Source organism: Bubalus kerabau, chromosome X (assembly GCF_029407905.1).
Source record: "Bubalus kerabau isolate K-KA32 ecotype Philippines breed swamp buffalo chromosome X, PCC_UOA_SB_1v2, whole genome shotgun sequence".
Classification (NCBI taxonomy): Eukaryota; Metazoa; Chordata; class Mammalia; order Artiodactyla; family Bovidae; genus Bubalus; species Bubalus kerabau.
The window spans coordinates 6,487,211-6,631,389 of NC_073647.1; the positions used below are offsets into that span (position 1 = coordinate 6,487,211).

A 144,179-nucleotide genomic window follows, 5' to 3' on the forward strand; every position below is an offset into this window, starting at 1 on the left:
TTATCAAAGACTATACTTTCATCATTTAAATGCTTTTGAACTTAAGACTTGTTTTATGGCCCAGAATATGTTCTGTCTGTCTTGGCACTTGAAAAGAATGTGTGTTTGGGGTTGTTGGGTGAAGTGTGGTATAAATGTCACTTGGGATGTGCTTGTTGACAGTTCAGTTCAGGTCTCCTAGGTCCTTTACTGGTTCTCTGTCTATTTGATCATCAGTTACTGAGACAGGAGTGTTGAGCTATTTCCACGTTGTTGTTGTTGTTTAGTCACTCAGTCGTGTCTGACTATTTTGCGACTCCATGGACTGTAACCTGCCAGGATCCTCTGTCCATGGGATTGCCCAGGCAAAAATACTGGAGTGAGTTGCCATTTCCTTCTCCAGGGGATCTTCCTGACCCAGGGATTGAACCTGCATCTCTTGCATTGGAAAGCATATTCTTTACCACTGATCCACCAGGGAATAATCTATCTATTGTTTTTCTCCTGTCTATAAGTTTCTGCTTCATGTATTTTAAGGCTCTGTTTCTTGTTACTTCATTTCTTTCTCTCTCTCTCTTTTTTTTTTTTTTTTTTTTTTTTTTTTTTGCCTCTCTTTGGGTTACCTGCACATGATTTTAGGATTCCATATTGATTTATTTTTAGGTTCCACCAGGTTTTTGTTTGTTAACCAGGACCCCCAACATATTTTTAGCTGTGAAGCCACAAAAAGAGTAATACTGAGGCCCAGCTTTCCTGTCTCCACTAATTCCCCCTTCACTGTTTCACTTCACTGACTAAACATGCTTAGCTTCTCAGATGGCCCTGTAATCTCCTATTTGTCCACTCTAGCCAGCACTTCAGCATAGATACTTAGTGACAGTTTCTCAGATCTTCTTTCTCTCCAACTCTTTGAAAGTTGTGTAAGGTCCAATATTATTTCATTATACATATAGTGGCCCTGCCACTCCCCTGACTGAATCCTGAGAGAGAATAAGAGGGCATGTGGAGAGAAGGGCCAAGACAGTCCAGCTATTTCAACCTTCAGAGCCAAGGCCCCAGATACACGAGTAGAGCCATCTTAGACCACTGAAACTGGTACTTAAAAATAATGTGCTTTTGCAAAAAAAGAAAAGAAGAAGAAAGGAAAAAGCTAAAACAGGTGTATTAACTTTGGGACTGAGTTGTGGGGAGAGGCTAGAAAAACAGCTAGGAAAATGTTAGTAAAGGTTGGGAAATGGGTGAACAAAGTAGAATCTCTAAGAGTAGTGAGGAAACTGTAATAGAAGGTTAGAAAATGACATCTCGTGTCATATACGTAAAAAACAATTGGCAAAACTGTCATCTGCAGTAAACAGAAGATGGAAAATATGTACCTAATGAACTTGTGTATCTACCTAAGGAGAACGTCCAGTCAAGCAGAATGCTGATAGTGCCATTTAACATTTAGCCGCATGTGATAATGTACACAAAGAGAGAGGTGAGCCGAGCAGCATTTGCAAATGGAATTTTAGAGGAAATATAGAAGAGCCAGGATTCTCTGGGTCAGAAAATAAAACTTTTGCATTTCTAGTTTTCCGAGCCAGCAAAGATTAAGAGTGTAACGTAAGATCCTTTGTGAAGACCCCAGAAAGATATAAGTTGGTGCTTAAGAGACCTTTTCAAATAGGGAAAAAAAGGCATTGTATATAGGCAGAACACTGACATAAATCATACCTGTATGTTTTTTGGATCTGTCTCCTAAGAGAAAAGAAACAAAAGCAAAAATAAACAATTGGGACCTAATTAAACTTAAAAGCTTTATGCAATAAAGGAAACCATCAGCAAAATGGAAAGATAATACACTGAATATGAGAATATGCTTACAAACGATATGACTGTTAAGGGGTTACTATCCAAAATATATAAACAGCTCATACATCAACATCAACATCAAAATCAACATCAAATCAACATAAAAAAAAATCCAATTTAAAAGTGGGCAGAACTGAATAGACTTTTTTCCAAAGAAGACATTCAGATGGCCAACAGGCAAATGAAAAGATGCTCAACACAGCTAATCATCAGAGAAATGCGAGTCAAAAGCACAATGAGATATCACCTCACACCTGTCAGAATAGTTATCATCAAAAAAGACTACAGATGACCAATGTTAACAAGGATGTGGAGAAAAGGGAACCCTAGTACATTGTCGGTAGGAATGTAAATTGGTGTAGTTACTATGGAAAACAGTATGGAGGTTCTTAAAAAGCCTGAATATAGAAATACCATGTGATCCAGCAATTCCACTCATGGCTACATATCCAATGAAGTAAAAAACACTGTTTCAGGGCTTCCCTGGTGGCTCAGTGATAAAGAATCTGATTGCCAATCAGGAGATAAGAGTTCAGTCCCTGATCCAGGAAGATCCCACATGCTGCAGGGCAACTAAGCCCCTGCACCACAGCTATTGAGCCTGTGCTCTAGAGCCGGGGAGCCACAACTACTGAGCCCTCATAACACAACTACTATAGCCCACACACCCTAGAGCCTATGCTCCACAACAAGAAAAGCCACCACAATGAGAAGCCTGCACATCACAACTAGAGAGCAACCCCCACCTCCCCTACAACTAGAGAAAAGCTTGAGTAGCAACCCAGCAGAGCCAAAAATAAAAAAAAAAATGCTAATTCAGTAAGATACATGCACTTCAATGCTCATAGCAGCACTTATATGGAAGCAATCTAAGTGCCCATTCAACAGATGAACAGATAAAGAAGATGCAATGGAATATTAGTCATAAAAATAGAATGAGATTTTTCCATTTGCAACAGCATGGATGGACCCAGAGGGTATTATTCTCACTGAATCTTAAGTCAAATACAGAAAGACAAATACATATGTTATCACTTATACGTGGAATCTAACAAATAAAACAAATTACTAATATTAACAAAACAGAAACAGACTTACAGATATAGATAACAAACTAGTGGTTACCAGTGGGGAGAGGGAAGAGAAGAGGGGCAATACAGAGGTATAAAGTATTATGCATAAAATAATCTACAAGAATATATTGTACAGCACAGGGGATATAGCCAATATTTTATAATAATTTTAAATGGAGTATAATCTGTAAACATATTGAATCACTATGCTGTACACCTGAAACTAATGAAACACTGCAAATCAACTACGCTTCAATTTAAAAAGAAAAAAGGCATTGTCCCCAGCCCTTGACATGCTATCCAAAGTAGAAAGAAGCCCATCTCAAAAAATGTTGTGGGTATAACTTGCATTCTACGGACTCAGATTCATATGAACCCCATACTTTATTCCCTTGAATCTATAAATGTTCTATATGTCCCCTCCCTCTTACTGCGCCCCCAACTGAAGTTGCTATATAACCCAGGGAGCTCAGCCCGGTGCTCTGTGACAACCTACAGGGGTGGGACGGGGGACGGTAAGAGGGAGGGGACATATGTATACTCATGGCTGATTCATGTTGTTGTACGGCAGAAACTAATACAACATTGCAAAGCAATTATCCAATTAAATAAATTTTAAAAGTCACTCTAAGTTCTGTACAAATATACTACAATATAATAATTAAAAAAGTATGTGTGTGCATGTGCTCACATGGTAATGTATATGCTAGGGTTTCCCTGGTAGCTCAGATACCTGGTTTCCCTGGTAATGAATCTGGCTGCAAAGCAGGAGACCTGGGTTCAGTCCCTGAGTTGGGAAGGTCCCCTGGAGAAGGGAACCACTACCCACTCCAGTACTCTGGCCTGGAGAAATCCATGGACAGAGGAGTCTGGCAGGGGTTCCAAAGAGTTGGACCATGGGGTCCATGGGGTCCCAAAGAATCGGACATGACTGAGCAACTTCACTTTCACTTTCAGTTTCAATGTATATGTTTCCATGCTACTGTCTCCATTCATCCCACCCTCTTCTTCCCCTGCTGTGCCCACAAGTCTGTTCTCTATGTCTGCATCTCTATTCCTGCCCTGCAAATAGGTTCATCAGTACCATTTCCCTAGATTCCATACATATGTGTTAATACACAATATTTGTTTTCCCCCTTCTGACGTACTTCACTCTGTATAACAGGCTCTAGGTTCACCACCTCACTAGAAATGACTCAAATGCTGAACCCATATTTTTAAGAGAACTGAACTAGCAAAACCCCTTCAAATAGATCTAAGAAGGCTTGAGATTGCTCCATTTGCAAATTCCAACTGGGCCCCCAACTTTCTGTGCGTAGGGAGGGAGCAGGCTGAGAAAGCCACTAAGCTGCAAACATAGGCCTTTTTTTAAAAATAAAAGTATGACCCATGGGGCCATGTCAAGAGCCCAGAAGATGAAAATAAGAACAATGAATAACAGTAAACTAGGAAGCCACTCCCAGGGAATAGAATGAGGATTGAGTCAAGGATTTCTCTGCTCCAAGGAAAGGGGGACCTGGCAGCACATATCCAGGTGGTTCTATGGTTGCTATGGGTCAATGACTCCTTTGTACCTCTCTTTTCAAGTGGGAGTGTTTACTGTAGTTATCTTGTCCCCATATCACCATTGTGGTTGGAGGGCAGTACTAGATAACTTGTGTGGCAGATTGCATTTTTCCAAATATGGGCACATTAATATATAGATGATCCTATATGCTGTTCTCACAATGTGACATTGACAAGTCTCTTCAAGATGGTGGCATCCATGTTCCTTGCCTTTGAGCTTGGGTGGACTTTTGTAACTGCCTCAGCCAAATAAAATGTGGTGAAAGTGATGCCGTATGACTTCTGAAGCTGGGTCACGAAAGGTAACAGCTTTTGCCTGGCCCCCTCTCTCACATGCTCTTGCTCTTGCTCTCGCTCTCTCTCTCCCCTTGCCCTGGAAATGCAGTGCTGTGTTGTGAGGAAGCCTAGTCAATACGAAGAGATTAGTGTGGCTGTTCTAGCTGACAACCACAGACAGGCTCCTAGCCAACAGCTACAAGCCACACATGTGAGTAAACAGAGCCTTAAGATGACGCTGGCCTTCACTGAAAGGGTCTTCCAACTGAAGCCCCAGACATCATGGAACAGAGACAAACTATACCCTCTGATGCCCTGTCTGAAAGGGAAGCCAAGAAGGTAATAAATTATTTTGCATTGTTTTAAGCCACTAAGTATAGGGGTAAAACACTCTCTTACAACAACACAAGAGAAGACTCTATACATGGACATCACCAGATGGCCAACACGGAAACCAGATTGATTATATTCTTTGTAGCCAAAGATGGAGAAGCTCTATACAGTCAGCAAAAACAAGACCAGGAGCTGACTGTGGCTCAGACCATGAACTCCTTATTGCCAAATTCAGACTTAAATTGAAGAAAGTAGGGAAAACCACTAGACCATTCAGGTATGACCTAAATCAAATCCCTTATGATTATACAGTGGAAGGGAGAAATTGATTTAAGGGCCTAGATCTGATAGATAGAGTGCCTGATGAACTATGGAGTGAGGTTGGTGACATTGTACAGGAGACAGGCATCAAGACCATCCCCATGGAAAAGAAATGCAAAAAAGCAAAATGGCTGTCTGGGGAGGCCTTACAAATACCTGTGAAAAGAAGAGAAGCGAAAAGCAAAGGAGAAAAGGAAAGATATAAACATCTGAATGCAGAGTTCCAAAGAATAGCAAGAAGAGATAAGAAAGCCTTCTTCAGCGATCAATGCAAAGAAATAGAGGAAAACAACAGAATGGGAAAGACTAGGGATCTCTTCAAGAAAATCAGAGATACCAAAGGAACATTTCATGCAAAGATGAGCTCGATAAAGGACAGAAATGGTATGGACCTAACAGAAGCAGAAGATATTAAGAAGAGATGGCAAGAATACACAGAAGAACTGTACAAAAAAGATCTTCATGACCCAGATAATCACGATGGTGTGATCACTGACCTAGAGCCAGACATCCTGGAATGTGAAGTCAAGTGGGCCTTAGAAAGCATCGCTACGAACAAAGCTAGTGGAGGTGATGGAATTCCAGTTGAGCTATTCCAAATCCTGAAAGATGATGCTGTGAAAGTGCTGCACTCAATATGCCAGCAAATTTGGAAAACTCAGCAGTGGCCACAGGACTGGAAAAGGTCAGTTTTCATTCCAATCCCAAAGAAAGGCAATGCCAAAGAATGCTCAAACTACCGCACAATTGCACTCATCTCACACGCTAGTAAAGTAATGCTCAAAATTCTCCAAGCCAGGCTTCAGCAATATGTGAACCGTGAACTTCCTGATGTTCAAGCTGGTTTTAGAAAAGGCAGAGGAACCAGAGATCAAATTGCCAGCATCCGCTGGATCATGGTAAAAGCAAGAGAGTTCCAGAAAAACATCTATTTCTGCTTTATTGACTATGCCAAAGCCTTTGACTGTGTGGATCACAATAAACTGTGGAAAATTCTTCAAGAGATGGGAATACCAGACCACCTGATCTGCCTCTTGAGAAATTTGTATGCAGGTCAGGAAGCAACAGTTAGAACTGGACATGGAACAACAGACTGGTTCCAAATAGGAAAAGGAGTTCGTCAAGGCTGTATATTGTCACCCTGTTTATTTAACTTATATGCAGAGTACATCATGAGAAACGCTGGACTGGATGAATCACAAGCTGGAATCAAGATTGCCGGGAGAGATATCAATAACCTCAGATATGCAGATGACACCACCCTTAGGGCAGAAAGTGAAGAGGAACTCAAAAGCCTCTTGATGAAAGTGAAAGTGGAGAGGGAAAAAGTTGGCTTAAAACTCAACATTCAGAAAACGAAGATCATGACATCCGGTCCCACCACTTCATGGGAAATAGATGGGGAAACAGTGGAAACAGTGTCAGGCTTTATTTTTCTGGGCTCCAAAATCACTACAGATGGTGACTGCAGCCATGAAATTAAAAGACGCTTACTCCTTGGAAGGAAAGTTATGACCAACCTAGATAGCATATTCAAAAGCAGAGACATTACTTTGTCAACAAAGGTTCGTCTAGTCAAGGCTATGGTTTTTCCAGTGGTCATGTATGGATGTGAGAGTTGGACTCTGAAGAAGGCTGAGCACCGAAGAATTGATGCTTTTGAACTGTGGTGTTGGAGAACTGTGGTGTGGAGTCTTGAGAGTCCCTTGGCCTGCGAGGAGATCCAACCAGTCCATCCTAAAGGAGATCAATCCTGGGATTTCTTTGGAAGGACTGATGCTGAGGCTGAAACTCCAGTACTTTGGCCACCTGATGCGAAGAGTTGACTCATTGGAAAAGACTCTGATGCTGGGAGGGATTGGGGGCAGGAGGAGAAGGGGACGACAGAGGATGAGATGGCTGGGTGGCATCACTGACTCGATGGACATGAGTCTCAGTGAACTCTGGGAGTTGGCGATGGAAAGGGAGGCCTGGCGTGCTGCCATTCATGGGGTCGCAAAGAGTCGGACATGACTGAGAGACTCATCTGATCTGATCTAAAGTATAGGGGTAACTTGTTATGTGGCAGTAGATAACAAATGCAAAGTGTTTTATGAGAAGCTACCTCTGGGTGTGACTGTAGATGACAAAATTCTGGACATTGAGCTGAGGCTATAATTGGATGAAATATCTGAGGTCTTAGGAAAGGTAAGTATATTTTGCACGTAGGAGGAACACAAATCACAAGTACCAGAGAGAGGACAGTGCTATACTGTCATATTAATCACCAACAATGGTTAATCCTCTGCTATATTGACCACGGGCTTGACTGTGTGACATGCTTTGGCCGAGATGATGAAAGCAAAATCTTGAAATCTTGAAACTAGTTGTACATTGGGGTTTGCCCTTTCTTACTGCTGGGGAACCTAAGACCACCATGTGAAGCAGCATAGCCTTAGCTCCTAGAGGATTAAAAAACTCGTGGAGTGAGAGCCCAATTATACAGGTCATTCCAGTTGAGGCCCCAGAATTAGACAGGCAAAGACAGGGCATATTCATGCAAGGCAGAGGCACAGAGTCACAAACCGGCTGGTTGTGTGCTGTTCTATATTTCTGTAAGGTCAGGTTTGAGAGGTAGTATTGCAATAGAGTCTTGTAGAGGTAGACAGGGACCGAGGCACAAAAACGTTTTATGCTTTGTTTTCATTCTTTCTTCCTTAGGAGGTAAATACACTAGGGCTTAAGGATGGATTGAATGTCAAGGTCGTGGAGGAAAGGGAGGCATCTAGGAGCATTGTCTGGGGTCTGGCTTCAGTAGAACTGGTACCAGTCGCTGAGGCAGGAACTATAGGAAGAATGATAAGGCCTTTTTTAGTTCTTTTTAGTGAGGGGAGGCTGAGTTGAGTTTTGAGTATGTCAGTTTCAGTTGTTTGTCAGACATCCATATAGACATGTTTGGCTGGCAGTAATGTATATAACCAGGCTAGAGTTTTAAATGCAGGAGTTGTAGTCATATATGTGAAAATAAAACAAGAACACATACAATGTATCGATTAAGAGTATAGCTTTTGGGCTCATTTAACTTGGATTCAAATCTCAGCTCCACCACATATTAACCACAGTCATTGAGAAAAAAATGTCTTCATCTACAGAGACAGAGTAAATATAGACAAGGTTGTTGTGAGGATTAAACGAGGCAAGGTTTAGCAAAGAATCTAAAATTAATGAATTCTCAATAAGTGGCAGATATTGTTACTAAATGATCAAGAAATAACAAAGAGGTAGACCAAAACCATGGAGCCAAGAAGTGGCCGAAAGGCACTTGAAAAGATGCTTAACATCACTAATCATCAGAGAAATGCAAATCAAAAGTACAATAAGATAGCACCCCCACATCCATTAGGAGAGCTAGTATTAGAAGGAAAGAGAGAGAGAAAAGGAGGGAGGGAAGGAGGGAAAAAAGAAGAGAAAAAGGAAGGAAGGAAGGAAATAACAAGTGTTGGCAACAACGTGGAGAAATTGAAACTCTTGTGTACTGTTGGGGGGGGGATGGTAAAATAGAATAACCCCCATGGAAAACAGTAAAGATCCTCAAGAAATTTAAAATACAATCACCATATGATCCAGCAATCCCACTTCTAGGCATATATCCAAAAATTTTTGAAATAGGATCTCAAAGAGACATTTGCACATCCATGTTCATAGGAGTACTATTCACAATAGGTTGTCTGAGGAGGCCTTGCAAATAGCTGAGAAAAGAAGAGAAGCAAAAGGCAAAGCAGAAAAGGAAAGTTATACCCATCTGAAGGCAGAGTTCCAACGAATAGCAAGGAGAGAAAAGAAAGCCTTTCTAGGTGATCAATGCAAAGAAATAGAGGAAAACAATAGACTGGGAAAGACTAGAGATCTCTTCAAGAAAATTAGAGATACCAAGGGAACATTTCATGCAAAGATGGACATAATAAAGGACAGAAACGGTATGGACCTAACAGAAGCAGAAGATATTAAGAAGAGGTGGCAAGAATACACAGAAGAACTGTACAAAAATGATCTTCATGACCCAGATAACCACAATGGTGTGATCACTCACCTAGAGCCAGACATCCTGGAGTCCAAAGTCAAGTGGGCCTTACGAAGCATCACTACAAACAAAGCTAGTGGAGGTGATGGAATTCCAGCTGAGCTATTTCAAGTCCTAAAAGATGATGCTGTGAAAGTGCTGCACCCAATATGCCACCAAATCTGGAAAACTCAGCAGTGGCCACAGGACTGGAAAAGGTCAGTTTTCATTCCAATCCCAAAGAAAGGCAATGCCAAAGAATGTTCAAAGTACCACACAATTGTACTCATCTCACACACTAGTAAAGTAATGCTCAAAATTCTCCAAGCCGGGCTTCAACATTACATGAACCGACGTGTACCCCAATGTTCATCGCAGCTAGGACATGGAAGCAACCTAGATATCCATCAGCAGACGAATAGATAAGAAAGCTGTGGTATATATACACAATGGAATATTACTCAGCTATTAAAAAGAGTGTATTTGAATCAGTTCTAATGAGGTGGATGAAACTGGAGCCTGTTATACAGAGTGAAGTAAGTCAGAAAGAAAAACACCAATATAGTATATTAACGCATGTATATGGAATTTAGAAAGATGGTAACAATGACCCTATGTGTGAGACAGCAAAAGAGACACAGATGTAAAAAACAGACTTTTGCACTTTGTGGGAGAAGGCGGGGGTGGGATGATTTGAGAGAATAACATTGAAATATGTATATTACCATATGTGAAATAGATCGCCAGTCCAGGTTCTATGCATGAGACAGGGTGCTCAGGGCCAGTGTACTGGGATGACCCTGAGGGATGGGATAGAGAGGGAGGTGGGTGGGGGTTCAGAACGAGGAACACGTGTACACCCATGGCTGATTCATGTCAATGTATGGCAAAAACCACTACAATATTGTAAAGTAATTAGCCTCCAATTAAAAAAAATTATTTTTTTAAAAGAAACATTAAAAAGCAAAACAGTATGTGAACTGAGAACTTCCAGATGTTCAAGCTGGATTAGAAAAGGCAGAGGAACCAGAGATCAAATTACCAACATCCAGTGGGTCATAGAAAAAGCAAGAGAGTTCCAGAAAAATATCTACTTCTGCTTTATTGACTATGTCAAAGCCTTTGACTGTGTGGATCACAACAAAGGGTGGAAAATTCTGAAAGAGATGGGAATACCAGACCACCTTACCTGCCTCCTGAGAAATCTGTACGCAGGTCAGGAAGCAACAGTTAGAACTGGACATGGAACAACAGACTGGTTCCAAATCAGGAAAGGAGTACGTCAAGGCTGTATATTGTCACCCTGCTTATTTAACTTATATGCAGAGTACATTATGTGAAATGCCGGGCTGGATGAAACACAAGCTGGAATCAAGATTTCCAGGAGAAATATCAATAACCTCAGATATGCAGATGGCACCACCCTTATGGCAGAAATTGAACAGGAACTGAAGAGCCTCTTGATGAAAGTGAAAAAAGAAAGTGAAAAAGCTGGCTTGAAACACAACATTCAAAAAACTAAGATCATGGCATCTGGTCCCATCACTTCATGGAAAATAGATGGAGAAACAGTGGAAACAGTGTCAGACTTTATTTTCTCGGGCTCCAAAATCACTGCAGATGGTGACTGCAGCCATAAAATTAAAAGACTCTTACTCTTGGAAGAAAAGCTATGACCAACCTAGACAGCATATTAAAAAGAAGAGACAATACTTTGCCAACAAAGGTCCATCTAGTCAAAGCTATGGTTTTTCCAGTAGTCATGTATGGATATGAGAGTTGGACTATAAAGAAAGCTGTGTGCTTGAGAATTGATGCTTCTGAACTTTGGTGTTGGAGAAGACTCTTGAGAGTCCCTTGGACTGCGAGGAGATCAAACCAGTCCATCCAAGATGAGATCAGTCCTGAATATTCATTGGAAAGACTGATGCTGAAGCTGAAACGCCTAATGAGAAGAGCTGACTCATTTGAAAAGACCCCGATGCTGGGAGGGATTGGGGGCAGGAGGAGAAGGGGATGACAGAAGTTGAGATGGTTGGATGTCATCACTGACTCGATGGACATGAGTTTGAGCTCTGGGAGTTGGTGATGGACAGGGAAGCCTGGTGTGCTGCAGTCCATGGGGTCACAAAGAGTCAAACACGACTGAGCGACTGAAATGAACTGAAGAAGTGGAAGCAAGCTAAATGTCCACTAATGGTTGAATGGATAAAGAAAATGTGATAGAGATAGATACATTTAACAGACTATTATTCACCTTTTAAAAGGGAAGAAATCATACCACATGCTTCTACATGTATGAACTTTGAAGTTATTATGCTAAGTGAAATAAGCCAATCACAAAAGACAAATATTCCTTGATTTCACTTATATCACTTATATAAGGTATCTGTAGTAGTCCAATTCCTAGAAACAGAAAGCAAAATGGTAGTTCGCCAGGAACTGGGACAAGGGAAGAAAGGAGAATTGTTTAATGGGTACAGACTCAGTTTTGGAAAATGAAAGAATTCTGGAGATCTGTTACATAACGATTTGAATATATGTAACATTATTGAACTGTACACTTAAAAATGGTTAAGATGGTAAATTTTATGTTATGCATTTTTAGCACAATAAAAAGATTCATGAAAAAACATGGAGACAAAAGTGCAGATTCCCGACAAACCAAGTGCAGTCTCAGCTATTAAGATATTTACTGTCTAGTGAGTTCCTGGACAGCAAGAACTATGCTCTACTCACTGTTGTATCCTCAGCACCCAGCACAGTGTCTGGCAGAGCAGGCACTCAATAAATGTTGGCTAATCTAATGTAAGGTGCCTACGTGCTAAGTCGCTTCAGTCCTGTCTGACTCTTTGCAACCCCATGGACTGTAGCCTGCCAGGCTCCTCTGTCCATGGGATTTTCCAGGCAAGAATACTGGAATGGGTTGCCATTCCCTCCTCCAGGGCATCTTCCCCACCCAGGATCGAACCCACACCTCCTGTCTCCTATATTGGCAGGCGGGTTCTTTACCACTAGCACCACCTGGGGTATGTATCCTGTATTGGCAGGTGGGTTCTATACCACTAGCGCCTCCTGGGGTATGTATCCTGTATTGGCAGGTGGGTTCTTGACCACTAGCGCCACCTGGGAAGTGCTGATAAGGTAGAAACTATAAGATAGAAATAGAAGAATGAGAAAGGAAGGACAAGGAGCATAGAGAGATGAAGAGCCCAAGACAGGAAAGAAAGCATTGAGTCCTGGAAAAACCAGTATGTTCTAAATGAGACTAGGGGAAGGATATGCCTAGTGGACGTGGTCGGTCACGGGATCGATAAAGTGGGCAGATGTATAAAGCCAGTCCTCTGGTCTTAGTGCAAACTATACAATTACTCAGAGGCACATGTGTTGAACAGAATCATAGCTCTTTGGGCGTCGGGAAGAATTAGAAGAATTACAGGCAGCTATCCAGAGACAAGGGCTTTCCTAGTGGCTCAGTGGTAAAGAATCCGCCTGCCAATGCAGGAGATGTGAGTTCGATCCCTGAGTCGGGAAGATCCCCTGGAGAAGGAAGTGGCAACCCACGCCAGTATTCCTGCCTGGGAAATCCGACGGACAGAGGAGCCTGGTGGGCTCAAAAGAGTCGGACACGATTTAAGGAATAAACAAGAACAATACACTGACAAACACTGATACATTTCTGGCTTAATTTAAATTAGGGCTATTGGTTTCAGGTTGAAAGGTAATGTCAACTGTGGTCCTCCTACACCAAGTCTTTTGGACCACTTCCCCATCTCGCTTGGCCCTTGAGGCTTGGGCTCTGCGCATGCGCCGGAGGCCCCGGGTGGCAGCTAGTGAGGTCACAACGCCCCATCCCCTCACTTGAGGGCGACACGCTTTGGGGAGGCGCCCTTTTAGGACGTCAGCGCGGCAGCCTGGAACCCAGCACTGTGAGGGGCGTGGCCTGGAGGAGCCGTTACCCTCGTGACCACTGTCTGGGTTGCCCAGGCTAGCTGCGGGCGTAGAGAGGGAAAGGTGTGCGCGAAGAGAAGAAACCGAGACGGCTTGTGGCACCCCCAGGCCCCGGCCCCCTGGGGGCTGATGGGTGGCCATGGACCGGTACCTCAATAACTGCTACAAGGCTGCTCAGGCCGCTGCCTCTAAGGCGGCCGCCAGAAGCCGAACTGCCAACAGGGAGCAGTGTGGCTCCGTGAGTGGGGGCCAGTCGGTCATCCTCCTCTTTCTGGCTCCAGGGCTGGGTCTTGGGAGGGAAGGAGGGCGGGCAGACGAAAAACTATGGGGGAGGACTCAGCAGAGGCGTGTGGGTCCTTGAAGCTGGGTTTCTGGCTCCCAGACCCTCTGCAGTGACTAGAGCTCCCTCTGGTCGAGATTAGCTTTGAATGGAGCTCAGAGATTGGGTTGGTAACAGGGGTAAACTGGGAGGCCTTCAGGTTATCAACAGGGCGGTTTCTTTCAACCCTGAGTGTGTGTCTTTGGTTTATTTGGAGGTATTAGTTTAAGTAGATTAGTCTAAACTAAAATAATAGTACTAGAAACAAAAATAAGGTTTCTACTTATATCTGACAGGGCTCACAAAAAGACCCCATCCCAGAGATCGGAGCCACTAATCTGTTGGATCTTCCTCTGGGGGTCAAGCTTCCAGTTGTTCCTGGAAGTAATAATGTTTTCTATACTACAAATTTAAGTGAAAAGGTAAACTAACTTTTAATGGTGCTTAAGTGATTTTCTTGACTGTTTTCTGCTTGCTATTAAACTTGAAACACTGCTATTATTTTGCTTTGAGTCAACTTCAGTTTCACACACCAAGTGAAGTTAAAATGAGTTGAAGTATTCCGTGTCTGAACTTAATGATAGAAGGCTTCGTGATAGGCCTCCGCCACCCAATTCAGCCTTATCTCTGACCCAGACCTCAGCTCTGAAAGGTCGGGGTCTTTTCTCCCTGTCCACACATGGTATGATAATTTCTACTTCTGTGCCTTTGTCCATCTGGGTCCTGAAACCTGGCATGCTCTCCTCTCCTTCCTGATCTTCAATTTGAGCCATCTTTCAAGAGCTACTATATGAAGCCAAACCCCAACGGTTTCATCTTTCCTTAGAATTTACATTGCCCTTGATCTGCATTCTCTCACTCAGCACCAAAGTACTGTTTTTCTGGTTCAGAGTGCTGCACACACTGTTTAAGTCCTCTGCCTAACACTCCCCACCCTGTCCTTAGCTTTAGGCCAAGCCTGAAGGAGGTTTGGAACTCTGAGTGTGTGCTTTCATCACATTATTTCTACTTATTTCCTGATTTTACTTATTTCCTTACCATTCTCCTCTCTAGGGTGTCATCAAGGATGCATAGGGGGCTCCCTGGTATTTCTGATACTTGTCAAATATATATGATTTTTTTAAGTTTTATTGCTGGAAAGCAATATAATTTCTCTTTTCAAAACCAATACATTCTACCCCTTCCCACTAATTATCATTCCTAAAACACACTCAAAGCCTATTTGACTAAAAAGTGATAACACTCCTTTTGAGTTTGTAAATGTAGCCCTCTTCATTGGTTTCTTGTTCCACTATCTTCTATTTCCCATATTTACATTGTGTTACTCTTTTATTCACTTGTTAGCTACTTATTTCCTGATTTTTTCCCCCATACTTACACTGATCGCTCTACACTTTATTATATTGATTCCCCCCAAACACATGTATTTAATTATGATCAGGTACTATATTCAACTACCCTAACCACTAACTCAGTGGGATCCTTCTTTATCTTTTAGCAATATCTCCTCAAGGAAGTAACACTATATTTTGCACATTTAGTTGTTTTTTTTTTTTTTTTTTTAAACTCTACCCTTGACCTGGAGAAGGCAATGGCACCCCACTCCAGTACTCTTGCCTGGAAAATCCCATGGACAGAGGAGACTAGAAGGCTGCAGTCCATGCGGTCGCTAAGAGTTGGACACGACTGAGCGACTTCCCTTTCACTTTTCACTTTCATGCACTGGAGAAGGAAATGGCAAGCCACTCCAGTGTTCTTGCCTGGAAAATCCCAGGGACGGGGGAGCCTGGTGGGCTGCCGTCTATGGGGTCGCACAGAATCGGACATGACTGAAGCGACTTAGCAGCAGCAGCAGCACCCTTGACCACCTTGTAAGGTGAAGCTATGGCAGGTAGATGGTAGCAGAGTTTAGACTAGAACCACAGTCTCCCAATTTCTTAGGCCATGCTTCTTCACCTGACCTTGCTGCTTTGTGAACTACAATCACTTTAGCAGAATACCATGGAAACGGAATTTAAAGGTCTTTTATATTGATTTAAATGCAAGTGGAAGGAAACTTACAGTATTCTACTGTCTTCTTTTCAGATCAGCCCATTGTCAGTATTCTCTCACTTCAGATTCTTCTTGCATGTTTTATTTTCAATGAACAGCCTAATCACCTTAACAAATTGAGGTTTAAAAGTGTGATTTCATTCATTTTACATATGTAACACTTTTCAATCTATGTGTTTGCAGCTTTATAAACCTTCTTATGACTTTAACCTGTCTGATCCTTACTGTCGGCTGCTGGAAACTGGCTATAAAAGCCTGCACGATCCACATTTAAAATCATACTATAGGCGAAAAGATATCTTGAGGAGATTAAAGAAAGGCGGCTATATCACCAGCAATAATAAGGTGGGTTGAAGTTTGCTTCCAGTTAACCAGCATAAACCCATGGTCTTGATGTAAGCTTGCTTCTGTACTTCACTGGGAACCTGTGTCAACTTTCAATTGAGCAATAAAGAATACCTGACAGAAAACTCAATGAATTACTCAATATTTGAGTAAAGAGAAATCAGGTGGCTGTTTCTAAATAAAATTGTTCCCACTTGATCATTTTTCTTTGATAAAAGCAAAAGGTAAACGCCAAATGATTTGAATATGTAAAGACATATGCATACACATTTATTTATGCATTGTCTCTCAGCTGTATTATTAGTGCCTTTCCTTTGGCTCTAAAAGTATTAATGGCACTGTATACCCATCAAGGGATACTTCCAATACCCTTTGAGAAGACTAGAGACAAAATGGAAACCTAACAGAATACAGCTTGATAGAATAAATTCTTCTGAAAGTTAAACATCCTTATTATACTGAACTTTAATAACATTTATTTTGTGTGAACCATATTATTGAAATAATATTATTTAGGTAGACATTTCCTGGTGATACAGCCACTGTAGAGAGATATTGCCTTCTAAACTATTGCCAAAATGTGCTATCACTAGCCTTGATCCCAAAATTGTTTCTAAAATGAACGTTCTTATGACTCTTTTCTCTGGAAAGTTTCATGATTGTTACAACTTTCTATTTATATATTTGTTTTTATAGGTTGTATGCACCTTGAAGGAATTGAATAAGTACAGGCAGTATCTCACCAGTTTGAAATTAGACTCTGAAAGAAACTATGTAAGGGAACAAGTAAGTTAAATACTTGAATTTGTTTTATTTGAGGCCTGTAAGAAAGTTTTTATGTAGGTTGTGGAAGAAAGACTTAAATGCAGGTTAATTAACCATTTGTAAACTACAGGACGTTTACCAAGCCCAAAACATGAGAAGTCATATCAAAGGACGAGGTTATTTCTGGCCAATATAAACACTGCAATTCTTTTTTTCCCTCCCAGGAAATGATTGAAAAACAAGTAAATAAATTGTATAAAACCAAGACAGCCTGTGACAGTCATGGCAGTACACAGTTCCAAGGTTGGCTGTTACAAGAAAATAAACAAACAACTCCAGACCAAGAGCTGTTGATAAAGCAAAGGTATGACCAAAGTTAATGCATATTTTTTGTGGACGTATTGTGGACTCCAGAAAACTGTAAAAGTACTAGAAATAATTGAAAGCAGAATTTAAAAAGTATTAGACAATTTAACTTCCTATAGTCTTCAATGTGGACTGAAAAGAAAGGAGATTAAGAGATAGCAGGGATTGGAAACTTTGATACCATAGCTAGGAAAGAGTTTCTTCCTGAGAAAATGGAGTCATGAGGAACCCAAGAGGTAAGACAAACTGATATTTGAAGAACAATTCCGAAGTACAGCTCCCTGAGCTTGGGAAACCCAAGTTCATAGTAGTAGAGGGAAAGGTGTCATTAGCACATTTCAAACTTAAGTTTAAGGAAATTACTGCCGGATAAAGCAGGGAGAGTTGCTATAACTTCATCTGATGTTAATATAAACAGGTGTTACCCCCCAACCAACCGTGTATGTTCATTTAGCTATTACTCACACACATTCAATCTTATGATTCAGCAGCTGAGCCCATGCCCCAGGAGGCAAATGGATGAGTTATAGTTCCTTCTCTTTTTCCTTTATCAGGGGTGAGGGCCAGTTCCCCATCACCTACCTCTTATATTCTATGGATTCATGTCATGATATGCCAGAATATATACTGATTCACCAAAGTGGCAGACTGGCAGTCTTCAGGCCTGTCTACACATGAGAGATTGTTCAAGGACTTGACAATGACAGAGGCCAATAGCCACTTATTTTTTAAGGAAAATTCAAATATACTTGTTTTTTGAAGTCAGTCCTTAAGTTGACTTCAGCCGTCTTTGGAAACTCATGTTACAGAGCTCCTGAATTATGACTAATCTCTGTATAAAATGCTTTAAATCAGTCTGTTCTACATTTTGCCATTGTCCCAACCACAGTAACAGTCTGATGAGTACATCATGGTGAGTTGGTGGATCAGGTTAGCTTAAAGAACTCTACATTCCTGTAGTTTAAGAAATAAAAAGCAACCCAGAAGGTGGTTTGGGAATATCAGAGTAGATAATACCAGCATAAGGGAAACACCCAGTTCATCTTCCCTTAAATTTTCACTTTTACTTAGAAATTTAGATATGACTAGCTTGGAATTAAACAAGCTTGAACACACGGCAGAAAAGCAGAACGTACTCCGGATAAAGGAAGAAGAAAGACGACATCGGGACCACGTTAGAAGAAAACTTAGTCTCTGGAGACAAATTGAAGAAGTGAGAAACACCAAATTATAAATATTGATGGGGAAATTATGTGTGATTATTTTATTCATAAACATTTTTAGCAGTCCCACCATATTACCTGAAGTTATTTCAGGTCTAAGAAATAAACCACTGCTTAAAAAATTCATTATTTTAAAATGATAAACTGCTATTAATCTTGTATCACCATTATAACAGACAAGCTTTTACTTAACGTAGTGAGACTGATACCACAAATTACATACCCATCATAGGATAGACACACTTCATCTGCTCTTAAAGTTTTAGAATTTAACTAGTGAAAAATCAGATCAGATCAGATCAGTCCCTCAGTCGTGTCCGACTCTTTGCGACCCCATGAATCACAGCACGCCAGGCCTCCCTGTCCATCACCAACTCCCGGAGTTAACCCAGACTCACGTCTATCGAGTCAGTGATGCCATCCAGCCATCTCATCCTCTGTCGTCCCCTTCTCCTCCTGCCCCCAATCCCTCCCAGCATCAGAATATTTTCCAATGAGTCAACTCTTCGCATCAGGTGGCCAAAGTACTGGAGTTTCAGCTTTAGCATCATTCCTTCCAAAGAAATCCCAGGGCTGATCTCCTTCAGAATGGACTGCTTGGATCTCCTTGCAGTCCAAGGGACTCTCAAGAGTCTTCTCCAACACCACAGTTCAAAAGAATCAATTCTTGGGCGCTCAGCCTTCTTCACAGTCCAACTCTCACATCCATACATGACCACAGGAGAAACCATAGGCTTGACTAGACGAACCTTTGTTGGCAAAGTAATGTCTCTGCTTTTGAATATGCTATCTAGGTTGGTCATAACTTTCCTTCCAAGGAGTAAGCGTCTTTTAATTTCATGGCTGCAGTCACCATCTGTAGTGATTTTGGAGCCCAGAAAAATAAAGTCTGACACTGTTTCCACTGTTTCCCCATCTATTTCCCATGAAGTGGTGGGACCGGATGCCATGATCTTTGTTTTCTGAATGTTGAGCTTTAAGCCAACTTTTTCCCTCTCCACTTTCACTGTCATCAAGAGGCTTTTTAGTTCCTCTTCACTTTCTGCCCTAAGGGTGGTGTCATCTGCATATCGGAGGTTATTGATATTTCTCCCGGCAATCTTGATTCCAGTTTGTGTTTCTTCCAGTCCAGCGTTTCTCATGATGTACTCTGCATATAAGTTAAATAAACAGGGTGACAATATACAGCCTTGACGAACTCCTTTTCCTATTTGGAACCAGTCTGTTGTTCCATGTCCAGTTCTAACTGTTGCTTCCTGACCTGCATATAGGTTTCTCAAGAGGCAGATCAGGTGGTCTGGTATTCCCATCTCTTGAAGAATTTTCCACAGTTTATTGTGATCCACACAGTCAAAGGCTTTGGCATAGTCAATAAAGCAGAAATAGATGTTTTTCTGGAACTCTCTTGCTTTTTCCATGATCCAGCGGATGCTGGCAATTTGATCTCTGGTTCCTCTGCCTTTTCTAAAACCAGCTTGAACATCAGGAAGTTCACGGTTCACATATTGCTGAAGCCTGGCTTGGAGAATTTTGAGCATTACTTTACTAGCATGTGAGATGAGTGCAATTGTGCGGTAGTTTGAGCATTCTTTGGCATTGCCTTTCTTTGGGATTGGAATGAAAACTGACCTTTTCCAGTCCTGTGGCCACTGCTGAGTTTTCCAAATTTGCTGGCATATTGAGCGCAGCACTTCCACAGCATCATCTTTCAGGATTTGGAATAGCTCAACTGGAATTCCATCACCTCCACTAGCTTTGTTCAAAGTGATGCTCTCTGAGGCCCACCTGACTTCACATTCCAGGATGTCTGGCTCTAGGTCAGTGATCACACCATCGTGATTATCTGGGTCATGAAGATCTTTTTTGTACAGTTCTTCTGTGTATTCTTGCCATCTCTTCTTAATATCTTCTGCTTCTGTTAGGTCCATACCATTTCTGTCCTTTATCGAGCTCATCTTTGCATGAAATGTTCCTTTGGTATCTCTGATTTTCTTGAAGAGATCCCTAGTCTTTCCCATTCTGTTGTTTTCCTCTATTTCTTTGCATTGATCGCTGAAGAAGGCTTTCTTATCTCTTCTTGCTATTCTTTGGAACTCTGCATTCAGATGTTTATATCTTTCCTTTTCTCCTTTGCTTTTCGCTTCTCTTCTTTTCACAGGTATTTGTAAGGCCTCCCCAGACAGCCATTTTGCTTTTTTGCATTTCTTTTCCATGGGGATAGTCTTGATGCCTGTCTCCTGTACAATGTCACCAACCTCACTCCATAGTTCATCAGGCACTCTATCTATCAGATCTAGGCCCTTAAATCTATTTCTCACTTCCACTGTATACTCATAAGGGATTTGATTTAGGTCATACCTGAATGGTCTAGTGGTTTTCCCTACTTTCTTCAATTTAAGTCTGAATTTGGCAACAAGGAGTTCATGGTCTGAGCCACAGTCAGCTCCTGGTCTTGTTTTTGCTGACTGTATAGAGCTTCTCCATCTTTGGCTGCAAAGAATATAATCAATCTGGTTTCGGTGTTGACCATCTGGTGATGTCCATGTGTAGAGTCTTCTCTTGTGTTGTTGGAAGAGGGTGTTTGTTATGACCAGCACATTTTCTTGGCAAAACTCTGTTAGTCTTTGACCTGCTTCATTCCGTATTCCAAGGCCAAATTTGCCTGTTACTCCAGGTTTTTCTTGACTTCCTACTTTTGCATTCCAGTCCCCTATAATGAAAAGGACATCTTTTTTGGGTGTTAGCTCTAAAAGGTCTTGTAGGTCTTCATAGAACCATTCAACTTCAGCTTCTTCAGCGTTACTGGTTGGGGCATAGACTTGGATTACTGTGATACTGAATGGTTTGCCTTGGAAACGAATAGAGATAATTCTGTCGTTTTTGAGATTGCATCCAAGTACTGCATTTCAGACTCTTTTGTTGACCATGATGGCCACTCCATTTCTTCTGAGGGATTCCTGCCCGCAGTAGTAGCTATAATGGTCATCTGAGTTAAATTCACCCATTCCAGTCCATTTCAGTTTGCTGATTCCTAGAATATCGACATTCACTCTTGCCATCTCTTGTTTGACCACTTCCAATTTGCCTTGATTCATGGACCTGACATTCCAGGTTCCTATGCAATATTCCTCATTACAGCATCGGACCTTGCTTCTATCACCAGTCACATCCACAGCTGGGTATTGTTTTTGCTTTTGCTCCATCCCTTCATTCTGTCTGGAGTTATTTCTCCACTGATCTCCAGTAGCATATTGGGCACCTACTGACCTGGGGAGTTTCTCTTTCAGTATCCTATTATTTTGCCTTTTCATACTGTTCATGGGGTTCTCAAGGCAAGAATACTGAAGTGGTTTGCCATTCCCTTCTCCAGTGGACCACATTCTGTCAAATCTCTCCACCATGACCTGCCCGTCTTGGGTTGCCCCACGGGCATGGCTTAGTTTCATTGAGTTAGACAAGGCTGTGGTCCTAGTGTGATTAGATTGACTAGTTTTCTGTGAGTATGGTTTCAGTGTGTTTGTCCTCTGATGCCCTCTTGCAACACCTACCTTCTTACTTGGGTTTCTCTTACCTTGGGCGTGGGGTATCTCTTTACGGCTGCTCCAGCAAAGCATAGCCATTGCTCCTTAACTTGGACGAGGGGTATCTCCTCACCGCCGACCTTCCTGACCTTCAATGTGGGATAGCTCCTCTAGGCCCTCTTGAGCCCGCGCAGCCAAGTCTCCTTGGACGTGGGGTTGGTCCTCCCGGCCACCGCCCCTGGCCTCGGGCTTAGGGGCGTGGGGTGGCTCCTCCCGCCCATCGCCCCTGGCCTCCTCCCGCCCGTCGCCCCTGGCCTTGGGCTTGGGGCATGGGGTATCTCCTCTTGGCTGCCGCCTCTGACCTTGGACGCAGGGTAACTCCTCTCCTCGCCGCCCCTGGCCTCGGGCATGGGGGCGTGGGGTAGCTCCTCCCGCAATGCCCAGACAAGGCTATTTGTTCAGGCTCTCTGTCAGAATACATTTAAGGGCAACATATTACATATAATAATTCCTCAAATCTATAAGAGAAGATCACCTTTCCAGCATCTTTTTAGATCTACCTTTGAAGCATAAGCCCATTCTAAAGCCAATGTAAGATTTTCATTATGGTTGTCCAAGTTCCTATAAGGGCCTTGTGTGTGTGAAGTCGCTCAGTCGTGTCCGACTCTTTGCGACCCCATGGACTGTAGCCCACCAGACTCCTCTGTCCATGGGATTCTCCAGGCAAGAATACTGGAGTGGGTTGCCATTTCCTTCTCCAGGGGATCTTCCCAACCCAGGGATCCAACCTGGGTCTCCTGCATTGCAGTCAGACGCTTTATCCTCTGAGCCCCAATTTGCTCTAATTTGCTTATTGACCAAAAAAAAAAAAAAAAAGAAAAAAAAGATTATAAAAGAGAAGCCCTGCTGACTACTATGACATTGTGCTCTTTAGGAATGGAAAACCAAAGAAATGTTACTGCTGTCAAAGATTGGAGAAGAAGTAAACAGAGAATTGAGATTTGAAGAACAACGTAAAAAAGTCAAAGAAGATGCTCACCGTAAGGTAGAGTGACCTTTGAACAATAACTTGGGCTATTTTGAGGAAAGGGTTTTGCTAATGTTGATATTTTAAAGTGTGGATTTTCAAAAGTGACTTAAATTCACAAGGATAGCTATTGATGGAAAGAGCCAGTCTGGTCTGAACCTGGACTTTAAGGGCTGGTCTAAAATGGGACCAGTCTCCCGAAAGTAGGCAATGAGTTCAGTTGGACCTAGTTATTAAAATACATTCTTCAAGCTGGACAGCAAAAAGAAACTTACCCTTATTACCTTCCTAGCTCTGTACTCTGATTTTAGAAATCTCAAGAAAGAGGGCTTCCTTAAAATGTACCATCATATTTGAAGTATCTGTTATACATTTCCAGTGGCAAGTTGATATTCAATTTTAAACATTGAATATATATTTTTTAATATTTAGAAACAAGCACAACTCGAGAAAAAAATCACTTATTATTTACAAAAAATGCAAAGGAATTACCTTCAGAGAGAAGGATCAGAAGAAAATGTATTTGCAAACAGAAGTCAAGATGAAACAGAAGGTGAGAGAGAAACAATGAAAGACAAAGGTAAGTAGAATATGCATAAATATTTATTATCAGTGGCTTTGTAAAAAAAAAGCCCTCTATGTGCTAATATAGTGAGGTGACAAAGCCCTTGCAAAGAGAAATTCTAGAAGCTCACACTTACAGGCACTTCCCAGTTACAGGTCAAGTTGTAGAGAATGCACAGACACCCCCACACATTCACACAATACTGTTATGTTACAGACATTATAACAAATTACACACTTCTGTAAAGTGGCTCAGCAGACAAGACTGCCTTTACTAGGAGTTTAAAAAGGAGCCAGTAGAGGAGACAGAACAACAACAAAAAGGGAAAGAGACAGTTATATATAGATAGAGAAAATGAGCCAGTAAGACAAAACATTACCTCCAAAACAGACTGAAACAAAGAGGGAGACAATGAATGAAAAATAGAAGGAAAATTTTAACTGAGGTCCACTAAGAAAAGAGTATACAAAACAGTAAGCTAGAAAGAGAAAGAGAAAAAAAATTAAGTAGAAAAAAAGAAGAGACATTTAAAATATCCTAAACAAGAAATAGAAATAGAAAGAACAAAAAGGTTGAAAAGGAGAAAATATGATACAAAAAGAAAGAATGAAATGGAGATATAAAGAGGAGGAAAGTGAATGAATGAAAAAGAAGAATATTAAGCAGAAGAACCTAGTAAGAAAATATACATGCACGTGTGCATGTGTACACACACACACACACACACACACACCATGAGGGAGTGGAAGGAGACAAAGGCAAAGAAACAAGAAAAAAAGACAAGGAGTATGAGGAAGAAAAGCAAACAAAGAAGACAAAGAATGAAAGAAAGGGAGCAAGAAAAAGACATAGAGACAAAAATAGAGAAACAAAGGAGTAGGAGGAAGAGAGAGAATAAAGAAGTTTAAAAAGGATGTGTGAATAGAAAAAAGCAAAAAAAAAAAAAAAAAAGAATGTTAGAGTGAGAATGTGAGAAAAAAAATTTGAAAAGAAGCCAGTAGGAAAATCTAATACAATTTGGGCAGGGAGTAATAGGGGAAAAAATGAGAAGTTAGTAAAAGAAAGAGAGACTTAAAAAGGAGATGCCAATATGAAAAAGCAGTACATTGAAGATAGACTGAATGGAATAAAAGGATCCAGTAGGAGAGGGAGAATAGGAGAAAAGGAAAATATTAATATTAAAAAGGAGGACGTTAAAAAGTCAGTAAAATAAAATAAAACAAAAAATGAAAAGATAAAAAAGGCAAAGTAGGAAATGAAAAGAGGAGAAACAGAGACACAGAGCAAAAGGGAGAGAAAAAGTATAGTACAATAAGGAAAGAGAAGGATTTCAAAAGTTACAGAAGACTAGCATTAAATAAGGGGGGAGGGGAAGGTAGAAGGGAGGGAAGATGGATAGATGGAAGGCAGAAAATATGAACATACTTCAAAAAGGAAGAGCCAGTAGCCAGTAAGAAAAGCAGTACAGGAACATAGAGAGAGAGACCATGGAAGAAAGAGAGAAGGGACAGAGAAAGAGAGAGGAAAGAAATATAGAAAAGAGGTAAATAGGATGAGTTTATAAAATAGGAGCCAGTAAAAAAGGCAGGACAAAAAAAAATAGAAGGAAGGAAGAGAGAAAGGGAGAAGGAAAGCAGACAGTTTGAAAAGAGAAGCCTGTAAAAAGAGAATAAAATAGGAAGAAAGAAAGGGAAGAAGGCAGGCATGCAGGCGGACAAAGAAAAGAGAAAGCAAAAGAAAAGGCATGAAAGGAGCTATTAAAAATGGGAATAAAGGAGAAAAGGAAGGAAGGAAAGAAAAAATTTTTAATGAATAAGTTACAGGAAAAAAAAGAGAATGTGACTGTGTGAGAGAGAGACTTCAAAAGGAGTCAGAGGAATTAAAAAAACCTGTAAAATAAACATGATAGATAATAGATAGGTAGAACCAACTTTTAAAAGAATAATCCAGAGGGCTTTCCTGGTGGTCCAGTGGTTAGGATTCTGTGCTTCAAATACAAGGGGCCCGGTTCAGTCCCTGGTCAGGGAAGTAGATGCACATGCCACAAGTAAGAGTTTGCATAGCACAACTAAAGATCTCACACGCCCAACAAAGACCAGAGACACCACACGCTACAACTAAGACCTGCTACAGCCAAATAAGTGAATACTTTTTAAAAGAGTAACCCAGAAATAAATGAAAGTACAAAACAAGACAGCAGATGAGAAAAAAAAAAAAAAGAAAGAAAGAAACGTTTCAGAAGAGGAGCCCTTAAAAGTGAGTTTAAGTCCCTGCGCAAGCTTGTCCGCTCGCTCCCGCCCTCGGCCCGCGCCCCCGGCTCCTCCCTCCTCCCGACCTTCTCCCCGGCCGGACGCACGGGAGTCAGGCAGAGATGGCAGATGAGATCGCCAAGGCTCAGGTCGCCCGGCCTGGCGGCGACACGATCTTCGGGAAGATCATTCGCAAGGAAATCCCAGCCAAAATCATTTATGAGGATGACCAGTGTCTTGCTTTCCATGACATTTCCCCTCAAGCACCAACACATTTTCTGGTGATACCCAAGAAATATATATCCCAGATTTCTGCAGCAGAAGATGATGATGAAAGTCTTCTTGGGCATTTGATGATTGTTGGCAAGAAATGTGCTGCTGATCTGGGCCTGAAGAAGGGCTATCGAATGGTGGTGAATGAAGGTTCAGATGGGGGCCAGTCTGTCTATCATGTTCATCTCCATGTTCTTGGAGGTCGGCAGATGAACTGGCCTCCTGGTTAAGTGTGCCGTAGGGATAATTTTGCCTTTTCTATGATCAGGTTTGCAAGTTCCAATATGCTAAATAATTTTTTTTTTTGGCCTGTGTATGGAGGTATTGCAAAAATGATTTAAAAAACCCATACGTAATAAAAGACATTGTTGCATGGCCTGAAAAAAAAAAAAAAAGTGAGTTTAAAAGGAGCGAGAGGGATGGGGCAAGTGCCGGGGGAGGGTGAAGGAGGGAGGAGGGAAGACAAAAAATGTAAAGCAAAAGGATGAAAGGCAGCAAGTAAAAGACAAAGAGAATTAAATCAGAAAACAAAGAAAAAGAAGGTAAGTGTTTAAAGGATGGGACAGTAGGAAAAAGTAAAATAAAAAGAGGGAATGTGATTGTATAAGAGGCTTGAAAAGAAAGAGTAAGTAAAAAATCCAAGTACAATTTGGGGAAGAGGGCTGTTTAAAAAGGAGACTTCCGCAAATCTAATACAGTTATGTAAAGTTTAAAAATAAAATAAAAAAAAAAATTAACTTTAAAAAGGAGACTTCCGAGGGGGCTTCCCTGGTGGCTTTAGTTCAGTTCAGTTCAGTCGCTCAGTTGTGTCCAGCTCTTTGTGACCCCATGGACTGCAGCACACCAGGCCTCCCTGTCCATCACCAACTCCTGGAGTCTACTCCAACTCATCTCCATTGAGTCGGTGATACCATCCAACCATCTCATCCTCTGTTGTCCCCTTCTGCTCCTGCCTTCAATCTTTCCCAGCATCAGGGTCTTTTGAAATGAGTCAGCTCTTCTCATCAGGTGGCCAAAGTATAGGAGTTTCAGCTTCAACATCAGTTCCTCCAATGAATACCCAGGACTGATTTCCTTTAGGATGGACAAGTTGGATCTCCTTGCAGTCCAAGGGACTCTCAAGAGTCTTCTCCAACACCACAGTCCAAAAGCATCAACTCTTGGGTTCTCAGCTTTCTTTATAATCCAACTCTCACATCCATACATGACCACTGGAAAAACCATAGCCTTGACTAGATGGACCTTTGTTGGCAAAGTCATGTCTCTGCTTTTTAATACGCTGTCTAGGTTGGTCATAACTTTCCTTCCAAGGAGTAAGAGTCTTTTAATTTCATGGCTGCCATCACCATCTACAGTGATTTTGGAGCCCAGAAAAATAAAGTCTGACAGTTTCCACTGTTTCCCCATCTATTTCCCATGAAGTGATGGGACCAGATGCCATGATCTTAGTTTTCTGAATGTTGAGCTTTAAGCCAACTGTTCACACTCCTCTTTCACTTTCATCAAGAGGCTCTTTAGTTCTTCTTCACTTTCTGCCATAAGGGTTGTGTCATCTGCATCTCTGAGGTTATTGATATTTCTCCTGGAAATCTTGATTCCAGCTTGTGCTTCATCCAGCCCAGCGTTTCTCATGATGTACTCTGCATATAAGTTAAATAAGCAGGGTGACAATATACAGCCTTGACGAACTCCTTTTCCTATTTGGAACCAGTCTGTTGTTCCATGTCCAGTTCTAACTGTTGCTTCCGGACCTGCATACAGATTTCTCAAGATGCAGGTCACGTGGTCTTGTATTCCCATCTCTTTCAGAATTTTCCACAGTTTATTGTGATCCACACAGTCAAAGGCTTTGGCATAGTCAATAAAGCAGAAATAGATATTTTTCTTGAACTCTCTTGCTTTTTTGATGATCCAGCAGATGTTGGCAATTTGATCTCTGGTTCCTCTGCCTTTTCTAAAACCAGCTTGAACATCTGGAAGTTCACGGTTCACGTCCTGTTGAAGCCTGGCTTGGAGAATTTTGAGCATCACTTTGCTAGTGTGTGAGATGAGTGCAATTGTGCAGCAGTTTGGGCATTCTTTGGCATTGCCTTTCTTTGGGATTGGAATGAAAACAGACCTTTTCCAGTCCTGTGGCCACTGCTGAGTTTTCCAAATTTGCTGGCATATTAAGTGCAGCACTTTCACAGCATCATCTTGTAGGATTTGAAATAGCTCAGCTGGAATTCCATCACCTCCACTAGCTTTGTTCGTAGTAATGCATCCTAAGGCCACTTGACTTTGCACTCCAGGATGTCTGGCTCTAGGTGAGCAATCACACTATCATCGTTATCTGGGTCATGAAGATCTTTTTTGTACAGTTCTGTGTCTTGCCACCTCTTCTTAATACCTTCTGCTTCTGTTAGGTCCATACCATTTCTGTCCTTTATTGAGCCCATCTTTGCATGAAATGTTCCCTTGGTATCTCTTATTTTCTTGAAGAGATCTCTAGTCTTCCCCATTCTATTGTTTTCCTCTATTTCTTAGCACTGATCACTAAAGAAGGCTTGCTTATCTCTCCTTGCTATTCTTTGGAACTCTGCATTCAAATGGGTATGTCTTTCCTTTCCTCCTTTTCTTTTGGCTTCTCTTCTTTTCATAGCTATTTGTAAGGCCTCCTCAGACAGCCATTTTGCTTTTTGGCATTCTTTTTCTTGGGGATGGTCTTGATCACTGCCTCCTGTACAATGTCATGAACCTCCGTCTATAGTTCATCAGGCACTCTGTCTATCAGATCTAGTCCCTTAAATCTATTTCTCACTGCCACTGTATAATCGTAAGTGATTTGATTTAGGTTATACCGGAATGGTCTAGTGGTTTTCTCCAGTATCTTCAATTTAAGTCTGAATTTGGCAGTAAGGAGTTCATGATCTGAGCCACAGTGCAAAAAGAATAGAAGGAACGTTTGGGGGGGGAAAGAGAAGAAAGAACGGTTTTGTAAATGAAGCCAGTAAGAAAATCAAATAAAATTCTATGTGGTGTGTTGCTGAGGTACAGCTAAAGTGTAAAAACCAATAAAAAATACAGTAAAATGAAGATAGATGATTTGATACCTAGATAAACACATAGGTATAGGTAGGACTGTAAAAAGAAGCCAATAAAAAAAGACAATACAGAAAAGAAAAGCAAGAAGAAGTAAAGAAGAGTGTTTAAACACTGGAGACACTGAGAGGAGAGGAAGGAAGGGAAGGAGTAGAGAGGCTGCTATGACAGAGGGAACAGGCTGTTAGAGGGAGAAAGATAAGAAGGAGAAAAGTAATGAAGGACAAAGGAAAAGAGGGTGGAGGGAAATTGAGAGGATTATAGGAAGAAAGAGGAGGAGAGAAGCAGTGGGGAAAAGCAAAGAGGAAGGAGAGGGAAGGAGGGGGAACAAGGGCTTGCAGGCAGCAGGCAAAGAAGACAGAAAAGCCAGAGAGAGTGAGAGAAAGCCATCAAGATATATAGAGAAGGGGGAGGGAGGGAATGAAGACAGGAAAAGAGAAGAAAGACACAGTGAAAAAAGGGAGCAATAGATACACAGAAAGGAAAGAAGGAATGGAGGGAGAGAGGAGGAAAGGAAGGAAGGAAAGGGAGGGGGAGGAAAGGATGGAAAAAGGAAGGAAAAGAGGATGAATGAGAGGAAAATAAGAAAAGGACAAGTCATTCAAAAAGGAAAAGGTAAGAGATTAAAGATGAGCATGAAAGTGTTTGAAAAGGAGTAGCCAGTAAGAAAAACAATCAAGTACAATGGTCTGTACAAGTGAAAGAGATTCAAAGATGAGAAGGAATAATTTTTTAAAGACCCTAATATATAGATTAAAAAATAGATGATTTATAGTTTGGTAGCAGGCAGTCAGAGGGACAGAACAGACTATAAATAGGAAGTACCAGTAAAAAAAAAAAAAAAAAGGTATAAAAAAAGCATAAGAAAAATTGAGCAAAAAATGAAACGCAGCAGGCAGGAAGAAAAACAGTAAAAGAAGGTGGGAAGATGGGATGGAGGGAAGGAGAGCAGGCAGGCAACTTGAAATAGAATGAATTGGTAGGAGAAAGAGTTTGAAAGTGAGAGAAGCTTGAAAAGATGGAGTCAGTAAGAAACTCAAGTAGGACTTTGGGGATGGGAGATTTAAAGAGAAGTTGTTGAAGAAGACAGTAAAAGATAGATAAACAGATAGAAAATAGAGTATAATTTTAAAAGAAGCCAAGTAAAAAAAAATAATAGAGAAAGATAGTGTTGAAAAGAGAAAGATGAGAAGAAAACAAAAAAGTGTAAAACCAGGTCCCTGTGAAAATACAGTAAAATTAAGCGAAAAGAAAAGAAAGCATCCATACATGGAGGCAAAGGAAACAAATACAGAGTGGGAAAGAAAGGGAATGAGAAAGAGACACGGGAAATAAAAAAAAAAGAAGAAAGAAAGAAAGGAGGGGACAAAAGAAAATAAAGAAGTTAAGATGCTAGGAGTAAGTTAAAAGAATAAAGGAGACAAAGAGAACAAAAGAATGATTGAAATAGGGAGAGGAGATTGAAAAAGAGGACCCAGTGAGAAACTTAGCACACTAGGTGGGGAAGGGGAATTTAAAAAGAAGTCAGTCACAAAAGAAAATAAAAAAAAATGTATATACAGAGATTATTAATAGACATTCTTAAAATTAAAAAAGCAAGTCAGAAAACTCAACAGGAAAAGCAGAAGGAAGAGAGGGAGGGAGGAAGGCGAGAAGAAGGGGTAAGGGAAGGATGTATGGTCAGGGAGGGAGACAAAGGAAAGGAGGGATGCAGGCAGCCAGCAAAGAACAGAGACACAGTGAAAGGGAGAGCTAGAGAGACACAGCCAGGAATAGTGGAAAGAAAGGAATTAGGAATTAGGAAAGAAGAGGTTTAAAAGGAAGAGACTCAGGTACAGTTGGGAAAGGGGAGAATGACAGATTTTTTAAGTCAATAAAAATACAGTAAAATGAAGATGATTGATAGGTACATAGCAAGGAAGATAAGTGCACAGGTTTAGGTAGGTGGAACTTTAAAAGGACAGTCCAGTAAAGACAGTACAAAGGAAGGAGAGAAGGGGTCGGGCGGGGAGAAAGAGAAGTTTAAAAAGGAGCCAGTAAAAACGTAAGAAGGAAGAAGAGGGACTTTCCTGGTGGTCCAGTGGCTAAGGCTCTGCACTCCTGGGTCTGATCCCTGGTCAAGGAACTAGATCCCACATGCCACAACTAAGATCCAGTGCAGCCAAATAAATAAGTCAAAACATTATTTTAAAAAATGGAAGAAGGGAGAGAGGGAGGGAAGGAAATAAGGAAAGCAGGGAGGGGAAGCAGGGAGGGAGGAAGAAAATCAGTTTAGAGAGGATGTTTCAGAAGACAATTGCATGAATAAGAGGGGAGAATGAGAGAGGAAGATACAGTAAGAAAATTAAGTATAACTGTGCAGGGTGGGAGAGAGTTCTAAAAGGTAGAAGTCAGTACAGAAAGAGTACAATGAACATAGATCATTAATAGCTGGATAGATAGCTAGGTAAGTAGGTATTTATGTATGTATGTAGGTGTATGGATATAAAAAGAGAGAAGAAAGGGGGAGAGGTAGGAATGGAAGGAGGGAGGGGTGAATAAAAGGAAGAAAGGGGCAGGAAAGAAAGTTTATAAGGGAAGAATCTCTGGGAAAAAGGCTAACATAGCGTGATCGTGAGAGGCAGCAAGAGAATGCTGAAAAGGAGAAACTAGTGAGAAAATAAAGTCATGGACAGATCTAAAAATACATTAAAATAGATAGGAAGATTGGATAGCTAGATAAGAAACAGATTTTAAAAATAGAAGCCAATAAGAATGGCAGTATAAAAGAAGTGCAGACGACAGAAGAAAAAATTTTAAGGGGAGTCACTTAAAAAGTATAAGAAATTAAAATAGATAACCAACAAGGACCTACTGTATAGCACAGAGAACTATACTCAATATTTTGTGATAACATATAAGAAAAGAATCTGAAAAGTGTGATTCATAGAAACTGAATCACTTTACTGTACACCTAAAACTAACACAACATTGTTAACATTGTTAACAACTATATGCAATAAAGCATAAATAATTAAAAATTTAAAAGTATAAGTGGGGAGGGAGGGAGAGGAGGGATAAAAGCAAAGGTTTAGAGATGAGACTGCAAGAAAAAGAAAGAAAGAGTGGGCGGGGAGCCCAGGCAAGGCAGGGCACAGGCCTTGTGACTCAGCCTCTCATGGGAGCAGGCCTCCATGGCAGGCCCTTGCCAAGCCCAACTGCCAGCCCAGGGGCCTGAAGTCACCAATCCTGTTTATAGCCTGGGTTCTTGTGGGGTTCCCCATGCAGATTCCAAAGGAATTGGTTATCTGGCTGGTTTCGCCATGGGCTATACAGCAGCAGCTCCAGCCTTTTCCCTCAACATATATCCTGGAGCACATCCTACCTTCCAAACAGTACCCTGCTAACTGCCCACTCCCCAACTCCTGTCACCACCCACCCACCCACCCCACCACTGTGCCAATGTATGCAGCCCCAAGAATGCCTGCCTACAGCTGTGTGCCCCCTCAGTGGTCACCCCACAGACATTTGCAGATGGAGCTGTGTAGTCACATCATGGAGGGTCCACAGCTGGTGCCGCAGGCCTCGTGTCTCCAACCAGGACTTTCTTCTTTATGCGCTAGGATGTATGCTTAGTCACTCAGTCATGTCTGACTCTTTGCAGCCCCATGGACTGTAGCTGACCAGGCTCCTCTGTCCATGGGATTCTCCAAGTAAGAATACTGGAGTGGGTTGCCATTCGCTTTTCCAGGGGTTAATGCTCTATACAATTAGCTAAACACTACTACGGCTGACCCAGCAGGTCCCAGTGCACTCAGTCTCCAGTTGACTCTGTGGGTTGGTCTTAAAGCAAATCCTGTTTGGTGGGCTGTCAGGCAATTTTTTAGCTAACTGTAATTAAGCAAAGGGAGTATTCATCTATTCTGAATCATATCTAGTTGAATGCATGTTAAAAAAAAAACACAAAAACAAAACTCACATAATTTATCCACAGTGACTGATGAAGAATCATCACATGCAAAGCTCAAAAGTATGGAAAAATATTTTACAGCTTGTGTCACTAATGACTGTCATAATATATGCAAAGTCTTAAAAAAGAGACTGTGTGAGTAAGAATATCAAGTACAATTGTGTGTGGTATGGGAGAGATTTTAAAAGTACAAGTCAGTAAAGGACAGTAAACATACATAGATGATTGATAGCCAGATAGACAGCTAGGCATGTAGGTATGTGCAAAGGAAGACAAATATATGATCGAAGAAAGAAAAGACAGAGATAGATTCATCCAAACATGCACACATATAGAAAGGACACTCATAGGCAGAAGCCAATAAAAAAGAAAGAAAAACTTAGAAATGGATGGAAAGAATGATTTAAAAAGAGGACACTAAAAGAGAATAAAAGGAGAATGGAAGGGGAAAAGTTAGAGACAGAGGAGGAAAGGAAAGAAGGAGGAAAGAGGAAAGAAGGAATTAAGAAAGGTAGAGGGTGAAGCACTGAGGGAGAGGATGGGAAAACAACATTATTGAATAAGAAAGAAACGAGAGAAGAAAGGAAATATGAAGGGAGCAAGAGAGTGGGGAGGAAAGAAAGAATCAAAGAAGGGAAGGGGACAGATAAAAAGAAGACTGAGGCAGGAAAGAAACAGAGGTTATGGAGTCCCTAGGAAAAAGAGTAAAATCAAAAGAGAAAAAATGTGAGTGTGAGATGAGAGTGATACATGGGTTCAACCCCTGATCTGGGAGGATCCAACATGCTATGGAGCAACTAAGCCTATTTGCCACAAATACTGAGCCTGTGATCTAGAGCCCATGAGCTGCAGCTGCTGAAGCCCGCGTGCCCAAGAGCTCATGCTCCACAATAAGAGAAGCCACCACAGTGAGAAGCCTGCACACCACAACTAGAGAGTAGCCGTCACCTGCCACAACTAGAGAAAGGCCCACACAGCAGTGAAGACCCAGCACAACCAAAAATAAATACATACTTTTTTTTCGAAGAGAGAGAAGAAAAGAAAGGGGAAGAGAGACAAAGAAGTTGTTTAAAAAAGAAAATAAGAAATATCATTACAAAAAATTTGAGAGAAAAAAAATAAGTTCTAAAAGGAGGAACCAATAAAGAATGCATAGAACAAGAATGACAGAATAAAATATAATGGAAGTAAAGAGAATGGAGGGAAAGAGGGAGAAAAGAAAAGTAAGACTTTTGAAAGGATGAGGGAGCTTCCAGTTCAAGATGGCAGAGTAGAGGACATGCGCTCATCTCCTCCTGCAAGAGCACCAAAATCACAACTCGCTGTTGAACAGACATTGACAGGAGGATGCTGGAACCCATCAAAAAAAGATACCCTACTTCCAAAGACAAGAAGAAACTGCAATGACATGGTAGGAGGGGTGCAATCACGATAAAATCAAATCCCATACCCGACAAGTGGGCAGCCCACAAACTGGAGAACAATAATACCAAAGGAGTTCTCCCACTGTTGTGAAGGTTCTGAGCCCCACATCAGGCTTCCTAGCCTGGGGATCCCACAAAGGGACTGAGACTCCCCAGGGAATCTAACCTTGAAGGCCAGTGGGATTTGATTGCAGTACTTCCACAGGACTGGGGGAAACAGAGACTCCACTCTAGGAGGACATGAACAAAATCTTGCACACGCCAAGACCCAGGAGAAAGGAACAGTGATCCCACAGGAGACTGAACCAGACCTACCTGCTAGTATTGAGAGTCTCCTGTGGAGGCATGGGTCGCAGTGATTCACTGCTGTACTAGCAGCAGCAGTCCTGGAAGGTGCCCCTTGGCGTAAGTCTTCTTGCAAGTGGCCATTAACCCTACCATAGAGCCTGTAGACCCCGGGCCTGGGTCTTGCATGCTAAGTCACTTCAGTCGTGTCCAACTCTTTGAGACCCTATGGATTGTAGCCTACCAGACTCCTCTGTCCATGGGATTCTCTAGGCAAGAATACTGAAGTGGGTTGCCATGCTCTCCTCTAGGGGCTCTTCCTGACCCAGGGACTGAACCTGTATCTCTTATGTCTCCTGCATTGGCAGGCAGGTTCTTTACCACTAGGGCCACCTGGGAACCCCTAGGAAGGGAGGGAGTGCAACTCCATCCATCAGCAGATAATTGGATTAAAACTTTACTGAACATGGCCCTGCCCACCAGAGCAAGACCCAGTTTTCCCCACTGCCAGTCCCTCCCATCAGGAAACTTACACAACTCCCCTAGCCTCATCCACCAGAAGACAGAAGAAGCAAGAAGAGAACAATCCTGCAGCTGCCAGAATGAAAACCACATCACAGAAAGTTAATCAAAATGAAAATGCAGAGAGTTATGTCCCAGATGAAGGGACAAGAGAAAACCTGAAGTGGAGATAGGCAACCTCCCACATAAAGGATTCAGACTAATGATAGCGAAGATGATCCAGGATCTCAGAAAAAGAATGGAGAAGATGCAAGAAATGTTTACCGAAGACATAGAAGAACTAAAGAACATAAAACCAGATGAACAATACACTAGAAGCAATCAGTAACAGAATAATTGAGGCAGAATGGATAAGTAACCTGGAAGACAGAATGGTGGAAATCACTGCTGAAAAACAGAATATAGAAAAAAGAATGAAAAAAACAAACAAGCAAACAAACAAACAAAAAAAAAACGAAGACAGCCTAAGAGACCTCTGGAACAACATTAAACACACCAACATTCACATTATAGGGTTCCCAGAAGAAGACAGACTGAAAGGACCTGAGAAAATATTTGAAGAGATAATAGCTGAAAGCTCCTCAAACGTGAGAAAGGAAATAGTCAACCAAGTCCAGGAAGCACACAGAGTCCCAGGCAGGATAAACCCAAGGAGGAACACACCAGGACATATAATAATGAAACTGACAAAAATTAAAGACAGATAAAATATTAAAAGCAACAAGGGGAAAACGACAAATAACATACAAGGGAGCTCCCATAAAGTTATCAGCTGATTTCTCAACAGAAACTCGACAAGCCAGAAGGAAACAGCATGATATTAAAGTGATGAAACGGAAGAACCTACAACCAAAACTCTACCCAGCAAGACTCTCCTTCAGATTTGATGGAGAAATCATAAGCTATCCAGACAAGCAAAGTTAAGAGAATTCAGCACCACAAAACCAGCTTTACAACAAATGCGAAAGGAACTTCTCTAGGCAGGAAACACACAAGAAGGAAAAGATCTACATGAAATAAACCCCAAACAATTAAGGAAATGGCAATAGTATCATATATACTGATAATTAACTTAAATGTAAATGGATTAAGTACACCAAACAAAAGACATAGACTGGCTGGGTGGATGAGAACACGTGCATATATGCACTTCCACTTACCATATCACTCTACTTAACCCCCCAAATTGTATGTAATTGCTTTATATTGTTAGGATAATCATGTTTCCATTATGGCTTGCAATCGTAATTATCTTTTATTTTTTGTCTGACTATTGATTGTGAAAACTGATGAACATCTTTTACTATTGTGGTTTAGTTCAATTCAGTTCAGTCGCTGAGTCATGTCCAACTCTTTGCAACCCCATGAATCACAGCATGCCAGGCCTAACTGTCCATCACCAACTCCCGGAGTTCAACCAAACTCGTGTGCATCGAATCGGTGATGCCATCCAGCCATCTCATCCTCTGTCGTCCCCTTCTCCTCCTGCCCCCAATCCCTCCCAGAATCAGGGTGTTTTCCAATGAGTCAACTCTTCGCATGAGGTGGCCAAAGGATTGGAGTTTCAGCCTCAGCATCAGTCCTTCCAGTGAACACCCAGGACCGATCTCCTTTAGGATGGACTGGTTGGATCTCCTTGCAGTCCAAGGGACTCTCAAGAGTCTTCTCCAACACCACAATTCAAAAGCATCAATTCTTTGGTGCTCAGCTTTCTTCACAGTCCAACTCTCACATCCATACATGACCACTGGAAAAACCATAGCCTTGACTAGACGGACCTTTGTTGGCAAAGTAATATCTCTGCTTTTGAATATGCTATCTAGGTTGGTCATAACTTTCCTTCCAAGGAGTAAGCATCTTTTAATTTCGTGGCTACAATAACCATCTGCAGTGATTTTGGAGCCCCCCAAAATAAAGTCTGACACTGTTTCCACTGTTTCCCCATCTATTTCCCATGAATTGATGGGACAAGATTCCATGATCTTAGTTTTCTGAATGTTGAGCTTTAAGCCAACTTTTTCACTCTCCTCTTTCACTTTCATCAAGAGGCTTTTGAGTTCCTCTTCACTTTCTGCCATAAGGGTGGTGTCATCTGCATATCAGAAGTTATTGATATTCTCCCAGCAATCTTGATTCCAGCTTGTGCTTCTTGGTTACCTAACTGTTATTCACTTAATACCATTGTATCATGATTGGTCAACAGAAAATAATAAAGTTCTACATCACTAAAACTACTATTTAATAGAAAAACCTGTAATCACTTTTTAAAATCCAGATGCATATCAGAATTAATCTTGGAATTTTTTGAAAAATACAAATGCCCAGGTATTGCTTTTTTTCTCCAGAGCTCCAGATGTGTTTCTAATGAGCAGCTATGTTTAAAAGCAACTGGACTATATGATGATTTTTTACTTTTATCTAATTTGTTTCACTTTTTTAATTTCATGTTTAGTGCTCCCATGTCATTTAGTTTATGTTTTCCAATTTCTCTTTTTTATTTTTGACGTTCTTTCTCAAGCCTTTATCAAGTATAGTAGAAAAGCTTTTGTATACATGTATATATATATATATATAGATAGATAGATAGATAGATAGATAGATAGTATGGATTATATATATATATATATTTTTTAGAAAGCTTATGAATTTTTGCCTAGCTAAAAAATTTATGACATTTATGGCATTCCACTTGTTTGACTCAGTATGAATAGAATGCTAGATTTCTAATTTATACATTCACTCAGAAGTCTGATATAGTTCCATGTATTTTGCGTCTGTTATTCCTGCTAAAAGTCTAGAAAGTTTATAACCTTAGTGACTTTTTAAAAATTTGAATGAGGCTTGAAACTTCTGTTCAATTCTGAGAATATAAAGAAATACTATGTTGTAAAAGAAAAAAACCCCAGAAAATTAACATGTGATACAGTTATTAAATATAGACTTTGTTCAAATTTCACACACAAAAAGAGTGGATATATGTATGTATAACTGATTCACTTTGCTATTCACTTGACACTAACACAACATTGTAAATCAACCCTACTCCAATACATAAAATTTTTTTAAAAGGGATGAGGCTAGGAAAAAATATGAAATAAAAACCAAAATGTGAGTGAGAGATGCTGAGGAGATTAAAAAGAGATGTTGATAAAATTAAGTATAATTGAAGGCATGGAGAGAGAGAGATCTGAAAGAAATCAGTTTAAAATGGTAAAATAATGATACATTGATAGATGACAGGTTGATAATAGATATTCATAAAGGAGAAACCAGTAGTAGTAAGACAGGACAAAGAATACAGAAAATGAGAGAAGAAAAAGGTTTTTTCAAAGAAGACAGTAAAAGAAGAAAGGAAGAATCAAATTCTATAAAGGATGAGTCAAGGAAAAGAATGGCATACAGAAGGAGAAGGAATGTGAGAGTGTGATGGAGGATAAGTAGGAAAACCAAGTACAACTGTGTGATGTGCAAATAGTTAAAAGTAGAAGACAATAAACGTAACATAAAGCTAAATGATTGATACCTATGTGGATAGCCAGCTAGATAGGTAGGAAATTTAGGTAGAAAAAAGTTTTTACAGGAGAAGGCAGTTGTAAGGAGAAGACTGTATAAAGAAAGAGAGAGGGAAGGAAAGAAAAAAGTTTTAGGAGTAGTAATAGAAGAAAGGAGTGGGGAGGAAGGAAAGGAGAAGGAGGGAATACAAATGAAGGAAGACAAGAGGGGAGAAGGGTGGTAGGGTGGATGATGAAAGGAGGTAGGAGGAAGGAATAAGACACGAGGAAAGGGAGGAGGGACAGGAAGGAAAGAGAGAGGAGGGGCTTCCCTAGTGGTCCAGTGGCTAAGACTCTGAGCTCCCAATGCAGGGAGCCTGGGTTCCATCCCTCTAGGTAGGTAGAACTTTAAAAGGACAATCCAGTTAAGACAGTGTAAAGAAAGGAGAGCGGAATGGGGGGCGGGGGGCGGGGAGAAAGAGAAGTTTAAAAAGAAGCCAGTATAAAAGCTTAAGAAGGAAGAAGAGGGATTCCCTGGTGGTCCAATGGCTAAGACTCTGCACTGCCAACGCAGGGGGCCTGGGTTTGATTCCTGGTCAGGGAACTAGATTCCACATACCATAACTAAGACCCAACCAAATACACAAATATTTTAATAATAATAAAATTAATTTCACACTAAAAATAAATAGTGATGAAAAGAAAAATCTTTAAAAATAGGAGACAATGCGAAAAGAATGGAAGAAGAGTGGAAAGAGGGAAGTAGGGAAGGAATGGAAGAAGCAAAGAGGAGAGAAAAGGGATGACAGAAGGGAGAGAGAAAAAGAGAGGAGGAAAGACAAAGAGAAAAGGACAATGAATGACACAGAGCTAGAAGGGACGGAAAGAAGCTTTTAAAGAAGGACAAAAAGAAGAGGCAAGATCGAAAGGAGGAAGTGGGAGGAAAGAGAAGTTTAAAATGATGAGCCTGTAGAAAGTGTAAAATATAAAAGAAATGAAACAGAGTGTGAAGGGCTTGAAAAGGATGCATTAATAAAAAAATTAAGCACAGTTGTGGACAGTGGGGAAAGAAATCTAAAAAGAAGCCAGTTAAAATATTTCAGTGATATAAGATTCATGGATGAATTGACAGGAGAGTAGGTTGATAAGTAGGAAAGTATATAAAATATAAATAGATAGAACCATAGATAGGTGAGTGATAGATGATTGATGGTTGGATGGATGGGTAGGTCTTATTTTTAAAAAGAGAACCAAGTTTCTAAAAGTCAGTAAGAAGTCAGTACATACATATACACAATGGAGTATCACTCAGCCACTAAAAAGAATACATTTGAATCAATTCTAATGAGGTGGATGAAACTGGAGCCTATTATACAGAGTAAAGTAAGCCAGAAAGAAAAACACCAATATAGTATACTCATGCATATATATGGAATTTAGAAAGATGGTAACGATAACCCTGTATGCGAGACAGCAAAAGAGACACAGACGTATAGAACAGTCTTTTGGACTCTGTGGGAGAGGGCGAGGGTGGGATGATTTGGGAGAATGGCATTGAAACATGTATAATATCATATGTGAGATGAATCGCCAGTCCAGGTTTGATGCATGATACAGGATGCTCGGGGCTGGTGCACTGGGATGACCCAGAGGGATGGTACTGGGAGGGAGGTGGGAGGGGGGTTCAGGATGGGGAACACGTGTACACCCGTGGCAGATTCATGTTGATGTATGGCAAAACCAATACAATATTGTTAAGTAATTATCCTCCAATTAAAATAAATAAATTTATATTAAAATAAATAAATAAAAGTCAGTACATAAAAGATAGAAAAAGAGAAAGGGAAAGAAGTTAAAAAATATTTTTCAAAGGGGCCAGTACACAGAGAATAAAAGAAAAAGGGAAGATGGAAAGGACAGGATAGGATAGGGTAAAGTAGGAAAGGGAAACAGGAAGGCAGGGAGGCTAACAGAGAAGAAAGAAATACAGAAAGGGAACAAAAAAATGATGAACAGAAATCGAGTAAGAGAAGGAAAGAACGAAGGAAGAAAGGAAGACATATGAAAGCAAAAAAGAGGAGAGGTTTCAAATGGAATAAAATTATAACAAAATGTAAAATAGAGAAAAATACGAGAATGGGAGACAGAAAGGAAAGAAAAAAGGAGAGTCAGACACAGAAAGAAAGGAAGAATGTCTCACGGGCCAAAAAGTTTTAAAAGTAGGAGCCAATTTAAGAGTGATTGACAGCTGGATATAGAGCCAGCCAGCTAAGTAGGTAGATAGGTAGAAAGAACAGATTTTTAAAGGAGAAAGCAGTAGTAAAGATAATAGCAAAATGTATAAAGAAAGGGAGAAGGAAACAAAGAAAATGTTTTGCAAAAGGAGTAGTATAAACAAAGCAAAAGAAGAATGGAAGGAAGGAGGAAGGGAAGAAAGAAGGAAATGAGAGAGAAAGTGGGGGGGGGAGAGGAAGGAGACAGGAATGGACAGAAGGAGAGAGAAGCAAATGAAAGAGGATGAGAGAGCGAGCGTGGGTGGATGGATGGAGAAAGGAAAGGAGGAGGCAGGGGCAAGGAAGAAAGACATGAGGAAAGGGCGAAGGGGCAGTGGACAGTAAGAGGGGAGGAAGGGATGGCGGAAGGGAGGAAGCGAGGGAGGGGAGGGGGAAGACATGCATGCAGGCGGGGAAAGAAGAGAGACAGAGACCACGGAAGGAATGGAGTGAGGAGAATACAGAGAAAGAGGAGAAAGTGAGAGGAGGCAGGAAGGAGGGAAGAAGAAAGGGAGGCTGTAGGGAGTGAGGAAAGAAAGCTCTAAAAAAGAGGAACTCAGTTAAAAACAAATAAAGATGAATGCAGAACAGCTAGGTAGTTTGGTAGGTTGATGGATAGATGGGTAAGTAGACAGGATTTTTATGTGGAAGATCTAGTTTTTAAAAGTCAATATTAAAAAGATGAAGAGAAACAGGTTTAAAAGAGGAAACCCAAAAAAATGGATATAAGAGGAAGAGAGGGGGAAGGAAGTAAAGGAGAAGGAAGGAAAGGAAGAAGGAGGTCAGGAAGGCAGGAAGTAGGGGAGATAGGGAGGGAAGGAGGAAGGCAAGCAGGCAATAAGTTTACAAAGGGTGGAACTTGCGTGGTGGCTCGGTGGATAAGAATCCACCTGCCAGTACAGGGGACACAGGTTCGATCCCTGGTCCAGGAAGATCCCACATGCCGTGGAGCAACCAAGCTCATGTGCCACAACTACTGAGCCCACACTCTAGAACCTGTGAGCTGCAATTATTGAAGCTCTCACGCCCTAGAGTCTGGCTCTGCAATGAGAAGCCTGCCCACCGCAACTAGAGAGTAGGCCCTGTTTGCTGCAACTAGAGAAAGCCTGCAAGCAGGAACAAAGACCCAGTGCAACCAAAAATACATAAAAATTTAAAAATAAAAGATGAGTCAGTAGGGAAGTAAGCTAAAGAAGGGAAGAGAATGTAAGAGTGAAAATGTAGGAACCATTTTCCTACAAAAAACCTAAAACAGTTGTGTGGTGGGGGACAGATCGTAAAAGTAGGAGTCAGGAAAGCAAAGACAAAAATAAAGACAAAGATAAATGGTTGAGAGCTGAATAGGTAGGTAGGCAGTTATACAGATGATAGGTAAGTAGGTAGGTAGGTATATAATTTTAGAAGTGGAAGCCAGTAAGAAGGAATGCATGAAAAAGAGAATGAGAGAGTTAGAGCAGGAAGGAAAAAATAAAAGGGGAGCCAGCAGAAAGAGAGTAAAAGGAGGATGGGAGGAAGGAAGACAGGAGGGTGGGAAGGGCAAAGATAAAGAAGGAAGGAAGGAAGATAGGAAGAAAGGATGATGGAACAGAAGTAAGAAATAATGAAGAAAGAAAAGAGGTTTCTAAGTGATGAGTCAGTAGGGGAAAGTGAGAAATAGCAGAAAAAGACAATGTGAGAATGAGGGGGAGAACCAATAAAGCCAAGTGCAATTGTGTGTGATGGAGGGAGATGGGTTTAAAAAGTAGAAGTCAGTTTTTTAAAAAAGAATACAATATAGATGGATAGATGGCTAGGTAGGTAGAGGGATAGGTAGGTACTGCAGATAGGTAGATAGATGATAGGTAGAAACATACATACATACATCCCTGCATACACATATACACATAGAACTGATGTGGAAAAGGAGAAACCAGTGAAAAGTCAATACATGAAAGGTAGAGAGTTGGAAAGAGAAGGAATGAAAAACTTTTTAAAAGTGGGTTGCTAAATAGTAAAAAGGAAGAAAAGAGAGGACAGGAGACAAGATGTGTGAGGGGGGACAAAAGAGAAAGAAGGGAAAAGAACCAGATAAAAAGAAGTTTTAAAGGAAAGCAGAAAAGACTTCACTTTTAAAGAAATGAGCAAGAGAATGGGTTCAAGAGAACTTTTAAAAAGGACCAGTCAGTAAACACAATGTGAGAGGGAGGAAGGAACGAAAAGTTTGTGAAGGAAGAGTCAGTAACAAAAGCTCACAGTTCAGTTCAGTGAGATGAGGGTGTAACCTTCTGCCTCTGAGACAGTACATCACTTTAGCAGCCAGCTTTCTCCCTCCATCTTCAACTGTTAACTTCCCCTTCCAGTAGGAGGAAAGTTTCAGGTAGGCATCTTAAACAGTGCCCACCTCAAATGCTTTTTGAAAAAGAAAACATAAAAGAACTTGATGTTCACAGTATTACAGAGGTGACAGGAGAATGAAGATGTCTATTTCACATATGAAATTGACTTATCACTGTAACAAAGACATCATGTTCTATCATGTCAACACCAAGGAATATACATAACTCTAATGAAAACCCAGTTAGCACACATATAGTTTAGAATCCTTTTGTCTATTTCTAAATGATTAGAAACAGGAACGGCAGTCACCTTTTTCACAAATCAGGTGTATATATGTATGGTTGCCTCAGCCAGATTTTTGAGGCACAACCAAGAATTGTCATGGCCATTGTGGGGTCTCCAGCACATGGCCTCCAGGGTCTCTAGCACAGGTATTATGCTGGTCTGCATCCCCACACAAAGAAAAAGCCATGTTCTTCTTGAGCAGGACAGAGGGGTGGAGTTTTTTCCCTTTTGCCAGAAGACAGTTCTGCCCCCCCGCGCAGTAGAGCTTTAACTATACAAGATAATATTATAAAAGTGATTGTCCTGCCTCCCCATCACATCTATCCTAAGGTTTCTTAACCTTGCCACTTGGCATGTTGCACTGGATAATTGCTTATTATGGGAACCATCCCGTGCATTGTAGTATGTGTAGCATCATACGTGGCCCCTATCCACTAGATGCCAGGAGAAATCCCTCTCCCTGATTTGTAACAACCACAAATGTCTCCAGACATGTCCCAATTCCATTGTCCTCTGGGGTACAAATTTGCCTCCCACTGAGACCTACTACGTCCCCTCTCCAGTTTCTCCCCATATACAGATTAGGATATGGTTCTCCCCCTAGTGGGCATAAAAGGATAAATAGAATCTATCTTGAATATCTTTGTCATCACCACTATTAATTTTTTTTTTTTTTATTATTTTAAGCTTCTTATCCAAAGATCAAGAAAATGAGTGTCACTGCCGGTCACCAGAAGTCACACCAAGGACAAAAAAGTAATGGAAATAATTAGAAATACTAAAATAGTCATTTGTGCTTCTTTCCCAAAGGTGTTGTCTGGGGCAAGAGGTGTGACTTATGTTCTTACTCCTCTACGTGTCAGCAGTATGGGCCACTGAGGCACTTATTATAAAAGCACAGTCTCAGGCACTGCCCCAGTACTGAATCAGAACCTGCATTTTCACAAGACCCCAGTGCATGACACGCACATTGACTTTTGGGGAACACTGGCTTCCATAGCCCCATGGAGGCAGAATAAAGTAAGGGTGCTCGGATGACTATTTGTCCTCTGCCTCCTCTGGTCTTCAGAGACATACCCTTATCTCCACTGATATAGTGCTTGGCCTGTCATCATTCACAGTTAAATTGGCCATCACTGCAATGACTCATGGTCTGGTCTCGCTGGGCTTAGTAGAACCCTCTGGATTTCCCACGCCACCTGAGTCCTGACTGCCTGCTCCATAACACTCTGGGAGGAGCCCTCTTACCCCCAGCCCAGTGACTCCCCTTGACGAGCTTCCCAGCTAGACCCTCAGCCCTTCCTGGGCCATGTGTATACCACATGGGAACCAAGAGTGGCTTAAGAAAGCAAAACCTTAAGGGGAAATAGGGAGAGGTTGGTCAAACGGTACACATGTTCAGCTGTAAGATTAATAAGGTCTGAGGATCTGATGTATAACATGGTGACTATCGGTGAAAACACTGTATTGTATAATTGAAATTTGCTAAGAACAACATGATAAATATGTGAGGTGATGGATGTTAATTAACTAAATGGAAGCGGGGAGAAATCCTTTCACAGTATACATATTTATCAAATCACCACAGTGTACACTTTAGCTATCTTACAATTTTATGTGTCTATTATATAAGTCCTAAAGAAAGGCAATGCCAAAGAATGCTCAAACTACCGCACAATTGCACTCATCTCACACGCTAGTAAAGTAATGCTCAAAAGTCTCCAAGCCAGGCTTCAGCAATACGTGAACTGTGAACTTCCAGATGTTCAAGCTGGATTTAGAAAAGGCAGAGGAACCAGAGATCAAATTGCCAACATCCTCTGGATCATCAAAAAAGCAAGAGAGTTCCAGAAAAACATCTATTTCTGCTTTATTGACTATGCCAAAGCCTTTGACTGTGTGGGTCACAATAAACTGTGGAAAATTCTGAAAGAGATGGGAATACCAGACCACCTGACCTGCCTCTTGAGAAACCTATATGCATGTCAGGAAGCAACAGTTAGAACTGGACATGGAACAACAGACTGGTTCCAAATAGCAAAAGGACTACCTCAAGGCTGTATATTGTCACCCTGCTTATTTAACTTATATGCAGAGTACATCATGAGAAATGCTGGGCTGGAAGAAGCACAAACTGGAATCAAGATTGCTGGGAGAAATATCAATAACCTCAGATCTGCAGATGACACCACCCTTATGGCAGAAAGTGAAGAGGAACTCAAAAGCCTCTTGATGAAAGTGAAAGAGGAGAGTGAAAAAGTTGGCTTAAAGTTCAACATTCAGAAAACGAAGATCATGGCATCTGGTCCCATCACTTCATGGGAAATAGATGGGGAAACAGTGTCAGACTTTATTTTGGAGGGCTCCAAAATCACTGCAGATGGTGACTGCAGCCATGAAATTAAAAGACGCTTACTCCTTGGAAGAAAAGTTATGACCAACCTAGATAGCATATTCAAAAGCAGAGCTATTACTTTGCCAACAAAGGTCTGTCTAGTCAAGGCTATGGTTTTTCCAGTGGTCGTGTATAGATGTGAGAGTTGGACTCTGAAGAAAGCTGAGCACCGAAGAATTGATGCTTTTGAACCGTGGTGTTGGAGAAGACTCTTGAGAGTCCCTTGGCCTGCAAGGAGATCCAACCAGTCCATTCTGAAGGAGATCAGCCCTGGGATTTCTTTGGAGGGAATGATGCTGAAGCTGAAACTCCAGTACTTTGGCCACCTCATGCGAAGAGTTGACTCATTGGAAAAGACTCTGATGCTGGGAGGGATTGGGGGCAGGAGGAGAAGGGGACGACAGAGGATGAGATGGCTGGATGGCATCACTGACTCAATGGACATGAGTCTGAGTGAACTCCGGGAGTTGGTGATGGACAGGGAGGCCTGGCGTGCTGCGATTCATGGGGTCGCAAAGAGTCGGACACAACTGAGCAACTGAACTGAACTGAACTGATTATATATAAGTCAGTAAAGCTGAAATGTTTTAAAACTGGAAGAAAAAGAAAGCAAAACCTCGGCGAGAGCCTTGCTCTGCCTGACCACACTGTATTACAAAGTTTGGGGTCCATGACCCCAGTGAGGAGGAAGAGTCAGAGTAGGGGTAGCCAAGGAAATCTCTTTCTAGAGTCTTAAACAGAGAGCTGAGCAATAGTTCTTCTTTTCTCTCTGTTAACCTCAGTTATCTGAAGCACCAAGGCCCAAAGTAAGCAAAATGTGAAGCCCTGTCTGATTTCTTTGGTCTCCAGTCACTCTCACCACCTTCCCATTTTCCCACCATCTCTGAGCTGCTAAAGGAGTGGACATTTTCCCCCTAACTTTCCTAAAGTCATATCCTTTTTCTTCCTGAGCCCAGATAACTCTTTATTTGGTAAGCTAAGGGTATCTCCAGGACACTATGAAGAATTTTCTCAAGCATTCCAGGATGTTTCTACACAAAAAGGAAGATAAAATTTAACGAAATTCTTGAGACAACTGCATGGCTTGCAAGGCATAATGTCTTGGTTGTGTCATCATTTTGGGGGATGACAGATATTGAATATTATTACCTGGGTGTTCATCATGGCATTTGTCCTGTTAAAAATTCTAACCTCTCCTTCCTTCCCTAGCTCCACCCCCAGGCAAGTGAAAGCCTATGAAAGATGAGGGTAGCGATCTTATACTTAGTCAAAAATGAAAAAGTAATATAAAATTTAAAAAATAGCCCTGTTGCATAATGGCTGTTTCTCATTTCTCAAGCCCCAAAAGTGAGTACAACAAAAGGTGGTCTCCAGACCTACATCTAGAAGGCATGATCACTGTAAAAAAAGTGTAAAATATAGAAAAACATAGTATATGTAATGTGAGAACGTAATAAACTTGGGCAAAAGGCATGAACAAACATTTTACTGAAGATACACAGATGGCAAATAAGCACACAAAACACTGCTTAATATCTTTATTCCTTAGGGAAAAAGAAATCAAACCACAATGAGATACCACTACACACCCAGTAGAATGTCTAGTAGAATTGAAGTAACTGACCATACCAAGTATTTGCAAGGACTTGAAGCAACTAGAACTGTCTGACAATGCAGGTGGGAATGTAAAATGGTACAACCACTGTGGAAAAAATTTTGGCAGCTCAAGTTAAACTACATCTGCCATGTGATTCAGTCATTTCACTCCTAGGTAGGTGCCCACAAGATATGAAAATATATGTTCAGATGAAGACTTGTACATCAATGTCCATAGCAGCATTATAGTCAAATTGGAAACAACCTAAATGCCCTTCAGCAGGCAAATGGATAAACTAGTGTATCCATACCATGGGATACTACTCAGAAATAAAAAGGAATAAAGTATTAATATAGGCAACAATATTGATGACCATCAAAATATGCTGAATGAAGGAAGCCAGATCACCACCCTCCCCCAACAAAAAAAGGGTGGTACAACCCCTGTTTGATTCCATTTATAGCAAACTCTAGAGAATGCAAACTAATTTATAGTAAAGCAGATCAGTGATTGCCTGGGAGATAGGAGAGGAGAGAGGGATGAACTATAAGGGGGCACAAGGAAACTTTTGGGGATGATGTAAATGTTTACCTTGATGGTGGTGATGGTTTCAAGGGTTTATATATGTACATATATATATATATATATGCCAAAGCCAAATGGTACATTTTAAATATGTTCAGTTTATTGTACTTCAATTACAGTTCAATCAAATTTAAAAATTAAATGATTTCTCTTTCATTTGCCTATAGGACCATCCCAGCATTTGTATAGTTCTGTAAAGACTCCCGAAAGAAGATCAACCTTGTTGCATTCTCCACATGATGTAAAGAGTAACACAACAGAACAAAAGGTAGAGAGCTGTATGTCTCAGGTGCTTTGTATTGGCCTCTCATTTATCAGGTTAATTTTTCTTTCTAGGGGATATCCCCATTCACTGGGCATGGCACTGATTGGTTAGAAATAATGGAGTTCTACACAGATCTGAACAGTCTTCCTGGTAGAGAAGGTTCTGAGTCAGCTTCATGCTAAATGTACCATGTAGTTGAGCAGAAACTAACAAATATTTGATGATGATGATGATGATGACGCTAGCTAATGTTTATTGGCAACCTGCTGTGGGCCAGGTCCTAGTAGAAAGTAGGGAAAGGTAGAAGGAAGGGGAAAGGGGGGAAGTAGGTGACATAGGCTACAAAGATAGAAAAGACATAACTGCTCTTGGGGATGCACTGTCCAGGGATCAGACACATAAGCAAAAGTCCTTACAGTCAAATGAGAGGAGATTTTTGCTTTGCATAAAATATGAAGCACAGAAAGTGTGGAGAAATAGCCCTGCCTAGAGAAATCGAAAAAAGCTTTATAAAAGGAGGGCTTCATTGAATTGTAGTATTCCCTGGTGGCTCAGAGGGTAAAGCAGACATCTACCTGCAATGCAGGAGACCTGGGTTCAATCCCTGGGTCAGGAAGATCCCCTGGAGAAGGAAATGGCAACCCACTCCAGTACTCTTGCCTGGAAAATCCCATGGACAGAGAAGCCTGGTAGACTACAGTCCATGGGATTGCAAAGAGTCGGACACGACTCAGCGACTTCACTTTCATTGAATTAGGTCTTGAAACATGAGTGGGAAGTTTTCAGATGAGTTAGATGTGAGGATGTAGTGAGGCAGTATTGCAGACAGGCTTACAGTGTTAAGTGAAAGCATGAAAGCTCAAGCCAGCAAAACCAGAGCAGTGGGACAGAAGAGACTGAAATGGTAGGTTGAAGCCAGAACTTTGTATCCCTTGCTGAAGTATGAATTCATTCTCTCAGTAGTAGAAAACCATTGCCGGTTTTTTAGTAGGATGTGAGATACAAATGATTTGGGTTTTAAAAGATACTCTAGTTGCAGTGTGAGATAGCTACATAGAGGAGATTAGAGGCAAGATCGTTTTGAGTCTACTGGGATAGTCCAGATAAAAATGATAAAGGCCTGAACTAAGGCTGTGACAATGAGGGTGAACCAGAGGCCACAGATTTAAGATATTTCAGAGTCAGAGTATGTCAGGATTTGGTGACTCAACAGATGTGTGGACCTAGAGAAAAGGAGATGACAACGATGGTGATGATTTAATTTTTGTGTGCAGGTCTGGTATGCTCTCATAGTGCTGAGGCCTACTTCTATCTCAGAGCTCATTATCCTCCATCATATTTGTCTGTCTTTTCTACTGGGTGATAAACTTCTTGAGGTCAGGAATTATGTATCTTAGTTCCAGGCAGTGTACTCAATAAACATTAGACTGGATTAAACTAGCCTTATCTGAAATAAACAGAACAATTCTATGCTTTCTGGAATGGAGCACTGGATGATTATTATTGGTTATAGGATTATTATACCTATAACCAAAATGTGGAAGACAGACAAGTAGCAAGTTTGAAAAGACAGGAAAAGATAGCGTACCTGGGTACAATATACGCTTCATTTTAAACTAGTTATAAAGTGAGGTACCTGTAAAAGATATCCAGTAAGAGGTTAATAATATGTATTAGCATTGAGACCAGCACGTAGTAGAGAGGTAGAGATGAGGGGAAGGGGGAGATAAGATACTGTATTATTCTGATTGCTTTAGAATCAGCAAAAGTGTCTTTTAGAAGAAGAATTACTAATTAATTTTTTTCTTGAATGTTAAACCATACAGAAAGATAGAGAAACCATTAGGACATCATATCCTTCAAATGATGGAGGTAAGAAAAGGAACAATATTTATAATTGCTCTGATATCTTTTGGTTAAATAATTCATTGTGTCATATAGTCTTCCAAGTTATGCTTTTTTTCTCTGATTATACAATCCATGATTAATTTGATAAAGGAAGACAGAAGAATTATTCATGGTTGTAAATATAAGCATCACATTTTTAAGTGATTGCTGGGAGAATAGGCCTTCTGGAATCGACAAGGTGTGAGGAAGTTAGAGTTTCTGCTGTGACTGCCTCTGTAAGTTCCTGACAATGCGGCCATTAGAGAGTCCCAGTGAAGAGATGTCTCCCCAGGAAGGTCTCTTTTACCATCTTTTCTCCCCAGACATAAAAATCCATCCTGTTTCCCATCTCCCAGGGCTGGACTAGAGATTAGCTAAGTCTCTGTTCGTCTCCATAAAAGATTCCCACGCGTAACCTCCACACTTACCAAGAGCGCTGGGACATCTTCACCTGGGCGGCCCATGAGTACCTCAGATCCAACATGCGCAAAACCATATTCATCCCCAAACCAGCGCTCTGTTCCTCCTAACTTTATTCAGGCACAAAACCTGAGTCATTTTTGACTCTTTGCTATTTGCTCCAGTCCAGTCTGCCTCCTTAAATTCTCTCATAACTCCCTTCCTTTCCATTCATGCTTCCTGTGCCATTAAGCACTGTAATAATTAGTCTCCAATTTCTTTTTCTTGTTGATCTGTCCTACATTTTGCTGTGAATGTAACCTTCCTGAAATACAGGTTTGAACATATAATGCCTCTACCCAAAAGTCCTCTGTGGTTCCCCTTTGCTTACTGAATGAAGTGCAGAACAGTTTGCTCTAGGGCAGGGGAGTGGTGAGAAGTTTAGCTGGCGAAGTAACTTAGAGCCAGGGAGTTCAGGCTTGTCCCTAATGGCAGCAGTGGCCCCTGGAAGCTGGTAAGCAGGGGACTTCACAAAAGGGGATCTTATACTCGGAGATACTGCCTTAATGTCCATAAATACATACATTCTCGATTATGGTAATCTTAGACTTTATGGCAGCCCAGCAAGGAGAACTATATGATTTTTTCATATTTAAAGTTACCTCTTCTTTTCCCTAGAAATTACTACACTTCAGAGTCCAGGTGTTTCTGCGAAAACACCAAGTATCTGTAGATACTGTCTACAGGATACTTCAAAACAACAGGCAAGTAACTTTTCTTTTGTCCCACATACACACAGAAACAATGAAGTATAAAATGAGGATCAAGACTGACATAACACAATTTCATTCATTAAATGACAATTCAGAACAGTCTTATTCCCTGAAATTAGGCATCTTATAGTAAGATTTTATTTAAAAAAATTGAAATGCGAATCCACAGTAATAATCCTGTTACTTCAGACTTCCAATGCTTATGGCTATCTGTTGTGTTAGTGTTGCCATACTCTAAGTGTAGGGAGTATCAATAACAACTAGTAAGCTAACAGAAGAAAAATCTCAGGTGAGCCTGAGATTTTAAATGTGTTAAATAGACCCAAAATTTGAATACTTGTCTCAATTCTTAATAGAAATTACCAGAAACAATGTGAGTGTTCTCACTTAGCTCTTAGGTATGTAGGCTTCTTAAAAGATGAGCTTCAAGTCCATTCACACAGGAAGCAACATACTGGACTTTCGTGAATCATTTCTCTTCTCATGCTGATGGGTTGTACAGAAACAGCCATACAGCCTCACCCTCTCGCCTTTGTGGTCAGTGATCACTCAGTCGATGGTGGGAAATTGACAACAAACATTTAGGGTACAGCCTCTGGTCACAGCATCTGTCATCTCTGTGGGTCACCAATTGGTCATTCACTTTCAGACTCAAACCCACATCCTTGGCTCCATTAGCACTGTATTAAATGACTCACCTGTTCTAAAAAGTTAACACATTTTCCTATATCCTATGTTGAATGCATAATCTGTATTCTCAGTATCTGAAGAAAGAATCTTAACTACCTTAAGACAATATATGAGTTGCACATCAGGAGTTAATAACTTTTTTCACTTGCCTCACTATGCATGTATGCTAAGTCGCTTCAGTCGTGTCCGACTCTATGCGACCCTATGGACAGCAGCCCACCAGGCTCCTCTGTATACAGGATTCTCTAGGCAAGAATACTGGAGTGGGTTGCCATTTCCTTCTCCATGCCTCACTATACAGTCAGAAAAAAAAGTATTTTCTGAGTGTAGTATAGATGGGAAACTTAATACTATCAATACATATGTTATCCAAAAAATAAGCAATAAACAAATTTAGACCATCTGTTTTTTAAGGCTTTAAAATACACTGGACAATATGAGTAAGTCAAATTGTCACAAATACCTAATTCGGTTTGAGAAATAGTACGACCACTTTTATCCAACAAAATCCAATACTATTTTCCAGCTTACTTCACCCATCCCATCAGTGTCATGAAATGTACTTCTGGTGGCTTGTGTTCAGTTCTCAGGCCTAGGAAAAAGCAAAGTCTACTCTGCTGGATTTCTCTTCCTGTATGATTACCTAAGCAGGTGGAGCTCCTGGCCAACTGAGAGAGCCCCATCGCACATATGCAGAAAAACTGCTCTCTGCCTTCCAGCTCCCTCACAGCATTCCCCCTGTGCTTAACTTTCTTTAAAACCCACACATATTGTTTTTAGCTATTCAACTGATTACCTTCCATGCTGGTCAGTGCACTCTTCAGTTAATTAATTTTAGCATACTAGGAACTCTGTAAGCCTTTGAATTATGTAAGAAATGGAAACCAAATAAAACATAAATATTTATGATAAATAGATTTCTAAAATCATTTTATTAAATTTCTGTGAGACATAGGTGATGCTCAAATTCTTTGAAAACTCCTTTAAGGATTTTTTTTGTTTTCATTTTTCTTGTGGCATGTATAGGTGACACGTGCTGATTTGAATGGGGAAAAGGCCAAGAAATCAAGCTTAAACTATGAGCCAGGTAAACATTATCAACAGCTGTTAAGGAAATCATGCAATGCATTAATACATTCAACTAACATTTACTAAGCTTTTGCTACACGCCATGCACTATACTAATTATTGAACAAAGTAGAGAAGCCATGGTTCCTACCCTGGATTTTACAGTGTGGTATAAAACAGTCATGCCAGTAATCACAACATAATATAATAAGTGCAATAAAGGAGGCAAATACAAAGTCCACTGGAAGCATAGGGGAGACAAGGAAGCTTCTACAGAAGATGCCACACGAGCTCAGACATGAAGGACGAGATGTTGATGTATGGCAAAACCAATACAATATTGTAAAGTAATTAGCCTCCAATTAAAATAAATTTATAAGAAAAAAAAAAAGAGAAAGAATTTTCTAAGCAGACTAATGGAAAGAGAACTTCCAGGAGAAAGGAATACATTTACCAAGATATATACATTAGAGCCTAGTGGGTTTGTGGAAATGCAGATTTTTTTTCAGAATTGTTTTAGGTAAAAGTTCAAGTCAGAGAATTACAGAAGATGAAGCTTGACTGGTAGATATCGGTTGATCATTAAGATTCTGGTAAGCTGTGCCAGGAGATCTACCTTTTATCCTATTATCAAAGTACAACTATTGAAGAATATTGACAGGAACCTAATATGGTCAGAATTTGCCTTTTCTACCCACAGAGATAGAAAAGGAACTTCTGGTTACCAAAGGGGAAAGTGGGCTTGGGGGGATGAGTAAATTAGGAGTTTGGGATTAACAGGTACACACTACTATATATGAAGTAGATATACAACAAGGACCTACTGCATAGCATGGGGAACTATATTCAATATCTTGTAATAACCTATAATGGAAAAGAATCTGAAAAGGGATGTGTATGTATATATATATATATATATATATATAATATATAATATATATAGAACTGAATTATTTTGTTGTACACCTGAGACTAACACAACATTGTAAATTAATTATACTTCAAAAAATGACCCAAAAAAGAAAGAAAGAATTTGCCTTTTCTAAAAAAGGAAAGCAGAATTAGAGGTGAGGAGACTTGAGACAATGAGACAATAAAAATAATAGCATATTGAGCACTCACTATGTGCAGGTTCTACGCTAAACCGTATTCTCTCATTTAACCCTCTGAACAACAAAACTGTTTTACCTACCATTTTACACATGAATAAACTAAGTCTCAGAGTTGTAAATTATCATGCCCAAGATTTCACATAACATGTGGCAAAGCCAAGGTTTTAAAAGCCAGGTCTATCTTACTCAACCAATCCTAACCACAATACCACACTGCCCCTTATTACAATTAAGAGGCTATTATAATAGTCAAAGCTAGAAATGAGTCCTGAACAAAGTCAGTGGCAGTAAAGATGAAGAGCTGGGCACAGATTTGACTCAGACTAAGAAAGGCAAATGGATGAGATCTGGCTACTGATTGAATGTGGGAGAAGAATGAATTGAAGACAACGCCCATATTTCTAGTACAGGCAACTTAATGGATTGTGGTGCCATTCAACAGATAGGCAATACAGAAAGACGAACAAGTTTGGAAGACAAATATTTAGTTCAGCTTTGAATATATTGAGTTTGAGGTGCCTGAGGGCATCCAAATGGGACATCTAAGTGGAGCAGTCAAGGAGGCAGTTATAGGTATTGGTCTGGGATGCATGGGAGAAGAAATGAAAGGAACGCCTTATGTCAAAACCTATGGGAAATAATGAAAGCCGTTCCCATAGGTTTGATATACCTGTTCTTTTTAAGGTAGGTTATACTTTCTCCTCTTTATTCCATCTTTGATCTAAGAGTTATCCTTAAGTATGTTTCTTAATTATCAAGAAATTCATATTTTCAGTCACATTTTTAAAGTTAGATTCAGAGAATGTAGCCTGTAAATATTCAACACATTGAAGTTGTTGACATTTTCTTTGTGGCCAAATATGTGATTGATATTTTGAAAGTATTCCATAGATATACAAAAAATATATATTCTCTATTTAAAGGCTGTAAGGCTCTAAATGAATTTTAAATTCTACTTATTGATTATATTATTCAACTGTTATATGTCTTTTCTAATTTTTTGGTCTACTATTTGCTGAATAACAAATCACCCTAAAACCTGGCAGCTTAAAAAAACATTATCTCACAGTTTCTGTGGTTAGGAATACAGAAACAACTTAGCTGGATGGTTCTGATTCAGGGGCTCTCATGAGGTTACAGTCAAGATGTCATCCAGGGCTGCTTCAGTCATCTAAAGTCTTGATTGGGACTGAAGAAGTCACTTCCAAGGTGGCTTACTCACATGGCTGTTGGCGGGAGGTCTCAGTTCCTCACCATGTGGGCATCTGCATACATCTCTGAATATCCTCATGATATGGCATCTGGCTTCTCCCAGAGTGGGTGGTCCAAGAGAGAGGGGCAGAAGCCACACTATATTTTATAGCCTAGTCTCAGCACACTCTCACTTCCACTCATCACTTCCACTCTATTCATTGGAAGCAAGTCTCTAAGTACAAACCGCACTCAAGGGGGAAAAGAATTAGCCTCCACCACTTGGAGAGAGTATTATCAGAGAATTTGTAGACGTATTTTAAAAACACCACAACAGTATTATCTTCACACTTATTTTTTCAGGTATGTGCACTATTAATTCCAGCTCCTTCCTTTCAAAACTGTACACACTCAAACATACACTCACACACAAAGACACTTAAGAAAGTACACAGAATTGAAGTTAACTTTGATGCAGATCATTGGAATTCATTGATTATTCAAAATACATGTTATATTTATTGGGAGAACAATAGCTATTCACCCTGACTATGAACTGACTTTTAATTGGTAACATTACTTTTTATTATTCAAAGTATTCTGTTTGTCTAAGACTGTTTAGTCATGTATATGCATGACTGATGGCCTTCCTCAATGGCTCAGAGGTAAAGAATCAGCCTGCAATGCAGGGGACACAGGTTCAGTCCTTGAATTGGGAAGACCCCCTGGAGAAGGGCATGGCAACCCACTCCAGTATTCTTGCCTGGAGAATCCCATGGACAGAGGAGCCTGGTGGGCTACAGTCCATAGGGTTGCACAGAGTTGGACATGACTGAAGCGACTTAGCACGCACACACGTGCATAACTGACATACACCATCCCAGTATTCCTATGGACATATTCTACATGAAGACTTGCTTTAGTATCATTATCCAGAAATAGTTACTAAAATCCACTTGCGAACTTTGCTAGACGGCATACAAAGCATGTTAGTATTTAAGTGGGAAGAGATTAATGACAGGAAGACTAATGAATGAACATTGAGCCAACAGGTATATTAAAGAATTAATTGAACAAGTAAATGTTCTTGAGTGCTTACTATATGCCAGGCACTGTAAACTAGTACAATACAGCATAGTAAGTCCTATAACAGAGGGATGTATAGGGCGCTTCAGGAGCTTGACAGAGAACGCCTGTCTATCTGGGCAGATATAAAGGAAGGCTCTCTGAAGGAGGTGACACAAGCTGAATGAGTCCTAAAGGATGGAAAGTTTTAAAAAGGGACCTGAGTTACAAGGGAAATAGTGAAGGCAGAGGAACTGTGTGTTGTTCAGTACTTCTGGAGCAGAGAATATATGTAGAATGGTGACCACAGATGAGGCTGATGAGGTAGGCAGTCACCCCAAATCTTAAGGTACTTGATGCCTGTCTGGTAGTCCCTGGAGGATTTAAAAAGAGTGTTGACAGCAGGAAATGAAAGACCTATTAAGGGACTTCCCTGGAGGTCCAGTGGGTAAGACTCCGAGCTCCTAATGCAGGAGGTCCAGGTTCAATCCCTGATCAAGGAAGGAGATCCCACATGCTGTAACATAGTAAAAAAGTAAAAAAAAAAAAAAAAAAAAAAAAACATGTAAAAAAGTCCCATATGCCACAATGAAGATGGAAGATCCTGAGGCTGCAACTAAGACCCAGCACAGCCAAATAAATAAATAAAAGTTTTTTTTTTTTTTTTTTTTTAAAAAGACCTATTCAGTTCAGTTCAGTTCAGTCGCTCAGTCGTGTTCAACTCTTTGCGACCCCATGAATTGCAGCACGCCAGGCCTCCCTGTCCACCACCAACTCCCGGAGTTCACTCAGACTCACGTCCATCGAGTCAGTGATGCCATCCAGCCATCTCATCCTCTGTCGTCCCCTTCTCCTCCTGCCCCCAATCCCTCCCAGCATCAGAGTCTTTTCCAATGAGTCAACTCTTCACATGAGGTGGCCAAAGTACTGGAATTTCAGCTTTAGCATCATTCCTTCCAAAGAAATCCCAGGGCTGATCTCCTTCAGGATGGTCTGGTTGGATCTCCTTGCAGTCCAAGGGACTCTCAAGAGTCTTCTCCAACACCACAGTTCAAAACCATCAATTCTTTGGCACTCAGCTTTCTTCACAGTCCAACTGTCACATCCATACATGACCACTGGAAAAACCACAGCCTTAATTACAATTTTATAAGTAGCCTGTGAAGGATACCAACAAATAGTGATTTTCTTTTTCTCTCTAAAAATTCATCTGCAGCTCCCGGAGTCTCCTTCATTCACGACTCACCCATTAGGTAAGTATCTAAGAAAGCTAATAAAGGAATGTGTTATTTTAAATTAATATTTAAATAATTACACAAGAGTGCTGCTTGAATCCTCTACTCTTGTAGTTTTACTTGTCTGTAGTAAAAGTCTCACCTTTTGCAACCTCTCAGGACTAAGCTAAAATTGTAAAGTAGGCAAAGTTAATCATTCATGCTCTTCCAGTTCCTCTTCTGATCTCACTTTAGTCCTGGGCTCTCCTCATAGGCAATACTTTGACTCCCCTTTCACGTAGCATTACTCCTTCTAGGATCTAGATCTGTTCTTTTCCCCCGTCCCCACTCAAAAATGCATTACTTGTACCATTTGAGGTTATTGGTTTTCAAATGATGATAAATTAGTTTACCGTATAGTATTAATGACGTAATCTGTTACTCCCTAAGGATATTTGCATTTTCATCCAAAGTAAGTCAATCTCTCATGATCTAAAATAAAGGCCAGTGGAGAAGTTTTCTTTTGGCCTGGGGCCTTTCAGCTCTCAAACATTGATGGCCACCCATTCTGCTGATGTCCTGTTCCCCTCAAACTTGAATAATAATTCATGCATATAAAATACCTCCTGATGGAACGTACATACCTATCATCTTTTATAAACCCTCAACAAACCAAATTAGGTTCAGCATAATTTTTATAAATCCCAAACTTTGATGAATTGGTTAGGTAAAGGGAAGTAGTGTATGATGGTAAATGGTGTTGATGTTCAGACCAGGCTTCTTAGAAAAGGATTTTGAGGTAGGAGTAATTGCAGTCAGTTTCATTTACAGAGGGCTCATGGGGTACAAGGATGCTGAAGGAAAGAAACTGACTAGCTCAGTATCAAGGTAGTTTCAAGAAATAAAGGTGAGAGAATGTGTGCATTATAGAGTGTTAATTCCTGCCTGCCTCTTCTTCCTGTCCCCACTATCATCCTAGACTACAGAACTACAGAATCACTTCAGTCTTTTCAACAGCAAATGTTCTGGATAGCCCTTTATTATAAAAATCAGCTAAGATGAAGAGCTATGCACATGACCCAGAGCTGCTATCTCATTCCTCACAAATACACAAGTTAAGACACCTTTATCTGAGCCTAGGACAATTCCAAGCCAGAACACAATGGAGAAGGCAATGGCACCCCACTCCAGTACTCTTGCCTGGCAAATCCCATGGACAGAGGAGCCTGGTAGGCTGCAGTCCATGGGGTCTCGAAGAGTCGGACATGACTGAGCGACTTCACTTTCACTTTTCACTTTCATGCATTGGAGAAGGAAATGGCAACCCACTCCAGTATTCTTGCCTGGAGAATCCCAGGGATGGGGGAGCCTGGTGGGCTGCCGTCTGTGGGGTCGCACAGAGTCGGACACGACTGAGGCAACTTAGCAGCAGCAGCAGCAGGACAATTCCAAGCCAGAACACAAGAAAACACAGCTAGAATACCATCTGGTATGGCTCTGCCCATTGCACCCATGCCACACCTCTTTACCTTACAGGAAAGAACACAGGTTCAAGGCCTCTGGCTTAGTCCTCTTGATCTGTTGCAGCTCCTTGCTCCCTGAGACTCAAGTGTGGGTGCATTATGTCTATTCCATCACATACCTCATCTCTCTTCTCTTCCTCCACCTCCTTAGTTCTCTGTTTTTTCTAATGCTAACATAAAGACATACACAGTAAACTTCAGTTCAGTTCAGTTCAGTCGCTCAGTCGTGTCTGACTCTTTGCGACCCCATGAATTGCAGCACGCCAGGCCTCCCTGTCCACCACCAACTCCCGGAGTCCACCCAACCCATGTCCATCGAGTCGTTGATGCCATCTAACCATCTCAGCCTCTGTCATCCCCTTCTCCTCCTGCCCTCAATCTTTCCCAACATCAGGGGCTTTTCAAATGAGTCAGCTCCTCGCATCAGGTGGCCAAAGTACTGGAGTTTCAGCTTCAACATCAGTCCTTCCAATGAACACCCAGGACTGATCTCCTTTAGGACGGACTGGTTGGATCTCCTTGCAGCCCAAGGGACTCTCAAGAGTCTTCTCCAACGCCACAGTTCAAAAGCATCAATTCTTCGGCACTCAGCTTTCTTTATAGTCCAACTCTCACATCCATACATGACCACTGGAAAAACCATAGCCTTGACTAGACGGGCCTTTTTTGGCAAAGTAATATCTCTGCTTTTGAATATGCTGTCTAGGTTGGTCATTACTTTCCCTCCAAGGAGCAAGTGTCTTTTAATTTCATGGCTGCAGCCACCATCTGCAGTCATTTTGGAGCCCCCAAAAATAAAGTCTGCCATTGTTTCCACTGTTTTCCCCATCTATTTGCCATGAAGTGATGGGACTGGATGCCATGATCTTAGTTTTCTGAATGTTGAGGTTTAACCCAATTTTTTCACTCTCCTCTTTCACTTTCATCAAGAGGCTCTTTAGTTCTTCTTCACTTTCTGCCATAAGGGTGGTGTCGTCTGCATATCTGAGGTTATTGATATTTCTCCCGGCAATCTTGATTCCATCTTGTGCTTCATCCAGCCCAGCATTTTGCATGATGTACTCTGAATATAAGTTAAATAAGCAGGGTGACAATATACAGCCTTGATATATTCCTCTTCCTATTTGGAACCAGTCTGCTGTTCCATGTCCAGGTCTAACTGTTGCTTCCTGACCTGCATACAGGTTTCTCAAGAGGCAGTCAGGTGAGCTTAATAAAATAGAATTAGGAACCAAAAAAATCAGGACAAGAGGATGCCAATGTGATAAGATAGTGATGGGGGGTAAACAGTAGTAATAATTCAACAGATTTGGTGATAGAATGGACCACACGTATGTATGATCAGGAGGTATCAGGCATCATCCCAAGCTAGGGGCCTGAGGTACCAATAGAGGCTCACCAATTACAATTAGATTAAAACTTAGATATTCAGAAGGATTAGGCAGACGGACTAAAATGTAGTCTTGTTACATTAATCTTCAAGGGGTGGTTGGCCAGTTATTTTCTGGACTAAAGTAAGGTTGTATGGCGGAAAAGGTTAGGAACAGAAAGGTTATGTTTATAGTTTTATAACATGGAAAATTAAACTGTGAAAAACTGGGCCTTATGTTTGGGGCTTCTAAACTAAGTGTCATTAATATCACTGCCCTCTTTAAGAAGTAGAGTTGGCAGTACAAACGAACCTAAACCTTTGACACTTTAGTAGTATCAACCTATCAGGGAAAAACACTGAAGACTAGAGAAAAGTAGATGTAATATCATGGCACTCCTAGAATTGTGGTGGAACTTTCCCACATAACAGTGAGTTTATTTGCATGTTTCTGCTCAATTGACTCCAATGAGAAACTGATAATTCGCGGCAAACTGCAGATTTGTATCCAATATTACAACTAGTTGCTAGTGGTCTTATATAAGGTTTTTTAAATCTATATGGTTAGTTTTGTTCTTAGGTCTTTGCTGTTTCCTTTTATCTTAAAGTATGCCTTTGGGACAGAAAGTCTGGAGACAGGTAGAAACATACATAGGACTCCACTTGCTGCCTATGGTATGAGGTTAGGGAGAGCAGGAAAAAAAGAATCTGGGTGCGTTAGATTGCAGAGGATCTACAAAGAGGAAATTGTGCTGGAGATGGCCTGAGAAACTGGGTCTCAGAAAAATTAGTGAAGCCAAAGGATAGGAACTATGTCACTGATGGTGAGCATTCATGTTCTAGGTTCCATATTGCAAAAAGGTATTAATCCTAGGATGGGCTATTGCTGCCTAACCCTAGCTGAGACCTTTTCCTACTAGTGTTAAAGTTGTCATTTCACAGTCTGACTGTATGTCTCAATATTGGATTGTTAGGCCTTGGTAGAAAAAAGTAAATTTGATAACATAAGGGCAGGCCAAGTAAAAATGAAAATAGAGCACCATGTTTCCTTTAAGAGGGTCAAGAGGTTATGGCAAGGGGTCCATGGAGGCAGTAAAATATGAAAGTAAATCAGACTTAGGCTTTGTTTTTTTTTTAACTTTGTGTTATCCTATAATCTACATGATTTTGTTGTTCTCTTGCTACAATTTAATAAAATATAATTTTGGTTCCATGTAGTAGATCAGAATAAATAATCCTGATTAGAGCATAGAAGAGAATATTGTGATACCTAGAAAGGGGCTCCATCTAATTTGGCTTTGCATGTCATCCGAAACCCATTATTTTAATGTCCTTGTCAGTAATCATACATAGATCTTCTACTGCAGGGTGAGGAGAGGAGATTAGGAATTTTGAGGGGGTGAGTAGAAAGTGAATTATCAGAAAGCTCTGATCAAGCAGGTCAAGTGGAAAGAACTAGCCCATCCCTTGTCTTTCCAACCCCATGCTCTTCTCAACTCACTACAGAACAAACATGGCTAAGGTGGGTCAAGAGTGGCAACATCAAGTGTTAGTTTATACAGCACCTATTATTCTACTGTTTATGCCGCAATTATTCTGCGTAATAATTCTTCTGGGTAATAGAGCATGTCCTATGCCCAGGGGCCAATATCTAAATAAGAGGATAAATGGGGAGATTAGATAAAAAAATAAAGCTTATTCTTCTTTGTGAATTGCTGGGGAGAAAACAAAACTCCCAAGCACAAAACAGGTAATCTGATTCAATGATTAGGAATTTGGAGGAAAGTTACATAAATGATTAACCATGAGTAATAAAATCAATCTCTTTTTACTTTTTCAGACAAGACTACCATCCAAATCGCTGTCAAGAGAAAGTATGTATGATGAAATTCACTATAGAGCAATTAAGGATATTTTCTGATATGTTATTAGAGAAAAATCTGTGAATCAGACTACCAGCAAAATCATCTATTGATTTTAGTCCGTTTTCCTCTTTGCCTTTTTCTCTTCCTTGACTTTCACTCTCTGTTAATCTTGAATTTTGCCAAGGTCCGAAATTATTGTTCAAAGAGTTATTGCTATGCGGGGTACAAAGTTACTGTTACCGCCATTTTGCCCCGGGTCCTCAGGAGGGTAGATTGGGGGAGCTTTGGGAGGTTTAATCATCACAAAGAAAACATCCAATACCACACACTCACTCCATAATGGGAAGGCATTACAGGAAATGCCTTTGCAGACCCTTGCAGATCTGGCTGAAGGGCTGAGCACCCTGCCCCTCAGGTAAGTGAACCAAGATGCCTAGATCTATCTTGTAATTCTCCTGGGAGTAAGAAGAATCTTAGGATGGCTACTCCATCAGAAGAAGGGGGTCTCAAGAGAGCTGCAACTTGGACCAGGTGAAGAGCATAAGGTAAGTCTGATAAGCCCCAACTTTGGGGCTAGAAGAAACATGAACTAGAAAGGGGTTCAGGGGAGTAGCACATTCACATACTTTTTCACACGTACGTGAGAGTTTCATAGACCGTCCAACAAACACAAAGGCTGAGACATACTGGCACCAGGAAGATATTTCTTGGTTTACTAGTATAGTGAAAATGAGCTAAAAATCAGATTCTACTTATCACATTTCACTTCATTAAAAACTTGACAAATGTCCCAATTTTATATGTCAAAGTTGGACATGCTTCTCAGCTACCCTAAGAGTAATAATGTAGATCTACTTACTGTACATTATCTCTGGTAACAAGAAAATAATATGTATTGAAATGCTTAGCTCATATGTATTGGAACAGATTTCAATCAATTTAGACCAAGAAGGTGAGTAGCTTATTTATTAATGTTTAAATGTGATTCTTAGAAGTGTCTGATTTAGGTCATGTTTATGTAAAACAAGTGTTTTTCAACCGTATGCTGTCATTTCAAATTATTAATATGTTCTTCAAACTCAGTAGCCATTTTCTGGTCTGCACGGTAGGTGAAAAAAAGTGCTTTACAAGAACTAGATAGTAGTAATGTTTGCATAACACTGTGAATGTGCTTAATGCTGCTCAACTGTACAATTTAAAACGGTCAATTTTATGTTATGTGCATTTTATCACAATAAAACATACATTAAGAGATTTGGGAAGGATTCTAATAACACGACTTTTCCTGGAGGTGTCCTCCAAACCTTCTCTAACTGGTCAGGAGAGAATATGCTACATTCAGCAAGGTGTTAACTTTTCTCTGAATGTTGGCCTAACCTTGAACAATCTGAGGCTAACTTCAGAGATAATTGTGAATTAACAACCACATGATAGGGAATCCGGTGCCCAAATGCCAGGATATCAAACAATGCACAGCTAAAATGCCAGGCATCCAGCCTTTGCTGCCACTGGCTTGTAGCCACAGCGTTGAGAAACAGTTCCTGTGGAAGGTACACATGCTTGGTCTGGCTGTCTTGAGGATAGTAACAACTTTAAAAAGAATGCTATTTTATTATAGGCAAAAGGATTTTTATGACCCCCAAATATATCTGCAATAAGTAAACGTACACAAACAGTTATAGAGTCTGGCAGGTGCACTTGTCATCTGCCCCTGGTCCCCTGTCTAAGCTGTAACAATAAACACAATTAAACATGAGGAAATGGCTGTTCAAGTCCAGGCCCTGGGTTTCTACTTCAGCACTTACTGAAAGAGACCCCAGCTTCCCTCAAGTGCTCCACCTTCTGGCTGTTTGAGCCAAGTTCGGGCTCAGCCTTTTTTCCTTCTGAAATTAATGTATTTGTTTCTTGAGCTGACCTCTGCCTCCCAATCTAAGACAGTTTGCACTGATAATCTTTTATTGGACCTAAGCCTGTTCATTTCCCTTAAATCATCAGTGCTAATTGTTGCCCATTGATTAAACTTAAACAAGTAGCTGTGGTGATTTGCATATGCAAATCAACACAGTCAATTGACCGAGAAAGGCAGCAACAGACCAGCCAGGGAGCCCACAGGCTGACCTCTCCACAGTGAGGCTTTATTTTTCACCCTCATCTCCTAGCTAAACAGATGCCTAAAAGGAGACTCTGTCCACAAAGGCACATACATGTTTGAACTGCAGATTTGTTTCATGAAATAGTTTGTTAGAGGCAATCTGGTTTTTTTAGGTATCGCTTGGATCATAACATAGTCTTACCTCTTGCTAGAGAATTTGTTTTCTATGAGCTTGGCTATCTTTTCTAACCAAGAAGCCATTTACCCTCAGTAATAAACTATTATATAGTTCCAAGGGATTTTTTTGTTTTTTTTTTTTTTCTGCTTTATTTTTCAATGGGTGTACTACTTTATTAACATTTAAATTTCACCAACAGTGAGCTCAAGTATATGCTAGGCATACGTTCAGATTTTTGAAATAAAGATAAAATGGACAGACAGCTTTAAGGGTGCTACACTGCACAATAAATATTCAACAATTAGGCAATCTAGGGGATGATACAAGTATACATTTAGGAGCACAAGTATAGCGTCCAAGAGATTTTGAATCAAAGGAAATCTCATTCAAAAAATAGATCACAGCCATAGAGAATAAACCAACTTGAAATTAATCTGGTGTTCTAAATAGATTTCCTATGTTCTCCTTATACACCATGGCTGGATTCTAACTATGCATTGTTTGATATAAGGAATTAAAAGTTAGTTGCTGTCCCTAAAACGAGTAATTTATCCATGATTTCCCTTCTATCCCCACTCACCTCCCTTCCAGGTAACTTCTGAAGAACTGAACAGTAGAATTCAAAATGTCATGACCTGGGTCGTGGCTGCAGTGACCAGTGTATTATACCCAGCCATCACAAAATATGAAGAAAGATTGCAAAATATTACATGCCCAATGCCTGATAACTCCACCCTCTCTTCTGATAGTGCGAGTTGCTGCAGCTCATGCTGTGAGACATTTCTGTATGAAACAAGTAAGATGGTTCAGGCGGAGCCCTGTACAGAGGCAGCTGACAGGTCAATAGAGCAGCCAGTGGCCCCATCAAAATCATCTCTTGCCCGTAAAGAAAGAACAGATGTAGAAACAACATATCACAGGAAAGAACACTTGGAAGACAAACCTAAAGCCCCCAAACCTGAATATAATGAGATATCTGAATCCGCCAACCTTAAAACCTGTAAATCCGATAGTCACCTTGTTGTACGGATTGAAACAGGCACTAGGAAATGTAAAGATGAAACAGATAGCCTAGAATGCCCACTGTCTTCAGATGAAAAAGCAAAAGCTATCAATGAGATGCAGGAGTTAAATAATGTTTATGTTAACTTTAAACATCATCTAAAAGAGGAAGCTGAGTTGATTTTAAGAAACGTTTTTCAGGAAATGGTGTCTGAACTAACCCAGACCATCCCCACCCTTTCCTCTGTTACGACCGAACCTTTGCCTGCCCAAACTGACACTGACAAAGGAGACTTGCTCTCCAATGTTGATATTTCCTCAGCAGCTGCTGAAATTATGGAAAATGTGCTTGGGAAGTTACAGTCTGCAGTTAAGAAAACATGTACTGAGGAATTTTCACCAGGAAATGTATCAGTTCACTTTAAATCAGATTAAGTCAGTGGAGAACATTTTATTTCTCCAAAAGAAAAAACTTCAGAAGTTTCACTGCCTTATGCTTTGGAGAACATGAATGATGTTGCAGAGGACATGGTTCGTGTGATTTTAGAAAAGCTGACGGTCCTTGCATCTGCTAAGCAAAGTGAATTGGCTCATCTTAAAATCACTACTGACCCAGCTTATCAGCAACACAGAGAAGACCCAACGTATACGTTCCTTCAAAGAGCCAGCAAACGGAAATCCAGTGCTAAGACCGATGCTCCCAGTTTGATTGCAAAGAAGAAATACAAAATTTAGTCTCAACTATTTGTTCCAAGTCCTCTCTGGTTGGTTATATAAAGGAAGCAGTCAGCACTATACTAGGTTATATACAAGTTGGACTTCATAACGAAAGGCTAGTTGCAACTGAAGAAACAGTGATCATCCTACAGCTACTTGATGCTCTCTTGGCTCAGCTGCATCAGAAACCAGTGAAAACAGATGTCCGAAAGAGCAGACACTCCAGAATAAGCAGTCCCTCTGGCACTGAAGAAAGGAACAGACTCACCAGGACTGGAGTAGCTAGTGCTCCTAGGTATGGGAGCCTGTTTCCACCTGTTAATGTTCCTGGTGTGGCCCTTTATTCTGAAGACAAAAATGAAGAAAGAGACAGAATTGTAGAAAATGTATTGATTTCATCTGTCAAAGACGAAAAAGCAAAATTACAAGAACAGGTTCCTGACTACTGGTTAACTGGAGAAAACAATGATTTTAAACGCAGAAGAAATATGAACTTACCTACAAAGCCTGCTTATGGACGCAAAGGAGCATTTCACGATCAGGGATTAAATACTGACTTTCCAGCTTTTAATAAGGACCCTTTAAAGGACAAGCCAAGTTGGAATAAAGACATCTTGCTTTTCAGTCAAGATGAAACATATCAAATACAAAAAGCCTCAGAAGATATATAATTAGGAGTATTTTAGCAAAGATGCTCAAAGATCTATCTTCTGGGCCATCTGATCGCTCAGATTATGAAGATGGTAGAGAGGCTTCACTTCTTACCTCAAGAGAACCACAGGATCCATCACATCAAGAATGGATGGACCAGATGTCCTCTGTGTCAGAAATCCATACGGTATCTCAAGATACTGTAGATGCTATATTAAAAATACTTCACGTAACTTCTTGTCATATTATCGAACATTCTTCATCAGTACATCAAACTCCTCTAGATAATGCTGATGTACCAAACAAAGAGTTATTACAAATATGGTTTGACAGTAAAAGGAAGATGAAAATTTTATCTGCACTTAGCGTGGACCCTACAAAACTTTCCTGGGTAGAATCTGGAACAAGTGGCTCAACATCAGAATCTGTAGATAACCTTAATGATAAAACCATTAGCACAATTTTTAAGAAGTTGAACTCATTTATTTGTCCAAAATTACAAACCTGCTTCAAACCAGAAAGCCATGCTGCCCATTCAAAGCCTGCTCCTGACAAGAAATCTTCATTTCGATCTCACCTTAGTACTTTCACAACTAAAGTGGTAAAAATTGTTTTGGGTGCTATCCAGAAAGAACTACGACACAATAAGAAAAATCTAAATGTTAGGAAGAATAGCCCTCCCAAGAACTTTAGAGATACAGGATTTTTTGCTGACGCCGAAAATGAATTAGACTCTGTTGTCACAAAGCTAAATAATGACATTATGACAAGTTCATTAGCTACTTGCATTTGTGAGGTGTTAAGTGGAAACACAGATAAAAGTAATATTTTACTCCCTTCAGATAAGCTAAGGTCTAAAATCTCACATGGGACTGATGGCATTGATCAACAAAAACTTTTGCCTTCTCATTGCCCTCGCATGCAGAAGGAAGTTCACCAATGTACTAGATTTCAAGTGTTAGGTAGAATTGGAGATGCCTTGTATGGTATGTTATGCAAGCTCACTGGAGACCACCCACATGCTCCCCTATCTGATGAGCAAAATACAGAGGGGATCAATAAGAATTTGAGAACAACCAGTACACTGCAGTCCAGTATTAAGCTCATTTCTCGTACAATTCTAGAAGGTATTGTTTGAAAACTATGTGGTGTTGAGACAGATGGCATTTTCAAAAATTCAGAATTTAAAGCTATCTCAGAGCGTATTGACACTGACAGCCTGTCATTTGCTTTGCTTCTTGAGGAAATGAGCAGATGCTATGACATAATCTCAAGCATAGCATCCAATGTGACCTGGCCAGGTAGCCAAGAGATAACTAACAAGGGGAAAACTACAGGTAGCCAAGAGATAACTAACAAGGGGAAAACTACTGCCCCCAAAATAGGAACCAGAAAAGAAAAGCATCTGAATAAACTGAAAACCTTGGCCTCGGACATCTTTGAAATGGTTTTTGCTAAGTTGGAAGGGTTTGCCAATAGAAATTTGGAAAATCTTGGTGCTATAATCTGTGGATATAAAAAGAACAAGACATACTGTGAAAGTGAAAATACCAACATTTGTGGTAACACACATGAAAAACGATTGCAGTCGACTTTATACAGGCATGCAAAGAAAGTGTCAAGTACTATTTTGAAAGCTCTTCAAACTGAATTAAACATGAACTTGCCAGATTTGGAAACATGTATAAGTAAGCCACTACAAGAGAAACAAATACTTAAGAGTTTAGTCAATTTCATTTTAGATGCAGTGTCTCCAGATATGTTTAACGAACCTGAACCAGAAGAGAGAGGCATTGAAAATTACAGATATAGGCCAATCTATGGAAATTTTCTTCCTGGAGGAGCTGACCCAGATTCATATCTAGAAGATCCTGCAGATACAGAGAAAGAAAGTGCTGTGGAGGAAAGACCAGCAGAAGATGAAACTAAATCCGATTCTCTTAAGCAACAGGAACTAGAAAAAAACACTAAAAACTTTTGAAGTGGAACTCAAAGAGCCAAAAAAGTCCCCAGTTGTGCCCATTGTAAGAAATACTTTGAATGAAATTTTTCACAATGATTTAATTGGTCAGTTAAAGGTGTTTACTCTTCCCCAGTCCCATATATGTGACATTCCTCATGCTGAAGATGAACCATTTGCTCAAACATCTGTTCAGTCCCTGGAGAAAACAGTGGGCCCTTTAGTATCTGAAGCAGATGTAACCATTGTTGCAGATGGTGTCGTTAGAACCATATTTCAAAAACTTTATTCTGCTGCCATGACAGATAGAAATGAAAGTGAAAATAGGTATAATAATACTATCACCTTTCCAGCAGATAATCTCTTTTCCTAAACCTACCCATGGAGGAAAGTCCCCTGTTTATTCTACCATACTGGATAGAAATCCACGCACATTTCAGTCCACTTTCAATATTGGTAAACTGACCAAAATAAATGTAGTTGAAGATATTATACAGTCAATATTAACAAATTTAGAAGCATTTGCTACTTCCACAGTAAAGGCTCTCTTTTGTCCTCACATCATTTTCACAGTTCCTGTGGCTTTACCTTCACAGCAGGATGAGATTGCTTTACAACAACCATGGTTATCCACCAAAGATTCATATTCTGAAGACCAATTTTCTTGTTGCTCAGTGGATCACAGTAAATCCGGAAAGACCGCCTCGATATGTCAACTGAGTGCCTCTAAATTAAATATGTATGCAACAGAAGTGGCTAGACAAATTTTACAAGGAATCAAACATAAATTAGATCAAGACATAAGAAGTCCATTCTTAACTCAGAGTGTTGTGGCCTTTGAAAGTATTCCAAGTCAGGTTGTTAGCACAGTGCTAGATACTGTGTCTACTAAAGGCAAATATGAAAAAAATGTATTTGACAGAGAGACTGATCCAGTTGCACCAGAAGATATTATTGAAAAGCTATTCAATAAAAGTGATTATCGTAAAAGAACTTCAATTTCAAGTACTAGATACCATTGAAGGTATCTTAATTGATATCTGTGAGGAAACAATAGATGAGAATAATCTCCCACTTGCTGTATCCACTCTTAAATGTAATGTAAGTGGGAGACATTTAGAAACAAACTCTGAAAGGGACCCTAGGTATACAAATAAGGCTATTCTTACACTTTTAGTTCCTAAGGAGCGCGTTGCTATGATTTCCAATGATATGGTGGATATTGTTCTTTAAAATCTCACTTCTGCTATCATGGTTCGCATCAGTGCAAATGATTCCATTTCTCCAAGATTGTCTACAGCATTTTCTGATGCATTTTCCAAAGCAGAGCATCAACAATCTCCCATTAAAGACTCAGTGAATGGAAGGGCAGAGCGTCAACAACCTCTTGTTACAGACTAAGTGAATGAAAGGGCAAAGCGTAAGCAACCTCCTGTTATAGATTCAGTGAATGAAAGGAAAAGGGAGAGATTTCCTCTTGCAAGAAAGGTAAGAGATATTCAGCTGAAATCAGCTCTTTCTGATGATAATCAGACAACTGTACTTAAGAAACAAGATGCTAAGAAACCTACTCCTGATCCATGTAAGGAAAATGCTTACTGTTACTTTATTACTAAAACTATTTTGAATAGATTAAAATCTTTTGCCACAGAAAGAATAGATTTGCTACTTATTCTTGATCCTGAGACTAGAGAAAAACCGGATGTTGGCTCAGAATTTACAAATTGGAAACAAAATGACAGTGTGTTTCTTGAATCAAACCAAACGCCATTAGATGTGACTGTCCCGAAAATATCAACAGCTGGAACCATTGTCCATCAAGAAGTCACAAATTACACATTAGCTAATTACAGAGAAAACCATAGACCTGCAATTCATATATCACAAGCTAGTCTTAAGGAATATGCTGACCTCATCGCCAGTACCATTTTGACGCTTATAAAAAATGACAAAGACCTAGAAATCCAAAAGATGTATACATATCAAACAATACTTCATTTCAAGAAAACATCATTGCAAGTGAAACTGTCAACAACATCTTAAAGAGTTTATGTAATAAAGTATCTTTGAAGGCAAGTGGCTTTTACTCAAAGCAGGACCCTGATCTTTTTACCCAACTAGCTGTACAAAATGAAATAGTGCCAGGTCAAAGAAAAATGGAAGACAACACCAAACTGTCTCTCTTTTCAAAATAGTCAGGTGAAAACCAAAAAACACAAGAAGTGGAAAACCAGAGAAGGACATTGGAAGAAATATTTAGAAATGGAGAATCTGGACAGGAAAAAACAAATTCTTTGTTAAGTGTAGTTAAGGAAATTTTAAAGAAGGCATATCAAAGGGTATTGGAAAACACAGAACATTGTTCTCCATTCAATGAACTCCCCCACTTTACATCTGATTCTAAAATTAAAACATCAGCATGAAAAAAAGCCTTACAGTCACATATAAGCAGTGTTGTAAATGACACAGTTGAAAGTGCTTACACAAAACTGTTCTCAGTAATTATGACCTCGTTATATGAAAACAGTGAGACCAGAGGAGAAATGGAAGCCTCTGGCAGTGATGGATTACTGATGAATCCATCATGCTTTAGAGAACTGAAACAAGCAGAAAAAAGCAGTGTTCCCCCTAAACCTGTGATACCACAAGTTTATCCTTACACAGGCATTGGAAGTGTCAGTTCATTGGAAAACACCTTATTGCAATTTTCTCCATTGCGACTGGGTAAACACTTGGTTCAAAAGGTTCTCAAAAAGATCACAGATTTTGCTTTGCTGAATCTAGAAGAGAATTCGTCCCCTAAAGGTCAATCTGATGAAATTCTGAGGCCATGTAATTCTAAAGCTAGCCCCAAGGGCAGCCCTAGGGCAAGTGTTAAGACAAATTTTAAAACAAAATCAAAAGTTAACTCTTTGTCTAAATTTGGAACAAAACCACAGCTCAGACCTAGTGGAGCTAAAGCCCAAAGCAAAACCAAGTTAGGTCCTAGAGAAAAGACCCTAAAAGGTAGCTGGTCCAAGACTTCCATTGGGCTCCCACACCTACTGTCAATAGGGGAGGCCAAAAGTCCCTCACTGAGAGCAAAACTCCCCACTGCAGAGCTAAAAATGTATGCCAGGGATATACTACGTAATATTCTGCAAACAACTGTGAATGAATTTGAAGAGGTGAGGCAAAACAGAGCAGTGGCAAATGTAAACACTTTACTTTCTGATCAAATTGAGAGAGAGCAAGTGGAATAGTGAGTGCAGTTTTGCAAGGACTACATGCTATGAAGAATAATTTGGCCAATCCAATAAAAGGCTCACATTCAGATGATCTCAAACTTCCACGGGGGGTATTTTAGTACAACCTCTGCTGCAAATCCAGAAGCCCATTTCTCCTTGGAGAATGTTTCTTCACAACTAGACAAACTCTTTCCCAAAGAAGATCTTTTTAAACAAATGTTTGACAAATGGCAAACAGAATCAAGCAACATGGATAACGAAAAATATAAGCTACCAATGATAGCCGAGGCTGTTTTGAATGAAATTTCAACAAAAGCAAAAGAATTAAAACTCCATTTCACTTTTAGGTTTGTCACTTCTTGAGCCATGTGAAAGCAGTCACCATCATTTTAAAAGAGCTGCTTCTAGAGTTGAGGATTCTCAAGCACAAATTAATATATTTGGCCAGGAAATCATTAAAAAACTATTTGAAAAATTAGAGTTGTGCTTCTTGACTCAGATGTTCACAACGGATAGTAAAGAAACACTACAAAGCAAGAAAGAAACTGCTGCTAGAAGAAAATGTGGTTCCTCATGAACAATCTTAACGATGTACCAACTTACAACACAAAGTTGAAAGACAAAACACTGGGGATCGCTGGCCACCAAATCACTCAAGAGATCTTGGAAGGGGTTCTGAACACCTTAGAGTCATTTGCAGACCTACAGTTTAAACATGTCTCTACATATGCTTTTTCTGAAATTGTGAGAACACCTATTGAAAACTTTTTTGCTGTGCAACAGAAACCACCAATGAAAACAACATTTCCCAAGTTACAAACACTGACTACGTTTCCTGATGAATCTAAACCAAGTAGTATGATTTCCCAGGAAAAGATAAACAACGCCTTCAACAGCTTTATTTTTTTCCATTCAGAATTGCTTACTTATGCTGTTAATACTGTTACTGACATGCTTAGTATAATTAAGAACAAACTAGACAAAAATGCACAAGGAACCATCTTCAACTAGCATATTTGAAGAAAACATTGTAGCAAGTCAGATCATCAGCACACTGATAAACCAGTGCACTTATTTCTATGAGTTGATGATCAAAAGCCATGCAAAGGAAAATCTGCTCCAAGGAGCTAAAAATGTCTACAGTGTTAATTGCTCCCGATTTACAACTGGACCAGAAATGTCCACTTCAAAGTCAAAGGGAATTAGCTGCTGGGATGATCCTCCACAAGTCTCCAGCTTGTTGTCTTATTCAGAGGAAGATATGAAAATAAAGGACAAGACTTCCTTAGATGTACCTTCATATGTCAGATACTCTACCGGAGATTCAACTAAAACCATAGAGCCAATGGAAGGGCTCGAATCCGAGTTTAAACCATCATCTCCTAGAAGTGAAGCCCAAGCCTTCAGCCATTTTGATCAAGCTGTGAAAGGAGACTACTCTCTCCCAGAAGGCACTGTCTTACAAATTTCATCTCAGAAATCCAGTGACTCTGCACAGGCAGCACTAGAGCACCCCATGTCTTTCAAAGAAGCGGAAGAGGGTGAAAATCAAAGAGTGCTTCACTATGAGCCCCTCAAACCAGTTGTTAACTCAGATTTTGTTTTGCACAAAGGATATTCCTTTAAGGCAGCATTTATCTGAAAATCTGGTTTGCAGTGTTACAGAGGGATCTAGGATTGATAACTCAAATTAACTTAAAAGTTCTGTGGCATCATCAAAAGGCTACAGAAATGGGAAAAGTTATTTGTTTAACTGTAATGGTCTCTTCCTTAATCTGGCTTTAACATTGCAAAATGGAAAGTAACATTTGACTAGGGAGGTGAGGAGAATGAAAATTTACTCTTTGAAGCTTCCTTTGGAAAATATGTTCCAAGGATTAGGGTGTTGGAGGGGTGAGGAGTGAACATTCAAAGTCCTTCACAATTTTGCCATTATTCATCAGTTTTAAAAATCCCGGTCAGCCAACACTTTGTCTTTTCCATGAAAATTTCTTTATTTAGATTGGTGTATTAGTTCCCTAGTAAGAAGTTCAGAAAAACATGTTATCGTGTCTAAATCTGTTAAAAGACTTGCAAAGCAAATGATGAAAACAGTGTACTTAAAGTATGCATTTTGCATTTCTTGATGAGTAAAATGTAAACTTTGAAGCAAAAGGAGGAACCTTAGGGTCTCTTCTTTGAACTGGACTGTTAATCTTGAATGCAAAAAAGAATTATCGAAAAGAGGAAATATTGCTTGTGATTTTCATTTATTTTTTCTTTTAAACATATGACTAATATATAAGTAAAAGGCACTTAAAGATAAGTAATTTTACTAAATTGAAATAGAAACCATGTGAAAGTTGCCTTACTATTCAATACAGTAGAACCACAGCAAAAATGACTGAGTTGATTGTTTTTTAACATTCACTGTCTCTTTAATTCCAGACTTCTAGTAGAAATTCATTTCAGAGCTTAATAAAGCCCGACATCACCAAAGTGGAGCTTTTAAAAGATGTTCAAAGCAAAAAAGATCTTATCATTCGGTTAATCATTCGGTCAATAATTCAAGAAAATTTAGAAAATAAAGAAGAAAGCTTAGATTCTGATGAAGATGAAGTTGTTTTACAAGAGGTTGTAAAAGAAGAAGAAGAATTTCTAGAAAGCCCACTTGAAGATCAAGTAAAAGAAGACATGAAGCTCACTACCAGCACAGTGGCTCACCCTAAGCCACCAGTTAGCAAATGCAGTCTGAAAAAATTTTTGTCAGTAGGAAAATGTCAGCCCAAATCCAGAGTAACTATAATGACTGAAGTGTCACCAGCAAAACAGACGGAATCTGAACAGACACTAATAACTGATTCTAACATTGATGTAACTACCTCAAAATGCTTGACTGTCACAAACTCGCCTTGGGAGAAAAAGACACAACTGAGCGTAAGTGAGAAATGTAACTATCAGTGACCAGGTGTCTCTAGAAAGGGTAGAGAGTTTCACAAACTTAGTCCAAGTAATACACATTGGGTAGGAAGATAAGGGCATCACCTGGATCCCAAGTAGTCTCTCCCAGCTCTGATGATATTTACAACAAAAGGGAAATGATTAACAGATGAAGCCAGGTGCCGGGGTCCACCCTGGTGGGTCCAGGGAATTGGAAGGGGAGATGGCTTCGGTGATCAGGATACAATAGAATTAAAGATATAAAGAGTGGTTAAATAAGGATAGTGAGAAAGAATCAGTGAGAAAATTCAGCGAAGAAAAGAGGCTGAATAAGTTGGTTTACATGGAAAGCTAATAAAATTCCAAGACAAGGAATTTGCGTCACCTACGTAGGCCGCAGGCGTCCTCCCATTCTCCCGAAGGAGAGGAGACACTAAGGCCTCCCTGGTCAGATCTTAGAAGCCCAGGCAAAATTAGTAGGCTTGACGAGCCTCCACGCTACAGATGGGAATTCAGCCAGAAGGTGAGAGAAAGAACGACATGGGGAGACCAAGCTTCGGTGAACAAGGCCCACACTTTATTTTCCAAAGTAGTTTTTATACCTTAAGTTGTGCATAGAGGATAATTGGGGGAAGGGGTAGAGTCATGCAGTAAGCCAGGCTTTCTTCCTGCAAACTTATCATATGCAAAAGTGTAGGTGATGTACATCATCTTCTGGCCAGGAGGCCTGTTAACATTTTAAGATCCTTTCTTCAGAAAACTCATTTTTCTCTAAAGGTGATTATTCTAAAGTCAGGCACCACCCTCCAAAAGCATTAGATAAAGTTGCATTCCTATAGGGCAAAGGTGTGGTGGGCTATAACAAGAAAAGAATTAACTCAAGGGTCCAAGGTTACAAACATTAAAGCTACTACTTACATTCCTATACACCAATTATATTAATCAATACACTCCCAGGGACACAGAAGGTAAGGGATATGGAAACTTAGCAGCAAACATTGGCCCAACAAGTGAAAAACCCTTCACCAATACAATTTCTAATCAATCTTTTAACTGCTCCAAGGAATCTGTATTTAGACAGTTTAGAACATCTCACGCCTCTCACGGTTGGGAGGCTATGGACAATCACACGTGGCCGGAAGAATCTGTTCAGGCAGGCTAGAGGACTTCCAAAGGAGTCTGTAGGTTGAAACATTCTTGTCACGCCCAGGAACTTTATTAGCTGGAGCTGTAAGTTAACTCTTTTTCAGAGAGAGGTGGTGGTGGGGGACAGCCCCCCGTAAAGTCAGAGGTGTAGGTGAGAGCACAAAGCAGTAAAGTAGGCAGACTCTGGTTATGGGGGTAGATGCTCGAGAATTTCCAGGGGGACTCCTGAGGCTCGATCCCGCCTTTGCCTATGCCAAGCCTCCTTCCTCATGACCTTTGCCACGGGCAGAGTTCCTCACGCTGGCTCCCGGCAGCCAGGAGCCTCAACTGAAGAACAACAGATCATGGAAAGAGTCCTAGGCTATTTAGAAGGACAAGAAAAACAGAAAATAGAAACTGGTTAGGAGAAACACAAGCTAATTATTTAAAATGATAGGTTGTGGGGGGGTTTGGTACACTGACCTGTAAATATTCATTGGAAGTTTTGTGTGTACCAACTCCATTCCAGTGGGCAGGACCAGAAGATGGACTTGAAGGGGAGTAAAAACATTCATGCAAATTCAGCCTATCTGGGTTTGAATTCTGGCTTTGTCACTTAGTAGCTATGTGACATTGGGGAAAGTTATTTAACCAACTATCTTCTTAAAAATTACTTATCCAGCTTGCTAGTTGAATATGTTGAATATTCCCCCTGTTAACAGCCCATAAACTCTAGCTCTTATCCCTGGTTCTGTACCCTTCTAGTGGTGATCTGGGCCTCACTGACCTCTTGGGTTAGCCCTACCCCAAAAATCGTACCTTACTCATATGTATGGGGATTACACATGATTTAGAATTTCCTAGTAAAACAATCCCATGGATTATCCATTTGAAGGAAACCTGGGTTCAATCCCTGGGTTGGGAAGATCCTCTGGAGAAGGGAAAGGCTACCCACTCCAGTATTCTGGCCTGGAGAATTCCATCGACTACAGTCTACGGAGTTGCAAAGAGTCATACATGACTGAGCAACTTTCACTTTCACTTCTTTCCAATTAACTCAGAAGCAGCAATGAACCAGAGAAAACAAAACACAGGGATATGACTCTGGCCAGTTCAGGAGCTCATCATCAGGTCAATAGCCTTGCACAAACTCTGTGTATTGGGATCTGTTTATTTACTGGAAAGCCATGTGAAATCTCATGAGCAAACAAAGTGTGCCTGGTCAGAAATGCTGGCTATATAGATAACTAAGGAAATGTTGTGGTATATTTTATTTATTATACACACTCTTTTGTGTCTTACTTGTATTTTTCCAGGAAACAGAAATGAGACCTAGCACCGAACCAACACATGACTTCATCCATAGAATGATGAGTGTATCTTTAAATGATGAAGAAGATCTGGCTTCATTCTCTAGGTACAGTCAAAGTAATACTAGTTGGCTAAGGAAATAGAAATCTGAAATGAAGATTACGTTGATGGGAAGAATGGGCCTCTCAGGTACACCTGTGAGGAAGCCAGTTTAGCCCTTCAATCTCCCCTCACTCCTTCCCCTAACTCCCCTCTGTGTTTACTTCCTGGGCCCTCCCTTCACATCTTTTCTCCTATTCCTATTTATCTGGTCTCTACTTTCTTCTCCTGGGATCTGCTTTCTAGTATAGTGGTCTATAGTATAGTTACTTTGAGTCTTTAATGTGTTAGGTTCTTGAATCTGGGAGACAGGCTCTGAGTCAACAGTCCCCACACTAACGGCTCACCTAAAGGAGTTCCCACTTAGTTCATGTATGTACCTAAATGCTCAGCAGGGTGGCCCTGTCAGAAGAATCCCAAGGACACAGAGGGGCAATGTAAATTAGAGCACTCAGGGAAGAATTCTCAAAGGCATTAGAGTTGGAATTGGGCTTTAAATGATGGATAAGATTTAGATAAGACCATCCGGTCGGAAAAGACTATAAGAGAAAGGCTGGACCATGTGGTATCTATAGGGACAGGGAGGAACAAAGTACACTGAAGTCTTAATAGTTTTTCTAGAATAGCCAAAACATGTCTAAAATTGCCCTTGTGTCCATAAGAATATTCACAAACTGGGAACAGTAGCACTCTGTTTTTGGTTTTTAAAACTTTTTATTTTATATTGGGGTATCACCAATGAACAATGTTGTAAGAGTTTCAGGTAGACAGCAAAGGGATTCAGCCATACATATACATGTATCCATTCTCCCCCAAACTCCCTTCCCATCCAGGCTGCCACATAACATTGGGCAGAGTTCCCTGTGCTATACAGTACTTCCTTGTTGGTTATCCGTTTTAAATACAGCAGTGTGTGCATGTCCATCCCAAACTCCCTAACCACCCCTTCACCCCACCCTCCCCGCTGGTAACCATAAGTTCGGAACAGTAGCACTTTGTATCATGGGAGAAATAGGGCATAAGGAAGAAAATCCACCCTGTCCCAACTATATCCTTTTCCACCTGGCACCATGAAATCAAGGTTTCTTTTTGACCCGATGCCATTTTAGGACATCCACTCCTGGCCCACCACTGGCTTTATCTCCACTCACGCTTGTCTTAACATACATAATTAGTATTGCAGGCAAATCTCAACTATTGGTATCATTGCATAACACAAGTGGGAACATATAAAACCAAAGTCAATGTAGCTGTCATTTTTATTTTGAGAACTCACAGACATTCCACGCCAGGTTTGCATCTATATAAATAAAGACTTGCACAGATGGTTCTTTAACAGTCATTATTATTCATTAATAATTATTCATTCCTTCATATAAAATACAAGGAAAATGAAATGTCTTGTATCTTTTCTTTAGTTTTGATGATGAGAGTTCCACAGATCCAAGTGCCACGGTTACAGAAGGTTGGATTGATTTCTTTTCTTACTTTAAATTAGATTGTATTTAAAAAGAGAGTTTGTTCATCACATTGATGAATACTGAGTTTTCCAGTAGGCTGATCTAAATTGGAAGAATACTGAGTCAGTTAACCAGCTAGTGTGATGAACTAGTTTGCTTTTTCTGAAACACTAGTAAGATTCCATTAATAATTGTGGCGAAAAGTATGTAGTGTGACTATAAGTTTACAGTTACCATGATCCTGTGGGAAATATCCAGGAAATAAAGGTTTATCACATCTATATGTAGACTACAGCCCATGCTACTAGGGTTTAATCATCTCTTTAAGTAGGTATGCTTGCTTTGTATAACTAGGTCAGCCCCAGTAAAATATATTTAAAAGCTTTTAAAGCTAAAAATGAAACCTACGTTTATTTGCTTGCATTAAATCCTGGCTAGGGTGCGCCCCACTTTAATTCTGTCTCTGTTAAAACTGACTCCTTATTTATGAGTTGGGTTTGGTCCTCTATTCTTTTAAAGCTCAAAGGATCAATGTGGCTCTAACAGTGGGACAGCACTGAGGTAGGGGTATCATGTTTATGGTAAAGATGGCCTGAAAACTCCAACTACAGAGCTGGAGTTGGCCTTGGTTGTTTCAAGCCTGCACCCACTCAAGAAGTTACTCAAGAAATATATCCTCTCCATTTGAGAGTGGGAATAACATTTATTAAAAGATGAATCATAGAATGGAGGTAAGTTGCCAGAATCCCATAAATAGGTCATCGTCAGAGGATGATACGTCACTGGCGTGTTTCCTGTATTATGGAATCATAGGCTGTCAGAGCCAGAAAGTAGCTGGTATAACCTTATTTTACAGCTGAAGAGACTGAGGTTCAGGGTAGGGAAGTGACTTGTCCAAGGTCATACTGTCAGTCAGAATATAGATCCCACGTCTCCTAAATCTGAACTCAATGTCATTGTTTTCTTCAACTTCACTGCAGTGAGTCACGCTTAGATATAGGTATCCTGTGGTAATATTTAATATTGCACCTGTCCAGTTCATGCATTCATTCACATTCAACAGAGTCACTGGGCACTTTCTTCGGGCTGGACACTGTTCTAAGTTGTGGAGATAGAGCTGCGAATGAGAGACAAAGTCTTCACCTCCTTCTAATTGGGAAGGGGATATCAACACAATAGGGCTTCCTCTGGGGTGGTGAAGAGTTGGCCAGGACTGAGTGACTGAGTACAGCACATAAACACAATAATTCTAGATAGGAATAAGTACTTCCCATTTCACCCAGGATAAAGGCCGGGGTCTTTACAATGGCTTACAAGGCCACACATGGTCTGGATTCCATTCTCCCCTCCTGGTGACCTGTCTTGACCACCTCTCTTTATGATCCCTCTTAATCCCTCCACTCCCGCCACATGAACATTTATCTTCTTCAGATCTTTGCTGAAATATTATATTCGAAGTCAAAAATTCCCTGAACACTTTTCTTTAAAACTGAAACCCCAATGCCACCCCAGCACTCCCTGCTTTAATTTTATCCCTAGCATTTGTACCATCTGAAAGCTTTTTTTAAAAAATTGTTTATTGACTCTCTCCCTTCCCTAGAATGTTAGTTCCATGAGGGCAGGGATTTTTCTCTGTTCACTGTATCCCCACATGTCTACAAAAGAAGCACAGAGTAGATACTCAGTACGTATTTGTGAAATTCATGAATGAATATGAAAAAAAAAAAAAATAAAGAAGAGCCCAAGTGATATAGAATGACTGGCTAGATTAGTTTGGTCCAAGAAGTCTAGAAACATCAGATCTTAATAATGAGACGGAAGTGACCACAAGAAGATCTGGAAGCAGAGGGTCCCACACACAGAGTTCAGTAAGTGCAACGGACCCTAGATGGGATGAGTTTGGCATGTTAGAGGCATCTTCCCCACAACCTGTGCCCTGAATTTGAGGATCTCACCTCTTTTGGTTTCTTCTGCTTGCCTAGTTTCTGCGATTCTCTGATGAAATTATTGAGGTTATTTTTGTGCTAAAATGTGTATATGTCTCAGAAATAACTATTTTCCAATATTGTGTTTTGATCACAGAAAGTCTTGAATGTCCATGTCTGGAGAATTTGAGCAGTCTTGAGGTAAATATTTTTCACTGGGTCCCCTCATTGTGAGCCAGTGGAACCCTGACAAAAATGAGGGAGTGCCTTAAAGCAAGGGTGTGGCATGCCTTGAGGTTGCCTCAGGAAGCACTCCCAGTTGGGACCAACCTCTGGTTGAAGTTATTGTCCCCGAGTTAAGCGCATAGGGTAAGCCCCTTAGCACCTGAGAACAATGGCACGCAAGGAGTGAGGCCCTGGAACTGGAGGGCCCGGTGGGGGCAGCGAGGGAACAGATGCTTCGAAGAGGAAGGGGCGCTGGCTGAGGGAAGTGAACGCTGGCTCCATCTGCTTTGCAGGGTACCCTTCCTAGGCAGCTTTCCAAAAATCTGGCCCACTCCTTAGTGTGATCCCAAGAAATTCCCTCCACCTAAAGCCCTCTTAGGAAGTCTCTGAGGAGACTGAAACTACAGCTCCTCCTAGATCCTCCTCTCTGTTTTGTATTACTTTTGCTTTACTCTTGGTTCACTTTAACCATCCCCCAGCATGCGTGTACACACTCATAAACACAAACCATCCCCCTTATCCTGCGTTATTTTCTTCACACCACTTAGGTCACCATTTAGTCATTTATTCAACATTTATCAAGTGCCTACTATGTGCCAAGGGCTAGAGATTCAGAAGTAAACAAAGCTGTCAAATATTCCTGCCCTCATCCTCTGGCACAGGATTCACTTGAGTATAAGCTTCATGACAGCAAGGGCTTGTCTTGTCAGAATAACTGCCTTAGCACCATCAGAGTCAAATTTCAACCACGTCAGGAGGGCCTCAACTCCTACCCCCATGAAGCTGATGGACAGCCCTGTGTGGGAATTGTTACACAGAGCAGAGGTTCTCAACCCTGGCTGCAGCCTGGAATCAACTTTAACAACGGACGCCCAGCGTTCCATCCCCAGAGATTCGGATTCAGTTGGTCTGGGTTGCAGCCTGGGCCCTGGGTGATGCTGACGAACAGGCAGTGTTGAGAACCACTGAGTTAGCGGACTTGTGTCTGGCCATTTAGTAGCATCTGCCCCTTCCCCTCCTTCCTTTAGATAGGGAATTCTCAACCTGACTTCATGCTAGAGTCACCTAGGCAACTTAGAAAAGAGAACAATGCTTGCCCCAGCCTCAAGGATTCCTGTTCATTTGGGGCGGGGTCCAAGCATGCCTATTTGTAATATTTCTCCAGATGGTTGTGTTGTGCAGCCAACGTTGAGAACCAGTCCCTTAGATTGTTCTGTCCCAGTTTATCCCTTTATATATCCTATCCTCCATATCTTAATCCATAAACTGCCTCAAATCCAAAATTTCACCATAATACTCTGCTCTCCATACCAATGGTAGGTGTTGGTGTGGAGAGTTCTCTCATCTCTCATGCTTCTCTCATCTTGCCTTCATTGATTTGCCCCATCCTTTTTAACCGCCCTCACCATGGCACACCTAGCCCAGCCACCTCCCCCAGCCTACTGCAGGCCCTTCTGGGACCCTGCTGCTTCTGCATTCCAGGGGGTGAGGAAGGTCCACAGAGCAAAGCCAGCACCTGAGCCACCATCTCCGCCCTGCCCCCTCCAGGCTGCTGCAACCTCACACTACCACTTTCTTGCTCCAGACCTCACAATGGTTAAGAATTATTTCAAAGAAGATTGGGGTAGTAAAATGGACCTCCCCTTGCCTCCTCCTTCCCTTAAGACCTCCACTATCATTAGCTTTGCTCAGAGAAGGATCGAAAATGTTTTATTTGTTCCAAGTTCCCGGAGGGGAAGGGCAGCATGGCTGACATTGTTCTGTGACCTGGGACACGTGAGCCCTTGAAATTATCCGCCAGGGGCAGCCCTTGTCTGAGTCTGGCGCCAATCCTGGGTGTCCTAATTAGCAAGAATTATGAGAAGTCATGCCTAGGAATAACCAAAGTCCCAGAAGATAATTCTTTGAGACTGAGGGGCCCTGAGATTACTATGTATGATGCCACCATGGTTGTGCTCCCTTCAGGGTTTCTAGTGTTCGCTGTCCATCAAAGGGCAGAGGCTTAAGCTAGTATTTCACCTTTGTCTTGGCAGTTTCTCACCCTCTATCAATGCAGAAGTGACCGGACCAGCCAATATTCCTCAAACGATGGCACTTCAGGTACAACAAATTTATCATTTTAGAATGAAGCTCTCAATTATGTCATTTTGAACATAGAGGAGTTTTGATCATTCACCCCCCCTTGCCCATCACATTGAATGGGCCTTGCCTTGCAGCACACCCACCCACCACCAATATGAGGATGAGATAATATGACTTAGTATGTATGTGTGTGTGTGTGTGTGTGTGTGTGTATGTGAGTCGCTCAGTTGTGTCTGACTCTTTGCGACTCCATGGACTGTAGCCCTCCAGGCTCCTTTGTCCATGGGATTCTCCAGGCAAGGATACTGGAGTGGGTGGCCATTTCCTTCTCCCTTAGTATGTATGTAGATTGCAATTTGCAGGTTATTATGCAGTTCTCTGACTTAAACCTGCAGGCAGTTCCTGGTCATGGGAGTAACATTTATTAGGGACCGGCCATGTACCAGGCATTCTGCTAAGTGCTTTTCTCACATCCACCCTGTGAAGCATCATTTCCATTATATCGACAAGGTAACAGTCACTAAAGCTTATCATACCATGCTTCCTTGCAAGTCTTGAAGCTCTCTCTCAGAGAGGAGAAAATGGAGGCAAATGACCTGCCTGAGGTGGCACAGCCAGCAGGTGGCTGAGCCAGGGCTCTAACATCACAGGTCTTGAGGCTCTCTCCCATATTCTTTTTCCTGCCAAACAGGGGTCACATCTCAGAACTAAGCGGTGACCAGGAACTTCCTGCAGAGTTTAGTGATAAGTAGAAAAGATCCCATCTAGGTTTCCAAGTAGCATGTCCAGTCAAAGAGTAAAATCCCATTCTTCTGTGACTTCAGTTTGATGGGGACGCCTCCTCCCAACCCCTACATTCCACACATTAGAGGAGTTCACTGAGAAGCAGTTCAGATAACCTATTTTTGCTCTGATAAGGGCTTTTGGAGGAAGAAATGCAGAAATGGCTCACCCTGTGCTAAGGTGCTCAAAGTAGTAAAGCTCCCCACAGAGGAGAATTTACATTGAATTTGAAATTACAATGATACCTGCTTAGGAAAACCCACCCCAAAAGAGGGGACTTCTGGACCAACACAGGCTCATTACAGCTTATTTTTCACGAATAGGATTTTGGGGGAATCAAAATCAGTTCATGGTACGACGTGTCATTCCCTAGCCCTTGGCATGTGTCATGGCCATAAACACCCAGGTACATTTCTCTCTTGAGAGTGACCAGTACCAACCAAGTGAAGTCCATGGTGCTGCCCACAAAGCAGATCAAAGCAGCAGCAGGGTGTCTTGAAGGAGACCTGGAAATGGTGGCCAGGCATCTACATTTTTAACAAGACCCGCAAATTGCAAAAACAAAGCTTTATTTTTCCCCTCAAGATTTTCAGAATGTGGCCTTGCAGTATATGCTTGAATTCTGTAACTGTCTTTGTCTTACTTTTTCAGAAGAGATCTCTCCATTCAAGCCTTTACCTTTGCCTTTGCAAATTTTGGCTTTTTCCTTATTAATTTCTTGGTTGTTCTTATTTTGTTTGAGCTATCAGCACATTCCAGTACTGCATTATTGATCTGAAGAGCTAAACTATTCCCACCCCCCACTTTATTTGCGGTTAAATTTGCTATCTGCTACCTTAGTTTTAATCATAGATCCTTGAGGTTCCTAAGGTTATATTGCTAATGAGAAAAGCTGAGGATTTGCAAGAGGTCTAGGAGAACCCTGTCTTTTACTAGAAATAAGAAGGTATGTTCTTTACTGCCCTGTGTCTTTTTATGACATCTTGTCACAGTTCATCAGCAACAAAGGTAAATGCTCATTTCTGTCCTTACAGATACAACAGTCATTTTGTTAACATAAACTATTAGACGCTTTAAGAGCCCTTTGCACAAGACAAGTGGTATAGAACAATGAGTCCAAATGGAGACTTTTATTGGCCACACAAGTCCTGTATAGCTCACACAACAAACAGATCACTTGAGGTCAGACAACTGAAAATGTTCCCAGACTGAGAGAAATGCTAGCCTTTTGTAGTGCGCAGCTGCTTTTGCCTGGACATTTTGAAATGGACACCGGTACTGTTGAGAGTTGAAAGTTACCTTCTTGTGTGGAATTAGCTCATCAGGCTACCCATGTGACCTTAGCCAAGGCATCTGACTTCACTGGGTTTCTCCTGCTTTCTTCCCAAGGCTGTCAGAAGGAGCAAAATACTCTTTGTGAAAGCACTTTTAAAAACAAAAGCTATGATATAACTACTTATTTCTGAATCCTAAATGATCACTCCCCGGGGCCTGACAGCAATTGGAAAGCCTGGTAACTGATCACATTTCTCTTTTGGTTGTTCACAGACTTTGAAAAGCCCCATACTTCCTCTAGATGGGTCTGAAATGATGAGGAAGATATCATCAACTTCCTCCCAAGTGTTTTCAAGAATCTAACACCAGTGTTCCGAAACCTTCCTCACCCTCACCCCCTCACCAAAACAGAAACTGAGACTGTAATACCCAATAACAGTAAGCATGTTGACCTTCCTCAAAAAATAAACGGTTGTTAAAGCTGACATTGTGTCCTACACACTGATTCTTATATTGAAAATAAGAGCAAAGAAAGCATAAACAGGCAGTTGGAGAAAAGGAGGGTTTTGATAAATGCTTCTGACAAGCATTTTGGGATGAAAAGAGCAGCTCTGTGTCACATAGAGATCCATCTAGCAGGCAGTGTGGGGTTGAAGCTCTGCTCTTGAGGGCCCTGCAGCCTTGCCGGGAAGATGAGAACTAACTTCAAAGCAAACGTGTGATACCAGTAAAACAACGTGTCATCACATCTTTCAGGCACCCTAGGTGTTCAAAGAAGGGAGTCATCGCTGTGGGCTGGAGTGGTCAGGATACATTTGCTGGAGGAACTGGAATTCAGACAATCCTCAAAGGACCGTTCGGATTAGGGAGGCCTTGACGGCACCGGGAAGGCTATCCCCTCAGGTCACACACCTGCATACACTGCCGCCACGCCTGAACAATTTAGCTCTGGCCCATAGGACATTCTACGATGATGGAAATGGTCTGTATCTGCTCAGTTTGGTACAGGAGGCACCAGCCCCACGTGGCTATTGTCACTAGCGTGACTGAGGAACCCAGTCTTTCCATTTTATTTCAGTTTAAATAGCCACATGTAGCTAGTGGTTGCCTTATCAGACAGCACTAGTCTAATCGGTACAAGGCCTCAGGGACAGCAGCCAATTCCAATTAGGTTGAAGGATTCCCCGAAAGTTCATTTCCAAAGTCTATCCTCAAACAAAGACGTGTAGAGATCTAACTCCTCAGGGGGGCTTTGAAGCCTCCAGGCATCCTCTTGGTCCCTTTAAGAGACATGAACCACCAGTGTGGCCAGAGAGGAGCTCATGGTTTCCAGCCATATTTGTGCCGCTGCACTTGTCGAAACTCAATTGATGGAGAAAGGATAAGCCCCATGGAGAACACCAAAGTCAGGGAATCACAAACAGAAAATTGGAACCTGCATCTGCCAGCTGGCCTCAAGCAGTGCTTGGCTAGAAACGGCTTCCAGGAGACAGCAACACATGAAGATGATCACTCACTAGTCATTCTCATACCCCAGCTTTATCCAGGAATTTAGGTCAGTGGAAGGTCTCAGCCTTATACTAATGCCCAAGGGAACTATTTCTATGAAAGTAAATTTCCTTTATGCTGTACCTATAGTCCAGAAATGTTAAGTGACGTTTAGTAAATAGAATGGCAGGCAGTTCTGCCCAAATATCACATATACCTAAATTGCACTGCCTTCATCTCATTTCTGCCCTTACATACTGAAGTTCATCGCACGCAGCAGCATAAGTTTAAAGTTAGCTTTGAAAGATCTACAATAATGGCAAGCACTGATATTACATAAGCCTTTGTTTTTATTAAAAAGTAATACCAAAAAATAAAACTTTTTTAAAGTAATAGCAATCCAGTTTGGAAATCAAAAGGTATGAAAGCTACAGTGAAAAGTTTCCCTCTCCTCTCCCAGCTGTTGGCCTGGTTCACCTCTCCCAAAGCAATCTCTATTACCAATGGGACCAGTATCCTTCTCAGAGATAGGCTTTGGATAACAAGTGTATTTTCATATGACTTTAGCAAGAAGTCTAATATCCTCCCTCAAAAAAGGCAGAAAACAGAGAGGAAGAGGGAGGTGAGAATGGAAGGAGAGAATGCGTGCACGCTATCTGACGGCTACTATGTCCTAATATCACTGCATTCGTAGTCTCAAAGTCAGTCATTTTTTCAAATGCTCTTTTGTCTAATGAATTAAATGTCAAAAGGTGAGCGCCAGAATGGGAGGAAAGGTGCTTACCATAGCTCTTCCAAGTCTGCTGGCCAAAATACATTAAGAATGTATGAGCTGGTAACTACAGTCCTTAGAGAGAGAACCATTTAAATATTTTTTAAAAACGAAAGCACTAAAAGTAACAATGCCATGAAATAAAATGCAAATTAGAATAACGCAAATGTATCACAATATACCTTTCAGAGAAGAAAACAGGAATAAAATGATAAAAATCCAGGGTTGCCCAGATGTGGGGAATTACATTTCAACTCTACAGTGGTGGCAATCCCACAAATCTGATCTTTCTGAAAAGCAGTCTAACAATAAGATGGGTTATGGTTCCAGCTGTACTTTTGGACCTGGTAACTGCATTTAGGCAAATTTGGTCCAAGGGAATAATATAAAGTGAAAACAAATGTAAAAGACTATATGAAAATGTACATAGCATTACTATTAATTATGAAGACAAATTAAAACAATCCTAGTGGGACACTGGTGTGGTGTATTATCAGGAAAGAATGCTAGTGAAAATATACACACAAAGAAATGCAGATATGAAATAAGTAAAACCAGCACACAGATAAGATGTGAGCACAGAATAAGGCCCTGTTCGGGCCTCCCCACACAGGGGCGCTGGGAGGGGAGGCGTCAGTGCCCCTCCCCTCCCCTCGTGCTGTGGACGTGTTCCAAGGGGCCCAACCGGGCCTGCCAAGCAAGCAGGACATGAACCGGAAGGGCCAGAATGCGGCCACAGACCCAAGGAGACCCCGGGGTTTCCCACAACCACCAGGGAAGGCTAGAGGAAAAAAAAAAGATGTCACACTGATAACAATTACACAGTATACTTTATGATTTGGCAACCATATAATATACTAATAAAAATTCAAGGAACTTAAGAGATCTAAATAATCATGAAGGACTTTTTTTTTTTTTTTTTGGCTGCTGTTAGCTGCTTGCTAACAAATGCCTTTCTCTTGAGGAAACATCATCACAACCATCTCCAACATCAGTTCTTATGCCAATTCTAAACCTAGCCTAAGGTGGATAATACCAAATGCCTCAGTTTCTTATGAGGCGTAGAAAAACAAAGCATTAGTTCAGATTTTTTCGAACAACTTCTGTAAAGATAGTAGGTCATCTTCAGTCAACCCCAAGGTGCTCTTCTAAATTCTAAGCTGACAAAAGGTAACCAAATTTTTGACTGATGTTCATTATAGAAAGTATATTGGCATCAAATATACAATAGCTATATAGCTAGGTGACAAGCATATATTTTAGAGTAACTTGTGTCATATGGTTTTGCCCCTTTTTAGGACCCAGCACATAATTTCAGTATTTTTAATGATTCATCTAGGGACCAATGTGTCTTTGATGACACGCTATTGGTCATACTTAGTTTGCATGCATGCTAAGTTGCTTCATTTGTGTCCAACTCTTTACAACCCAATGGACTGTAGCCTGCTAGGCTCCTCTGTCCATGGAATTCTCTAGGCAAGAATACAGGAGTGGGTTTCCATGCCCTCATCCAGGGCATCTTCCTGATACAGGGATCAAACTTGCACCTCGTACACTGCAGGCGGACTCTGTACCACTGAGCCACCAGGGAAGCCCATACTTAAAGAATAACAAATGCTTATCACAGATATAATTATTATTTCCAACTGGAAAAACTGATCTGTTCTTATCATTCATTTTATGATGGAGTTCCCAGTAACACTTGCAGAAATCACGGGCCACCTATTTAGTAAAGGAAAGATACTAGGTTAAATCCTTTCAGTGCAAATAGTCACACCCAAACATGTCTTCTAAGCTTAACTTTTCAGATGAAAGATATCAGCAAATGTTTGACTATTGTTTGGTCTCAACAGCATAGTGCACAGCACTTTATACTTCACTGGACTACCATTTAGACAATGACCAGGCTACTCCTTTCAAAAAGCTTTAAAACCTGTTTACAGAACATCTGTACTAGATAAGGATCACTTCCAATTTAGGGTTCACTGAGTCCATAAACGGCCAAGATAGATACTTATGAGGTACACATTCCAGTAGGTTAGAGGAAGGAAAGAGACAGACTAGGGTGTTAATCAGGCCACATGAAAGAAATACTGATATGCCAAGAAGTAAAAATTGTTCTTAATGAGCACTTTATTCACTGGCTGTTCAGCTTTGAGGTCACTGCGAGTTTGTCCACCAATGAATTGCAACTCTTCTGTGAAGTGAACCCATGAAAGAAACCAGTAAGCATTCGTTGTTGCCAAAGATCAAGTAAAACCAATAGCTAGCTGGCTGTTCTCAGCTGGGCGTAGTGCAGGGTGTATTTGCCCCTCTCAGATCTCTGACTCCAGGGAGCATAAGTGACTGACTGCCACAGCTATTGAGCTCTGAAATGCAGTGCTGCTGCACTTTCCATCACCGCTGCATTTTCACCAAGGCCAAATTTCTCATGGGCTACTCTCGGCCAATGGCAGAGTGTAGCAGAGATGCTAAGATTGGTTATTCCTGCAAGACACAGGACTTCCCCCACAGGTGACTGGGCAGGGATGCTGTCAGGGAAGAAGCCCATCCTCACAAAGGATGGCAGGTCGACCTGATCCCACATTACAGATGCAAAGTAGACAGACTTCATGGGGCAGAACAAGATAGTAATACTTTATCAGCAAACAGCATGGGTATCAGTGGAGTTCTGCCAGTCCCCCAAGGGCAATGCAATGGGCTCAGAGACATGCTACCTATGTGGCGGGTTGCATCACTGCCGAGGAACCCAGGGTCAAGGGCCCAGGACCTTCTGAGCAATGAACAAACAAACCAGTGCTCCTTCCCCTGGGAAGCGAGTGGTTAAACAGTAGTCATACTATGGTCACTTTGCCCTACACAGAAATGGTTCAGCATCAAGAAGCAGGTAAACTGTGCTTTCAAGAACCTCAGCAAGAATGTGCAGATGCTCAGGGCCCATGGTGGACTGCCTGTCCTGAAAGACGCATTTGCTTCGCAAAATGTCCTTAGAATTGCACCACCTGCAATTAAGAATTTTAATTTAATAATTAAAGTTAAGAATTTTCCTCTCCACCCTTCCTTCCTTCCCTCTCTCCACCGGGGTTAGAGACCCGCATCTAGTCCCACAGCTCTCCCCTGACTCCCTCCCCACTCTCCCTCATAGGCCTTTACCCTGATAAATCTCTTATGTGTTTGATCCCACCTTGGCCCCTGCTTCTCAGAGAACCCGAATTATCACAGATGGTGCCATCAGTGGTCCAAGAGAACAGGCTGTGTAAGATGGGGCCTGGGACTGCTTCAGTCACTGCCTGGTGGGCAGAATGGACACTGTCCTGAGGGGATGTGGGGCACGGATAGTCCTAGGCCTTGAGGACCCAACTGCTACAGATTTCTCTGGAGATGATGTGGGAAAACTGAGAAAACAGGCTGCCAGATGTGGTGATTCAGACTTTTGAAAATGGAGGAATAAGGAAGGCCTACAAAGACAGTGGAAATGGCTGCATACTGTTAAGTATACTGATGCCCTGCAGCAGGGTAATGAGAAATGGATGACCGTTAAGTAAAGAGTATGTGTGAGAGCCAGAGGGCCTCCAGCGAGCTTCCCAAGAGCCCCTCAGTTCCTGCAGTGGAGGAGTGGATGCAGCAGAGCAACAAAGAAGCCATAAGAGTTGCATAACTCCAGGGAGATTAAATACTCAATATCTAACATATGGCAGGTCGGCTTTGCTGCAGTCAGGGCCACATGACTTCATATGGTTGGAAAATCCTTGGGACCCTGAAACGTGGGATAGGAACATCTGGTTAGACTTTCCTGAAGGTGGTGGCTCTGGAGATACCCCTACCCAGCTCTCAGTATGCAAAGGGGGCCATTCTTTCCAAACAAGGGCTTGCACACCCTGTGCTGGAAGATGCTAGAGGCTGCTCCCCTCACCAGACACGCAGTGCCCCGCCGGGCCCCCCCCCCCCCGCCTCCTCCCCGACCCAGGAGCTGTGTCCAGCCTCTTTCCTGGTTACCAAACTGCTATCTAGGATTAAATTCCAGCATTACCTGGCTAGGGAAGTGCTGGGCCTACCAAAAAGCTGCAAGAATTAACTGGCAGGAGCCATGGGAACACTGGGTTTGGTTTTCAAGGGTGCTGTATCAAGAATCAGAAAAGCAGGAATTCAGACTTAGAACTCAGCATATAGGATTTAGAGGGCTTCCCAAGTGGCTCAGTGGTACAAGAATCCGGCTGCAATGCAGGAGACATAGGAGATGCAGGTTCAATCCCTGGGTGGGGAAGATCCCCTGGAGGAGGGCACAGCAACCCGCTCCAGTATTCTTGCCTGGAGAAGTCCACTGTCAGAGGAGCCTGGTGGGCTACAGTCTATAGGGTTGCAGACTCAGACACGACTGTAGCGACTGAACACACGCACACACATACATACAGAATTTAACCCCCAGGCAAGAACTGCAGGGGGTGAGCAGCTTCCACTGAGGTGGCTCACAGAGGACTGGAGAAAGTGCTGGCCACCACCAGGCAAAGTAGAAACACCTGAGCTGTCCTGGCAAAGGACCAAGGAAGGAATGACGAGGCCAAGGGGAGTAGGTATCCTGGAGAGATTGCATGAGGTAAGAAACCTCACCAGAGGGTAGTATTCCATAGCAGGGTCCAGAGGATATCCCACTCAGAGGCTCATTAGGTTCAGAGGTGGCCTCCTCTGCAGGCCAGGGATGGCAGTAAGAGATCATCACAGAGCTGGGGCCCCACAGTAATAAAAACCTAGGAAGTGCCGAAGAATTGATACTTTTGAACTGTGGTGGTGAAGACTCTTGAGAGTCCCCTGGACTGCAAGGAGATCAAACCAGTCAATCCTAAAGGAAATCAATTCTGAATAGTACTGGAAGGACTGATGCTGAAGCTGAGGCTCCAACACTGTGGCCACCTGATGCAAAGAGCTGACTCATTAGAAAAGCCCCTTGACGCTGGGAAAGATTGATGGCAGGAAGAGAAGGGGGCAACAGAGGATGAGATGGTTGGATGGCATCACTGACTCCATGGACATGAGTTTGAGCAAGCTCCAGTTGGTGATAGGGAAGCCTGGTGTGCTTCAGTCCACGGGGTTGCAAAGAGTCGGACATGACTGAGTAATTGAACTGAACTGAGTGGTGCTTATCCCCAGAAGCCAGGAAGACACAAATACTAAAGTGAACCTCAAGGTCAGAAGGGCAACCAAGCGGGCTTCACCCACATGGACTCATGGAAATAGCGCAAACGGACCATGGTGTCCCTAGAAGCAATACAGAGAGCCACCAAGGGTTATCACTCAAGATCTACAAGCTGAAAAAGGCAAAAGTGGAGAAACAGGGGGCCGAGGGAGGTTCTCCCCAATAAAAAGTCCAAATTACTTGCTCAATTTCCAGACATCAGCCCATCCTCAGATCTAGAAGAAGTAGCTGGGCCCCTAGAAGGAAGGACAATGCCATGTAATGCTTCTCCCAGCACTAACGCTGTATGTACACTGGGGCAAGAATAGCCAGACATTTGAATACTGGATGCAAGATATATATGGTGTATGTGTATATATATATATATATATATATACACACACACACACACACACACACATTCATATATGTATACCCTGTTTCTCTGGAAAAACCCTAATTGATACATAAATCAAATACATATTCCATGGAGATGCAGTAGATCAGCACTGCTTTTAAACACCTGAATGATGCAGACAGTGGTAGGCTCTATGGTAACTCTGCACCTATGGCCATATGAGGATTCCTGTATGACCAGCTGAAGGAGGAAACAGCTTGAGCCTGGTTTACAGATGGGTCAGCACTCAATATCTAAGTACAAAACGAAGATGGGTGGTATCTATATAACAGCAGATACATTCACGGGGGAGAAGGAACATTTTTCCAGTGGATGGAACAAGCAGGGCACTTGACTTGGTGTGGAAAAAGTGGCCCAAAGTGAGACCGTTTATTGAATACATAAGACTCTAGGAAGTGGCCAATGGCTTGACCATCCAATTGGAAGCCTGGAAGGAAAAGGGCTGGAAGATCAGAGACAAGGCGATCTGATGCAAAGGCCGTGGACTGACACATGGGAGCATGCAAAGTGTGAAGATTTCTGCATCATATGTTAACCACCACCAGAAAACATCTCTTATGGAAGAGGCACTGAACCACCAGGCAGACACAACGACTCAGCCAGGTGCAGGGGCCTTCGTTAGTTACTACACAACTGGCATGATGGACACGAGCAGAGTGGTCACGATGGCTGACGGAAGTCCAGCAGCAAGGACGCCTGTTTACCAAGGCTCATCTCCTGGGACTCCTCTGACAGGTGACTCTTGATCAAGGGCTCACCACTGGTCTTGCTGAAATAGTCTTAGAACTCCACTGCAGTCTTAAGACTTTTCCTATGTAACTTCCTTCTTTCCCTCCCTTTCTTCTCCACAAGTTAGACATACGTCATAGTCTGACGGCTTTCCCAATCTCCGCCAGCTCCCTCCCCACTCTCCTTCATGGACATCCCAACCACCAGTCTAGGTGCACATCTCATCTAGGACCCATACAAACACACCAGTTGATTTAACTTAGCACATTCACTATTAAAGCTCTAATCCTCTGCTTTACAGTGTCAGAAATTCCATTTTAATAATTCAGCAGAGGTATTAAGGTTTTGTGGACTGTTCCTATCAAATTCATAAAGGATTGATTAAATAAATAAGTAGAATAAAATAAATAAATAAAAAGAAATCTCAAAATGAGAAAGAACTACCCAGCAGACCAGACAGATATGCAATGGAGCTGACAAAGTGTTCCCACCTCACCAAGAGCAGCTACTCGAAAAGCAGACTAAGCACAGAAGCAGGTTGGTATACCTGGCTAGCCAAAAGGTGGAAACAACCCACATGTCTATCCATTCAGGAGTGGCAAACAAAACATGGAATATCTATACAATGGGACATTATCCACAAAAACGAATGAGGTGTCTGGAGAAGGGAATGGCTACCCACTCCGATATTCTTGCCTGGAGAATTCCATGGACAGAAGAGCCTGGAAGGCTACAGTCCATGGGATCACAAAGAGTTGGACACGATTGCGTAACATTTTCACTGATACAATATGGATGCACCTCAAAACTATTATACTAAGTGAAAGGCCCCAAACACAAAAGGCCACATGTACAATTCCACTTACATGAAATGCCCAGAATAGGTAAATCTACAGGAACTGAAAGCAGACTGGTAGTTGCCAGGGACAAAGAGGAGGAGGGGATGGGGAGGAGCTGCTTCAAGGGTATACAGGGTTTCATTTTGGGGTGATGAAAATATATTGGAACTAGATAGGGTTGGTGGTTTTATAACACTGTCAATGTACCCAACTGCACTGAATATCCCCTTTAAAATGGTTAATCTCAAGATAAATATCGTATACTAACACATATATACGAAATCTAGAAAGATGGTACTGACGAATTTGCAAGGCAGACATGGAGAAACATAGAAAACAGGCTATGGACACAGCGAGAGGGGAGGAGAGGGTGAGAGGTACGGAGAGTAACATGGAAACTTTCAATAACATATGGAAAATAGATAGCCAATGGGAATTTACTGTTATGTCTCAGGGAACTCCAACAGGGGCTCTGTATCAACCTAGAGGGTTGGGATGGAGAGGGAGATGGGAGGCTCAAGAGGGAGGGAACATATGTACACCTATGGCTGATTCATGCTGATGTTTGACAGAAAACAGAATTCTGTAAAGCAATTATCCTTAAATTAAAAAATAAACTCCAGTTTGGGACGACCCAGAGGGAGGGAACAGGGAGGGAGGAGGGAGGAGGGTTCCAGATGGGGAACACGTGTATACCTGTGGCGGATTCATGTTGATATATGGCAAAACCAATACAATATTGTAAAGTTAAAACATAAAATTAACTTAAAAAAATAAATAAAATGAAAGAAATGTAAAAAAAATTTTTTTAATAAATTAAAAATAAATAAATAAATATATATTTTTTAAATGGTTAATTTCATGTGAATTTCTTCTCAATCAAATAAATAAATAAGTTATAAGGGAAAAAATGTAGACATACCAACCAAAACAAAAACAGCAAAATTGAAAAAAAGATGTCTACAATTTCAAAAAACAGGGGGCAGGTAGGCAAAAATAAGGAAGGAGCAGGCTGATGTTAAGAATCCTTATCACATGTATAGCAACCCGTCTGAACCTAGTTAAGCCACACTTCTCTGCTCAGTGGTTATAGCTGCCAACTGGAAAGGTTCTTAACATGTAGCACAAAGACTGGAATTCTAGAACTGTCTGCTATTTCTCCTTCCTGGCCATTTCATCAGAAATTGGGGTCATGAATTCAATGGCCCTATTGATAAACCCAGATTTAGGTACATGCTCTGGTAAGTACCAAAAGTACCAAGTATATTCCCAGGGACAATGGATTCTGCTCAAAAATCCAGGACATTTAGCTGTTAAAAACTACAGCTCTCTTGATGATTATTATACTCAAGGGATCAAAAGAATTCATTTTCAGAGACTTTACATGTAAATATAGTAAAAGAATAACTGAATTTCATTGCATTTGAAAAATACAGTTCATTTTTAATTCTACCGTGCTGAATAGCTGAACAGGCTGCGGCATCAGTGATGCCTGCACTCCTTGGGATTAGAGGACTCCGGGTCCCGGGAGTGCCGGGACCTTTTGTGCCAGTGGGATTTATCTTGGTGCCTACTTCTACTCCTGTGACTACGCCCCTCAGAGAGCACCTGTCATGCCGCCCCTCAGAGCGCCTGTCATGCCATCTGGAATGTATGTCTGAGCTTCAACCCCTGTCTCTCTCCCTGTGCCTGTCTTCTCTCTCTTCCCTTCTGCTTGATGACTTGTGTTCGTGCTTGGACTTCTCCGTTCTTGGCTCCCTCTCTCGGTCCTCCATTCTACCACGGCAGGTCTTCCTGACCTCAGGGGAACTGGGGTGGGACTTCCGCACCTCCCTGGACTCTGACTTCTGACCCTTCTCTGCCTTCTCTGAGTGCTTGCCACTGTGCTTTTTAGAGCCAGGGTCATCCTTTTCCTTTATCATCTTGCTTCTGGGCAAGGAAGAGGAGGCTGGCTACTCTGCCTGTACCTCCCGGCCAGTCTTCTGTCTTTCTTTTTTTTTCTTTTCTTCCGTTTTGTCTGGAGGAAAAGAGGGGCACAATCAGTAAGAAAAAGAAGATGGAAAAGATGGAGGATATACAAAAGAAAAGCATGCTTGGCAGCAGCATGAAACACTCACGGTCTCTACTTCTAGAAAAGTGCCTCCAAGAATCCAAGCTGGATGTCTGTCACCCTTAATATGTCAGGTTGCTATATAAGGCAACTCCAGCTCTTAATTCTCTCTCTAAAGACCCTACCTCCAAACAGTCACGTTAGGCACCAGAGGGTTAGGACTTCAACATACACATTTTGGTGGCCAGAATTTAGCCCACAGCATTAGTCTTCTGCTGATACTTCTTCTTTCCCAGTTAAGGTAAGGTTCCCCACACCTGCCCCCTTCACACTTGAGAACTGACTACCAAATCTCAGTGAAGGCTAAGAAGAGCAAACATTAAGCCTACCCAGTGTCTTCTCATAGGCCTTAACCATTTACCTTTTTTGTGTTTTTTTGGTGGGTTTGTCATCTTCAGAGCCCTCAGATGAACTTGGTGGAGGAGCATGAGTCCCACAGCCCCTCTCCTGCAGCTCTCTGGTCACCTCATCCATTTCTTCTGAGTCCTCAGGAAGTCGATAGTTAGATACATGATCCACTCAGATAGTTCTTCCTTTGATCTAAGACAGACAGGCAATGCTTTGGCAGATAGCTAACTATTTGCTACCAAACACAGCCTTCCATCTATTTGAACCCAGCTGCAGAAATCCATGGTTTGAGCCATTCCCATTATCCTCTTGCTAATTCTGTTTCTCAGAAAATCTCAAAAGCAGACCTGCTCAAGTGATGTGTCACAGCACACATCCCTACACATTCGCTCAACCCTGGGGGCAGTCAGGTAGAGCCTGGGGCAGCTGGAGATCCTGGGAGCCTCATCAGTTTATCCCAGAGTTCTATATAAATATCTCCATGTTATAAGTGTGCCATGAAGTGAAAGGAGCCTGGGAAGTACTGCCCCAAAGCATAAGCAGCATGGAAAACTGCAAGAGTTTAGATGCACAAACATGAATTACCTTCCATCTGTAACATTAATTTACAGTGAAACACACTGTTAAGAAGCCTGGAAGCTAAAGGGAATTCCTAAAACTCAGCTCAATGCTACAGCTGCTTTCTCAACACAAATGGATGAGGCCAAAGCGAACAACAGCTGGGAGGGGGTAAGGAATCTAGAAAGGACTACTTTCTTTTCTCTTAAGCCCTCACTCCTTGCTCCACCCCCACCATACTGGAACCACTGGCTCATGCTGATACTATCACTGCGAATCCCAACTCTCCAGGTGAACAACAAAAAATTAAACCTTCACTTAAAACAAAAACATTCGGGCAGATACAGACTTATTCTATAGGCAATGCCATCAGAAATGTGAAATGTCTGGCTTTTACTGTTCCATTCAAGAGCAAGTTTTTACTCTTACCCCTAAGCCTGAGTACTTTCACCTATCCCATTCCACCATAAAAGGTGGAATAAAGTCACCTTTTATGGTGACTTCCTTTCACTGCTGGTGCAATCAGTGACAGATTCTCCAAGTCAAGAGTCACCCCTCCAACCTGTGACAATGCTCATTCAATGGCAGTGCTTTTCCTAAATGAGCACAGGGAGCATGTGGAGCATAGGTAACCCTGACTTGCCCCATCCCCTTTTCATGCCTCACTCTCATGTCATCACTCACCGTCGCACTTACAAGGGTGGAGGAGAGAGAATAGAGGACAGAAACCTTCAGAATGAGTTACTTTCATAGACTTTGTCATAAGATTTTAACTAGAGAATTTTCAGGGCCCAGTACTGCTAAGTCAATGGAGACATATGAGAGACATACATGGCTAGGTCCTCAGCCACGAAACCATGATAGAACCCCAAATTCCCTGATACAGGACAGCATAGAACAGCAGTGTTTGCTAGTCTCTTTGCCCTCCAATACAGCAGAAACGAGAGTGGAGTGTGAGGAAGAAAAGGTGAAAAACAGACGCCTGGTTGGGTGCAAGATGAAGGGGAGTGGGGGGTCATGGTACCTATGCTCCTGAGGACATAGCTTGCTAAGTGATGGGGAAAAGAAACGCATGTTGACAGGGTCATGAGCCAACGGAATTATGTCCTGGGGTCATTTCCCAGTCAGTATGTCCCCACACCTCTGCAACCCAGCTGACCAGTACTGCCCTTGAGCCTGTAGTCATCAGCTGGGAAATGAAACTGACACCCTACCCAATGGAAAAGTTCTGCTCAGTAAGCATACTCACCTTGATCCCATTAAAACTGTCAACAGCCAGAGTTGTGCTCCTCTGGTCTTCATAGCAGAGGAAACAGAATCCTTTGGATTTCCCAGTCTTCTTGTCCGGTACAATCTCCCTGTATCTATTTAATTTATAAAAGAGTAAGACACTATTGACTTAAAATGTAAAAACTTTCAGATTGGACGACAAAACAAAATTCAAATAATATAATCTGTACAGGAGACACGCTGAGAACAAGATGACAAAGAAAGGTTAAAAATCAAAAGTTAGAAAAAGATATATCAAGAACACCTGATTTTAAAAATGGGTGGTAGCATTAAGATCAAAGATGAATTCAAGGCCAACCAAAACAAGACATTTAAATGTGACTAAGAGGGCTCTTTTACACAGAAAAAGGTCCTAATACATAAGTCATGAAATTTTATACATAAATAACACATCCAAAATTTTAATTAAAAATACAAAGAGCAACTAAGAGTTCAAGTTATTAGAGATTTTAACACACCACTTTGAGTTCACAACACATAAAATTGAGAAAAATAAGTCAGAGGAATTAATATAAAATTATATAACTACAAATAAACATATACTTAATAATATAACACTTACATTGTTAAAAATATTAACATCAGACTAGTAGATATACAGATATATTCGACTGTACAGAGAGTTTCTTCTCAAGAATCCATGAAACACATATTAAAACTGACTGTAGACTAGATCTCAAAGTAAACCTGAATCATCGCCAAAAACAGCACAGACCATGTTCTCCAATCATAATGTGAAACAGCTGAGAACAATAATTTCAAAACAAAAAATGCCCTAACTAGAACTTGAAACCTGTTCTCCAGGCTAACTACTGGATGAAAGAGAAAGTGAAATAAAATAAAGAAATCATGGTAGACTATTTAGAAAACAACAAAAATGGGAATATATACCAAAACTTGGTGTCTGTGTGTGTTAGTCGCTCAGTCTTGTCCGACTCTTTGCGACCCCAAGCACTATAGTCCGCCAGGCTCCTCTGTCCATGGAATTCTCCAGGCAAGAACACTGGAGTGGGTTGCCATTTCCTTCTCCAGGGGATCTTCCTGAACCAGGGATTGAACCCAGGCCTCCTGCATTGCAGGCAGACGCTTTACCGTCTGAGCTACCTTTACCTTTACTGTCTGAGCCCACCAAAACTTACAGGATGTGGCTAAAACCACACTCAGGAAAATCTGTGACATTAAAGAATGTTATTGTCAAAAAGGAAAGGGGAATTCCCTGGCAGTCACAGTGGTCAGGACTTGGTGTTTCACTGCCAGGGTTCAGGTTCAAACCCTGGTCAGGGAACTAAGATCCCACAAGCCACAGGGGAGTGGGGGATAGTAAATCTTAGGAAGGTAGGGGGAAGTTAGTAAAGACATAATTTAATGAAAAAAAAAAAGAAAAAATTCTACCTTACTCATTATATAAAAATTAATTCCAGAAAGCTTCATAAACTTAAAACTACAGTCATAAAAATACAATAGTAGCTGATGGAAATGTTATAACATGATCACATACATATACCTCAGCCCCAAATCTAGCATCTTACTTAAAAGAAAACACTAGAAATGATTCAACTATGGTATATGGTATTCAGCTATTTAACACTATTTAATATTGTAGGTATCGGCCCATGCAATTAGACAGGAGAAAACAGATATAAAAAAAGAGTAAATATATGTGTATGTATAACTGACACATTTTGCTGCACAGCAGAAACTAGTACAACACTGTAAATCAACTATACTCTAATTTTAAAAACTAATTTAAAAATGAAAAAGTAAAGCTATCTCTGTATGAAGATTATATATGATGATATATATAGAAAACCCAAGAGAAGCAATGAGAAACAGTGTTAAAAACAAACAATATAACAGATCTGTAGGATAACAGGATATAAAGACAACAAAAATAAACCACCCTCTTACAAACAATAATCATAAGATATAAGGAAAGAGGAGCCCTATTTGTAACAGCAACAACAAAAAGATAAAATACTTAGAAATAAATCTAACAACAAGGAATGTACAAGGTCTATGCAAAGAAAACTCTTAAAAACTGCTGAAAGACACAAACACAGTTTGCAATAAATATAAAGACACCTCTTTTTCTTGCATAAGATGACTCAACATTATAAAGATATCAAAATCACCTCCCAAGTTAATACTTATGTATAAGGGTGACACTCCAATTTTCTGGGGGTAAATATGGAGTTTTAAATAAATGCTGTTGGGACAACTAGATAGCCATTTGAAAAAATATGAAATTGGGTCCATATCTCACACTACACATCAGAATAACTCTAAATGGATCAGAGATTTCAATGCATAAAATTGAAACCATACAAGTATTAGAAGAGAACGTGGATGGGTGGGAAGAAATACTTTCTAATTATGACTCAAATCCAGAAGCAATAAAAGACTGATAAATTTGACCACTGCTGCTGCTGCTAAGTTGCTTCAGTCGTGTCCGACTCTGTGCGACCCCATGGACGGCAGCCCACCAGGCTCTGCCATCCCTGGGATTCTCCAGGCAAGAACACTGGAGTGGGTTGCCATTTCCTTCTCCAATGCACGAAAGTGAAAAGTGAAAGTGAAGTCGCTCAGTCGTGTCTGGCTCTCAGCGACCCCATGGACTGCAGCCTACCAGGCTCCTCCATCCATGGGATTCTCCAGGCAAGAGTACTGGAGTGGGGTGCCATTGCCTTCTCCAGCAATTAGAGGACAGACTATACAGGGACAGCATGAGGGAGTTTGGGGGATGATGGAAATGTCCTTCATCCTGATTGTAAGGGTGATTACACAAATCTATTCAAGTACTAAAAAGAAAAATCTCATAGGACTGTACATCCCCTAAAAAGTCAATGTTACCATAAGATCATTTAAACACATGAATAAATGAACGCATAAAAATTTAAAAATAATAATTTTGCAAAGAAAAAAAAATCACAATAAACAAAGTCAAATGACAAACTAGGAGAAAACGTCTGCAATTTACATCACAGATTAAGGCTAGAAAGCCATTTTTTTTTCCTTTTGCTATAAAGGACATTACCAGGACAACTGGAAGTCAAATAAAGTCTATAGATTAGATAACAGTGTAACAGTGTTGATTTCCTGAATTTGATCACTATCCTGAAGTTAAATGTCCCGGTATTTTGGGAAATACACACTGATGAATTTAGGGGTAAATGTGCATCGTGTCTGCAATTGACCCCCAAATGGTTCAGAAAAAAAATAATATGCATACAGGTGGAGAGAAATAATAAAGCAAATGTGATAAAATGCTAACATCTGGGGACTCTGAGTAAAGGGGATATAGGTATTCTTCATTCTATTTCATAACTTTCCTGTTTTAACCCAGAAATTTTTTCAAGTATTTCAAAATAAAAAGTAAAAGAAAAAAAGAATACAGGAGCTGGCTTGACAGGATAACTACAGACCAAACTGGGACAGTTTGAGCATCAAGAAATAATAATAATGGCAATGTAGTATAACACATCAAATTAAAAAAATAAGTCCACAGCAATACAATACATGATAAAGTGTTAAAAACAATAAGTTAATATCCTTAATACATGAAGGGCTCTTGTAAAATCAGTAAGAAAATGAGGAACACACTAACAGGGAAAAACTAGGCAAATGATCTTAATAGACAACTTACAAAGAAAAAGAATAAGGGCCTATAAATCTACGAAGAGATGTTCAACCTCCCGGATGATGAAATAAAGGCAAAGTAAAATAATAATGAGAAATCATATGGCAATATTTTCTTAAAATAACCATTACTGATTAGGATTCAGGAAAATGAGCATTCCAGTCAGAGTGAAAACTGATACAACCTTTTCGGAGAGTAATTTGACAATGTTTATAAATTAATTTCATGAAGGAAACCATCAGGGAGGCAGACAAAGATGTATATATCACAATGTACACTGCAGTATAATTCATAACAGCAAAATATTGGAAATAATGCCCGACATTGAAAAGAAGACAATAGACTTAGGAGTCTTGGGGCAATGGCTATGTACTACTTGGCTTAGAATTAGTTCGGCATTAAATGAACTGATGTGACCGCGCTAGTGTGCATGATTTTTTTGAGGTAATGTTCCTCATCTATGAAATGGGGATAAGATCCACTCTGCCTTCCTGCGCTATGTATATAAATATTCTCCGGGCATGGTAGAGCCCTGAATAACTGAAAGATGAGATCAGAGTTCTTGTTTTGTGGGTAAATGTGCCTCTGGTGGAGGAGGTGGCACTTTCCCAGTGGGTGAGGGTTCAAAGGGGCTGAGGTTGTGAGAGGGACTGACTCTACTCTCAGAGTACCCAGAATTTCAACAAAACTAAGAGCTGATTGTGGACAGTGGGGTAGGCCTGCCAGAAGAGAACTTTCAGCAGCTATTGGAGCCAGACTACAGGCTACGTATGAAGAGGACTGGAGCTCGGGGAAGACGAAGAGCTCATCTGCGTGTTTAAGAAATTGGAGGCTAAGATGGCGGAGGGATAGGACGGGGAGAACACTTTCTCCCCCACAAATTCATCAAAAGAACATTTAAACGCCGAGTAAATTCCACAAAACAACTTCTGAATGCCGGCAGAGGACATCAGGCGCCCAGAAAAGCAGCCCATTGTCTTCGAAAGGAGAGAGAAGAAATCCAGCTCCACCCACCAGAACACCGGCACAAGCTTCCCTAACCAAGAAACCTTGACAAGCCACCTGTACAAACCCACACACAGCGAGGAAACGCCACAATAAAGAGAACTCCACAAACTGCCACAGTACAGAAAGGAAACCCCAAACTCAGCAATTTAAACAAGATGAAGAGACAGAGGAATACCCAGCAGGTAAAGGAACAGGATCAATGCCCACCAAACCAAACCAAAGAGGAAGAGATAGGGAATCTACCTGATAAAGAATTCCAAATAATGATAGTGAAATTGATCCAAAATCTTGAAATCAAAATGGAATCACAGATAAATAGCCTGGAGACAAGGACTGAGAAGATGCAAGAAAGGTTTAACAAGGACCTAGAAGAAATAAAAAAGAGTCAATATATAATGAATAATGCAATAAATGAGATCAAAAACACTCTGGAGGCAACAAATAGTAGAATAATAGAGGCAGAAGATAGGACTAGTGAATTAGAAGATAGAATGGTAGAAATAAATGAATCAGAGAGGAAAAAAGAAAAACGAATTAAAAGAAATGAGGACAATCTCAGAGACCTCCAGGACAATATTAAACGCTACAACATTCGAATCATAGGGGTCCCAGAAGAAGAAGACAAAAAGAAAGACCATGAGAAAATACCTGAGGAGATAATAGTTGGAAACTTCCCTAAAATGGGGAAGGAAATAATCACTCAAGTCCAAGAAACCCAGAGAGTCCCAAACAGGATAAACCCAAGGCAAAACACCCCAAGACACATATCAATCAAATTAACAAAGATCAAACACAAAGAACAAATATTAAAAGCAGCAAGGGAAAAACAACAAATAACACACAAGGGAATTCCCATAAGGATAACAGCTGATCTTTCAATAGAAACTCTTCAGGCCAGGAGGGAATGGCAAGACATACTTAAAGTGATGAAAGAAAATAACCTACAGCCCAGATTATTGTACACAGCAAGGATCTCATTCAAATATGAAAGAGAAATCAAAAGCTTTACAGACAAGCAAAAGCTGAGAGAATTCAGCACTACCAAACCAGCTCTCCAACAAATACTAAAGGATATTCTCTAGACAGGAAACACAAAAAGGGTGTATAAATTTGAACCCCAAACAATAAAGTAAATGGCAACGGGATCATACTTATCAATAATTACCTTAAACGTAAATGGGTTGAATGCCCCAACCAAAAGACAAAGACTGGCTCAATGGATACAAAAACAAGACCCCTACATATGTTGTCTACAAGAGACCCACCTCAAAACAGGGGACACATACAGACTGAAAGTGAAGGGCTGGAAGAAGAGTTTCCATGCAAATAGGGACCAAAAGAAAGCAGGAGTAGCAATACTCATATCAGACAAAATAGACTTTAAAACAAAGGCTGTGAAAAGAGACAAAGACGGTCACTACATAATGATCAAAGGATCAATCCAAGAAGATATAACAATTATACATATATATGCACCCAACACGGGAGCACCGCAATACGTAAGACAAATGCTAACAAGTATGAAAGGAGAAATTAACAATAACACAATAATAGTGGGAGACTTTAATACCCCACTCACACCTATGGATAGATCAACTAAACAGAAAATTAACAAGGAAACACAAACTTTAAACGATACAATAGACCAGTTAGACCTAATTGATATCTATAGGACATTTCATCCCAAAACATTGAATTTCACCTTTTTCTCAAGCGCACACGGAACCTCCTCCAGGATAGATCACATCCTGGGCCATAAATCTAGGCTTGGCAAATTCAAAAAAATTGAGATCATTCCAAGCATCTTTTCTGACCACAAGGCAGTAAGATTAGATCTCAATTACAGGAGGAAAACTATTAAAAATTCCAACATATGGAGGCTGAACAACACGCTGCTGAATAACCAACAAATCACAGAAGAAAGCAAAAAAGAAATCAAAATTTGCATAGAAACGAAAGAAAATGAAAACACAACAAACCAAAACCTGTGGGACACTGTAAAAGCAGTCCTAAGGGGAAAGTTCATAGCAATACAGGCGTACCTCAAGAAAAAAGTCAAATAAATAACCTAACTCTACACCTAAAGCAACTAGAAAAGGAAGAAATGAAGAACCCCAGGGCTAGTAGAAGGAAAGAAATCTTAAAAATTAGGGCAGAAATAAATGCAAAAGAAACAAAGGAGACCATAGCAAAAATCAACAAAGCCAAAAGCTGGTTCTTTGAAAGGATAAATAAAATTGACAAACCATTAGCCAGACTCATCAAGAAACAAAGGGAGAAAAATCAAATCAATAAAATTAGAAATGAAAATGGAGCGATCACAACAGACAACACAGAAATACAAAGGATCATAAGAGACTACTATCAACAATTATATGCCAATAAAATGGACCACGTGGAAGAAATGGACAAATTCTTAGAAAAGTACAACTTTCCAAACCACGACCGGGAAGAAATAGAAAATCTTAACAGACCCATCACAAGCATGGAAATTGAAACTGTAATCAAAAATCTTCCAGCAAACAAAAGCCCAGGTCCAGACGGCTTCACAGCTGAATTCTACCAAAAATTTAGAGAAGAGCTAACACCTATCCTGCTCAAACTCTTCCAGAAATTGCAGAGGAAGGTAAACTGCCAAACTCATTCTATGAGGCCACCATCACCCTAATACCAAAACCTGACAAAGATCCCACAAAAAAGAAAACTACAGGCCAATATCACTGATGAACATAGAGGCAAAAATCCTTAACAAAATTCTAGCAGTCAGAATCCAACAACATACACCATGACCAAGTGGGCTTTATCCCAGGGATGCAAGGATTCTTCAATATCCGCAAATCAATCAATGTAATACACCACATTAACAAATTGAAAAATAAAAGCCATATGATTATCTCAATAGATGCAGAGAAAGCCTTTGACAAAATTCAACATCCATTTATGATCAAAACTCTCCAGAAAGCAGAAATAGAAGGAACATACCTCAACATAATCAAAGCTATATATGACAAACCCACAGCAAACATTATCCTCAATGGTGAAACATTGAAAGCATTTCCTCTAAAGTCAGGAATGAGACAAGGGTGCCCACTTTCACCATTACTATTTAACATAGTTTTGGAAGTTTTGGCCACAGCAATCAGAGCAGAAAAAGAAATAAAAGGAATCCAAATTGGAAAAGAAGAAGTAAAGCTCTCACTGTTTGCAGATGACACGATCCTCTACATAGAAAACCCTAAAGACTCCACCAGAAAATTACTAGAACTAATCAATGATTATAGTAAAGTTGCAGGATATAAAATCAACACACAGAAATCCCTTGCATTCCTATATACTAATAATGAGAAAACAGAAAGAGAAATTAAGGAAACAATTCCATTCACCATTGCAACGGAAAGAATAAAATACTTAGGAATATATCTACCTAAAGAAACTAAAGACCTATATATAGAAAACTATAAAACACTGGTGAAAGAAATCAAAGAGGACACTAATAGATGGAGAAATATACCATGTTCATGGATTGGAAGAATCAATATAGTGAAAATGAGTATACTACCCAAAGCAATCTATAGATTCAATGCAATCCCTATGAAGCTACCAACAGTATTCTTCACAGAGCTAGGAAAAATAATTTCACAATTTGTATGAAAAAAACAAAAAACCTCGAATAGCCAAAGCGATCTTGCGAAAGAAGAAGGGAACTGGAGGAATCAACCTACCTGACTTCAGGCTCTACTACAAAGCCACAGTTGTCAAGACAGTATGGTACTGGCACAAAGACAGAAATATAGATCCATGGAACAAAATAGAAAGCCCAGAGATAAATCCACGCACATATGGACACCTTATCTTTGACAAAGAAGGCAAGAATATACAATGGATTAAAGACAATCTCTTTAACAAGTGGTGCTGGGAAATCTGGTCAACCACTTGTAAAAGAATGAAACTAGACCACTTTCTAACACCATACACAAAAATAAACTCAAAATGGATTAAAGATCTCAACGTAAGACCAGAAACTATAAAACTCCTAGAGGAGAACATAGGCAAAACACTCTCCAACATACATCACAGCAGGATCCTCTATGACCCACCTCCCAGAATATTGGAAATAAATGCAAAAATAAACAAATGGGACCTAATAAAACTTAAAAGCTTCTGCATAACAAAGGAAACTATTAGCAAGGTGAAAAGACAGCCTTCAGAATGGGAGAAAATAATAGCAAATGAAGCAACTGACAAACAACCAATCTCAAAAATATACAAGCAACTCCTGCAGCTCAATTCCAGAAAAATAAATGACCTAATCAAAAAATGGGCCAAAGAACTAAATAGACATTTCCCCAAAGAAGACATACAGATGGCTAACAAACACATGAAAAGATGCTCAACATCACTCATTATCAGAGAAATGCAAATCAAAACCACTATGAGGTACCATTTCACACCAGTCAGAATGGCTGTGATCCAAAAGTCTACAAGTAATAAATGCTGGAGAGGATGTGGAGAAAAGGGAACCCTCTTACACTGTTGGTGGGAATGCAAACTAGTACAGCCACTATGGAGAACAGGGTGGAGATTCCTTAAAAAAAACTGGAAATAGAACTGCCTTATGATCCAGGAATCCCACTGCTGGGCATACACACTGAGGAAACCAGAAGGGAAAGAGGCATGTGTACCCCAATGTTCATCACAGCACTGTTTATAATAGCCAGGACATGGAAGCAACCTAGATGTCCATCAGCAGATGAGTGGATAAGAAAGCCATGGTACATATACACAATGGAGTATTACTCAGCCATTAAAAAGAATACATTTGAATCAGTTCTAATGAGGTGGATGAAACTGGAACCTATTATACAGAGTGAAGTAAGCCAGAAAGAAAAACACCAATTCAGTATACTAACGCATATATATGGAATTTAAAAAGATGGTAACAATAACCCTGTATACGAGACAGCAAAAGAGACACTGATGTATAGAACAGTCTTTTGGACTCTGTGGGAGAGGGAGAGGGTGAGATGATTTGTGAGAATGGCACTGAAATATGTATAATATCATATATGAAACGAGTCGTCAGTTCAGGTTCGATGCACGATACTGGATGCTTGGGGCTGGTGCACTGGGACGACCCAGAGGGATGGTATGGGGAGAGAGGAGGGAGGACGTTCAGGATGGGGAACACGTGTATGCCTGTGGCGGATTCATTTCGATATATGGCAGAACCAATACAATATTGTAAAGTTTAAAAAAAAATAAAATTAAAAATAAAAAAAAGAAAAAAATAATATTATGTATGTTAGTTAGATCTCCTAAGCAATGGTGGGTGTTTTACACGTTAAGCTTCATTTAATTCAAAAGAAAATCTACGAGGAAGGTGTTGTCAATATTCCCATTTTACAGATGAGGAAACTGAGGCACAGAGGCAGTAATGCAGTTACAAGAAGTGAAACAGATGATGTCTTTGAGACTGTATTTATCGACACTCAATAAACTTTGTGGGAAAGGGCATTGTCTATCTACATTGTTGGAGAAAAAAACTCAATTTCAACTCTCTCTTCTAAAAAAAAGAAATGAAGTATTTTACTTAGATCTACTAAGTAACATCCTGGATGTGTCATATGCTCTGTTTCATTTAATTAAAAAGAAAAATACCACTCCCATTTTGTAGATGAGTAAACTGAGTCACAGAGGCATTCAGGAAGTGACTAATAAATGAACGAGATGCTTTATGGTGAGCGTATTTATGGACACAGTAAAATTTGCAGAAATGGCACTGTTTGTAGATTGTTGGTGAAAAAGCTCACTGTCAACTCCATCTATTAGAAAAAAAACAAAATTAGGTATGATACTTAGATCTACCAAGCAAAGTCTGTCTTCTTTTACCTGCTTGTCTGCATTTAATTCAAAAGAAAAACTACACAGAAGGTGGAATCAATGTTCCCATTTTATAGATGAGGAAACTGAGGCCCAGAGGTATTAATGAAGTAACTAGAAAGTGAAAGAGATGCTTCTTGGTGAGTGTACCGTCTATAATTAGGAAACTTTGTGGGAAAGTGCATTGTTGGTCCAGATTATTGGGGAAAAATCTAGATTTCAACTCATTCTTCCAAAAAAAAAAAAAAAAAATTAAGTGTGTTACTTCGACTGCTAAGCAATGTCCTCGGTGTTTAGAAGGTCTGCTTCATTTAATTGAAAACAAAATCTATGAGGAAATTGTTATCAATATTCCCATTTATACTTCAGGAAGCTGAGGCATTAATGAAATTTTTAGTAAGTAAGAGAGATGCTTTTGCTAACCGTATTTATCTATAGTTAATAAACTTTATGGGTAAGGCCTCATCTATCTAGAATGTTTAGGGGAAAAACTTGATTTCAATTCTATTAAAAAAAAATTAAGTATGTTACTTAACTCTACTAAGCATGTCCTCAGTGTTTTACATGCTCTGCTTCATTTATTTTTTTAATTTAAATTTATTTATTTTGATTTGAGGCTAATTGCTTTACAAAGAAAATGCAGGAGGAAGCTGTTATCAACATTCCCATTTTATAGATGAGGAAACTGAGACACACAGACAATACTGTTGTTACTAGTTAGGGAAATACATGCTTTTTGTTGAGCGTGTTTATCTATTTAGTAAACTGTGTGGGAAAGGGCATTGTCTGGGTAGAATGCTGGGGAAAAAACCCAATTTCAATTCTCTGTATTAAAAAAAATTAAGTGAGTTGCTTAGATCTTCTAAACAATGTCCTGGTTGTTTTGCATGCTTCTCTTCATTTAATCAAAAAGAAAATCTACAAGTAAAGTGTTATCAACATTCCCATTTTATATATGAGGAAACTGAGGCACAGAGGCTTTAAGAAAGTAATTAGTAGGTGAAAGATGATGTATCAGTGAGCCTGTTTATCTATACTTAATAAACTTTGTCGACAAGGCCATTGTCTGTTAGATTTTTGGGGAAAAAAACTCAATTTCAATTCTCTTAAAAAAACTAAGTATGTTACTTAACTCTACTAGGCATGTCTTGTGTATTTTACATGCTCTGTTTCATTTAATGAAAAACAAGACTCAGTAAGGTAAAAGAAAATCTACAAGGCTGTGGGGTAAAAATAAAGATTTTAACACTCTTAAAAGAAAAAAACCAATACTATGTATGTTAGTTAGATCTCCTAAGCAATGGTGGGTGTTTTAGACATTAAGCTTCATTTAATTCAAAAGAAAATCTACGAGGAAGGTGTTGTGTTGTCAATACTCCCATTTTACAGATGAGGAAACTGAGGCACAGAGTCCGTAATGAAGTTACAAGAAGTGAAACGGATGATGTCTTTGATAGTGTATTTATCAACACTCAATAAAGTTTGTGGAAAAGGGCACTGTCTATCTATATTGTTGGAGAAAAAATCGCTATTTCAACTCCCTCTTCTAAAAAAAAGAAATGAAATCTTTTTCTTAGATCTACTAAATAACATCCTGGATGTGTCATATGGTCTGTTTCATTTAAGTAAAAAAAAAAACAGAGCAGACCAATTTTATAGATGAGTAAACTGAGGCACAGAGGCATTAAGGAAGTGACTGATAAGTGAAAGAGATGCTTTATGGTGAGAGTATTTATGCACACAGTAAAATTTGGAGAAATGGCACTATCTGTAGATTGTTGGTGAAAAAAGCTCAGTGTCAACTCCATCTACTAGGAAAAAAACAAAATTAGGTATGATACTTAGATCTACCAAGCAAAGTCTTTCTTGTTTTACTTGATTGCCTGCATTTAATTCAAAAGAAAAACTACACAGAAGGTGGAATCAACGTTCCCCTTTTATAGATGAGGAAACTGAGGCCCAGGGGTATTCATGAAGTTACTAGAAAGTGAAAGAGATGCTTTTTGGGGAGTGTACAGATCTACACTTAGGAAACTTTGTGGGAAAGTGCATTGTCAGTCCAGATTATTGGGGAAAAATCTCAATTTCAACTCATTCTTCTGAATGAAAAAACAAAATTAAGCGTGTTACTGAGACTGCTAAGCAATGTCCTCGGTGTTTTAGACGGTCTGCTTCATTTAATTGAAAACAAAATCTATGAGGAAATTGTTGTCAGTATTCCCATTTATACTTCAGGAAGCTGAGGCATTAATGAAATTTTTAGTAAGTGAGAGAGATACTTTTGCTAACCATATTTATCTATATTTAGTAAACTTTGTGGGTAAGGCCTCATCTATCTAGAATGTTTAGGGGAAAACTTGATTTTAATTCTATTTAAAAAAAAAACAAATTAAGTATGTTACTTATCTCTACTAAGCATGTCCTCAGTGTTTTACATGCTCTGCTTCATTTTTTTTTCATTTAAATTTATTTATTTTGATTTGAGGCTTTATTTACAAAGAAAATGCACGAGGAAGGTGTTATCAACATTCCCATTTTATAGATGAGGAAACTGAGAGACACATTACTGTCATTACTAGTTAGGGATATACATGCTTTTTGTTGAGCGTGTCTATGTATTTAATAAACTGTGTGGGAAAGGACATTGTCTGGCTCGATTGTTGGGGAAAAAACCCAATTTCAATTCTCTGTACTAAAAAAAAAAATTAAGTGAGTTGCTTAGATCTTCTAAGTAATGTGTTGGTTGTTTTGCACTCTCATGTTCATTTAATCAAAAAGAAAATCGACGAGTAAAGTGTTATCAACATTCCCATTTTATATATGAGGAAACTTAGGCACAGAGGCTTTAAGAAAGTAATGAGTAGGTGAAAGATGATGTATCAGTGAGCGTATTTATCTATACTTAATAAACTTTGTTGATAAGGGCATTTCTGTTAGATATTTGGAAAAAAACTCAATTTCAATTCTCATAAAAAAATTAAGTATGCTACTTAACTCTACTAAGCATGTCCTATGTATTTTACATGCTCTGTTTTTTTCATTTAATGAAAAATAAGAATCCATAAGATAAAAGAAAATCTACAAGGCTGTGGGGTAAAAATAAAGATTTTAACACTCTCAAAAGAAAAAAAAAAACAATATTATGTGTGTTAGTTAGATCTCCTAAGCAACGGAGGCTATTTTACATGTTAAGCTTCATTTAATTCAAAAGAAAATCTATGAGGAAGGTGTTGTCAATATTCCCATTTTATAGATGAGGAAACTGAGGCACAGAGGCAGTAAGGCAGTTCCAAGAAGTGAAACGGATGATGTCTTTGAGAGTGTATTTATCTACACTCAATAATACCGGGGTCCAGCCCCAGCAGGATCTAGGGATACCCTCAGGATGAACAGCGTCGGCGAAGAGAGATGAAAGTAAAAGGAGAGAGAAAGAGGCTGATATTCTTTGGCGCCCAACGTGGGGCAAAGATTCAGAGCACCTTTTCTCCGGAGTGAAGACGCAGAGCGCCTTTTCAATTGGGTTTTAGAAGCCCAGGCAGAAAAGTGAACTCAGAGAGCCTCTGTGCTCCAGGGAATAAGCCTGAAAAAAAGAGATAGAGAAAGAGAGAGAAAGAAAGAGAGAAAGAATGACACGGGGAGGCCAAGCTCTGATGAAGCCGGGTCTGCAGCTTTATTTTTAAAGGGAGCTTTTATACCCTGAGTTACACATTTCCAGACATGAAAGATACAAAGTCATGTAGAGTCAGCTCAACATTAGAGCAGTTTGACCTTCATTGGCACCAGGATGTTTTCTGCATACCTTTTCATTTACAAGGGTCTTTGTGTTATGTACATTATCTTTTGGCCCAGAGGCCTATTAACATATTTGTGACTCTTTCTTGATAAAGGTTGGTCAACCAGAAAACCTGCTTTCCCTTTATCTTTCCGGTCTGCAGTCCCCCTCAGGAAACACAGCTACATTCTTATGGAGCAAAGGTGCAGTGGGTTACAACAAAGAAAGAATGTATTAACTCAAGGGTCTTATGTTGTTAATTCCAAGGCTACTGCTTGTTTTTCTTGCATACCAACTATACTAGCTAATGCACTCCCAGGCGCACATTGGGTAAAGACAAGGAAACTCAGTAACAAACATTGGCTCAACAATGCTGTATTGTTTAATAAAACTTTTTTATCGCTCGAAGGTTATGCTTGGGGTGTTGTGAACAATCATGTGTGTTAGTTGCAAGAGTGTGGATAAACCTGCCAAGCAAACTAAAATAGTAACTGAGGGGTTAAAGTTAAAATACTCCTTTTAAGACCAGGACACTTATTAACTAGATCCTTAAGTTGATTTTCTTCAGAGAAAGGTGGTCGGAGTTAGCACCCTGTTAATGTCAGAAGAGTTGGTGAAAGGCATAATACAGTAAACAGTAGACAGACAGACTTTGCTTTGGGGGTCGATGCTCGAGCAGGTCCAGGCAGTCCCTCGAGTCCTGATCCGGCTTGCCTGTCAGGTCTCCTCAGCATGACCTTGTCATGGGTGGGATCTCCCGTGTTGGCTCCTGACACAATAAACATTGTGGGAAAAGGCATTGTCTATCTAGATTGCTGGAGAAAAAAAACTCAATGTCAACTCTCTCTTCTAAAAAAAAGAAATGAAGTTTTTACTTAGATCTACTAAGTAACATCCTGGATGTGTCATATGCACTGTTTCATTTAATTAAAAACAAAGAGCACTCCCATTATGTAGATGAGTAAACTGAGGCACAGAGGCATTAAGGAAGTTACTAATAAGAGAACGAGATGCTTTATGGTGATCGTATTTATGCAGAGTAAAATTTGCAGAAATGGCACTGTCCATAGGTTGTTGGTGAAAAAAGCTCAGTGTCAACTCCATCTATTATAAAAAAAAATTAGGTATGATACTTTGATCTACCAAGCAAAGTCTGTCTTCTTTTACCTGCTTGCCTGCATTTAATTCAAAAGAAAAACTACACAGAAGGTGTAATCAACGTTCCCATTTTATAGATGAGGAAACTGAGGCCCAGAGGTATTAATGAAGTTACTAGAAAGTGAAGTAGATGCTTTTTGGTGAGTGCACAGATCTATACTTAGGAAACTTTGTGGGAAAGTGCATTGTCAGTCCAGATTATGGGGAAAAAACTCAATTTCCAGTTATTCTTCTAAAAAAAAAACAAAATTAAGTATGTTACTTAGACTGCTAAGCAATGTCCTCGGTGTTTAGATAGTCTGCTTCATTTCAATGAAAACAAAATCTACAAGGAAATTGTTGTCAGTATTCCCATTTATACTTCAGGAAGCTGAGGCATTAATGAAATTGTTAATAAGTGAGAGAGAAGCTTTTGCTAACCATATTTATCAATATTTGGTAAACTTTGTAAGGCCTCATATCTAGAATGTTTAGGGGAAAAACTTGATTTGAATTGTATTAAAAAAACAAATTAAATATGTTACTTAACTCTACTAAGCATGTCCTCAGTGTTTTACATGCTCTGCTTCATTTATTTTTTAATTTAAATTTATTTATTTTGATTTGAGGCTTTATTTACAAAGAAAATGCACGAGGAAGGTGTTATCAACATACCCATTTTATAGATGAGGAAACTGAGACACAGAGACATGACTGTCGTTACTAGTTAGGGAAATACATGCTTTTTCTTGAGCGCGTTTATCTATTTATTAAACCGTGTGGGAAAGGGCATTGTCTGGCTAGAATGTTGGGGAAAAAACCCAATTTCAATACTCTGTATTAAAAAAAATTAAGTGAGTTGCTTAGATCTTCTAAGCAATGTTCTGGTTCTTTTGCACGCTCCTCTTCATTTAATCAAAAAGAAAATCGACGAGTAAAGTGTTATCAACATTCCCATTTTATATATGAGGAACTGAGGTGCAGAGGCTTTAAGCAAGTAATTAGTAGGTGAAAGATGATGTATCGGTGAGCCTATTTATCTATACTTAATAAACTTTGTTGATAAGGGCATTGTCTGTTAGATTTTTGGGGACAAAAACTCAATTTCAATTCTCTTAAAATAATTAAGTATGTTACTTAACTCTACTAAGCATGTCCTGTGTATTTTACATGCTCTGTTTCATTTAATGAAAAACAAGAATCAGTAAAGTAAAAGAAAATCTACAAGGCTGTGGGGTAAAAATAAAGATTTTAACACTCTTAAAAGAAAAAACACAATATTTTGTATGTTAGTTAGATCTCCTAAGCAATGGTGGGCGTTTTACACGTTAAGCTTCATTTAATTCAAAAGAAAATCTCAGAGGAAGGTTGTGTCAATATTCCCATTTTACAGATGAGTAAACTGAGGCACAGAGGCAGTAATGCAGTTACAAGAAGTGAAATGGATGATGTCTTTGAGAGTGTATTTATCTACACTCAATAAACTTTGTGGGAAAGGGCATTGTCTTTCTAGATTGTTGGAGAAAAAAACTCAATTTCAACTCTCTCTTCTAAAAAAAAGAAATGAAGTATTTTACTTAGATCTACTAAGTAACATCCTGGATGTGTCATATGCTCTGTTTCATTTAATTAAAAACAAAGAGCACTCCCATTGTGTAGATGAGTAAACTGAGGCACAGAGGCATTCAGGAAGTGACTAATAAGTGAACGAGATACTTTATGGTGAGCGTATTTATGGGCACAGTAAAATTTGCAGAAATGGCACTGTCTGTAGATTGTTGGTGAAAAAAGCTCAATGTCAACTCCATCTATTAGAAAAAAAACAAAATTAGGTATGATACTTAGATCTACCAAGCAAAGTCTGTCTTCTTTTACCTGCTTGCCTGCATTTAATTCAAAGAAAAACTACACAGAAGGTGTAATCAACGTTCCCATTTTATAGATGAGGAAACTGAGGCCCAGAGGTATTAATGAAGTAACTATAAAGTGAAAGAGATGCTTTTTGGTGAGTGTACAGATCTATAATTAGGAAACTTTGTTGGAAAGTGCATTGTCGGTCCAGAATATTGGGGGAAAATCTCGATTTCAACCCATTCTTCTGAAAGGAAAAAAAAAAAAAAAAAGAAAAAGTTAAGTGTGTTACTTAGACTGCTAAGCAGTGTCGTCGGTGTTTTAGATGGTCTGCTTCATTTAATTAAAACAAAATCTACGAGGAAATTGTTGTCAATATTCCTATTTATACTTCAGGAAGCTTAATGAAGCTTATACTTCAGGGATTAATGAATTTGCTAGTAAGTGAGAGAGATGCTTTTGCTAACCGTATTTATCCATATTTAGTAAACTTTGTGGGAAAGGGCATTGTCTATCTAGAATGTTTGGGGGAAAAACCTGATTTCTATTCTATTGAACAAAAAAACCCAAATGAAGTATGTTACTCTACTAAGCATGTCCTCAGGGTTTTACATGCTCGCCTTAATTTCGGTAGAAAGAAAATGCACGAGGAATGTGTTATCAGCATTCCCATTTTATAGAGGAGGAAATTGAGGCACAGAGACATTACTGCCATTACTAGTTAGGGAATTACGTGCTTTTTGTTGAGCATGTTTATCTATTTAGTTAAAACTGTGTGGGAAAGGGTATTTTCTGGCTAGATTGTTGGAGGAAAATCCCAATTTCAATTCTCTGTATTAAAAAAAAATTTGAGTTGCTTAGATCTTCTCAGCAATGTCCTGGTGGTTTTGCACCCTTCTCTTCATTTAATCAAAAAGAAAATCTACGAGTAAAGTGTTATCAACATGCCCATTTTATATATGAGCAAACTGAGGCGCAGAGGCTTTAAGCAAGTAATTAGTAGGTGAAAGATGATGTATTGGTGAGCCTATTCATCTATACTTAATAAACTTTGTTGACAAGGGCATTGTCTGTTAGATTTTGGGGGAAAAGAACTCAATTTCAACTCTCCTAAAATAATTAAGTATGTTACATAACTCTACTAAGCATGTCCTGCGTATTTTACATGCTGTGTATCATTTAATGAAAAACAAGAATCAGTAAGGACAAAGAAAATCTATGGTCTTAAGATTACTTACAGTCTTCTCTGGTGGTCCGGTGGTTAAGAATCCACTTTCCAATGCAGGGGATGCAGATTTGACCTCTGGCCAGGGAACTAAGATCCTACATGGCTCGGAGCTACTTAGCCACATGCGCCCACAGCTACAGAGCCCGTGTGCCTTAATGAATTATCCCACATGCCGCAACTAAGACCTGACATAGCCAAATAAATAAATAAATAACTATTTTTTAAAAGATTACTTCACAACCATGAATCATGTGCACAGTATCCACCAAGGGCCAATAAGAGGCCAGTAACTGTCCTGAGCTGACCAAGACACTGGGGCTCCCTGGTTCATCTCCAAATTCACCAGCAAAGGTGAAATCCAGGGCCATCACCATGCAGACTCTAGTGGGACTCTGCCAGGCTCCTCATAATCTGCTTCCTGACCCCAGATTAGAGTTCCTTAGCGGGGATAGCCCATGAATCTCCCTTGAGGCCCTGGGATTGAGTGAGTAGACCCAGAGATGTCTTTGGGAAAGCCCTTGCCCAGATTGCCCAGAAGAGGGCACCTGAATACCATTTTCATGTTATTCTTTCCGTCGGTCTGTGCCGTGCTGAGTTACTCAGTCCGGCCCTTTCCGAGCACCACCCCCCCCCCCACCAGGCTCCTCTGTCCATGGGGATCCTCCAGGCTAGAATACTGGAGTGGGTTGCCATGCCCTCCTCCAGGGGATCTTCCCAACCAGGGATCGAACCCAGCCTCCCACATTGCAGATGGATTCTTTACCATCTGAGCCACCAGGGAAGCCCATGAATATTGGTATGGGCAGCCTATCCCTTCTCCAGGTTATCTTCCTGATCTAGAAATTGGTCTGGGGTCTCCTGCACTGCAGGTGGATTTCTTTTACCAACTGAGCTACCAGGGAAGGCCCAACTTTTGCCACTTCTTCAGGAACTTTTTTTTTTTTTTTTCTCCTTCTGTGGCCAGGAAGAGGGGAAAATTCTGGTTTGGGGCCTGCTGTGGCACCAGAGGTTCATAGCAGTGGATCTGATGGGCTCTGTGGGATTCAGGCAAGTGAGCAGAACTGAGGCCAGTCTCCAGCATCAGCAATATTCATAGCTCTGGAGTGTGTGTGCTCACCAGTGAGGGGCCATGCAAATCCTCCTTCTTTCGTGGCTGCCTGGCATTGACCCTAGTGAGGGAGAGCTCAAGACACATCGGTCCTTGTGGCACTGAGAAAATTCTCCCCGCTTCTGGGAAGCAGTGGGCTCTTTTTATTCCTCTACTTCTTTGTTCTGTCTGCTGTATTAGTGTCTTCATCATCTTCATGGTAGCAAATGTTTATTGAACACCTACAGCTTGCCAAGTTTTCTTCTGAGTGCTGCACGTGAATCTCTTCATCTTCTTTTCAGCTCTATGAACTAACTACTATTAAGATCCCGTTGTACGGATGAGGTTCAGAAAGCTTGAACCAATCTGTTCAAAGTCACAGAGCCAGTCCATTGCAGAGCTCTGATCTGATTCTGAGTCCACAGTTTGTCTTCTTCCTAGGAAGCCAGCTGCCTCTCACACTTCCTCCTCCTCACCCACATGCCTCTCCCTCTCCAGGTCGTCTCAGCGGCACAGTCTGCGTGTGGGTCCTGGGTTTGTGTGCTGTCCTCCAGGCAGTGAGCTCAGAGATGGCACTTAGCCAAGCTCTTCCCTTTCTTTGTTGGGACGGAGGCATTGTCTTAACGGGAGAAACCAGCCACTCCATATACAAGCACTATGGTTAAGGGAAGGGGCTCCAAACCTTGAAGGTTTCACAGACTAGTAATATTAGTAAAATAAAACTGGGTGTGGACAGAGGTCATAATCTTTTCATTTTACCAATTAAGACCTTGTCATTCTCCTCTTCCTACTAATATTAATAACAGAAATAATATCTAAAGCATATAGAGAAATATTACCATGTACCATATACTATTCTCAAACTTTCAATGAATTACCTGATATTATCCTCACAAAAATCATATTCAGTAGGCATTGTCGTTTTCCCCATTTTGGAGGCAAGGAAAGTGACAAAAAGAAACGTTTTGTAACTTACTCCTGACTCTGCTGAAAACCATTATAGTATATTGTCTCTCATGTGTGTTTGATAATAGATATTTTTAAAAGAAACCATCAAAGTACTTCCCTGGTGGTCCAATGGTTAAGACTCTGCACTTCCACTGCAGGGGGCATGGGTTCAATTCCTGGTTGGGGAGCTAAGATCATGAGTGCCACAGGGTGTGGCAAAAAAAAAATAAGAAGAAAAGAAAAACACTAACCATCAAGCACAGCCAGAGGCCCTGATCTCAGAATTTAGGAATAACCAACTAAAAGCACAGATGGTTCAGGGTTTGTCTTGGGCAAAGCAAATGCTGTCTCTCTCTCTCTCTCTCTCTCTCTTTTTGCATTTTAATGTGAAAGTACTAATATGTGCTTTGAGAAGTAAACGTCTAGATAAATACTGAGACCTTAACCCAGTGACTGGCACATAAGAATACAGTACATACCAGCTGCGACATTTATCATTGTAATTCCCTGTGGCACAACCCTGCAAACTAACCTCTTGCTGGGAGGAAACTGAGCAAGGCAACTCTAGACTCTTCCTGTTACTGAGGTCAGGTTAAGTTTCTGTAACTGACGACACCCTCCTTCCCTCAGCTGTCTCCAATTTCCCATCCTTGAATGAACTGAAGCAGAGGAGTTTTACTTCCCATTGATTGATACTGCTGTTGCCATCAGTTCTGTTCAATTGCTCAGTCGTGTCCGACTCGTTGCAATTCATGGACTGCCGTAACCGGGCTTCCCTGTCCATCAAGAACTCTTGGGGCTTGCTCAAATTCATGTCCATCAAGTCGGTGATGTCCCCTTCTCCTCCTGCCTTCAATCTTTCCCAGCATCAGGGTCTTTCCAATGAGTCAATTCTTCCCATCAGGTGGCCAAAGTATTGGAGCTTCAGCTTCAGCATCAGTCCTTCCAATGAATATTCAGGACTGATTTCCTTTAAGATTGACTGGTTTGACCTCTTTGCTGTCCAAGGGATTCTCAAGAGTCTTCTCCAACACCACAGTTCAAAAGCATCAATTCTTCAGTACTCAGCTTTCTTTACAGGCCAACTCTCACATCCACATATGACTTCTGGAAAAACCAGAGCTTTGACTAGATAGGTCTTTGGCAGCAAAGTAATGTCTCTGCTTTTTAGTATGCTGTCTAGGTTGGTCATAGCTTTTCTTCCAAGGAGCAAGCGTCTTTTAATTTCATGGCTGAAGTCACCATCTGCAGTGATTTTGGAACCCCAAAAGATAAGTCTGTTACTGTTTCCATTGTTTCCCCATCTATTTGCCATGAAGTGATGGCATGCTCTTCCTTTCGTGATTGTTGAGTTTTAAGCCCGCTTTTTCACTCTCCTCTTTCGCTTTCATCAAGTGGTCTTCAGTTCCTCTTCACTTTCAGCCATAGGGGTGGTGTCATCTGCATATCTGAGGCTATTGATATTTCTCCTGGCAATCTTGATTCCAGCTTGTGATTCATCCATCCTGGCATTTCGCATGATGTACTCTGCATATAAGTGAAATAAACAGGGTGACGGTCTACTCGTTTCCCAATTTGGAACCAGTTCCCTGTTCCATGTCTGGTTCTAACTGTTGCTTCTTAATCTGCCTACAGATGTCTCAGGAAGCAGGTAAGGTGGTCTGATATTCCCATCTCTCGAAGAATTTCCCCCAGTTTGATGTGATCCACACAGTCAAAGGCTTTGGCATAGCCGATAAAGCAGAAGTAGATGTTTGTCTGGAATCCGCTTGCTCTTTCTATGATCCCACGGATGTCGGCAATTTGATCTCTAGTTCCTCTGCCTTTTCTAAATCCAGCGTGAACATCTGGAGGTTCTCAGTTCACATACTGTTGAAGCCTAACTTGGGGAATTTTGAGAAATACATTGCTAGCATGAGAGATGAGTGCAACTGAGTGGTAGTTGGAACACTGTTTTGGGTTGCCTTTCTTTGAGATTGGAATGAAAACTGACCTGTTCCAGGCCTGTGGCCACTGCTGAGTTTTCCTAATTTGCGGGTGCATTGAGTGCAGCACTTTCACAGCATCATCTTCAGGATTTGAAATAGCTCAGCTGTTGCCAGAGCAGCACTCAAACTTTCCATCTGAAAACCCTAGGGAACAGGGAGTCATAAACTCCTTCTGAGGCTTCTGCTGCAGCTGCTTGCAGGTTGGATGGCCACTCAGGTATTAATTTATTCATTTTTCACTGAAGGATAATTGCTTTACAGGATTCTGTTGGTTTCTGCCCAACATCAACATGAATCAGCCATAGGTGTACATATGTCCCCTCCCTCTTGAATCTCCTTCCCACTTCCCTCCCCATTCCACCCCTCTAGGTTGTTACAATGCCCCTGTTTGAGTTCCCTGAGTCACACAGCAAATTCCCAATGGCTATCTATTTTACATATGGTAATATATGGTTCCATGCTCCTCTCTGTATGCATCATGCCTTCACTAAGGTATTGAGGGTTAGTAAGAGAGGGCTCCTCAAAAGTCATCTGCAGTGGTTCTCCCCATTCATCACCCAGACCCCAAGCTTGACCATGCTCTTGACCTTTCACACCCATTCTGCCAAATAGCCTCTCATCGGGAAGGTAAAGGGAGAAAAGGAACTAGGAAAGGACAGGGCGTGCTGCTGTGCTAAGTCGATTCAGTCGTGTCCAACTCTCTGTGACGCCATGGACTGTAGCCCAGCGGGTTCCTCTGTCCATGGGATTCTCCAGGCAAGAATATTGGAGTGGGTTGCCAGGCCTTCCTTCAGGGCATCTTCCTGAGCCAGGGATGGAACCCCAGTCTCTTATGTCTCTGGGAGAGTTCTTTACCCCTAGCGCCACCTGGGAAAGGCCCTTAGGAGAGAGGATCAAGAATGATTTCTCTCACTCATATGTGAGAATAAAATCCCAGCCCTTTCCTTCTCATGTTGGAGCACGGGGCTCCACGGAGGGGGTTCTAGATAGGACCTTTGCATAAATAAACACTCTGCCTCATTAGCTTGGCCTTGGACGTCTTGGATTTGGCTCCAAGTCAATTCATCAAAAGCCATCCTTTTACCAAAAGTCAAGACACAATGACCAAATGAATAAGTGTGTCATTCTTTGAAGGATTAAGTTATTATACATGACTAATGTGCCAGAGCTTACCAAACTTACCGACCTACCGAAAACTTTATTGTTGCTTTATATATTTATTTCAACTTGCTACATAACATACAAAAATGCACATATTTAATGTATATATTTGGACAAGTTTGGACATATATACTGGAGAAGACAATGGCACCCCACTCCAACTCTTGCCTGGAAAATCCCATGGAGCCTGGAAGGCTGCAGTCCATGGGGTTGCTAAGAGTCGGACACCACTGAGTGACTTCACTTTCACTTTTCATTTTCGTGCATTGGAGAAGGAAATGGCAACCCACTCCAGCGTTCTTGCCTGGAGAATCCCAGAGACGGGGGAGCCTGGTGGGCTGCCGTCTATGGGGTCACACAGTTTCGGACATGACTGAAGAGTCTTAGCAGCAGTAGCAGTAGCAGGACATATGTACAAAACCATGATACCATCACAATGTTCTTATTTGTTTTAAGAGAAGAAATAATCTGTTTAAAATATTCTACTTATTTTTCCACGCTGGGTCTTTGTTGTGGCAGGAGAGATCTTCCATTTCTTTGCAGTGTGTGGGCTCTTTAGTTGCAGCATGTGAACTCTTAGTTGCTGTGTGTGACATCCAGCTCCTTGACCAGTGTTCCAACCCGGGCCCCCAGCACTGGGAGTGCAGAGTCCCAGCCACTGAACCACCAGAGAAGTCCCAATGCTGTTATTTTTAAATCCAGAGTTTAATGTGGTTTTCTTTGGGCAAATTGGCATGGCCAAGGGCTGGAGAGAGCCAGTTCCATAAGGTTCTGGGCCTGGACACTCCCCTTCCCCATTCTTTAGTCCCTCCTTCCTCTGGGATGGGCAACTGGAGGAGACTCTCTTCCTCTGCCAGCAAATGATCCCCTCCTCCACCCCAACCCCCAGCTACAACCCCAACCCCCAACTTGGCTGATAGCCTGCTCCTTCTCCTCACATACCCTTTCCTGGGTGGTTTCCACCTGGGAATTCCATTTGAAGAAGAAAGGCAAGGTCTTCCTGCTTCTTTTAAATAATGTGATTATCCTGCATCAGTGCTCAAGGGACCACTCTCCCTGGCTTGAGGCAGCAGACAACCAAGTGCCTTCTTTGCAGTATTAAATTAGCTGGAACCCAGGTTCTCCCCAGGATGTTGAAGGTGACAAAATATATCTGAAGGCCACATGATCAACTCTGAGCTGGGGAAGGAGGGCTAAGTTTCCACCTCTGGGAGAGGGGGAAAGTCGCACACTGGCCTAGACAGAGTTTCCTCTTGCATTTCCTCTACAGAGCCAGGAACTCCCCCTGCTGCTGGGGTAGTTTCTATCTGTGCCCCCACCCACCCCGCATATCCTCCGCAAAAGGGAAGGTGGTGAACAGAACTGGGAGAGAACCAGATGAACACCCAGCTCCCTCTCCTCCATAAAGCCCTATGAGCAGCCCCTGTAGAAGTGGCCCTTGGGGTCCTTGCCTCTGACCTCATCACCATGAATGTGACTCAGGCCTGCCTTGGAACACACTCTCCTCCCTTGGAGACCCAAGTGACCCGTCTTGCACATCTAGGTGGTCCCAGTGCTGCAGGGTGGGGGAAGGATGGGTGTTGGAGATGAGGGTGGAAGCGAATGGATGGGTCTCGGTACACCCCTCCTGGGCACCTGGGATACTTCAGAGATGTGTGTGGTCTACTGATGGTGACTGTGGATCAGCAGTTTCCATCAGATGCAATAACCCCATGTGACACACAGAACAAATATGCAGAGAATTCACAACTTTATTGAAAACACAGAAAACGTGCCCTAAAATAGTGGGTCAATGACTCGGCACGTGTATGTAGCACACTTGGCAGGCACTTGGCAGGCCCTGTGTGCTTGATGCTGAGATATCAGAACTTCAATCTGGCTCAAAGGCACTTTCGACAAGGCTGTCATGGAGACCATTCAAGAGGAAACGGGGCTACAGAAAGGCCACTGGTGGTAGGGGACCAGGCAAGGCCGTGAGGGCAGCTGGAGTGAATGGAGGGTGGTAGAATCCAGGGCAGAGGAGGCAGAAACAGAGGGGGTAAGGGCAGCATGGGCATCAAGGGCGGCACGGGCAGCATCAAGGGGGGCACGGGGGGCACGGGCGGCAAGGGCATCAGCTCCAGGGTTATCGGCTCCAGAAGGACCCAGACACAATTCAGCTCCTGAATGAGGACGGTGTTGCAGGGTCCACCCCTGTTGCTGACCACACGGTGGGCCGGGAGCAGGGGCGGCGCATCTCTGAACCTCAGTGCTCTCTGATATTTCCTCCACTTGGCCCTTCTATGATTAAACCACACCTCCAGTCAGAGAGAAAAAGGGGGCTGGGTTAGTACATGGACCAGTTAATATCAGACAGGAAAAAACGGAGCAGGGAAATCTTGGTGACTTGAAGATGGGAAACTACACCAGGAGAAGAAGCTATTTCCTTCTGGTTAAAATTTTTTAGGACATTTACTTAAAGGCCCTCCCATCAGCTCCCCCACCCCCCACCCCCAGCAAGTGGGCACTGATGATGTGCCTGGCTCTGGACTGGCTTCTCACCTTGTCTCTCCTCCCACCTATTACTATTCCTGGCACTAACCCCACTCACTAGGCAGGCGCACCTTCGTGATGGGGGAAGTTGAGCACATGATAAAGTGGGTGCCTTTTAAAATCATACTGAGAGGAACGGGACCCATTTTGAATGACCCGTCTCTGGTGCACAGTAAATAATCAATAGGCACGGGCTGGGTTTGTAAATAAAAGCTGTCCCCAGGGACTGCTGTGACGGTTCTAGAGACGGAGCTGGTGTTGCCAGTGAGGTTTGGTCGTGGGGGCCCAGGGACTCTGTGGCTCGTCTGCTGACACCAGTGGAGTTGAAGCCCTGGACACAGCCTTAGTACCGGACTGCAGATCAGAGAGGTTTATACCGCTGCTGCTTAGTGACTTCAGTCTGTCCGACTCTGGGCGACCCTATGGACTGCAGCCTGCCAGGCTCCTCTGTCCATGGAACAAACTCGGCCCAAATTGACTAACATTCTTAAAATCTCGGCCAGCCAAGAGATGGCGGGGAGGACGCAACCACCGTTGCCTTTCTCAACTCTGCACTCTCCACCCTGCCCCACCCTCCAAATTTGCCCAGGCTCAGGACCCAGTCAGCTCCCTCTGCTCTGGGTGTGGCTGCAGGACCTTGGACCAGAGTCTCTTGTGCCCCATAGCCCTGCTCTCTAGGCGCTGCCTCTCAACCAGGAGAGCCTCATTGTCCCCTCATGATTAAGGCAAGAGCATAGGAAGAGAATTGATAAACACGTCGGTCAGGATTCACAAAATGGCTCCTTCCGAAATATGAGCCAACTTTCAACAACTGAAAGAAAAACCTGTGCTGTGGGTGCCACTGCTCCCTCAGCATCCCAGTTGTTGGAATTACATCATATTTAATGTTTTTGGATGTTTTCACTCTGCAAATTTTACATGAAACCAAAGGCCTCCTCTCTCTATCGCCTCATTTTTCCTCTCCCATCTTAGTATCTGGGCCCTTCTGATGCATGAATAGGTAGTCTTAAGGAGCCACGTTAATAAAGCTCACTGTGGAGCGGGGGATAGAGTGTACCAGGGATCAAATCTGCATAAAGATAAACAAGATGTAAAACTGGCTAACTGAAGTGCTGGCGGCTACTACTTCCATATTCCCAGTACTGCTTTCATAGAGTAACTCTTGCTGTGTGTGAAAACAAGGGGAGGTGTCCATTAAATATTTCTTTGGGAGATTCGTGCCATAGAATTTGGAAATAGATGGGAACATTCTCTCTTTTCCCTTATTTGTTTCCTGTGGGTCCTGTTCCCCTTCAGAACTCCACTAAGAGACCACTATGTGAACCCCGGAGAAGCATGTCACCAGGTTTTCTCTCCCCGTGAGCTTGCTTTGCCTTCATGAGAGAGCAGAGGCCCGGGCCTCCCAAGCCCTGGCCAGACCTGACTGTGAGCCCAGCCCCTGGCCTTAGGCTCCCAGCCTTGCTTTGCAGACCCCCACCCCCACCCCCACCCCGACCAGGTCTGCAGCCCGCATCCATCACTGCCCTCACACAGGGGCTCGGCAGCAAAGCAAATAATAAAACCTTCCTGATTTTTCTTCCTTCCTTTCTTAATTTTCTACTTTGAAAAAATATTCCCCTGATACAACTTACTCTGTTCAAAGAACAAATATTCACTTTCTGTGCCTGGAGGTACCAAGTAGTCATTACCATCTAAGTAAATGGGCGAGTACTTCAAATTAACACAAGTAAGCTACTGGCTGAGAGCCATGGACCATGGACAATCAGAGAGAACTTCTTCAAAACCAATCCCTGAAAACAGTATGAAAAGGGCAGGAAAAAATCCTTACACATAAGAAATTGCTAAAAATAATATTCACTCATATATCTGGTAGTTTCATAATGCTGCATATATGCAGTATCTCCAATAAATATATTAATAGTGCCCAATTTTCTCAGACTCAACTTTAAAATATATATCGACAAATTCCTAAGGGTTGCAAACCTTTCCTTCATCTCCATCATAATGCACAACCTACTATGTTAGCAATGTTTTCAGGCTGCACTTCAAACAATTTCAGAAAATTAAAATTTACAGCTGAAACTCTACACTGTTGTGAGTGTGAGTATGTGTGTGCTCAGTTGTGTCTGACTCTTTGCAACCCCACAGAGCCTGCCAGGCTCCTCTGTCCATGGTATTTTCCAGGCAAGAATACTGAAGCAGGTTACCAATTCCTACTCCAGGAGGTCTTCTTAAAATAGGGATGGACCCCACGTCTCTTGTGTCTCCTGCGTTGCTCTACCAAACACACAAAAACAACAGCAGGAGGATCCAGCACTTGGAATTTTAAATGATGCCCCTCCCCATCAGTCTCAGCTAAACTAAACGTACATTTGTTGCTCATACGTTGCGTCCTGAGGTGAATTATTCCCTTACCCAAATGGCTGAATACTTGAAAATTCACTCCTTGCAGAAAGAGCTGATGCCTGGCTTAAATATTTTAAATAATTTACTATACTTGGACCCCCTTGCATGCTTAGTCGCTCAGTCGTGTCCGGCTCTTTGTGACCCCATGGACTGTAGCCCACCAGGCCCCTCTGTCCATGGGGATTCTCCAGGCAAGAATATTGGAGTGAGTTGCCACTCAAGGGGTGGACCCCCTTAAAACCCAGCTATTTGGTGCATTAATTTGAATAATTCCCAAGTCAGACTCAGCCCCAACATGAGTCCACAGAGAATTGCCCCCTGAAGGGTATCAGTGTTAGAAAGAGTTTACTTTACTGAAGAGGTATCTATTCTGGCCCCAAAGTCCAGAAGTTCCAATCTTTCTTTCCAAACATAGTGAAGGCTACAAACACAAACCAATGTGAGAATGTCCAGGACAAGGTATCCAGTTCCCGAAGTGGGTTTTAGAATGGCTGTTACGCCAAACTGCTTTTTTCCAGTTTACTCACCTGCATTCAATCTTCAGTCACTCCCATGCGTCTTGCAAGCTCCTGTCTGAGGGGGAAGAATTACAAATATTCAGCATTTGACATTATGCATGAAATGAAATAATGTTGTACATGTCTCACTATCTAAGATATTTACTCAGAGAGTAGCCAAGATAACAGCATAAGAAAACTCTGAGCTTACTTCCTCCCTTGGGCACACCAAAATTACAACTATATACAGAGAAGCTATTGATGAGAATGACCTGAAAGATGAGCAGACAAGATCTTCCACAACTACAGATATGAAGAAGGAGACACGGTAAGATGGACAGGAAGGGTGGAGAAGGGGTATAGTCAAGACTCACACCCACAGGTCGGCAACCCATATGTCCTGGGCTTAGTCGCTCAGCTGTGTCCCACTCTTTGGGATGCCATGGACTGGAGCCCACCCTGCTTCTCTGTCCATGGCGATTCTCCAGGCAAGAAAACTGGAGTGGATTGCCAAGCCCTCCTCCAGGGGATCTTCCCAACCCAGGAGTCAAACCCAGGTCTCCTGCATTACAGGTAGATTCTTAACCATCTGAGCCACCAGGCAACCAGTATACAGGAGGATAGAAGAAAATGGCAACCCACTCCAGTATTCTTGCCTGGAGAATCCCATGGACGGAGAAGCCTGGTAGGCTACAGTCCATGGGGTCACAAAGAGTCAGACACGACTGAGTGACTTCACTTACTTACTTACTTACTTACTTATAATTGAAGAGATTCACCACAAGAAGCAAGGAGTCTGAGCACACTAGATTTCCTAGCCTGGGGTCCTGAGCTGGGAAGATAATCCCTCGGAACATTTGGCTTTGAAGGCCAGCAGGGCTTCCTTTCAGGAGACCCAGGAGCTGTGAGAAACTGAGACTCCACTCTGAAAGGGTGAACCCAAAATCTCACATGCTCCGGGACCCAGGGCAGAAGCAGTGATTTGAAAGGAGCCTCGGTCAGACCTACCTGTTGATCTGGAGAATCTCCTGCAGAGGCAGGAAACAACTACAGCTCACCCTGGGGACACAGATGCTGGCAGCAGCCATTTAAGGTGCTCGTTGGACCGTGAGCACTCTGCTGCTGGCAAGGGCCAGTTTGAAATCCTCCCTCTAGATTATTAGCACTGTGACCCAGCCCTCTCACCAGTCTATTGGCACTAATCCTGGCACACCCCAAACCAAGCAGCTAGCCAGGCAGGGACACAGCCTCACTCACCAACAAGTCATTTGCCATAGGAGCTTCTGAGTCCCCAGTCACCCAAGAACCACACTTGCCCACCAGAGGTCCCAGGACCCAGCCCCAAACACCGGTGGGCCAGCAGCCTATGCACTAGGCAATGCCTGGTAACCAACAGACCAGGGGTCCACCCATGGTCCTCAGCCCACCACAACAGAAGGGCTCATGCAGCCCATATAGAAAACACCCCTGGAGCATATAGCTCTGATGACCAGAGGAAGTGACAGAGTATATTTAATGTGATCAAAGGGGAAAAATCTACAGCAAAGAATACTCTACCTGGAAAAGCTATCATTCAGAGTTGAAGAAGGGATAAAGACTTTTAGAAACAAGTAAAAGCTAAGTGTTCAACACCACAACACATGCTTTACAAGAAATGTTAAAGGAACTTGTCTAAGCGAAAAAGAAAAGGCTATTAACACAAATAAGAAAAGAATAAAAAGTAAAGTTATAAGCTTTTACACAGCAAAGGAAGCCATAAAGAAAACGAAAGTCCATAGGTTTACGGAATAGAACAAAGTCTTCGCGAATGATGCAATCGACATGAGCTAAATTTTCAAAATATGCAAACAGCTCATACAACTCAATAACAACAACAAAAAACAACCCAATCAAAAAAATGAGAAGACCTAAATAGACATTTCTCCAAAGAAGACATGTGTGCATGTGTGGGCACATATGTGCTCTATCGTGTCCAACTCATTTTGAATGTATGGGACTGTAGCCTGTCAGGCTTCTCTGTGTGTGGAGTTTCCAGGACAAGAATTCATGTGGTCACAAAGAGTTGGACACAAATGTGCACACACACACACATGTCTTCTTTGGAGAAATCTCTGTTTTGGTCTTCTGCCCCTTTTTTGATTGGGTTGGGTTTTTGTTGCTGTTGTTATTAAGTTGTATGAGCTATTTCAGTAGTTTGGAAATTATGCCCAGACATTTTTTCAAAGAAGTCATATAGATGGCCATCAAGCACATGAAAAGATTCTCAACACTGCTCATCCCACATCTGGGCATAGATCTAGAAAAGAGCAAATTCTAATTAAAAAAGATACACATACACCAATGTTCACAGTGGCACTGTTTACAATAGCTAAAACATGGACGCACTCTAAGTGTTCATCAACAGATGAATGGATAAAGATGTGGTATGTATATACAATGGAATATTACTCAGCCATAAAAAGAATGAAATTCTGCCATTTGTGACCATGTGGGTGCACCTGGATAGTGTTAGGCAAAGTGAATTAATTCCAACAACGACAAACATTATAAGGTATCACTTACATGCAGTATCAAAAAACAGTAAAATGAACTCTTTTACAAAACAGAAACAGAATCACAGTGGTAGAAAACAAATTTATGGTTATTGAGGAGAGGGAATAAATTGGGAGTATGGGATTAACAGATGCACACTACCATATAAAAAATAGATAAACAAGAAGGATTTACTGCATAGCACAGGGAAGGTTATTCAGTATCTTATAATAAACTGTAATGGAAAAGAATGTGGACGAGAATACATATACAAACATATGTATATTTAAGTATAACCGAATACACTAGCTATATAAACCGCATGGTAACCACAAACCAAAAATCTATAATGGACACACATACAACAAAAGAGAAAGGAATCCAAACATTACACTAAAGAAAGCCATCAAATCACAAAGGAAGAGAGCAAAGAAGAAGAAAAGAACAAAAAGAAAAGAATGAGCAAAATGGCAGTGAATATATACCTACCAATAATTACTTTAAATATACATGAAATAAATGCTTCAATTAAAAGACACAGAGTGGCTGACTCGACACAGAAACAAATTCCACATACAGGCTGCCTACAGGAGTCTCCCTTCAGATCTAAATACTCAGACCAAAAGTGAGAGGATGGAAAAAGGTATCCCATGCAAATGTAAATCAAAAGAAAGCTGGGGTAGCAACACTTGTATCAGATAAACTAGTCTTTCAAACAGAGACCATAACAAGAGAGAGACATTATATAACGAACATAGAATCAACTCAAGAAGATGTAACAACTGTAAATATATAGGCACCCAACGTAAGAGCACCTAAAATACATACAGTAGGTACTAACAAACATAAAGGAGAAACTGACAGTAAACATGATATTCAGGACTGTGACACCCCACTTACATCACCGGGCAGATCATCCAGACAGAAAATCAATAAGGAAACACTGACCTCAAATGACATATTAGACTTAATGGACTGACAGAGCATCCCATCCAAAAGCAGCAGAATACATGTTGACATTTTAGGAATCCGTGAACTAAGGTGGACTGGAATGGGTGAATCTAGCTTGGATGACCATTGTATCTACTACTGTGGGCAGGAACCCCTTAAAAGAAAAGGAGTAGCCATCACAGTCAACAAAGGAGTCCAAATGAAGTACGTGGATGAAATCTCAAAAATGACAGCATGATCTCTGTTCATTCCCAGGGCAAACCATTCAATATCACAGTAATCCAAGTCTATGCCCCGACCAGTAATGCTGAAGAAGCTGAGGTTGAACGGTTCTATGAAGACCTACAAGACCTTCTAGAACTAACACATCCAAAAAGATGTCCTTTTCATTATAGGGGACTGGAATGCAAAAGTAGAAAGTCAAGAGATACCTGGAGTAACAGGCAAGTTTGGCCTTGGAGTACAGAATGAAACAGGGCAAAGGCTAACAGAGTTCTGCCAAGAGAATGCACTGGTCATAGCAAACACCCTCTTCCAACAACACAAAAGAAGACTCTACACATGGACATCACCAGATGGGCAATACCAAAATCAGACCGATTATATTCTTTGCAGCCAAAGACAGAGGAGTTCTATACAGTCAGCAAAACCGAGACTGGGAGCTGACTGTGGCACAGGTCATAAACTCCTTATTGGCAAATTCAGACTTAAATTGAAGAAAGTAGGGAAAAGCACTACACCATTCAGATATGACCTAAATTAAATCCCTTACAATTATACAGTGGAAGTAACAAATAGATTCGAGGGATTAGATCTGATAGACAGAGTGCCTGAAGATCTATGGACAGAGGTTCATGCTATTGTACAGGAGGCAGGGATCAAGATCATCCCCAAGGAAAAAAAAAATGAAAAAGGCAAAATGGTTGTCTGAGGAGGCCTTAGAAACAGCTATTAAAAGAAGAGAAGGGAAAGGCAAAGGAGAAAATGAAAGATATACCCATTTGAATGCAGAGTTCCAAAGAATAGCAAGGTGAGATAAGAAAGACTTCCTCAGCAATCAATGCAAAGAAATAGAGGAAAACAATAGAAGGGGAAAGACTAGAGCTCTCTTCAAGAAAATTGGAGGGGGCGGTCCTGAGATGGCAGAGGAATAGGACGGGGAGACCACTTTCTCCCCCACAAATTCATCGAAAGAACATTTGAGAGCCGAGCAAATTCCACAGAACAACTTCTGAATGCTGGCAGAGGACATCAGGCACCCATAAAAGCAGCCCATTGTCTTCAAAAGGAGGTAGGACAAAATATAAAAGATAAAAAGAGAGACAAAAGAGGTAGGGATGGAGATCCGGCCAGGGAAAGGAGTCTTAAAAAAGAGAGAAGCTTCAAAACACCAGGAAATACTCTCTCCAACGGGTCTGTGGCGAGCCTTAGAATCTCAGAGGGCAAAATAACCGGGAGGAAAAATAAATCAAGAATTAAAACCAACAGATTATGTGCCTAACAGCAACTCCCAGCGGTGCAACAGCCCAGACGCTCACATCCTCCACTAGCAAGCTGGGGAGGGACAGGGAGGAGTGGGCAGCATTGCTTAGGATAAGGACCGGGCATGAATGCCCTGAGGGCAATCTGAGGGAACTAGCTTGAGATAGCCACCCAGACTGTGGGATAGCTATCCCGCGAAAAGTCCTAACCACCACCAGGCACGCTCACAGAACAACGTACTGAGCAGAGCTAGCCGGCTGCGGACTGTCCCATCCCCCTGCTGGAGACAGGCAGGCAAGGGCAGCCAGAGCCGGAAGGGGGCAATCACGGCCACAGAGAGGCATCCTTTACCAACCTGCAAAGAGACTTTGTTGCTAACCAAGACTTCTTGGGATGCTGGAAGGTCGACATCTGCTGGGAGGGTCGCAGCCAGAGATCAGCTTCCCAGAAGAGAGAAGGCGCGCCCGTTGTACACCCAGAATACCCAGTGGCTGGGACGGGGGAGGGGATAAGTTGCAGCCTTCAACTGGGGGCGACTACGCGCGCCAAGGACCTGGTCACCTGAGCTGCTCGGACCTGCGACAGGCGCAAAACGCAGGCCCAACCAAGTCTGCACCTTTGCAGAGTACCCGAGAACCTGAACCTGAACAGCTTAGACCTGGGAAGTGCATGCAAACCAGGGCCCACATCAAGACAGTTCCCATCAGAGCAACCCAGAACTGAGCAGTGTAGACTGGGAAAGCACACATGCCATGAGTGGAGCAAACCCAGTGTGGCTGAATCACTGTGAACACACGCAGTGATATTTGTTTGCAGTGTTCTTCCCTCCCCAAAGAATGACTGAACAAGCGAGCCTAAAAAAAAGTGGCCACCACCGCGTCCCTTGTGTCATGGTGGAAATTAGACAATGAAGAGACCAGCAAACAGAAGAAGCTAACATAAACAGAGGGAACTGCTTTGGAAGAGGCAGGTGCAATAGACTGAAACCCTGTCGTTAGCACCGACTACATAGGAAGGGGCCTACAGACAGTGAGAAGTACAAGCCGGACGAAGGAACTATCTGAAAATGAACTGACCCCACCCTGTCCACTAGAGCTCCAGGGAAAGTCTTAGATATATTTTTACTATTATCATTTTTTTTAATTAAAAATTTTTTTTGTTTTATTTTATTTTTTTTGTTATTTTTAAGTCCCCATGACTCCTTTAATTTTCAATTTTATAATCTATTACTTTGCAAAAAAAAAGAAAGACCCTATTTTTAAAGCAAACTTCATATATATATATATATATATATATATATATATATAACTATATTTTATAATTTCTGTGACTTTTTCTTTTGCTTTTTGTTTTTTTTGGGTTTCGTTTTTGTTTTTTGTTTTTTTTTTTTTGTTTTGTTTTTTTAATATTGTATTTTTGAGGATCTAACCTCTACTCAAGATTTTTAATCTTTGCTTGTTGGTATTTGTTATCAACTTTGTACCTTTAAGAACCCAATCTTCAGTACCCATTTTTACTTGGGATCGAGATCACTGGCCTGATTGCTCTCTCCTTCTTTTGACTCTCCTTTTTCTTCACCAGGTTGCCTCTATCTCCCCGCTCCCCCTTTGCTTCTCTACCCAACAAGGTGAATCTCTGTGTGTGTTCTGGGCTGTGGAGAACACTTCAGTTCAGTTCAGTCACTCAGTTGTGTCCGACTCTTTGCAACCCCATGAATCGCAGACACCAGGCCTGCCTGTCCATCTCCAACTCTCGGAATTCAATCAGACTCACATCCATCGAGTCGGTGATGCCCTCCAAACATCTCATCCTCTGTGGTCCCCTTCTCCTCCTGCCCCCAATCCCTCCCAGCATCAGAGTCTTTTCCAATGAGTCAACTCTTCGCCTCTTCGCATGAGGTGGCCAAAGTACTGGACTTTCAGCTTTAGCATCATTCCTTCCAAAGAAATCCCAGGGCTGATCTCCTTCAGAATGGACTGGTTGGATCTCCTTGCAGCCCAAGGGACTCTCAAGAGTCTTCTTCAACACCACAGTTCAAAAGCATCAATTCTTCAGCGCTCAGCTTTCTTCACAGTCCAACTCTCACATCCATACATGACCACTGGAAAAACCATAGCCTTGACTAGACGGACCTTTGTAGGGAACAGATTACTGGCTGGATCTGTCTCTCTCTTTTTGATTCCCCCTTTTATCCTCCTGGCCACCTCTGTCTCCCTCCTGCCTCGTGTCTTCTCTATGTAACTCCTTGAACATCTCTGAGGGATCCAGACTGTGGAGAGCATATAGGGAAGTGATTACTGGCTAGCTTGCTCTCGCCCTTTTTGATTCCCCCTCTGTCCTCCCGGTCACCTCTATCTCCCTCCTCCCTCTTCTCTTCTCCTTTTAACTCTGTGTACCACTCCAGGTGTCCCTCACTGTGAAGAAACTTTTCATCATTTACCTAGATGTTTTATCATCGGTGCTGTATAGATGGAGAAGTCTTGAGGCTACTCTAAGAATAAGACTAAAAACCAGAGGCAGGAGGCTTAAGTCCAAATCCTGAGAACACCAGAGAACTCCTGAATCCAGGGAACATTAATTGATAGGAGCTCATAAAACACCTCCATACCTACACTGATACCAAGCACCACCCAAGGGCCAACAAGTTCCAGAGCAAGACATACCACACAAATTCTCCAGCAACACAGGAACAGAACTGTGAGCCTCAATATACAGGCTGCCCAAGTCACACCAAACCCACTGACATCTCAAAACTCTTTACTGGACACTTCATTGCACTCCAGAGAGAAGAAATCCAGCTCCACCCACCAGAACACCGACACAAGCTTCCCTAACCAGGGAACCTTGCCAAGCCACCCATCCAGCCCCACCCACATGAGGAACCTCCACAATAAAGAGGAACCACCAACTGCCAGAATACAGAAAGGCCATCCCAAACACAGCAATATAAACAAGACGAAAAGGCAGAGAAATTCCCGGCAGGTAAAGGAACAGGATAAATGCCCACCAAACCAAACAAAAGAGGAAGAGATAGGGAAACTACCTGATAAAGAATTCTGAATATAGTGAAAATGATCCAAAATCTTGAAAACAAATTGGAGTTACAGATAAATACCCTGGACAGAAGGATCGAGAAGATGCAAGAAAGGTTTAACAAGGACCTAAAAGAGTCAATATATAATGAATAATACAATAAATGAGATCAAAAACACTCTGGAGGGAACAAACAGTAGAATAACAGAGGCAGAAGACAGGATAAGTGAGGTAGAAGATAGATAGTGAATAGTGATCGTGAAATCGCTCATTCGTGTCAGACTCTTTGCGACCCCACGGACAATAGCCAACTGGGCTCCTCCGTCCATGGGATTTTCCAGGCAGAATTCTGGAGTGGGCTGCCATTTCTGGTAGAAATAAATGAAACAGAGGAAAAAAGTAAAATGAATTAAAAGAAATGTGGACAACCTCAGAGACCACTGGGACAATGTGAAATGCCCCAATATTCGAGTCATAGGAGTCCCAGAAGCAGACGACAAAAAGAAAGACCATGAGAAAATACTCGAGGAGATAATACTTGAAAACTTCCCTAAAATGGGGAAGGATAATCATCCTAGTCCAAGAAACCCAGAGAGTCCCAAACAGGATAAACCCAAGGCAAAACACCCCAAGACACATATTAATCAAATTAACAAAGGTCAAACACAAAGAAGACATATTAAAAGCAGCAAGGGAAAAACAACAAATAACACAAGGGGATTCCCATAACAATAACAGCTGATCGTTCAATAGAAACACTTCAGGCCAGGAGGGAATGGCAGGACATACTTAAAGTGATGAAAGAAAATAACCTACAGCCCAGATTACTGTACCCAGCAAGGATCTCATTCAAATATGAAGGAGAAATCAAAAGCTTTCAGTTCAGTTCAGTCACTCAGTCGTGGCCCACTCTTTGCCACCCCATGAACTGCAGCACGCCAAGCCTCCCTGTCCATCACCAACTCCCAGAGTTCACTCAGACTCACGCCCATCGAGTGGGTGATGCCATCCAGCCACCTCATCCTCTGTGGTCCCCTTCTCCTCCTGCCCCCAATCCCTCCCAGCATCAGAGTTTTTTCCAATGACTCAACTCTTCACATGAGGTGGCCGAAGTACTGGAGTTTCACCTTTAGCATCATTCCTTCCAAGGAACACCCAGGACTGATCTCTTTTAGAATGGACTGGTTGGATCTCCTCAGAGTCCAAGGGATTCTCAAGAGTCTTCTCCAACACCTCAGTTCAAAAGCATCAGTGCTGGACAGGGTGTGGAGAAAAGGGAACCCTCTTTCACTGTTGGTGAGAATGCAAACTAGTACAACCACTATGGGGAACAGTGTAGAGATTCCTTAAAAAATTGGAAACAGAACTGCCATATAACCCAACAATCCCACTGCTGGGCATACACACTGACGAAATGAGACTCGAAAGAGACACGTGTACCCCAATGTTCATCGCAGCAGTGTTTATAATAGCCAGGACATGGAAGCAACTTAGATGTCCATCAGCAGATGAATGGATGAGAAAGCAGTGGTACATATACACAATGGAATAGTACTCAGCCATTAAAAAGAATGCATTTGAATCCGTTCTAATGAGGTGGATGAAACTGGAGCCTATTATACCGAGTGAAGTACGCCAGAAAGAAAACCACCAATATAGTATACTAACGCATATATATGGAAGTCAGAAAGAAGGTAACGATAATCCTGTATGTGAGGCAGCAAAAGAGACACAGATGTATAGAACAATCTTTTGGACTCTGTGGGAGAAGGTGAGGGTGGGATGATGTGGGAGAATGGCATTGAAACATGTAAAATATCATATGTGAAACGAATCTCCAGCACAGGTTTGATGCATGATACAGGGTGCTCGGGGCTGGTGCACTGGGATGACCCAGGGGGATGGGATGCAGAGGGCAGTGGGAGGGGGGTTCAGGATGGGGGACTCATGTACACTCCTGGCGGATTCAAGTCAGTGTATGGCAAAACCAATACAATATTGTAAAGTAAAATAAATTAATTAAAAAAAAAACTTGTCATGGGGATATAATATACAGCACAGGAATTGTAGTTAATATTATGGTATTACTTTGTATGGTGGCACAGGATAACCAAACTTATTGTTGTAGTCACTGCACAATGTATACAAATGATGAATCATGAGTTGTACACCTAAAACCAGTGTAATAGTCTATGTCAACTATACATCAATAACATTACAAACAAAAATAACAAAATTAAAAGAAAAGAAAATTAGAGATACCAAGGGAACATTTCATGCAAAGATGGGCACAATAAAGGACAGACATGGTGGGGACCTAACAGAAGCAGAAGACATTAAGAAGAAGTGGCAAGAATACACAGAAGAACTATACAAAAACGTTCTTCATGACCCAGATAACCACGATGGTGTGATCACTCACCTGGAGCCAGACATCCTGGAATGTGAAGTCAAGTGGGACTTAGGAAGCATCGCTTCCTACAAAGCTAGTATAAGTGATGGAATTCCAGATAAGCTATTTCAAATCCTGAAAGATGATGCTGTGAAAGTGCTGCACTCAATATGCCAGCAAATTCGGAAAACTCAGCAGTGGCCACAGGACTGGAAAAGGTCAGTTTTCATCCCAATCCCAAAGAAAGGCAATGCCAAAGAATGCTCAAACTACCACACAGTTGCACTCATCTCACACGCTAGTAAAGTAATGCTCAAAATTCTCCAAGCCAGGCTTCAACAGTGCATGAATGATGAACTTCCAACAAGAGATCAAATAACCAACATCCGCTGGATCATCAAAAAAGCAAGAGAGTTCCAGATAAACATCTATTTCTGCTTTAATGACTATGCTAAAGCCTTTAACCGTGTGGATCACAATAAACTGTGGAAAATTCTTCAAGAGATGGAAATACTAGACCATCTGACCTGCTTCCTGAGAAATCTGTATGCAGGTCAGGAAGCAACAGTTAGAACTGGACACGGAACAACAGACTCGTTTCAAATCGGGACAGGAGATTGTCGACGCTGTATATTGTCACCCTGCTTATTTAACTTATATGCAGAGCACATCATGAGGAACACTGGGCTGGATGAAGCACAAGCTGGAATCAAGATTGCCAGGAGAAATATCAACAACCTCAGATATGCAGATGACACCACCCTTATGGCAGACAGTGAAGAAGAACTAAAGAGCCTCTTGAAGAAAGTGAAAGAGGAGAGTGAAAAAGTTGGCTTAAAACTCAACATTCAGAAAATTAAGATCATAGCATCTGGTCCCATCACTTCATGGCAAATAGATGGCGGACAGTGGAAATGGTGGCAGACTTTATTTTTCGGGGCTCCAAAATCACTGCAGATGGTGATTTCAGCCATGAAATTAAAAGGCGCTTGTTCCTTGGGAGGAAAGTTATGACCAACCTAGACAGCATATTACAAAGCAGAGGCATTACTTTGCCAACAAAGGTTCATCTAGTCAAAGCTCTGGTTTTTCCAGTAGTCGTGTATGAATGTGAGAGTTGGACGATAAAAGCTGAGTGCAGAAGAATTAATGCTTTTGAACTGTGATGTTGTAGAAGACTCTTGAGAGTCCCTTGGACTGCAAGGGGATCCAAGCAGCCCATCCTAAAGGAAATCAGTCCTGAATATTCATTGAAAGGACTGATGCTGAAGCTGAAACTCCAATACTTTGGCCACCTGATGGGAAGAACTGACTCACTGGAAAAGACCCTGATGCTGGGAAAGATTGAAGGCAGGAGGCCACGGGGATGAAAGAGGATGAAATGGTTGGATGGCATCACTGACTCAATGGACATAAGTTTGAGTAAACGCCGGGAGTTGGTGATGGACAGGGAGGTCTGGCGTACTGCAGTCCATGGGATTGCGAAGAGTCAAACACGACTGAGCAACTGAACTGAACTGAACTGAACACATTCTCATGTGCACATGGAACATTCTCCACAAAACAAGCCTCAATACATTTAAGAAAACTGAAATGGTATCAAGCATCTTTTCCAACTACAATGCTGTGAGACTAGAAATCAACTACAAGGAAAAAAGCTTCAAAAAAACACAAACACGTGGAGGCTAAACAAAATGCTACCGAACAATGAATGAGTCACTGAAGGAAAAATATAAATAAACAAACGGCAACAAATGAAAATGAAAACACAATAATCCAAAATCTATGGGATGCACTAAAAGCAGTTTTCAGAGGGAGGTTTGTAGTAATTCAAGCTTTCCTCAGGAAATAAGAAAAATCTCACATAAGCAACCTAACTGCACACCTAAAGGAACTAGAAAAAGGAGAACTAACAAAACCCAAAGTTAGTACAAGGGAGAAATCACAAAAATCAGAGAAGAAATAAATGAAATATATTTTAAAATATATAAAATAGCAATGCAAATAAGAGTTGATTCTTTGAAAAAGGAAATAAAATTAATAAATCTTTCGCCAGACACATCAAGGAAAAGAGGGTCCAAATCGATAAAATCAGAAATGAAAAAGAAGTTACAACCAATGCCACAGAAATACAAAGGATCATAAGAGACTACTATGAACAATTAATAAGACATCAATAAAATGGATAACCTAGAGGAAATTAACAAATTCCTAGAAATGTAGAGTCTACCTAGACTGGAGCAAGAAGAAATAGAAAATTTGAACAGATCAATTACTAGTAATGAAACTGAATTGGAAAATTAAAAAGGATTTATTTAATTTAGCAGCAGCAATATAGCCAATATCTTATAATAACTTTAAATGAAGAATAACCTATAAAAATTTTCAGTCGGTATGTTGCACATCTGAAACTAATAGAATATTTGAAATCAACTACACCTCAATAAAACAGACATCACTAATCACGAGAGAAACGCAAACCAAAACTACAATGAGATATCACCTCACACATGCCAGAATGGCTAACATCAAAAAGACTACAAATAGCAAATGTTGGTAAGCTTGTGGAGAAAAGAGAACACTTGCACACTGTTGGTGGGAATGTAAATTGGTGCAGCCACTGCAGAAAACAGTATGGAGGTTTCTCAAAAACTTAAAAACAGAACTACCGTAAGACCCCGAAATTTCAATCCCGGGTATATATCTAAAAAGAAGAAAAACTAACCCCAAAAGATACATGCACCCCAATGTTCATACCAGCATTATTCACAACAGCCAAGATATGGAAGAAACGTAAGTGTCCATCAACATAGGCATGGATAAAGAAGATATGGTATATACATACTCAACATTAAAAAGAATGAAATACTACTCAACATTAAAAAGAATGAAATTTTGCCATCTGCAACAACATGGATGGACTTGGAGGGTATTATGCTCAGTGAAATAAATAAGTAGGACAGAGAAAGGCAGATAGTGTATGATGCCACTTATATGTGGAATCTAAAAATGAAAACAAACTATTGAATACAACCAAAAAAGAAGCCTCACAGATATAGAGAATAACCTAGTGGTTACCAGTGAGGAGAGACAGGAGAGAGGGACAAGATAGGGGTAGTGGATTAATAAGTACAAACTACTATGTATAAAATAAATAAGCTACAAGGATACATTGTACAGCACAGGGAATACAGCCAATATTTCATAAGAACTATAGTGGAGTACAACCTTTAAAAACTGCGAATCACTATGTTGTACACCTAAAACATATAATATCGTATATCAACTATTCCTCAATTTTTTAAAAAAGATAACTTTAAAGTCTCCACCAAAAATCTATTAGAACTAATAAATGAATTCAGTACCGTTTCAGGATTCAAGATTAATATATAGCCATGTGTTGCTTTTTTCCTATACACTTAATAATAAGCTATCAGAGGAAGCAAGAAAACAATCCCATTTACAATAGCATTAAAAAGAATAAAATTTTAAATAGCATTATACCTAAGAATAATCTTAACCAAGGAGGTTTGGTTTCACCAAAGGAAGTGAAATAAACTTTCACCAAGTGAAAGATCTATACTCTGAAAACTATAAAACACTGCTGAAGGAATGTAAAAATTATACAAAGAAATGGAAAGATAATCTATGTTCTTGGATTGGAAGAATTAATATTGCTAAAATATCCATACAACCCAAAGCAATCTACAGATTTAATGCAAGCCCTATCAAAATACATGACAGGGAAGGAAATTTAAAAAAAGAGGGGCTACGTGTATATGTATAGCTCACTCATTTTGCTTTACTGGAGAAACTAATACAACATTGTAAAGCAACTATACTCCAATAAAAATTAATTAAAAAAAAAAAGAACCTACAAAAAGGTGAAATATATGACATTGTTTACCCAACAATAAATTCACCCAAAGAATAAATAATCCTGAAATTTATGTGAAACTACAAAGGACCCCCAAATGGCCAAAGTCATCTTGAGAAAAAAGAACAAAGCTAGAGGTTTCACACTCCCTGGCTTCAGACTATACCACAAAGCTATAGTCATCAATGCACTTCCCTGGCAGTCCAGTGGTTAAGACATCTGACACTGCCCTTTCACTACAGGGGGCTTGGGTCAGATCCCTGGTCAGAGATGATTCTGAATGCCATGGGGTGTAGCAAAAAAACAAACAAACAAACAAAAAAACTCAATATGGTACTGGCATTAAAAACAGGCACACAGATCACGAGAACAGACTAGAAAACTCAGAAATAAACCCAAGTACTTATCGTCAATTAATCTATGACAAAGCAGGTAAGAATATACAACAGGGAAAACAGTCTCTTTAATAAGTGGTGCTAGGAATACTGCACAGCTGCATGTAAAAGAAATTAGAACAATTTTCTCACAGAACATTAAAAAAATAAGCTCAAAATGGATTAATGACCTAAATGTAAGCCTACCAGGCTTCTCCCTCCATGGGATTCTCCAGGCAAGAGTACTGGAGTGGGTTGCCATTTCCCTCTCCAGGGGATCTTCCCGACCCAGGGATCGAAACCAGGTCTCCCGCATTCCAGGCAGACGCTTTAACCTCTGAGCCACCAGGGAAGCCCAAATGTAAGACTAGATACTATAAAACTCCTAGAGGAAAACATAGGCAGAACACTCTTTGACATGAATCACAGCAATACTTTTAGGGAACTGTCTCCTAAGGCCAAAAAAAACAAAAACAAAAACAAAAACAAACAAATGAGATCTAATTAAACTTAGAAGCTTTTTGCACAGCAAGGGAAACCATATACAAAACAAAAGGACAACCTACTGGACGAGAGAAAATTTTTGTAAAGGATATTACTGACAAGGACTTAATATCCAATTTTTACAAAACACGTCGGGCTTCCCTCATAGCTCAGTCGGTAAAGAATCCGCCTGCAATGCAGGCAACCCTGGTTCTATTCCTGGGTCGGGAAGATCTGCTGGAGAAGGGATAGGCTACCCACCCCAGTATTCTTGGGCTTCCCTTGTGTGGCTCAGCTGGTAAAGAATCCGCCTGCAATGCAGAAGACCTGGGTTCGAGCCCTGGATTGGGAAGATCCCCCGTAGAAGGCAAAGGCTACCCACTCTAGCATTCTGGCCTGGACACGACTGAGTGACTTTCACTCCACTTCATACAACTCAGTATCAGAAAACA

At 41.0% G+C, this 144,179-nt stretch overlaps 3 protein-coding genes and 1 pseudogene across 8 annotated transcripts; 2 read left to right on the top strand and 2 right to left on the bottom strand.

Annotated features, from left to right (window-relative positions):
• The first annotated feature begins 12,699 nt into the window (after positions 1-12,699).
• On the top strand, positions 12,700-86,231 carry LOC129638894 (fibrous sheath-interacting protein 2-like). 6 transcript variants are annotated; one of them, XM_055563621.1, is made up of 21 exons: positions 12,700-13,627; positions 14,005-14,130; positions 15,944-16,105; positions 16,802-16,891; positions 17,095-17,234; positions 18,308-18,449; positions 22,915-23,025; positions 23,440-23,587; positions 44,408-44,476; positions 48,465-48,565; positions 50,389-50,434; positions 51,527-51,612; positions 53,338-53,398; positions 57,964-58,000; positions 62,694-62,727; positions 74,973-75,461; positions 77,906-78,006; positions 79,418-79,464; positions 81,542-81,585; positions 83,643-83,709; positions 86,023-86,231. In XM_055563621.1, the coding sequence occupies exons 1-21, from the start codon at positions 13,529-13,531 to the stop codon at positions 86,058-86,060; spliced, it is 2,238 nt and encodes a 745-aa protein (XP_055419596.1). In that variant the 5' UTR covers positions 12,700-13,528; the 3' UTR covers positions 86,061-86,231. The 6 variants fall into 6 exon arrangements, 5 of the variants coding, with proteins under 5 accessions (XP_055419596.1, XP_055419595.1, XP_055419598.1 ...); XR_008708083.1 differs by lacking the exon at positions 79,418-79,464 and having other exon boundaries at positions 86,023-86,059; XM_055563624.1 differs by lacking the exon at positions 74,973-75,461 and having other exon boundaries at positions 13,334-13,627.
• Positions 25,893-26,478, top strand: LOC129638895 (adenosine 5'-monophosphoramidase HINT1). Its single transcript, XM_055563625.1, has one exon. The coding sequence runs from the start codon at positions 25,944-25,946 to the stop codon at positions 26,322-26,324; it is 381 nt and encodes a 126-aa protein (XP_055419600.1). The 5' UTR covers positions 25,893-25,943; the 3' UTR covers positions 26,325-26,478.
• A 9,993-nt stretch (positions 86,232-96,224) lies between the features above and the next one.
• LOC129639509 (RNA-binding motif protein, X-linked 2-like) lies at positions 96,225-97,632 on the bottom strand (annotated as a pseudogene).
• A 27,290-nt stretch (positions 97,633-124,922) lies between these two features.
• Positions 124,923-128,681, bottom strand: LOC129639858 (homeobox protein ESX1-like). The gene is made up of 2 exons (XM_055565133.1): positions 128,634-128,681; positions 124,923-125,465 (listed from the first exon to the last, which is right to left on the bottom strand). Exons 1-2 carry the CDS (start codon positions 128,637-128,639, stop codon positions 125,073-125,075), a joined length of 399 nt encoding a protein of 132 aa, XP_055421108.1. The 5' UTR covers positions 128,640-128,681; the 3' UTR covers positions 124,923-125,072.
• Positions 128,682-144,179: the final 15,498 nt, after the last annotated feature.

Coding starts and splice junctions, on each gene's coding strand:
- LOC129638894 (XM_055563620.1), top strand. CDS start 13,529: ATGGACCGGTACCTCAATAACTGCTACAAGGCTGCTCAGGCCGCTGCC. Junction 14,131..15,943: donor CTACAAATTTAAGTGAAAAG/GTAAACTAACTT, acceptor ATGTGTTTGCAG/CTTTATAAACCTTCTTATGA. Junction 62,728..65,579: donor CAAATCGCTGTCAAGAGAAA/GTATGTATGATG, acceptor CCTCCCTTCCAG/GTAACTTCTGAAGAACTGAA.
- LOC129638895 (XM_055563625.1), top strand. CDS start 25,944: ATGGCAGATGAGATCGCCAAGGCTCAGGTCGCCCGGCCTGGCGGCGAC.